General features: G+C 36.9%; 10 protein-coding genes and 1 pseudogene across 14 annotated transcripts; 6 read left to right on the top strand and 5 right to left on the bottom strand.

Moving 5' to 3' along the window:
* Positions 1-724: 724 nt before the first annotated feature.
* On the bottom strand, positions 725-1,624 carry LOC132174017 (uncharacterized). The gene has a single exon (XM_088515027.1). It carries the CDS (start codon positions 1,607-1,609, stop codon positions 725-727), a length of 885 nt encoding a protein of 294 aa, XP_088371153.1. The 5' UTR covers positions 1,610-1,624.
* A 2,919-nt stretch (positions 1,625-4,543) lies between these two features.
* Positions 4,544-5,413, top strand: LOC132174018 (uncharacterized). Its single transcript, XM_059585732.2, has one exon. The coding sequence runs from the start codon at positions 4,544-4,546 to the stop codon at positions 5,411-5,413; it is 870 nt and encodes a 289-aa protein (XP_059441715.2).
* Positions 5,414-9,246: 3,833 nt separating this feature from the next.
* LOC132173909 (phosphoglycerate kinase 3, cytosolic) lies at positions 9,247-14,480 on the bottom strand. Of its 2 annotated transcripts, none has more exons than XM_059585582.2 (7): positions 14,307-14,480; positions 13,999-14,201; positions 12,004-12,081; positions 11,585-11,845; positions 10,778-11,095; positions 10,393-10,551; positions 9,247-9,796 (listed from the first exon to the last, which is right to left on the bottom strand). In XM_059585582.2, exons 1-7 carry the CDS (start codon positions 14,410-14,412, stop codon positions 9,602-9,604), a joined length of 1,320 nt encoding a protein of 439 aa, XP_059441565.1. In that variant the 5' UTR covers positions 14,413-14,480; the 3' UTR covers positions 9,247-9,601. The 2 variants fall into 2 exon arrangements, with proteins under 2 accessions (XP_059441565.1, XP_059441566.1); XM_059585583.2 differs by having other exon boundaries at positions 13,999-14,206; positions 14,307-14,396.
* A 5,328-nt stretch (positions 14,481-19,808) lies between these two features.
* Positions 19,809-23,862, bottom strand: LOC132174650 (phosphoglycerate kinase, chloroplastic). Its single transcript, XM_059586287.2, has 6 exons — positions 23,183-23,862; positions 22,301-22,378; positions 21,916-22,176; positions 21,208-21,525; positions 20,791-20,949; positions 19,809-20,297 (listed from the first exon to the last, which is right to left on the bottom strand). The coding sequence occupies exons 1-6, from the start codon at positions 23,612-23,614 to the stop codon at positions 20,088-20,090; spliced, it is 1,458 nt and encodes a 485-aa protein (XP_059442270.2). The 5' UTR covers positions 23,615-23,862; the 3' UTR covers positions 19,809-20,087.
* A 3,764-nt stretch (positions 23,863-27,626) lies between these two features.
* Positions 27,627-35,649, top strand: LOC132176651 (ATP-dependent zinc metalloprotease). 2 transcript variants are annotated; one of them, XM_059588917.2, is made up of 8 exons: positions 27,627-28,106; positions 29,288-29,347; positions 31,541-31,789; positions 31,949-32,025; positions 34,114-34,190; positions 34,493-34,625; positions 34,714-34,920; positions 35,024-35,649. In XM_059588917.2, the coding sequence occupies exons 1-7, from the start codon at positions 27,671-27,673 to the stop codon at positions 34,867-34,869; spliced, it is 1,188 nt and encodes a 395-aa protein (XP_059444900.2). In that variant the 5' UTR covers positions 27,627-27,670; the 3' UTR covers positions 34,870-34,920; positions 35,024-35,649. The 2 variants fall into 2 exon arrangements, with proteins under 2 accessions (XP_059444900.2, XP_059444899.2); XM_059588916.2 differs by having other exon boundaries at positions 35,019-35,649.
* A 9,806-nt stretch (positions 35,650-45,455) lies between these two features.
* SPK1 (guanyl-nucleotide exchange factor) lies at positions 45,456-78,451 on the top strand. 2 transcript variants are annotated; one of them, XM_088514224.1, is made up of 30 exons: positions 45,456-45,800; positions 45,887-46,049; positions 46,454-46,557; positions 46,741-46,844; positions 47,012-47,067; positions 47,182-47,279; positions 47,407-47,535; positions 48,301-48,612; positions 50,897-51,184; positions 52,438-52,605; positions 52,687-52,878; positions 53,035-53,078; positions 53,284-53,353; positions 59,127-59,288; positions 60,947-61,054; positions 61,233-61,270; positions 61,731-61,875; positions 62,311-62,437; positions 67,468-67,661; positions 68,737-68,867; positions 70,274-70,349; positions 70,558-70,668; positions 73,097-73,279; positions 73,879-74,016; positions 74,243-74,416; positions 74,544-74,891; positions 74,962-75,294; positions 75,949-76,134; positions 76,854-77,828; positions 78,038-78,451. In XM_088514224.1, the coding sequence occupies exons 1-30, from the start codon at positions 45,741-45,743 to the stop codon at positions 78,290-78,292; spliced, it is 5,472 nt and encodes a 1,823-aa protein (XP_088370350.1). In that variant the 5' UTR covers positions 45,456-45,740; the 3' UTR covers positions 78,293-78,451. The 2 variants fall into 2 exon arrangements, with proteins under 2 accessions (XP_088370350.1, XP_088370349.1); XM_088514223.1 differs by having other exon boundaries at positions 73,879-74,022.
* A 1,637-nt stretch (positions 78,452-80,088) lies between these two features.
* On the top strand, positions 80,089-102,691 carry FTSH12 (FTSH protease 12). 2 transcript variants are annotated; one of them, XM_059587185.2, is made up of 19 exons: positions 80,089-80,644; positions 81,081-81,265; positions 81,818-82,044; positions 82,850-83,127; positions 83,647-83,724; positions 83,956-84,198; positions 84,286-84,426; positions 84,530-84,697; positions 88,930-89,042; positions 90,239-90,455; positions 93,802-93,873; positions 94,743-94,862; positions 94,958-95,074; positions 95,170-95,346; positions 99,757-99,876; positions 100,011-100,085; positions 100,629-100,736; positions 101,063-101,143; positions 102,123-102,691. In XM_059587185.2, exons 1-19 carry the CDS (start codon positions 80,231-80,233, stop codon positions 102,198-102,200), a joined length of 3,012 nt encoding a protein of 1,003 aa, XP_059443168.2. In that variant the 5' UTR covers positions 80,089-80,230; the 3' UTR covers positions 102,201-102,691. The 2 variants fall into 2 exon arrangements, with proteins under 2 accessions (XP_059443168.2, XP_059443169.2); XM_059587186.2 differs by lacking the exons at positions 101,063-101,143; positions 102,123-102,691 and having other exon boundaries at positions 100,608-100,696.
* Positions 102,692-103,172: 481 nt separating this feature from the next.
* LOC132175934 (peroxisomal 2,4-dienoyl-CoA reductase [(3E)-enoyl-CoA-producing]) lies at positions 103,173-107,882 on the bottom strand. The gene is made up of 5 exons (XM_059588031.2): positions 107,628-107,882; positions 105,959-106,118; positions 104,789-104,958; positions 104,489-104,711; positions 103,173-103,665 (listed from the first exon to the last, which is right to left on the bottom strand). The coding sequence occupies exons 1-5, from the start codon at positions 107,811-107,813 to the stop codon at positions 103,511-103,513; spliced, it is 894 nt and encodes a 297-aa protein (XP_059444014.1). The 5' UTR covers positions 107,814-107,882; the 3' UTR covers positions 103,173-103,510.
* An 11,048-nt stretch (positions 107,883-118,930) lies between these two features.
* Positions 118,931-126,970, bottom strand: LOC132175939 (dual specificity protein phosphatase-like protein). Its single transcript, XM_059588037.2, has 3 exons — positions 126,876-126,970; positions 119,989-120,405; positions 118,931-119,414 (listed from the first exon to the last, which is right to left on the bottom strand). The coding sequence occupies exons 2-3, from the start codon at positions 120,371-120,373 to the stop codon at positions 119,260-119,262; spliced, it is 540 nt and encodes a 179-aa protein (XP_059444020.1). The 5' UTR covers positions 120,374-120,405; positions 126,876-126,970; the 3' UTR covers positions 118,931-119,259.
* Positions 126,971-137,013: 10,043 nt separating this feature from the next.
* Positions 137,014-137,956, top strand: LOC132174020 (SKP1-like protein 14). The gene has a single exon (XM_059585734.2). The coding sequence runs from the start codon at positions 137,230-137,232 to the stop codon at positions 137,812-137,814; it is 585 nt and encodes a 194-aa protein (XP_059441717.2). The 5' UTR covers positions 137,014-137,229; the 3' UTR covers positions 137,815-137,956.
* Positions 137,957-142,174: 4,218 nt separating this feature from the next.
* LOC132175203 (uncharacterized) overlaps positions 142,175-142,694 on the top strand; it is a 2,757-nt pseudogene continuing 2,237 nt past the window's right edge.

Below are 142,694 nucleotides of genomic sequence, written 5' to 3'. Positions count from 1 at the left end.
CTCAATCGGAGGAATTGCCAATAACCCTACTAGAATGGTCAATGCCAGTTTTGGGGACATTACATTTAATTCCTACTTTGATGAGAAGTGGAGTTAATGGTGAATAAGGAACCGGTACATCTCTCTATCCTATAAATATACACAACGTTCATCAGTAAGGTGTATCTTAAGAGGGTCAAGTGAAAGAAACTATTTTCTGGTCTTTAGGCTTTCACATAGAAAATTAAAGAAGGTTTAGTTGCTATGGATTCTGGTCTGTTCTTTTATCAATTTATTCCAAGAATCATGATAGTTAAGATCTTAAATGTTATGTAAATTTCTTAAATGTGTTTACATTTTACTTTACTAAATATGCAGCCTCATGTGTAAATCAGAACTTAGAACCCATGGATTGGACTGCTAAAACAGTCTTAAGGCATAAAATTTCAATTTGGATATCTCAGAATGACTGGACCAGAAATTGGAAATTGTAAATGGTACATAATATTTTGATTCCAAAACTCCAGAATTAATGAAAATCTTGCAGTAGTAACCAATGCTCAAGGAAGAGAATTAAGTAGCAAGACAAGATGACATTCATTGGGTAAAGATAGTGACTTGATTGAGAATCACAATAAAAAAATATGTGTCTCATTCATGTACAAGTATGAAATGGGAAACTCTGTGATTTTGTAATAATTTACAGATTTTTTAAAAATAAAGGCTGACTACGACCATTTTTGGGCTAGTGGTTGAAGGTGTTGAGAAGGGAAACTCTGGTTTTGACCAGATGCCTAGACAGGCATTCAAGCATTTCTTGAAGATCTAGAATGCTTGACTCCAACTTCCCCATACAGTTCTGCACATTCTCCACAGGCACGGTGTGATCAGACTTGCTTGTCTTTTGACTGATAACAAGAGATCTCAACGCCACATCTACCTTCTCAAATTCATTTGCATATGTTTCTTCATCACCTTCACATGCTCTTTTGGGGTGCACCAGCTTGGAAACCAAAAACCAGCTGCTTAACTTTGATTGCAACTTTGATCCACCGATAAACGTCAAGAGGGATTCGAATACCATTAGAGTTCCTGCTTCTACCTCTTTTAACATGCTAACCATGCCCACATATTCATTGTTCTTGTAATTGAACTTATTTTTCATTCCCTTTAAGGCCTTCTGCATTGCCTTTTTGACCACCATCCTAGAGCTCAAGTATCTTTCAACTTCCCTGGCAAGGTCTGTTTTACTGCCCCGTCTTCTGCGCAGAGTTGATTGAAATTCATCTGTGCATTCCTTTGTTTGCTGCAAGGCTTCTTTTGCAATACCGCATACTTCCAAGAGCCTGAGAGATCCATCCAACAGCTCATTAACCCATTTCTCTTCCTGCTCATGGGCTAAGGCTTGTGTGAACTGCGACGACAGGAGCAACTTATCAACACAATCATGCAAATCTTGAAGGCCATTTAATTTCTGGCATATTGAGGTAGATGATGAGGAGGTTGCTTCAGAATCTCTCAATCTGCTCAGTTGCTCATTGAATTCTGAAAGGAGTGGGTGTGTTCTAGTCGGCAAGCTGTTAGAGCGAGCATGGTGACCGGATTTTCGGTTGACTGGAGAGGCAGCCATGTTTTTCTCAAACAGGAAAGAGGTCTTGCAGTTGAATGTACAATCTGTGTAGCAATTTCCCTTCCTTTGGTTGGAGTCTCCTCAATATATATTATGGGGGTGAGGGGGCAATGAAGGATTCTCAATATTAAATATCAAAGGGAAGTAACATGATTTTGATTTGATCTAAACAATCTCTCTGTGTTGTTTATGCATTGTCTCCCTCTTGCCAGCCTCCCAACTCATTATCCAACTATTTTAAGTTTATAAACATACAAGAGGAGTATCTGGATGATCTACAAGATATATATGCAATTATTTGAAGTCTCCCTCTTCTGCTACAACATAAGCAACATGCAGCTCCTCTATCCAGTTTGGCCTGCTTGCCCTCCCGGGAGACAAGGGGCAACAACACCCTGTTCACTTGAATAAATTACTAATGGTGATCATGCTCATATATTATATCTCTGATAAACCTTCCCCATATGAAGCATCCTTCCATATTTTCTACTATTGTTATTTACTTGTGTTAATCCTTTCCATATTCTTATTATTCGAATCATCCAGAACTTTTGTTTCTACTAACTATTGTTATTTTAATTTTACACATATTTTTGAGTTGCATCCATAAAGCATTGCATGATTCTCCGGATGATGAGTTAAAATTAACAGTTCTTGTGATATGCTTGCTAAAACGGAAGATGGTAAATACTTAATCCAACCTTAAATTCATTATCTTCTTTCTTGTCTGTTTCTCTCTGTCACAAAATATGCAGCTTCCCTTCAAAATTTAAATAGAGAATAATAGTAGTGGAGAACTTCAACGGTTTATTTCTTTTCTTTTTCCAAGCCATAAACCTTAGCAGTTGGAACAATTCATATATATTTGGAAAATCTAAGATCACAAGTCAAAATCTGTTACTTTCTGGATACAATAGTTTGTCCATTATTGTATTTGCTTCCCCCCATACTTCTGTTTTCGCTTTCCCTGATGTAGACTTTACTAGTACTTCTGTACTTGTTATTCAAGGTTTATCTTCTGGAGGCAATTAAATCAGAAATATTTTGACTTGCTGCAATCAATTGCCTAGTCCTTTGCACTAGAATAAATTCCTAAGCAAAGGAAAGAAACTATTCAGAACAGCATTGACTTGTTCATAAAGAATGGTGAGTTAAACATAGAAGTCCACACGTATTTTAAGACGATGCCGGGGACAATTTATTATGATCATTAGAGGTGTGGTTGAGGATGGTCAGAAGGGACTCTCTGTTTTCAATTGAACACATGAGCAAGCACTCTAGTCATTCAAAATCTTGAATGCTAGTGAGGTCACCCTCGTCTAAGCTCCTGAAAGAACTCAAGTAGTGTAGGGAGAACATTTTTGTCCCACATTAACTAGATACAAAGAGCTCAAGTAGTTTATAAGGAATCTGGCCTCCTCACTTAACAATAAATTGAGTGATGAAGAAGAGAGCTAGCCACCCGCATCACGCGACACGAGAATGGACAATTTGCTTTGGGCACTATGAGAAGCACTTTTGTGTTATTCCCTGCAAAGGGTGTTTTCTTGTTACTCCAGAAAGTGTTATTCTAGAGTAACATTTAGGCTTCATTATATCCTGATAAAATAGGGACAAAATACGTTCAATTGAGCCTTCAAGTCCCAATTAATTTTATTTTGCCTTCATTTTTCCCTCTTAATTCCATAACATATCCAACAAAGAAGCCATTTTATCAAGAAAGACCTTGGCATTGTTGTACCTAAGTCTAAATATTTGTCTGCCTTCCCTCAACTTTGCTCAATATATATTAATTGTGTGAGAGATGTGTGGAATCTCTTCATCAGCTCCTAACGAGTGCCAACATGACTTTGATTTGGATCCAACTATTGTGCCTGCCAATGTCTACTCAGTGTCTCCCTGACCCAAACTGACAACAATAACCATTACAAATGGATCTGGTTCCAAGTTAGAAAAGCACACATGGAGTAACATGACTTTGATTTTATAAAACAATGCAGATAACATGTTGTGCACGAATGGAACTGAAACCTGCTCCTTAATATATGCAATTATTTATAATCTCAATGAATTATAATGGTTGTTAGAAGGCCTAAATGAAGCTATATATGAAGCCAAGAAATGAGCTTGTGGGGGGAGACAAGATCACAGTGCCACTTGGTGGTATGATTTTGTTGTGTAATTTAGTCTTAGAATACAATTATAGATAGATCAGAAGTTGCAAAAATTATTGGGAGAGACATGCTTACATTTTTGGGGCTGGTGTAGCTCTGTCTGAAAGGGAATGCCCTTGCAAGGAAATCTTTACTTTGCAATCACCAATATTGTGTTCCAACCCCTTCCATCCCTCAGAGTATTCCAAACAAATGCAGACAATTACCTTAAACACTTAACATGAAAGGAAGAACAAGAAATTATGAGATTATTATGGAAAAGTGAATGGTTGATGAATATGGGACACCAGATTGTAATTAAGGTAAATTAAGGTAACATGTTGCACAGTTATTAATTTTGCATAATACAGCCATCTTGTCTCCCAGAAATGCAGGTTGAGCTATAGATAGAATGCTTGATGCCTTTCTTGTATTGGAAGAGATAGAGTCAACGCCCCTCGTGTGTTGCATATTTTATGTTTCAGAAAATGTTTTGTGTCGTGTCGTATTACCTGTAGAGTGAAGACACTGAGGTGATTTCAGAAGTTAAAATATAGTTGGTGATAGGTTGGGGAGCTGCTGGTGGGGAGACATTGCACAAATCCAAATCAAAACCATGTGCTACTCATTGAGATTTGAAGTTAATGTGATTCCTCTTGTCTCCCACACCCTCTGATATATATTCAGTACACTCCAAGGGAAGGGAAGGCAAATTGCAAGACTCCATTGAAACATATTCAACAACTCCAAGGCCTTCTCTTTTTCTTAGCTGAAAAAAAAAATGGCTTCTTCTCCTCTAAACCAAAATTCCAACCATCATGCTCGCTCCAATAGCTTGCCTTCCAGACCACACCCTCTTATTCTACAATGCAACGAGCATTTGTGTCGATTAGGCGCTTCTGACACTACCTCTTCATCATCAACATCATCATTAAGCAGCAAACTAAGCTGCCTTCAGGATTTGCATGAGTGTGTCGAAAAGTTGCTTCAGTTGCCCCTAACTCAGCAAGCCATTGTCCAAGAAGAGCTCTTGGATGGATCTCTCAGGCTCCTCGACATTTGTAGCGCAGCCAAGGATGCCTTGATACATACAAAAGAATGCATTCGTGAACTTCAATCGATTATCCGCAGAAGACCAGCAGGCGACATGGGGCTTGAGAGGGAGGTCAGGAAATATTTGATGTCTAGAAAGGTTGTCAAAAACGCAGCCCAGAAGGCCCTGAAGGGCACAGAAAGGAAGCGTGGCATCAAAAACCATGAGACTCCAGCCATAGTTACAGCATTGAAAGAAGCAGAAGCAGCCACCATCAATGTGTTTGAATCCTTGTTGTCCTACATAGCCGGCTCAAAGGTTGTTCGATCAAAATCAAGCAACTGGTCGTTGGTCTCCAAGTTGGTGATCAACCCCAAAAGAGTAGCATGTGAGAATGAAGAAGCAGATGGTTCTGAAGTAGAGAAGGTGGATGCTGCATTGTACTCCATTATTGGTCAGAAAAGAAGCAAATCTGACTACACCATGCAGATTGAGAATGTCCACAACTTGCTGGCAAAATTGGAGCCAGTTGTTCAAGATCTTGAAGAAGGACTTGAGTGCCTTTTCAGGCGCTTAATCAAAACCAGAGTTTGCCTTCTCAACATCTTCAACAACTAGCCAGAATGACCGTGATTTAGTATCATGGGCATCCATTTTTGTTGTTAATTGAGCATAGGGAAAGAAAAAAAAAAAAAAAATGAAGGAAAAGATTAGTTGAACACTTGTACATGGATGAGATATATGTGTATCTGCCTCTTCTCCCAAACTAAATATACTCTTTTACAGAAATCATCTTTGCACATTACTTTTTTTTTACTATCTTCCTTGGAATTTATTTTTATCTGCAATATATAGCATTTTCTGATTCTCCAAGTATTGGGTACCATGTAGAAATCAGCAATGAAAAAAATAAATAAATTTTGAGAAATAAAAAAGAGATATATGCCGTGCATCATCTTAGGAAATCTATCATATTTCCTAGAACCAGTGAGATGCGAAAAATAAAAAGAATGCATAAACAAGCAATTACAAAACACAGAGCCCGCAACATCCACAAAGTTTCAGCAAGATTTTACTATTTTCGAAAGAAACAATACAGGAGCGTCAATAATATATTCTACAAAACCTTAGTCAGAAGAGACTATAAATATGGCTCCCAACTGGATCAAAACACCAAGCATCCAAAAATCTCATTTAAACCATAGGGCTTCCAACGTCGGACCGGATCAGATACAAACCAGGTTCCACATAGCCTAACACGTAAAACGTCCGAACTTGTCAAAGGTAAGAAAATATGAGATGAATGATATTATATTAATGGAATCTTAAATGCGCGGAAAGTTTGGAAATCCATGGCTTCAAGTTAATTCTATTGTACACATTAAAGCTGAGCTCATCAGGATGAAAGAACTTAACCCAAAAAAAATGAACCATTTGAATAATGAGGACAATTTCTGGTGCAAACCAAAATGTTAACTCTGTTTTTTTTTTTTTTTTTTCTGAGTCAAGCCTGATGCAGCAATTCAAATTCATATCTGTCAAGATTCCAATTGTCGCAAAAGGAGATTCACATGGTAGCAACTAGCCAGCCTGATTTGTTAAGCTTTTTTACTAATATATATGCCTTATAGCATGCACAATGGAGGAGCCAAATTTTATGTAAAATGACTCATCGAAACTCATTTTTATCTAGTTTAGCTAATAAATTTTTAAATGAATCTACATCTGATTAGCTGTATTTCTATCTATATATTGATATATTCTATTAAAATAATATTTTGTTTTAAATTTTTTATTAATTTTAATTCAAAAAACCATTTCCATGAAGAAAAAACAAAAAAACAAAAACAACCAATCACCCCTTGAAAAGTGAGAAAAGATTTGGGAAAATAAGAAAACAGGTGAGAGAAACAATAAAAAATAAAATGGTTCTCTTGAAAAGTGTTACTATATTTAACTCTTTTTTTTGCTATTCCAATCAAATATCTATTTTGCATTTTTTTTTTTTTTTTTTTTGGCTAATCCAATGTAGGGGTTTTTTACGGATTTGAATAGTCATTTTAGATAAAAGTAACATTTAGCTCTTCCATTGTGAATGCTCTAAGCAATGTTCCTGGGTTCATGTATGCATCTTCTACCTGGCTCTATCTAGCACAACACTCTTCACAATTTGACAGACTATAATTGAATTTAGGAGAAGCTTCATAAAACTCCTTGTACTTTCAAATGTTTTGAAAGTACTTCGAAGTTCAAAAACTCTTAATTAAGAGTATCAAACTTTCAATTTATTTCAATTACCCTATTTCGTTAGAACTTTTCGTTAAATCTTGTCAAAATTTTCAAAATACCCCTGTATTTTTTTATTAAAAAAAAAAAAAATGTAAAGATTTGAGCGTTTATTTTTTTTTATAAAAAAAATAAAAAAAATAAAAAAAAACATATTTGTAATTTTTTTACTTTTTATAAAAAACAACATGGGTATTTTGGAAATTTTGACAAAATTTAACGAAAAATCCTAAAGGAATGAGATAATTGAAATAAATTGAAAGTTTGATACTCTTAACTGAAAGTTTTTAAACTTTGGAGAGTAATGTCAAAATTAATGAGTAAAAGTTATAGAGATTTCTGTGAAATTTTCCCTCGAATTATGTATGGTGGAAACCAGGACGAGGACGAAGGAGCAACAAAAGGCAGAAAATGAAGGCCTTTCAGAAACTGCAAATTTGTCATGATAAAGATACAACCTAACCAAACAATCCCATAAGAGAGAAAGTGCTTCTATTATATATATATATATATATATATATATATATATATATATATGCTCACACAGACAATAACACAGAAATTGAAGGCCAAGCATTTAAGCAATGACAAAAATAAAAGTTTAGACAGAATGATGAGCTTGACCACATGTTCATCACTGATGAAAAATGAGTAATTGAATGAATTATTTATTCATTGATTGAAAGAAAATAAAAAAGTTTGCGCGAACAGCAGATAGCTAGAAGGCATCACATTATTATCAGTTGTTGAAAATAATGTGTGATTCTGAATAACTATATGATTTCATAGATGGGATTGTGTTACTATATTATTATTATTATTATTATGACTCAGGGATTTGCATGATTGTGTTGATAATTTGCTTCCATTTCCAGAGAACATGCATGTGCAAATCGTGCATGTTTACTAATCAATCAGCATTAATCATTTTCCTGCATTATGGAAGAACATGGAGAAGTTGCATGCGCAGATCACGCCTAGCACTGGAGCAATTTGATCAATTAATTGAGCAAATTTCTCTTGAAATAATGAAGCTTCATGTGAGTGCAAATATGGAAGTCAGGATGCAAAAGCAGATATGGAGTCTGTTTGGAGACATGTATAGATATCAATCCTATGTTTGTAAACTGCTCTCGTTGTCAATGGCTCGATGGGAGCTCTATTGCACGAAAAGTAAATAAAATGAGAAATGCTAGGCTTACAAAATATAAATTCTTATAATGCGATGTGTTTTAACATGATGAGAAGGAGATTAATCCATATTTTGAAAAATTCAACCATGGCCTTTAGCCAAAGCTATTTCATAACCTTTGTTGTATAGCATTTTATTTATTTATTTATTTACAAATTAGAATGCTCTTCGAAGATTCCTTTTTTTTTTTTTTTTTTAAAAAAAAAAATACAGGTAGAGGGAAAAGGGAGAATTAAATGAAAATGCTCTTTGAAGAAGTTTGGATGTACATCTGCTTGACCTTTAGGAACACAAGGATTTGTATTTGAATTGTGCATCTATCTCTGTTTCTCTCACTCTTTTGAAAAAAATCCCATTTGCCCTAGATAGGAAGAACTTGAACCCTTCGTTTTAGTCTTAAATACAATTCTTCATCCCCTTTGTCATCCATCTTCCTTTAAAAGGAGGGACAAGATTGTCAAAAATATATATATTAAAATTACAATTTTGCCCCTCCTTTTAAAGGAACCAACTCCTTGACCGGGAAAGGATAAGGTCTCCAACCTAACCCTACCCAAAATAGTATCTTAACAGATTCCGGTTCGTTTGATAAACAATTTTATTTCGGTTCGATATTGTAATAAAAATAGATTGATGTGAAAAAAAAAAAAAAAAAAATTGTTTTGTAGTATTTTTTTTATTTGAATAGTAATAAAAAGTTATTGATGTGGTGTACAAAATAAGAAAATGTTAAAATAAATGAAAATGTGAGATGAATTGTCTTTGCCTTGCCTCCAAATGCGTTTACCACTCACTTGAGGTCCGTCTTCATCAATCTCATTTGCTAGCTCTCTTAGCCACCTTGTAAATTTTCTTCTTCTTCAACGGTCAGAATGTGCAAAAAGCTTGATCAGAAAGTCCACATGTTCCTTAAATGTTTGTAATACATGCATTCTTCTGGCATTTGGTTAATTTGCAAAGAGACCAAAAGAAATCATACATAATCATGCAGACATTTAATTTAACATTATATGCAATCTCATTCACCAGTTGATTGTTTTTCTAAACTCCTGAATCCTGATTCTTGAGTTGGGATTGGGGGATGATGTTTTTAGGGGGCAAATTCATGCATTCATATCATCAAAACATTGTTCTGAAAAGGATTCAATCCAAAACGCATCACTAATGACGCCTAAAAGATGCCCCAATTATTTAAATCTACCCTATATTAGGCTATTAGCCTCTACAAGACTCGGATCAATTCTGATCTGATCCACTCTGGTTGAAAACCAACCCTATAACAGCAGCAAAAAGTGCACAAGGAAAATAAGCACAACTTGATTAATGACTTAAGCATCGTCAAGAGCAAGGACACCAGGGAGTGATTTCCCCTCAAGAAGCTCCAAGCTGGCACCACCTCCAGTAGAGATATGGCTCATCTTGTCAGCTAGCCCAGCCTTCTCCACGGCTGCAACAGAGTCACCTCCTCCAATGATAGTTGTCACCCCCTTGCCACTTAGCTCAGCCAGCTTCTTCGCTATTGCCTGCAAACAGAAAACAATAGCCCTCACTTCTCAGAAGCCTAACCTAACAACATTGTCTATCTGAAGGTCTAGTCTGGCAAAACAATCCCATTTCCCACATTTGAAGTGCTCAATTTACTACAGAAAATGAAATTCTCATTTAAGAAGATCTTTAAAAACACATTCAAAGGCAGTTAGTTGCAAGGCCATTAAACGCTAATGGTTTTTATTTGGGGGGGGGGGGGGGGGGGGGGGGGGGGGGGAGGGGGGTGGGGGGGGGGGGGAGGGGGGTGTGGGGGGTGATGTAGAAAAAGAACATCATTACAAAGGAAAGATCGAATTGGAAACAAGTCCCTCACATCCAAAGAAGTCAACTTGATGATAAGCCAGTTCAAAAGATTTATGCCCATGGTCATTTACTGCATCTCTGGGGCAAATGACCACCTCCAAACTAATGGCAACAGAAGAAAACCAAAAACTTGGTTGGTCAACCCATGAATGGTTCAATTAAGAGAGTTCTTTGTTGATTGGGTAGACTTCTAAAAATGCAGTTGGAGAAAGGAATGATATTGTAGTATAGATATAAAAGCTCAGCGCAAATGCGATGTTATCCATACCTCAGTTCCCGCTGCAAATTTCTCAAACTCAAACACACCCATAGGTCCATTCCAGATTACTGTTTTGGTATCATCCAGAGCTACACTGAATGTCTTGATAGAATCAGGTCCAATATCCAATCCCATCCAACCATCTGGAATAGCAGATGCTGGAACAACCTGCAAATACATAAAAGATTTTAGGACCTCTCATGCAAATTCAAATCCTTGGAGACTCGCAATCAATAGGAAATGGTGTCAGCAACAGTGTAAAAGTTATTGTCAACTAAATGAAAAGGAAAAAACAAATATATTGGTGTCTCCATTATGTTCCCCTAATTAGGAAGCATTTCACACTCCACCTTAAGGGACAGAATCAAAATTTATAAAATAAATGGCTCTTAACCTTGCTATTAGCATCAGGAGCAAATTTGTCAGCAATAACCACATCAGTCGGAAGAAGTAGAGACACCCCTTTTGACTTGGCCTTCTCCATTAGCGATTTTGCAAGATCCAACTTGTCTTCCTCCACAAGGGATGTTCCAACTGAATAACCTAGAGCCTTGTAAAAGGTAAAGATCATCCCTCCGCCCAGCAAAAGAAGATTAACCTTCTCCAACAAGGATTCTATCACTCCAATCTTGGATGACACCTTTGAACCGCCAACAATAGCAGCAAATGGCCTCTTGGGATTTGCTATGGCACCAACAAGATAGTCAAGTTCCTGAAACCACAGAACAAGTAATGGATACAAATCAACAATGCAACCAAAAGAAAAAATACCTACAAGTTTTCCATAACCAATTAGGATGCAATTCACACAACAGTTATTTTCAACTACTCATCAGTGGTTATGAGATTATCCAATTAACAATGAAGCAGGCCCATTTGAGTGACCACTATCTCAAGACTTGTGCACTTCAAGTAAAAAAAAAGGTCCAATTTTAGCTCATTGTTTGTTTCATCATTTATGTCCCCGGTCAGTTAAGTTGGGCAAGCTCAGTTCAAACAAGGCTGGCTCATACTTAAACATGGGCAATTCCAATAGCCAGGATAGCCAAACAAAGCTTAATAGCCAATTAAAAGTTTTATCAATCTGTGCACCAATAATCCCAGCAGTAAACTCAAGTTTCAGCTTAGTTAAGCTTCCCACCATTAACTGCTGAGATTATAAACGAGTTGATCACTCCCTTGAAAGTTATGACCAACATACCTTCTGCATAAGGAATCCAGCAACAGATGGTTTTAAGTACTTAGCCACTCCCTCTGTGGAAGCATGGGCCCTGTGGGCAGTGCCAAAAGCATCATTCACATAGACATCTGCGAGAGAAGCTAGCTTCTTTGCAAATTCAGGGTCGTTCTTTTCTTCCTCCTTATGGAACCTCACATTCTCGAGGAGCAAAACACCACCTTCTGGAAGTCCAGCCACCAACTTCTCGACCTCCTCACCAACACAGTCATTTGCCATCTTAACCTAAAAATAAAATAAAAAAGAAAAGAGAGAAACGAAGAAATATTGAGAAAGAAAGCCTTGGCAGTAAATATCTTTGTGAGAAATGAAGCACTGGCTTTTAGATTTTAGTTAAACACATACACATGCAACACACAGTTATATATAAAAGAGTTACAAACCTCGGCTCCAAGAAGTTCAGACAGTCTAGGAACAAGAGGCTTCAAGCTGTACTTAGGTGTGACACCCTTTGGACGGCCCTGTAAAACCACAATCCAAGTTCAAACAAATTCATGAGTTGCCAGTTGCAAAGATACAAAAAAATTAAAAATTAAAATAGGCAGAAATCCACACAATGACTTATTAGTCCAGTTGTATAATTAAAATTTACGATACCCAAAAAAAAAAAAGGGGAAAAGAATAATAGAAACTAAGAGAACAAAGGTTCAGACCTAGATTATTCCCAGACCCCACTGCATACTTTGCAACACTACATTTTTCACTGTCATACTTCAACACTTCAATTCTACTCACTCCAGCAAACTATCATTAGCAGGCTAAACAAATACTAGAACAGAAGAAACTTAATATTTTTTTATGAATGGGAAAATAACCAAAAGGGGCATCAATTATCTCAATCTTCAAGAGAAAATTAATTGATGTCCCCTCCTTCCGATATTTGCTTGAGTACCAGCCATGATCCACAATAAGATATCAACAATCTCAATTTACTCTACTACAGTTAGCTAGTGCCAAGCGCTAAGATTTGCCCCTACTCTTTGTCTTCAGTAAACAGGACACTAAAAGTAGCTCAATTAATTTCCTTTCATAGTTCTGATATCCTACATTATCATGTAAGGTTAATTTAATAACTCCCACCAACATGAAAAAAGAAATGAAAGAAGATTTTTACAACTTTGGTGTACTACCGGTGACCATTTCATGAAATCATTAACCCATCAAGATGAGCAACCGGAACTTCAAAAACCAAGCCATGGCAGTAAAGAAAAAGGTAAAAGTCAAAACTTCAACCAAAACAACAAACCAATGACCCCATAAAACAACAAACAGATGAGAACTAGATAAGGCCATAGCAGAAAATAGCAAAACAATGATAGAGACCAACAATGAAGATTGCATTACAACAAACAGGGACCACTTATAGAATAGTAGCTCTCATCCCCAACATCTCGATTTTCAAGAAAATCCAAGGGCCCTCATGCGACACTCATGACAGTTAAAGCCTCAAATTTTCTCTTTTAAAAAAATATATATAGCAGAAAAATAGAGCCAAATAAAGAAAGGGATCAGAAACAAGCATTTCTGAACAATCAATCACAGCAATGGCATCATTGTACGACAAATTATTGACTTCGAATGATATTTGAAACAAAATACAGTATTTCAAGGTGAATCATGTAAACTCACACAGGCTCAGGAGAGCAACAATAAAAACAAGCAAGAGAGATGTCAAAATACAAATCATAATCAGTTAACATTTATAAAAAATAAAAATAAAAAAATAAAAAACACGAGTATAACCCCTCTTATTTAAGAAGGAACATAAAACAGCAATCATAGGAATCATCATTAGTCGTAATTACCCGATTACTCATCACAAGCAGAAATCAAGGGTAAGAAAGAGCTAACTTTTCAGATCTAGATACAGTAAGTAGCATAAATAGCTTTAACACGAAATAGAAACCAAAATATATCAACCTTGATATACACGGTACGAAACAATAATAGAAGAAAATGAAAAATAAAAAATATCAACCCATAAAAATCGTCCCTCGAACAAATGGTTCATCTAAAGAACTTTTCTCTTTTACATCAAAAATGCAAAAATATAATAGAAACAAGCCCACGAAAAAAAAAAACAAAACAAAACAAAACAAATTTTTTCAGACTAGTCAATATTAGATTAAACTGAGACCCAAATGGATCACAATCAATGCGATCCATATAGATCTGGATGAAACCCATCCAAAAGAAACAAGCGACAAAACAAAAATCCCTACAGCCAGAAAACGAGAAGTGCAGTTGACAAAACACAAATCCACACAAACAAATCCCACGCGAAACCAAAGAGACTAAGACAAACCCAGAACTCAAATCTCCAAAACGAAAAAGACCCAGTACTTAGAAGAGTGAAAATGAGAGGAAGAATGGCATACGAGGTGGCTGGAGAGGATGACTTTGGCTCCATGACCCTGCAAGTACTTGATGGTGGGCACAGCGGCACGGATTCTAGTGTCATCAGTGATGTTGAAGTTGTCATCCAAAGGCACGTTTAGATCGACCCTCACGAACACCTTCTTCCCTTTCAAATCAGCTTCCTTCAGTGTACTCACGCTCCTCTTGGTCGCCATATCAGTCTCTTCCCTTAAACGCACACAATAAGCAAAAACCGTCAACACCCAGATCAGAATTAAACTCGTAAAAAAGTTTGGTGGCCTTTTAGATTCGTGGGTCTAGGACTTACCAAGATCAAAAGACAAAATGAAATGTTTGAGAGCGTTACAAAGATCAAGTAAAGACAGGAGGCTCGAGAAGAATATATGGGGATTATGAGCGTGATCAGCAAGCATATGCCATCCGGGGAATTCTTGGCCCGGGTAATACGGGGTGGGGGCCGAGACTAAACGGTGTTCGGGCGAATCATCGGCAGTCACTGGTTTTGGGAGGATTTGGGCTTGGGCTTTCTTGCTTTCTACTTTTCTTTAAGTACGGAATAAATGTAATTCTTCACTTTTTCAAAAATAAAAAAATAAAAATTCTCCACGCCCATTTTACCCCATTTACCTAATAAAGGCCTACGTGGCATGAGTTGAATGGTGACTTAAAAAAATAAAATTGTCTACATTCTTTCATTCAGCTCATACCACCGTAACCGTGTGAAAGGAGTGTGATAAAATAGATTTAAAATATAGCATTAATCTTTAAGAAAATGTGTAAATTATCATCCAAGCTCCTTTTATCGAAGAGAAATTATAAAAATTATTTTATATTATTTTGCTCATCTCCGTATAGGTGAATTCATCATTGGATTTGTAGTACTTATATGTGGATCCCATAAATCTACCAATAAATTTGCAAAAGAAATGGTTGAACGAATAATATGTAACATGACTCTTCAACCAAAGACTTTGCATAGTCAAACCACCCTTTCACTCTTGGTCTTCTTTACCAAAATTCTCAAGAGCTGGAAAGCTCTTAAAGATGGTGGTTTAAGAGTAATTGACTTGATACTGATTATGGCATATGTTAGGGAATTGACCGAAAATGTTATTGAATGACTTATTTGGAAAACCACTAAAACTTACTACCATATTTGCCATAATTTGATTCTTACCTTTTAGAAAACGACCTAAAAGCCTTCAATCTTCTAGCGGAAAAATAAAAAATAAATAAATAAAACAAAGAAAAGCCTTCAATCTTTTCTTATTTTTTTTAGTTAGTAACATATGTAGAAATTTTGTATTTGTCATGTCATTTGTTTTAAAAGAAAAAACAATGGCAATACGTCAACAACTTAGCATTGAAAATACAAATCTTTTACCTTTGGATATTAGGGACCAACTCCATTTCTCCTCCTTTTGAGAGATCAAGGCCAGATGGTTAACGGTTCTTCTAATGAAAAAAAAAAAAAAAAAAGAAGAAGATAAATTATGAGCCTCAAATTAGAAGGTTTTAGTGTAATATCCCTCTCCTATGTTTGCTTAAATGCCACTATTTTATTGGCAGGTAGTTAGTTATTATTGGAAGGTGGGATCGATCTATCTTTGCAAGACCGATTTATCAGTGTCAAAGAAAATGTAGTTCGAATGAATCTAAAACTTCCATAAGCAAATGGAAGGTTATTTAAGACACGTTTAGAGCCTGTTTAAAATTGCGTTTGAAGGGTTTTAAAGTTCTTTTAACACTCAAAAAGTTCGTTTAAAGAAAAAAATATTCATTTGTTAAAAAAAATTAAAAGCACTTTTAAGGGTCCAAAAAATTATTTTTGACTTAAAATCTTTTTTGGGGGCTCTTTGCAATTCAAAACCCTAATAGGTAAATCTTTCAAACAAATCTTATATATTTGTTCTTAAAGGCTGTCATTTCATAGAGTTTATTAGATGGGTTGGTAGGTGTGTGCGCGCCCTAATATGGATGGGCTGTTAGGAGAAGGATCTTCTCCATTTCATTTGAAATGGAAAGAAACCGATTGGTTAAAATTGATGAGTAAACTGAATGCAGAGAATCCTATTACGGGTGGTTATGGGTATAAAATCAAGAAATGGTCCAAGCTTTGGTTGAAAAACTTTTGGTGCTACTATAACAGTGAGATTATAAAGTTAGAAACTTGGGAAAAATACATTTTACCCCCAAAGTTTCACCACATTTGCAATTTGGTCTCCAATATTTAAAAATTAGCAATGTACCCCAACAAATTTTCAAAAATTCGCAATGCAACACATGTCACACATCCGTCAATAATTTTCATTAGAGATAATGGAAATTATTGAAAAGACCTAATTGCCCTTATACTTAAACCAAAATAATAATAATAATTGGGTGCGGCCACCCCCTTTGGCCATTTGGCCCCTTGGGGGTGGCCTAACCACCCCCATGGGCCGTGGGCTGGCTTGCCACCCCCAATCAGGCCAAATGAGGTGGCCAAACCACCCCCAAATGGCCAAAGTCACCCCATTTTTTTATTTTGGTTTTTATAATTGGTGGTGTTTTTGAAATTTCATCAAAAAATATGGGGCAATTTTGGAAAGTAGAGACAAAAAATTGTATGTGCACTGCACGTGCTAAATTTTTAGTCAAATTAGACGGAAATAGATAATGGATAGGTCACATTGCAAATTTTTGATACTTTGTAGGGGTATATTGTCCATTTTTAAACATTGAAGACTAAATTACAAGTTGGGTGAAACTTTTGGAGGGTAAAGTGCATTTTTCCCCATAAACTTTATGTTTGTAATGCAAAAGGCAATATTTAGGTGAATTCAAAAAAAAAAAAAAAAAAAATTGAAATTAGATTTCAAATTGAAATATATCTCCCATAAAAATAGGTTTGAATGTTTCTCTTTTTTAGCCTAGTAAAAAATAAAATGCAAGTTCGAAAAATACATATGTTTAACCAAGAATTATATATATATATATATATATATATATATATAAGGTCAGTAGGATACTAGATCCAAGTATGCTCTTATGCTCTTATGCCCTAATGTCCATTTATCTCTTTCGTTTTCACCTTTATACTTTGTTGACTTAAGTATTCAAGGTAACACTGCAGGGATCCCAAATCAAGGACTAAGTGTGAATGGTCACTGATTAATTTTCTACATCAACAATTTTCTTTCTTTTAGCTTGAATGGAATGGAGCATCACCAAATTTTCATTTGCATTGGTAATTATGCAATTGTTGTTAGTGTAGCCAAGGTCATACAATTATTTTCGAATTGTTGAGATGCCATTCCTCTGCATTTCATCAAGTAGTCATGATATCGACATAAACATTCATAGACAATGATGAGATGAATCCGAGTATCATTAAAAAAAAAAAAAATCAAGTTATGTAATGTATATAACATATGTATTTTCTTTGAATCTTGTTTTAAGTATTTTTGTATTTTCTCTAATGAATAATTGTAAGTCTATATAACAATTGAGACAAAATCTATTATCTTATTCACTTTACTTTATTACATCACCTCGTGTAAAAATTACAAAAAGATTATTGAAATTTTCAAGTCAAATAAACTACACAAAAAATAAGAAAATGCTTATATGTATGTCTTTCTTATCGTTCTATTTCATTGAAAACTTTATGAGATGAAAGGACCACTGCATTCATTGTTCATAGTCAAACTCCTTTTCATATATATTTTTTTTTTTTCTTCTTCTTCAAGTTTGATAAAGCTTACTAATGGACAAGTCCAAAGTGTCATACAAGTTTGTGGTTGGTTATTGAAATTTGTGACTTCTTGTTGCTTAACTCTGAAACCCTTTATTGGCTCATAGTTGTTCAAATTTCGAACTACATTTCTAGCTGTTTATGTTTATTTTACCGCTGTTAATAATCACTCGGTCAAGGCCCCCAAGGGAGAAAGATATTTATGTGGTAAAGACTAAAGACCCGAATTTATTTATTTTTTGTTGATTTGGTTTAAATAGAGAATTTCAGATCATATTTACTACCCAACTTGCAGACCAAATAAATTATTATTTTTTTTAAAAAAAAAAGCCTTGCATTTTAACCTACTTAATCAACCCATATCATACGGAGATTAATTGGGTTGAACTCGAGAGCCCAAGAGTTTTTTAGTCCCACATCGATTCCAGAAGTCGATTTTTGTTGCTTTATATACCACAAGCTAGCATAAATCCTATGATCACCACGAGATGAGAAAAGTCCCGGGCGAGGACCGAAGAAATTCTTGGCAGTTGACACCTACGCATACTCTTTATGTGTGGTAAAAATTGCAAGTGTTCTTAAATGTGATTGAGCCATAATTTTTTTTTTAATGATCTCCGCCTTATGAGGCGTGGTCTCGAATCAATTGAGTTACTTCTTAGCCATAACTTGATCTTGCCCCATCACAACATGAATAGTAATAGTAGGGATGAGATTAACAATTTTAAATGGTCTCAAAATAAATCCCACATGTGGTTGAGCAAATCCTAGAGCAAGATTGTGACTTTCACAATGAAAATTCTCAAGCCTAATTATCATTAGATGTCTTTAAAGAGGGTTTGCGCCATAATAATAATAATATATTATTATTATTATTATTATTAGCAATATTTAATGTTACGTGCACTGCCCCTGTTATATAGGTTAATAGAGGTTTGGTGGTTCCTTTAGAAAAAGAATGATGCAACTGACGGCAACTAACAGAACGTCAGTCAGGCATGCAATGAGCAGCTTATATTTGGTTACCAACGATTATTTTACACACAAATCACGTCATCCAATTATCTTATATATATATATATATATATATATATCCCAATAAGCTCAAGGTCAATGCAGTAGATACATGGTTTGAGTTGTTTAATAGTTGTGCTGGAGCTGACCTCAAGAAGCCCGTGAAAACAAGTCACGCTTGAGAGGTGATCACCTTCAATTTAATATATCTGCAATGGCTTCAGTTTAACTCGAGAGCCTTCTAAAACCAAACTATCTTCTGAATATGATTTCTAAATGGCCATAACTACGATGATGATAAAGAAGATGAAGAAGAAGAAGAAGTAAGATTTTGATTATTATGTACATGAAAGGTGAGAAATAAAAAAAAATAAAAAAAAAAATCCCTTTCAGAAAAAGGTTAGTGTCTAAAGGACAACGCAGGCCTCTCATTCCTGTGGTCAAGGATTATACAGCTTTGCTCTCCACATCTTTCCTATCATTCTCATCTTTGAAAGTTTTAGGGTGAAACTACTGGTCGAGAGAGAAAGAAAAGATAGGGATACAAATACCCACCTACAGCTAAAAAAAAAAAAAAACCTTTTAAACTTTTACACGTTTTGAAAGTATCTCAAAAGTCCAAAAACTCTCAATTAAGGGTATTAAACTTTCAATTTCTTTTAATTACCCCATTATGTTATGATTTTTCTTTAAATATTGTCAAAAATCTCAAAATAACCATGTTTTTTAATTATAAAAAATTGTAAAGATTTATGAGTTTTTCTTTTTTTTAAAAAAAATAAAAAAAACATCTTTGCAACATTTTTTTATTAAAAAAAAAAAGAAAAAAAAAAAGAGGAGTATTTTGAGAATTTTGATCAAATTTAACAGAAAATCCTAACGGAAGAATTCGATACCCTTAATTGAAAGTAAAGAGTAGAAGTTCAAGGAGATTTTTTGAAGTTTTCCCAAAATCAGTGCCTTTGCAAATGTGAAGCTACCAACCGATCCAACAGAAAGTTTTGCTGAAAAGTTTGTACAGAAATAATGCTGAAAAGGAGTATATGCTAAAAACAGGTGATGGGAAAAGGACCAATTTATTACATTGTTTGTATGACTCACCCTGCCCAATCTTACAACCTGTTCTGGCAAATATGAAAAAGGGCCTGAGAGACTGAATTCGACCTTACATCAAAGAGAACATAAATGAACATTTACAGCAACTCATCTTCCTAGGACACTTTCATTTCTCGTTTACATCCTCCAAATAAAAAACATTAACACAGGGATGGGGAAAAAAAATCAAATTAAAATTGTCTTACATTTATTACTTATCAAAAAAAAAAAAAAAAAATTGTCTTACACAGCAACAGGTGTGGCTTCATCAAGTGCAAGAACACCAGGAAGCTCTTTGCCTTCCAGCAATTCCAAACTTGCACCACCACCAGTTGAAATGTGGCTCATCACACTAGCAACGCCTACTTTCTCTACTGCTGCAACAGAATCTCCACCTCCAATGATTGTTGTCACTCCCTTCCCGCTGAGATCTGCTAGCTTCTTTGCAATAGACTGCAAGCACAGGGTACAACTTCAGTTCACTATCTATTCATCTACAAACAAAGAGGTAGTACTTGCAATGGCCAACCATCTGCAGATGTCCCTAAGCAACCCTATAAGATGCTCGGGTATTTCAAATCGGCCAAGATCCGGATAACGGCTACCTAGTAAACCACTTCAGGTAGCTGTTTGTTTCTGATGTAATTTTACACATACAAGCAACAGAGCTGGTTAAGTGGGTACTCAGCCATATGGACTTTGTTAAGCCATGTTTGTCCACAGACAAGTGGATAAAGATCTGGGTTTTGTACAGAGTTTCAAAGACAGTGTAGGTCTGTATATGGTAAGTTAGGGGTCGAACTGCCCGTTACCATCCCTATATGCAAATTATGTCTAACCAAAAAATATCTGATGTATGCATACCGTAATTAAAAAAAAAAAAAAATGTTAAAAAACAAGAACTGCAACTTATAAAAATGAATACCACACAACAATTCTTGCATACCTCTGTTCCAACTGCAAACTTTTCAAACTCGAACACTCCCATTGGTCCATTCCAGATGACAGTTTTAGTAGTTTCCAAAGCATCATTGAATGTCTTAATGGAATCTGGTCCAATATCCAATCCCATCCAGCCATCAGGGATGCCAGAAGCTGGCACAATCTGCAATGACAAAGGCAATCTTTTATTCCTTACCCACAAAATGCCATTAAGTCAGAGATATCATTAATTAGAAAAATAATCATCAATAATGACATCAAGTATTGTGTAGATCAAAGTCGACATTAGTTTCAATGAACCAAAGTTAACGAGGTTTATTTTGCTTGCAGTCTAGCATTGCAGTCATCAGAATGTGCAAAAAATAATAATAAAATAAAATTCTGATGAACAAACTTTGTAAGAGGAGATTAGAAAACAAACCTTGCTGTTAGCATCAGGAGCAAACTTGTCTGCAATTACCACATCGGTGGGTAACAAAAGAGAAACTCCCTTTGCCTTGGCCTTCGCAATGAGTGTCGTAGCAAGATCTAGCTTATCTTCCTCTACCAGGGAAGAACCCACTGAGATACCCTGTGCCTTGTAAAATGTGAAGATCATTCCTCCACCAAGAAGTAGGATATCAACCTTTTCTAGGAGTGACTCGATAACTCCAATCTTGGATGAAACCTTTGAGCCACCCACAATGGCAGCAAATGGCCTCTTTGGGCTTGATACTGCCCCAACAAGATAGTCAAGTTCCTAAAACGAGAAAAGATAATAGTAAGTAATAATTTAATCATACTGTGAGTACAAGTCAATCGCAAATTCATGTAAGACTGAAGAAAAAAATAAAACTCTAGCACTTTCATATTTGATAAACAAGCCTCCACGATTCCTCCTAATGAAATGATTGATAATCCATCTAAACCAATCATAGCTTTCAAGAACTACAAATATATTACAAAATGCATAGGAAGGAAGCATTGATTCTTTCCAGATATCCACCGTTACTTGAGCGTTCGTCCATTCATGCAAACTGAGTTACTGACAGATATGGGTTCTAGATCAGCTACCATCAGCTAATTAAGGATCAAGAAAGATATGAAATCAGTCATACGTGGCAAACTTCTTTTAAAGTGAAAACCCCACCTTCTGCAATAGGAAACCAGCAACAGATGGCTTCAAGAATTTCGTAACCCCTTCAGTTGATGCATGCGCTCTATGTGCAGTCCCAAATGCATCATTCACATAAAGATCTGCTAAAGAGGCAAGCTTCTTTGCAAACTCAGGGTCATTCTTTTCTTCCTCCTTGTAAAATCTCACATTTTCAAGAAGAAGAACACTGCCGTCAGGAAGTGAAGCCACCAACTTTTCTACCTCTGGACCAATAACGTCATCCGCCTTCACAACCTGTTCAGTCATCACAAACAAATAACAGATGAATTCCCAGATATTGGTCACAAGCCACCAAATAGTGACAACCCTTTTTGTATTTGTTTCTTTTCCTTCTACATTCCTGAAGGCAAGGATCTACCTGAATGCCAAGTAGTTCAGACAGCCGAGGTACAAGAGGTGCCAAGCTAAATTTTGGAGTAACACCCTTTGGTCGTCCCTGAAAAATCAATGAAATAAACATTAATCTAGCTCATCAAACTATAAGAACTAAGCAGTCCTTGAGTGGCAGAGATAAGAATGTGGGCCCAATTTGTTTCAACAAATAACCACTTCGAAAACATTATCTACCTTTGAGTGAGAAATCATGAAAACAATGTCAAATTTATAAAGTATCTAAATATATCGGCAATAAGAGATTAATGTACATGTCGTCAATTAATTGCATACCAAACTTCTAGTCTAGTGTTAAAATCCCCAGAGAAGTAGAGCACTAACAGAATATACATTGCATTATTCTCAATTACCATTAGGAAAGAAAAAACTTAAGTTCCAATGACTCCAAAAAGTTAATCAAAGAGACAAAATATATTGGCAATAACTAAAACACAGAAATGCTCATAAACGCACGATCAACAAAAAAAAAAAATGATCAGCATTCACTATGATCCAAAACCACAAAACCATTCCTCAAATCTCAAAAACCCTCTATTAACTACTTGGAAAACCCAATCCAGCAAAGGCTAAAACATAGTTATTCACAAACCCAAAATTATCAAGAACCAACAAAATACAATATATCATATATGAAGAAAGCCCGATTCAGCAAAGACTAAAAAAATAAAGCTTACTAGCAAACCCACAACATAAGGAACCATCGAAATTCACTACATGATCAAAACCCAATTCAGCAAAGACTTGAAAAAAGATACAGATAAACCCACAATCACAAAGGAACCATCAAAACCCACGATATGATTAAAACCCAGAAACCAAAACCTCAAAATCTCCAAAGCCCACATACCAAATGGCTGGAAAGAATGACTTTAGCCCCATTCTGAATCAAATGCTTGATTGTTGGTACCGCAGCCCGAATCCTTGTATCATCAGTGATAACCTGGCTGTCATTCAGAGGCACATTCAAGTCAGCCCTCACAAACACCTTCTTCCCCTTCAAGTCCGCGGAGGTCAAGTCCCCAACACTCTTCTTGGCCATGGACACCACGCCTCTCACTGCCTTACTATTGAATGATCGCACTTTGGAGGCCACTCTGAGAGCGAAGAGAGGGTCGACAGCGGAGAAGCCGAGGCGGCTCAGGCTGGAGGAGCGAAGGGAGATGGAAGAGGATGAGGAGGTCGGGGAGAGGTGAAGGAGGGACGAGCGGGTGTGAGTGGTGGAAGAGGAAGTGGTGGTGGGCAGGAAAGAGAGGGTTGTGGGTGCGGTGGCCGAGGCCATTGCTGAGTGTTTGTGATGTGGCTCAGAGAGAGCGAGGGAGAGAGTGTGTTGGTAGAGTGAGGGGCCTATGGGGATGTGAGAAATGGGGTGGTTTTGATTGGGAACAGGCTCAGAGAGAGTAGCGGAGAGAGAGAGATGTGGACGTGAAGAAGGAACGGGAATGATTGGGCAATGTGTGGATTTCTCTTATCGTTGGGGAGAGGTTGAAGATGTTCGATGCTTTTGAGATTGTGCTTCAACGCATCCTCTACATACAGCATGGGTTCTTTTGGACTTTCTCATTTGACTGTTGCATTTTCATCTCCTTTAGCTTTTTTGGATATCACTTTTTTTTCTTTTTTTCTTTTTTTCTATTTTGATTTTTTAAAATATTAATAAATTCCTCTCGACATAAAATACTCAAAATACTTTTACTTTTATGTCACGTTAAAAAAATTAAAACAAAATACAAAAATTACTTCCTTAAAAACATTAACAAACAAAACCTTATTTTTTTCCAATTAACTTTTAATCGCTCAACTACATACTTTTCTGCTGCCTCAATTTGAATTGTTTGCGTTGTCTTGTGCTAAGTGGTAGTGTATAAACAAGATGGTTATTAACCGTTAATAACTGCTAACCGTATAACTATATTCAAATAACCACCTATGCCTGTTGCGATTACTAGTTATAAGTATTGAGATAAGCTGTTAATAATTACCCGATAACCGGTTTATAATATATATATATATATATATATATATATATTAGAAATGAGTTTTTTAATATATCAAATATTATTTGCTCAAGTTTTTTATATTTGACAAATAGTCACATAGTGGTGGGTTCATGTGGAGATAACGGACTTGATCTCCCAAATGTTTCGATATTTTTATACTTTTAATAATTTAATGATATTTAGAAGTCATCCCTACCAAAAAAAAAAAAACTATTAAATTATTATTATACATCATTGATGTAAATATAGTGACAGACAATAACTAAGCACCACTAAATATATACCATGTAAATTATTTAAAATTCTTCCCAAATAAATCAAAATTTTATGTAATAAATTATGAACACGTATTTTTTATTTAAAATATAAAAATATCATTAAAATTTAGCAAATATCAAGCATAAAAATGTCAAGAAAAACAACTAAAATAGTGCAACAATTTTATCGCTAAAAATTTATTAGTGTTTTGATTCTTTATGAAAAGCGGTTATCGGTTTATAACCAACCTTCAATAACCGCCTGTTGCAGTTAACCGCTAACCGACCTAGCAGTTGCGGTTATTTAAAAAAAAAAAAAAAAAAAAAAACCATATGTATGTGTTCTCCAAAGGTTGTAGACTCACAACTACATAATGTATTTAGAAAGTTTTCATAATTACAATGTTTACTTTATCAATTACAACATTGTTGAGGTGCAATAATGTTGCTCTCTCACTTGGACAACTTTTATAATATGTCTTATAATGTGCGATTTCAAATGCCATAAAATGTTTTAGTTTTATTCACTGGACACCAATTAGTTTTCAGATGAAATGGTCAAAAGCTCAATCTAACAAATAGTATCATATCCAAGGTCATGGGTTTAAGTCACGAGAGCGTCATGTTGAGGGAGGGATTGTTGAGGTGCAACAATGCACTACTCTGCTTACTTAGACGGCTATTAGAACATGCCTTGTACGGTGCAATTTCAAATGGCATAAAAGGCTTTGACTTCCCTCACTAGACACCAATTGGTTTTCAAAAGAAATGGTCAAAGGCTTAATCCAACAAATATGTTTTTAAAAGAAAAGCTTAACTAAAGCAAAACAACGTTTCCAAATAACAAGAATAAACCTAAGCAAGAGGAAAGGCTAGCCAAAATTAAAGCTTACAACGACTAAGCTACAAGAATCAAGCGAATCTCAAATGAAAAGGGCGCAGGTTACCCCAACAAGTCAAAGAAGCACGTTCACCAACCAAAGAGCTCACTCAACCTCAACAACACTCACAAAAACAAACCAACAAGGCTTCAATTAAAGAGAATGTATGAATGAGGCAATGAATGAATGTAAATGCATCGTAATGATTGATTTGTTTGTGTTTTATGATCATATTTCTTTAAATCTCTCGGCTCTTAGCCTACTTACGTATGTGATTTCTTCCCACTTTTGAGATTTACCTGTTTGGTATTGGCAATTCTACCGCTCCAGCTTAATTATATATTAGGCTACATTGCAAATGTTTAAACATAGGAAGTCAAATTGCAAATCAAATGAAACTTTGAGGGTAAAGTGTACTTTTTTTTTTTTTTTTTTTTAAGCACCCAAAAATTCTTCATAATGCTATACTCGCTAGTATTGGGTCCAAGTTTTTTTTTTTTACTGATGTCTGCGCATAAATATCTTAGTTTCAAAAATTATGATGAATTCTAAGAGCATTCCCATCAAGTTCTTCATTTTTAATTGTTCTCTAAATTTTTAACAAAATTCATAAAAAAAAAATTATTTATCAAACTATTTATTTAAAGTTAAAGGATTAAATACCTTATTCGCGCACGTGGTTTAACTTCTTTATTTTTTAACTCTTATAATTTACTTTTTATCACCGGAGATTCATTTAATTTGCTTAAAGATGGAGATTGTCTCTCCGTCAGAATTCCATCCAAAATTTGGTAAAATGTCACATCAACACCAATTACAGTTTGACATGTGTCCATATAATTAATTAATTAAAAAATAATTTTAAAACATTAAAAAATTATTATTAATTAAATGTTTTTAAAAATTAAATTTTTTAAAAAAAGTTGGAGTGGAGCCACCCTTGGCCAGTTGGGTGTAGCCAATGGAAAGGAATCTTCTGGTTCGGCGGGGACTCATTGGCCGTGAAAACCCGACCCACCAAGCTGGTCCGAGGTGATAGCAAGTTCTTTCGTGATCTGTTGCTTCTCTTCAACAATGCCATTGTCTTCTTTGGCAAGAAGACGATGCCATCGCCAAAGAGCTTCGAGGAATTGTTCTTAAAGAAATGGCCCGCAAAGCCCTCAAGCCGGATCCAGCGCCAAAAGAACAAAAGTCGGTGCCTTCTGTGCCCAAGTGCGTGAAATCGGATCCAAAACCATCGGCTTCTTTGCTACTTAAAACGAAATATCCGACTCATAAAGCATTTCTTGACTCTCTGCTCCACAAGTCAGGCGCCTATTCCTCAGGGGCTTTCCAGTGAGTACAGCCTCAGACTTCAACGACATCGTTGAGGCCTTTGGTTTCGAAGAGCTCCCCTACGTGGGCGGAGCCGCACCTCGGACCAGCTTGGTGGGTCGGGTTTTCATGGCCAATGAGTCCCCGCCGGACCAGAAGATTCCTTCTTATGGCCAGAGAGGGTGGCAAGCCATCCCTAAATGGCCACAAGGTGGCTATGACCACCCTAATTTTATTTTTTTTAATTTAATTAAATATAATTTTTTAATATTTTTAATTAATTAATTATATAGACAAATGTCAAACTGTGATCAATATTGGTGTGGCATTTCGTCAAATTTTGGACAGAATTTTGACGGAGAGATCATCTCTATTTTTAGGCAAACTAAAAGAACCTTCTATAATAAAAAGTAAACTCTAAAAGTTAAAAAATAAAGAAATTAGTGATGAATAAGGTATTTAACCCAAAGTTTAATTTAACATTTGTTATAACTCAACTCCAAATATAAAAACACCAAAAGCAAAAGTCATTTATGTTTTAATGTTATTTTGGTTGTTGAAACTTGGGACCGGGGCTGGCATTTTTGGTAAATCTTTCATATGAAATAAAAGTAAGTGACTTTCATGAAAATTATATTTATTAATTAAAAATAAATATTTGTTTAAAATAGAAAAATATTTAAAGAGTTTAATATTTAGTAGTTTTAAAAGTTAAATAAAAATAATTACATTTTCAAAGTTAAATTCAGATAAATTTAAAACAGCTGGGTGAGAATGCCATAGTCTATGAACCTCAAAAATTATGACGTGGCAAAATTTGTTTTTTATGTTATATGAACCTCAAAAATTATGATAACAGGAGCGAGCTCAATCTCGATGGTCTCTCATGGCTCTCAGCCTCACTACTCTAAAGCCCAAACCTTTCCCACACTTTCTCTCCCCTAAACTTTCTTTTCTTTTCCTCGAAACACCCCCTCGCATTAATACAAGAACCAAGCCCTTCTTTTTCTTCTCCACCAGAGCGAGAGCAGCCCTTCGGGAATGGCGGGAGTACGAGGAGGCAGTGAAGCGCAAGGACCTCGCTGGGGCTCTCGGGTTCTTGAAATCCATCGAGAACAACCCAATTGAGGGCGTTAATGGGTCTGCCTCGGCCGAGTCGGCTCGGTCCCGACTCGCCGAGTTGGGCCTTGCTGGGTACGAGAGGGACTGGGAGGTCCTGGACACGTGTCTGAATGCGGATGATATGAAGCTTGTAGGAAGCGCTTATGTGTTCCTCAAGGATAGGGGTTTCTTGCCCAGTTTTGGGAAATGCAGGAATATTGGTAACTCTTTTTATATATATTTGTATGTATTGTATTGCAAATTTACTAAAATTTGTTGAGAATTTATTGCAAGTTGAATGTTTTTCTTCCCATTTTAATAATATCTTTGGATCCACTTGATAAGATGGCAGCCCAGTTGTAAATTCGTGTAATAGGTTGAACATTTGTTGCAAGAAGTTCTTCTTCGTTTTAGTGTTAATCTTTGGTAATTTTTAGTACCAATTTGTTAATTCTACATGATGTTTTTATTCCTGCTTTGAAGTGAGAAAGTTTTGACCTTTTATATCTGTTGCCAATATTGGGTGCTTAGGCTATTGACTTGTGTGAAAGTATGCTATTCTTTAATCAATCTTGAAGCAAAGCCCGCAGTTTAGTCTTGTAAGTAGACTTGTGATGTCTTCTAATTTTGAAGGCAAGGCCCATGGTGGGGGTTAGCGGAAACCAGTGTAAGGTTAGTAATAACATTGAGCATACCCTTCGAAACAACATTAGGGTGTCACTGCTTCCCTGTCACAATAGGTGGAAATCTACAATGTTACGGCTTACCTGTTTGTATGTCATCAAAGGTGGACTTGTCAGAAAGAGTTTGGGAAGCTATTACTTTTCTGCAATCATCTATTTCTGTGTATCTGACCGGAAGAGTATAATATTTACTACTAGTACTGTTACTGGTTCTGGTCCTCCTACCTTTGTTATTTATTGCGGATACAGCCTTTTGTTTTTCACTGTTTATATGAAGTTTCTATTCTATTTCATTGGCTAGCAACTTTCTCTTATTCATGGTCCTCCTCTCATCATTCAATTATGCATATTAGGAACAGTTATGTAGGATCCAGCTTATGTTCAAAGAGTCACCCTTTTTTATTATGTTGGAAGAGTTTCCAAAGGGTTGTACAAGTAGTTGAAACTAATATTCTCTTATTTCATCTGTGTGGTGATACCATTGCACTTATGCCAATTTGCCAATAGTCTTTGGACTCATGGGTTCAACTACATACTAATGCATGGGCTGTGTTTACGTATAAAATAAAGTTTCTGTAATTACTTAAAGCAAGTTCTTGGTTACAAAATGATAATTTTTTTACGTCATTGTTTGAGCCTTGATGGAGGTGTTAAAACTTTTTTTTTCCTTTAACTAAATGCTTACCTCACTTTATTTTCTATGTGTTTACCTTCTGCAGTGTTGGAGGGACCAAGAAAGATTACACCGACTGTATTGAAGTCTTCAACAGGTTTAGAAGGTGTGTTTTATATTCTCTCATTGACTGAAGTTATTTACATTTTTAGAACTCTTTGCTACTGTGAAGTACATAAATTTAAGGGTTAAATGATCGTTAAACCCCCACCCCCCCCCCCCCCCCCCCCCCCGCGCCCCACCGGTTTGACTACTGTACAAACGCTTACCTCGGTTTTAATTCGCGTCGTAAATGGTACCTCACTTAAAGTTAAAAACGAAGATGGTCTCTTCGTCCATCTTCTGTCACAAAATTGACGGAAATCTACATCAGTGTCCTTCAAAGCATGACACATGTCCCATGGCTTATTGATATTATTTAAAAATTGAAAAAAACAAATTGAAAACATTAAAAAAAAAAAAAAATGGTAATGCAAACCTGTGAACCTCCTTACCCTGCAAACATGCACCCATGGAAGCACAAGCTAGAAGAATATTCACAATGCTAACAGCATCCGGGCAGATTCCACGATTATCAGTCATTCTATCAAACATTTTGAGTGCGTTCTTGGCATCACCACCTTGTACATCAGCAACCACAACTGAATTCCACAAAACCACATCACGTAGCACGCTCTCGAACAAATCATCAAACACCTGGCGTGCCTCATGCAATGCACCACACATTCCATACAACCCATTTGTGCACACCACAGCATAGATCGAAGCGCCTCGACGAAATGACTGAAGTTTGCCACAAGCTTTGAGGACAAAAGGGAAGGTGTAGTGGTCAAGCCTCCACCCAATTCTCTGCATTCCTCTATACAAACCAACCAAGTCTCTGCATTCCACTAGAACACAGTGAAATGTGACGAAGTAAGGTGCTTGAGTAATGAAACAGCCTGCCCAGGAGCGTCGTAGGCTATGTAGGTGTGGATGAGGTGCGCTGTTCATGGTCGCCAAGAAGGACGTCTATCTGAGCCTTCTTTGTATGCATCCAACATTGATTCTTCCTCTCTCTGATTTTAACTTTATCAAGAATTCATGTTTCTCATTTCACCCAAATTGGCCACATCCACCACCAAAAACAACACCCTTAGAAAATCACATATCAATTTTTTTTAGAGAAGTAATAAACCAATTTCATTCAAAGTGTAAGGCGACCCTAAGTACATAGGAAGTATACAAAAGGAACCACCAAACTAGCGCAAGGGCAAAACGATCAAGGAAGCAACTATAACTAATCAACAAAGGAGACACATACGCTGTTGTCCATTGATACAAAGTTTCATAGAACAAAGATAAAATTTCTCCTAGCATCCTCTCTTTGTCCTCAAAAAATCTATCGTTCATTTCCTTCCATACACACCAAATAGAGGCACATCGGCACCATTTCCACACTGCAGCACTCCTGGCTTGCCAAAGGACCACCAATAGTTGAATTAGTCTACAACACATCTAGGCATAACCCAAAACATCCCAAAACGACTGGAAAAAGCACTCCAAATGGCAGATGCCACATCACAATGGAGAAGAAGGTGATCTCCAAACTCCTTATTACTCTCGCACATGCAACATCTATCTATCACGATGATGTGCTTCCTCCTAAGATTATCCAAGGTGAGGATCTTGCCTAGAGCCGCCAACCACCCAAAGAATGCCACCCTCAAAGGAGCCTGGGTCTGCCATACACTCTTCCAAGGGAAGTGGCTGCCTAGGTCCGCCCTCTAAGAAAATCACAAATCAATTGGAACCCCAAAACACCCAATCAGCCAATATTTAAACCCTAAATCAATTTCAAAATAGAGAAGGAAACTCATTGATTTCTTTGGTATTGGGGATGGTCGAACCACCCTTGGATCATTGGGTGGTTCAAGCCACCCCACCCTTTTTCTTATACTTTTTCAAATTTTTAATTTTTTTTTAATCTTTTCAAGTTTTTTCCAAAGTTTTTAATATTTAAATAATATCAATAAGCCATGAGACAGGTGTCATGTTCTGAAGGACATTGATGTGTACTTCCGTCAATTTTATTGACCGAAGATGGAAAGATGGATGGACCATCTCCATCTTTAGCTTTAAGTAAGGTACCATCTACGATACAAATTGAAATCTATGTGGGCGTTTGTAAATTAGTTAAACCATTGGGGGGTAATGAGCATTTAACGCTATCTTCCTCAAATGGGTCTTGATCTGTTCTTCTTTCTGTTTTTTTATTCTTATTTATTTTATTTATTTTTATTTTATTTTTTATATCCAGTGTCTAAACTTTCTCCAAAGAAGTGGGGTGTTTCAGGAAGCTCCCAGGCTGTTTTAGTTGCTTTTCTTGGTGGGGTATCTTTTCTTATTTCTGAAGGGATCGATATCAGGCCTAACCTTGCAGTAATATTGGGGCTTGCCTTCATAGACTCTATTTTCCTTGGTGGCTGCTGTTTAGCTCAAATCTCAAGTTACTGGCCTCCAAATAGGCGCCGGATTCTAGTTCATGAAGCAGGGCATCTCCTGATAGGTAAACCCTACTTTTATCTGATAGTTGGTACTTTAAAATTGATATAAAGTTCCTTATAGCAATACCCAATAATTTAATCTTCTGACTACATTTGTTTCCTCAAGAATTATGCATTGCTACATGTATGATCTCACAAGGATTGTCTGGGTGAAAATGCAGCTTACCTTATGGGTTGCCCAATTCGTGGAGTGATTTTAGACCCAATTGTTGCAATGCAAATGGGCATTCAAGGGCAGGTAATTTGTTCTCTTCTGTGCTTCATATTGCATTTCGCCTGGTCCTGTAATCAAGATTTGAAGTATTTACACTATTACATGCTTAGTTGTTTATGCATGATGTTACCATTTCATATCTTTTTCTTTTGTTTTTTTTCTTGGGGTTGCCTGCCTGCCCCAGGAAGAAAGGGGGGTGTTGAACTTGTCAAGTCACTGAGATATGCAATACTTATGCTTGTGTGTATCCATGATTATTGTTATCTTTTCCTTTAAAACCTGAATGAGAAACACTTCCACCAAGAGATTAAAAAATGTATAAAAATACCTGCTGAGATGTAAGTCTAAATAACCAAAAACATGTTTTCCTCCCTTAGAACATTCTCAAAAGTACAAAAAAGTGAGAAAATATTGAAGGGACGAAGAAACGCTTCTCGGTGTGTGTTTCCCCGGGAGGCTGAGGGTGTGAGTTTAGGCTTTAGATGGAATGCCTGGCCCCTGCAGTGGAATATCTGTACATGAGAGATTTTTTTAACTACTTTTACCTCCTCAATATCCATGTTTTAATTGAATGTTTTATTTTTTTTTGTTTTTACTGTCTCACATTTGAAATTTCAATCTCATACCACCCTTGAAGTTGTTTTTCACTCACTGTGTTCTTTGATGGGCATGCTTCTTTTTATGGAAGCACCCATTGTGTTAGATGTGCTTTACCTGTTGATGGATAGGAATGATAGGACAGACTGTTCTTAGTTCAATAAATATTAATTCTCATCCTATAGGCAGGATATTTCTTGGTTGGATTAGGGGTGGCTTCTGCCCAGTGGTTAAAGTCTTAAAGATAATGAATGTATGAGTGCAACTAGCAAGACAATTACGTTGTCTTGTTTGAATAAATTCTACAATCCGCTATTTTCTTTTGACTTTTTCTTTTAATATTTCCTTCTTGCAGTCCATGCGGGGTCACTCAAATTGTCCTTGCATTTGAATAAATAATTTCCTTCTGGTGGCTGTCCCTACATTATAGTGTTTTCTAAATTTGACTTGCAACTGTTGCGGTTTTACATTGGGTATTATTGAATAAATAAAATCATTTTTTAATGGACTTTGTTCACTGTGTTCATCTTCTTGGTAATTTTACCGAGATCACAATCTCTAATTCTTTTTCATTGGCATTTCACACGCACACATGGGAATGACTTTCTCGCACCCTTTCTTGGTTTTTCTACTTTTACTGTTAAGACATTTAGGCTTTAGACCCTGGATTTATTCTCTTAGACTTGATTTTCATAAGAAATACTATTCATGTTCTAGAATTTTGTTTCTTTTTACTTAATAATTATTATATTAAGAGGGACATAATAGAAGGCTAGAATAGACTCTATACGCATTAAGTTCTTATTTCTTATTCAAAGTAAAATTTAGAAAATAGGAATCCGTTTATTTATAGGTAATGCAATTTCTCACAAACTCATGTAGTAAAAGTAAACGGTTTTAATATAAACAAGGAAAGAAAAATCAAATATCACCCAGATTGTTTCATGGCACAAAGTTTTGTTTTTGCATGAAGCAATAAGCAAATATTTTTACACTTCTTTTTTGGATTAGAATATTATAAACATAGTACCTATTTGAGTTCCACACTAATGCTGCTCTTATTCAGAATATCTATTGTCACACCCATTTGCATGCTGTTAGTTAACAATTTAGGACAATCTGTGTCTGACATATATTTTCAAACATTAGGCCGTACTGAGTTCAATTTCATGATATTTTCAGAATATTTTATTCCAGTATTTAGTAATTAGTTTAAAACCTTTTATTTTTATTTTTTTACAAACGAAAGAAAATACCCTTGGTCCAATTATACCATAGTTCCCCACAATTCCTATACCTGGTGGCTGGTGGGTCGAACCTCAAATATTCACTAATAAATTTATTTAGTTTATAAATTAAAATTACATAAATATTTTAAAGAACTTATTTAGTAATAAAGCTCAAATGGCTGTATGTATATTCTGATAATTTATTATGTTCGCATAAATATAGCTGTATCATGGATTTGCATTCTTTTCACAGCAAGGAGGGTTCATTTGAAGTCTGATTTTATAGGCAGGAACTCAGTTTTGGGATGATAAAATGGCCAATGATCTTGCTCAAGGAAGACTCGATGGAACTTCTTTTGACAGGTGGGTATGACTTGAACGGGGAAGGTTGCTTGAATAATTAATTAAATCTTACTAGTTATGTTTTGCTTGTCTGCAGAAGCTATTTTTACCTAATTAAATCTGGTTTGAGTAGAATTTTAAATTGGTTATACTTTAGCTGGTTTGCGTAGAATTCAGGACTTATATATGAATATGTTAACCCAAACAGCCCATTGCACTTCAAACTTCGATACCTGAAATGGTTACTTTCTGTTTTCGTTATCTTATTTTGTTGTGCTTGTCATTCAAGTGATTACTGATTCTTGGAATGATACAATGGTTAGGTACTGCATGGTGCTTTTTGCAGGCATTGCGGCGGAAGCACTTGTTTATGGTGAAGCAGAGGGTGGAGAGAACGATGAAAATCTCTTTAGGAGTATCAGTGTTCTACTGGAACCCCCATTATCTGTAGCTGAGGTTACTCTCTAACTTGGGTACTTGGTTTGATGATCTTCAATTGATAATATTCTCATTTTGGTCCTTTGACCATCGTCACCTTGTTTAGATGTCAAATCAAGCAAGATGGTCGGTTCTTCAGTCTTACAATCTGCTCAAGTGGCATAGACATGCACACCGAGCTGCTGTTAAAGCTTTGGAAAATGGTCTTGGTCTTGGCAATGTGATTAGGAGCATCGAGGAAGCCATGTCTTCAAATGGATGAACTGCAGAAGTTTATACTTAACAATTCTTTTTTATCCCATATTTTCACTAGGTAAATTTTTGTTTTCTTTTTTGTTCGTTTGTTCTATTGGTGCTGATTCATAATAAATCAACTCAATGTGTGTATGGTGTTTGCCTCAAACTTGGCAGGACAGGCATAAGGGATCTGAAGTATAACTAACTTGGTTTGACATAGGCCTCATTTTCTTTTTTCGTCTTCTCTCATCATTTGGTAGCTGAATGTCTTTTATCAAGAGGTGGGTGGGTCTGCTGAGGATAAAGTGCCCTCCGGCGCCTTTGTTGGGTGGCGCCATGTATTATTACGAGGATACATGTGTCAGTGGAAGGGTCTCTATACTGGGAGGAAGAAAGAAATGCAGTCTCCTGTTTTGGGTGGTGGATAGAACACTCTTCAGACAGATGCAGTCTTTTAGCGGCCTCTGGGTTTCGATGGTGTTGTTCAAGTGTTTGGTTGGCTCGGCTATGCTGATCAGCCTCAGGTCCAACCCACATTGGTACCCAGCCACCGCCACCTGGTCCGGCAGCCCGGAAGGCAATAGTTTCACTTCCCCACTTCCCTATGTTGCTTGTTTTGGCTGTATTTCTTTTTGCTTTGCAACTCAGTCAGTTGACTCGGCTTGTCGAACTTTTCCGGCCCAATGAGTCAGCTCGGTCAGTTAACTACAAAGTCTGCTTATTGTTTACCATTATCTTTTACAATAATGTCTTTTTGGGCATATTATGGAAAATCAAGTACGTTATAATCTCGAATTCTTCTTTATGAGTTTCCCATTCTATTCTAGTGAATCAGTTTTAGATTGTTTTGGCACGTAGGAATTGGCTTTTTTAAAATAAAAGGTTTGTTAACGTGTTTTGGAAATTTTATTTTTTTGGTTTACTTGCTTCAAGAACAGAGAAGAAGAACAGACAAAAAACAAAAATTTTAACAAATATGAATACTTCCAGTGATCTTTATGAGAAAAAGTTAATACTTCCTGTTATCATTAGGCTATTTATATGTGTGGCAGCTTAAGTAGTTTAGACGAACAGTGGAAGGAGGATCTAGGGGTGGTCAGCATTAGAGGTGTTTTTAAAATCGTTAACCGCTTTTTTAATATATATATATATATATATATATATATATATAATATGAAGACTTGAAACGACATCAGTTATGTCACGTCGTTTCAAATTAGGTATTAGGCTTCATTTTTCTTCTTCACTTTCATTTTCACACACACAAAACTGCCTCCCTCATTTCTCTTCTTCTCTCTGGAGTCTCTTCTCTCTCAAGCCACCTTCTCCATCTACTCTCAGCGGCCTGATTGCTTCATTTCTCTTCTTCACTTTCATTTTCACGCACACACAAAACCGCCTCCCTTATTTCTCTTCTTCTCTCTGGAGTCTCTTCTCTCTCAAGCCACCTTCTCCATCTGCTCTCAGCGGCTTGATTTCCCTTTGCTCCCGGTGGCTCGGCCTTCTCTACCGCAGTGTGTCGTTCTCTCTGCCTTGATGACCATTTTCAAGTATTTTTTCATGAATCCTTAGATTAAATGTTCAATTTTGGGGTTCTCTAAGATTACAAATGATTTTTACGTAACTACAAATGATGTTAACTTTCCCGTCGCATGTTTACACAAGTCAAAAATTGTGAAAGAGACGTAAAAAAAAAAGCACTAAATCTAGCAATTGTCCTCTTTAATAGAAACCCAGTTCACATTTACCCCCCCCCCCCCCCAAAAAAAAAAAAAAAAAAAACCCAGTTCACCAACTAATTATCCCTCTAAGGTCTGACACAAAAGGAAATGAAAGACATCTTTCTTCATTCTAAGGATTTTATTGCAAATATTGTCAGCTCCTCATTGAAGTAAAATGAGGAGCTGAATGTTGCTCCTATTTGGTCTACAATGCCATCTCAAACTGAATAATACAAGTATTACCAAGTATAGCAATGATGCAGGAAGTTAAAACAAAACGGAAAATATGGCATACATCCCTTATGCAACAAGCCAACAACCATCACAGGTGCGTATGAATCCATACATATCAAAATGAAGTACACTGCTGAAACACAAAGCACACATTGAGCATACTGGTAAATGTGTTTTCCCTCACAACAATATGTCGAGGGTTATGCTTTATTTATAATCATGATGTTTCTACAATTCAGATTACAGATGAAATTACATCATGAAACAAATGTTATCTATTCAAGAGCATCTTCGAATGGTTGCAGCATATCCATAGGAGTCGTTGAGTTGTTCAAATGAGGTCGATCTACTGTGACATCCTTATCCATGTCATTTGAATGCAATTGACTTTATCTTTATCAAGTTGATTTTCCTTGCACAATAAGTATTGTCGATACATATCAAAATGAAAAAGCACACTGCTAAGGCAAACACACAGCATATTGATCAAGTTATCATAAAAAATACAAAACTAAATAAGGCTAAACATGAAATATAACAAAGGCAGAATGGGTTGAGAATCATGGGACATCATCTCGTCTACATCAGCTTCTGAATGACCATCACGCGATATCAACGTCATCAGAACCATTCCCACTCTGGGATCTAGCTGCAATCTCAAACTCAACAACACTTGTGCCAAACCCAAAATCATTAATACCTTGCCAAAATATGACATTCAGCATGTAAAAGATGTTCTAACAACCTTGTTTAGCAAAAGGCGCGTTAGGGATACTCCTAGAAAGTGTTCAAACAAACATGTTATCTACTCCAAAAGACATTACAAAAAGTGCTTATAAATCCATGTCGTAGCCTATTGCGTTATGGACCTCTAAGATACAAACTTGGAAGGAAAAGTCTATGCAGGGAAGGGGGCCAATCTACCTTTTGACAGCTATGACGCTAAATTAACCACAGTACACACTCTTACATATGATTGACAACACTCTTACATATAACCGACCAAGAACTCAGCAAAAAAATAAAAATAAATCAAATGACTGTATCATAAATCAAAATACAGAGCACAACAGCAAACAAACACACCCCACTCACCCACAACAGGTATGACAAAATATAGAATTATTGAGAAATTAAACATGACAAGGATCAAGAAATGTGACAAAGATCAATAATAATAAAAACAAAAAACAAAAAAACAGGACCCAAACCCTAAAATATTCAAGAGTTTCACTCTGAGAAAAAATCATAGAAATTCTCCTAAGCATGACACAACATAGATGCTCTAAGCATTTGTAAATCAATCGATTAAAAAAAACCTGTTTTAGCGGAAAAAAAAATTGAATAATTATCCATGAAATCATCATTGCCCAAAGGCATCCCCTCACACACACACACAAAGAAATAGATTCCCAGCCAACAACATAGGTTTCCCCCACCCTCAGTCAAGCTTGGCCACCAACAAGACAGAATGAAATGAAAGCACAAAGCTAGTAAGCCAAGCAAAGCAAAGCATCCCACAACCAAAAAACTTAGAAAAAAACATAACAAAACCAATTCAAAAACTAGTAAGGGCAAGCACAGCAACATCCCACAGCCAAAAGGCTTAGAAAAAAAAAACATAACAAAACCTATTCAAAAAGAGGAGTGGCGGTGCCTAGAATTGGCCTTAAATTGAAATAGAGTTGTGATCCTCTTGTGTACTTGACCTGTTGACCATAGAAAGCACATCAAATAGAAAGTATTAATGAAAATGAGAATTGCCATGTAATTGCATTTACAAAGTATTTGAAAACCAAGTAATGAAAATTACTAGTTCTGGTAAACTAGTGCAGTAGTCAAACTAAGTTCTTTAAAGCATTTGTAAACCAGCCGAAGAAAAACAAGTTGTAGGGAAAGAAAGTATAGTTGTGTTATGGTCTAAGAAGTCCTCACTGACCAAAGGCAGCCCTTCTCTTGGAAAAAAAAATAGAACAAAACCAATTAAACTAGAGAAGAGAGCATGCCGGTGCCTATATAATGGCCTCAGCATGAAACAGAGCTGTCATGGTCGTGTACTTGACCGTAGAGAGCATGTCAAATACAACGTAAGGTAAATCAAGCATAGTCATGATATACCATTCAAAAAAAGTATTTGAAACCAATTTAGGAAAAATAATTGCCTTTGTAAACCAGTTAATGAAAACAAGTTGTAAGGAATGAAAACATAATTGTGTTATGGTCTAAGAAGTCCTCATTAACCAAAGGCATGGGCTTCACTCATAAAAGATATATATTACAAACCCAGTTAAAGGAGTGAAGTGTGGTGCCTATATAATGACGTCAGAATGAAATACATTTGGCATCATCTTGTGTGCTTGAACATGGCAAGTATGACAAATGCAATGTCTAGCAAAATGAGCATGTCAAATAAGAAGTATTTGAAAACCAAGTAAGGAAAAAGGCTAGTCTTGGTAAGTCGGTACTGTCGTCAAACCAAGGTTTTACAAGCATCTGTAAACCAGCCGTTGAAGAACAAGTTGTAGTTAAAAACACAAAAACAAAACAAAATTATGTTACTCTCAAAGAAGTCGACATAGACCAAAGGCATGCCCTCAGTCAGTATGGCCAGCAACACGAATGGATGAACTGTAAACAGGGGAAGCACAAAAACTAGTGAGGTTAAAGATGACAAATATCAATAAAAAAATAAAAGAACACAAACCCTAAAATTCTAGTGCCTGATCACTCATCCGAGAAAAAATCAAAGAAATTATGAGAAATTAAACATGACAAGGATCAAGAAATACAACAAAAAAACAATTTAAGAGAGAGAGATAAGGACCCAAACCCTAAAAAAATCTAGGGTTTCACTCGAGAAAAAAAATCATAGAAAATATGAGAAATTAAACATGAAAATAATCAAGAAAAGCGACAAAGATCAATTAAAAAAAAAAAAAGGACCCAAGCCATAAAAATCTAGGGTTTCACTCATCCGAGAAAAAAATCAATTAAACATGAAAATATCAATAAAAGGGATCAAGATCAAGAAATATGAAAAAAAAATCAATAAAAGAAGGGTAAAATTCTAGGGTTTCACTCATCTGAGGAAAAATCATAGAAATTCGGAGAAAGCAAAAAAATCATCAAATCAAAACCTCCCCGAAAGAACCACAGCGTTAAGCCCGTGAAAGTGGTAGAGGAAATTGATGATCAGTGAGGGGCGGTGTTGATCAAGAACAAGACGCGCTCGCGGATGGCCATCAGTTGACGCTTGAGGGCGAGAAGCACTTCTGGGCTTTTAGTAGCGGACATGCTGGCCTGGATAGCGGCAAGCTGATCCACCAGTTCTGTGTACGAGGCGCTGGCTCCCACGTCGGTGTCGTTGTCACCCTTGCGCCTCTTCCCAAACACAACCTCCTCATTCATCTTCTTAGATTCAGAAATGTATTCGAAGCCATCGAAATTCGAGAGATCTGAGAACTTGCGTCTCTTCGAAATAATAACCCCCTCATTCATCTTCAGGCGATCACGATCGAAATTAGAGAAAGCTTCGAACGAACGTGATCGATGGGACTTACAGAGAGAGCTGAGAACGCGTGATCGGCAAGAGAGCGATCAGAATTACGTAAAGAGAGAGCTCAGAACGCGTGATGGGTGTGAGTGAGATGAGATGAGATGAGACAGATCTACGCGGTCGCCTTATTTATATACCAGCAGCGAGAAAAAACAAAACGACTAAAACGTATATGTCGTCAGGAAGTGGTTGGAAACAAAAAGTACCCAAATAAAGGGTCACCACCTGCCGTTTACATCGTTAAAAAAACAAAAACAAAAACAAAAACAAATACTTAGTTTACATATTATTTAGAATAATGCTAAGGCTCCGTTTATAACTTTACTTAGGCCTAAAATTGTTTCCAAAAAAAGATTTTTACATTTTATGTTGTTAGTGGTCAACGGAAAATATTTTTATTTTAACCGAAAATTCTTCTTTAATTTTCAAAAAATTGTTTACGGTTGAAAACCCCATTTTCTGACTTTAAATTCTCAAATTGACGGACCTTGCCCAGACCCGCCCAAAATCTCGCCGGAACTTGACTAGGACCCGCTCGAGACTTGACTGGGAAGACCCATCGGAAAATATTTTCAGGGAAGTCATTTTCCCTGAAAATATTTTATGTCGAAAACATTTTATGATGTTTACCGCACGCACGGAAAATATATATATATATATTATTTTTTTCCAATAAGGTCCCTGCTGGGACCTACTCGGGACCCGCCCGGGACTTGACCAGAACCTGCCCAGGAATTGTTCAGGACCCCGTCGGGACCTGCTTGGGACCCTGCTGGGACTCGCCCATTACTTGACCAGAACCTGCCCGAGACTTGTCCCGATCAAGTCTTGGGCAGGTCCCGGCAGGGTCCCAGGCAAGTCCCGATGGGGTCTCGGGCAAGTCCTGCGCGGGTCCTGAGCAAGTCCGAGCAAGGTCCGAGTCCAGTCCTAGTCAATTCTCAAGTGGGTCCTGACGGGCTTCCAGTCAAGTTCTGGGCAGGTCCCGACGGGATCCCTAGCAAGTCTCGGCCTTGTCCCGGTCGGGTCTCGGGCGAGTCTTGGGCAAGTCTCGGGCATGTCGTGGGTAGGTCCCGGCAGGTTTTGGCGGGGTCCCGAGCGGGTCCTGAGCAAGTCTCGGCGAGGTTTTGGGCGGGTCATGGCAAGGTCCATCGAGGTTTTGGTGGGGTGCCGAGGGAGTCCTAGGTGAGTCCCGGGCAAGTTCTCGCAAAGTTCTAGGCGGGTCTTGGCAATGTCCGTCGATTTGAGAATGAGATGCTCAAAGTTAGAAAATGATTTACGGTTTTGAAAACCGTAAACCATCTTCCGAAAATTAAAGAAGAATTTTCGGTTAAAAGGAAAATATTTTTCGTTGACCACTATTTTATGTCGAAGTAAACACAGTAAAATGCATAAATCATTTTCTAGAAACCATTTTACGTCGAAGTAAATGGAGCCTAAGTCACAAACATCTGTAGTTAATTGCGGTTTAGCAGGTCGTCTACGTATATAGTAAGAAAATTTGTTAGGATGAAGACGTCAAGCGAATGTCTCATAGTATTAGGTGTGGCTAGTATTTATAATATTGTTGGAAGTTTTGGGTATGTAATTGATGATACCATTGGATATTTATGACTATAGTAGTCTTAGATCATGTATTGTTGCTTTCCGCTTATTTTACTATGTTATGTTAATAGGTGATTTCCCGGAGTCAGTTGCCAATTAACTGAACTGGAAGTATTGCCAATAACTCTTTTAAGATGAATTAAATTAATCAATTCAATTTTATGAACGCACAATGTGGTATTAGAGCATTCGGTTATGCGAACCACATAAGATGATCTAAGAATAGGTTTTGATATTAGTAGGTTTGAATAGTAAGAAACTGGAGCATAGGATAGAGTTAGGATCGTTTGAATGGTATGCCTTCATTGCTAAGGTGCAGGCTGACTAACAATCTTATTGATTGCAATAAAAATAGGTCATATAGGAATGGAGGAGTGAGCTTACCTGTCACTGTGTTACATACGTATGATTATGCTTTACACACGGATGTGTAATCGGTGCAGACGCGATATATTCATATGTGATTGGCCAAAGTAATACAGACCATACACACCAAGTTATAAGCCCATTTTTTGTACCTTCGCTAACTTGAGCTCATGAAGAATGGTCGTAACTGGATGATCTAGGATAAGTCACCCATAAAGGTTAGCCATGCTAAGCCAACACACTCAATCCAAAAGGCAGTTGAGACGAAGGATCGTAGCAGTTTATGTACAACAGTGAAATGGAAATGTTGCAACATGTCTGTAGTAAGGGATTTTTTGCCGATACACTAAAGCACACAACCTTCGCCTTATGTCAATAAGGAAGCAAGAGATATCAGAACACATGACTCAAGTGGCTTATGAGTATGCAAGGATGAAACGAGATGATATACGGTTACTGAAGACCGAAGCACTACCAACAGGGACGAACCGCCATAAGGTAGCTTTTCTTCTTAGCATTGAGAATGATTACAAGGTTATGATCAAGGACGAAGAAGACTTGTCGAAGTCTTTTTTATTTATCTATTTTAAAAATATTCAATTTAATTTACCTTCCCAAACATCATTCAGTTTGCCCCCCAAACTTCCAACCGATTTGACAAAATCTCCTTCAACTTTTAAATCTCTCACTTTGAACCATTTAACTTTCAATTTCTATTACTTTGGACATCTTTGTTAGTTTTCAACGATAAACTCAAACGATTTGACTTTTTATGCCTATTATACCCTTATGTTAAAACTACGCCATTTTGAGCCCCCCAAACTTCAGAACCTTTTTTTTTTAAGGCCACCCCGATTTTCCTTTTTATTTTTATTTTTTTAACATTTTGCCTTTTCTTTTTCTTTTATTTGTTTTTAAAGAAAAAATCTATAATTTTAATGCTCAAAACATGTCATTTTGGCTGGGCTGGGGTGGGTGTTGTAGTTTTGGGCATTTTTGAAATTTCAAGTGGATTGGGTGAGGGTATAATGAGCATAAAAATACAAATTGTTTGAGTTTAACGTTGAAAACTAATAGAAGGGGTTCAAAGTCAGAACAAATCAAAGTTCAAGAGTAAAAAATGAGAGATTTGAAAGTTGAGGGGGGTTTGTCGAATCGGCTAAAAGTTTAGGGGAGTAAACTGAAGTATCTCATAAAAAAAATTCACAAATACAAATCGAGTCTTAGGCCCCGTTTAGTTTGCGGAATAGACTATTGGATTGGACTAGCTAATACTAGGTATAGCTAGTCTTTTGTTTGGTAACACTCTATTCCTGAGAATAGTCTATTTCTATGGGATTACTAATCCCATACACACAGGGTTAGCTAAACCACTAATCATTTCCTGTGAGATTAAATTAATTGTGTAAATTGCCACAAAAAACCACACCTGTGAGATTAAATTTCGTTCTCTCTCTGATTCTTTTATATTTCTCTCTCTCTCTCTCTCTCTCTCTCTCTCTCTATATATATATATATATATCTTCGTTTCTCTTTTCTCCATTTCTATATTTTGGTTTCTCTCTTTTTCGATCCTTCTTTCTATTTTTTCTCTGATTCTTTTGGTACAGTTTTTTCTGCAAATACAAACGGATTTTTTTTTTCCCTATGTTGTCTCTCTTCTCTGTACCGTTTCTTTGTTTTTTTTTTTTTTTTTTTTTTTTTTTTTTTTTTTTTAATTATGTTTTTTGATTTCTTTTGATTCTCTGTACTGTTTCTCTCTGTTTCTCTGTTTTTATTTTTTTTATTTTTATTTTGTTTCTCCGAATCTCTTTTTTCTCAGTTTTTTTTTAATTTTTTATTTGACGGAGAAACAAAATCTGAAAGGTTTTTATAAAATACAAATATATAATATGTTTTCTGATTTCTTTTGATTCTCTTTACATTCTCCAACTATATTTTTTTTATTTCAAGATTGTGTTTGATTCTATTTTCTCTAACTATATTTTTTTTCTTATATAAATAATTTTGTAGCATAATTGCAAAAAGAAAAAAAAAAAAGGCTACATACCTGCCATAATTAAAAACAAAGAAGAAAAAGAAATTATAGTAAAGTTGTTTATATTTAAAAAGAAAAAGAAAAGAATGAAAGTCCTTAATAATATAAATTATATTTGTATTATAAGGGTATTTTAGGAAATTTGATCACAATATGATTCAATTCACCAACATATCGTATTGTATCAAACGAAAGAATAAGATTAGCTAGTGTATTCCAGCGTTACAACCAAACAAATGAATAAGAATAACTAATCTATTCCACACTTTTCTATTCCCAGTAGTAGCTAATAATTTTTCAATGGACTAGACATTCCGCGAACCAAACGAGGCCTTAATGGGATCAAGATCCCCTCCCATTGAAGGGATAATTGGAGTTTCTCAAATTGTAAATCTTGGCCATTCAATCTCATCCAATGGCCTACAAAATGACATGTGTCCCATTAAAATAAAAATAATAAAATATTATTTAACTTAAAAAAAAAAAATTTAAAATCAATTAATAAAAAGTTAAAATCAAATAATAAAAAAACTGAGGTGGCTGGCCACCCCAGATCGGCCGGTCAACCTAGGGGTGGCCGAACCACTCCCGAGGGTCATGAGGCGGCCGGTTTGGGGTGGCTTTAGCCACCCCATGGCTGAATTGGGGTGACCGGCCACCCCATTTTTTTTATTAATTGATTTTAATTTTTTATTATTTCTATTTTCTTTTTAAAAATTTACTGATATTTTATTATCTTAATTTTAATAGGACACATGTTATTTTATAAGCCATTGAATGAGATTTAATGGTTAAAATTTACAATCAGAGAAACTCCAATTATTCCTCCGATGAGAGGGAACCTGATCCCTCTTAATGAGCTCTTTGTTTTCCAAGAAGTAGGGGGTTTTTTAATTCATGCGCCAGGGGCAATTGAAAAACAAAAAGGCAAAACCTCAAAAGAAAAAATAATTTAATTGCTTTTCTTAGAAGCGAACAAAGCAAAAAGTAGAAATTTTAAAAGTTTGTAACCAACGCATTACCCGAGCAACATGGGTCCGATACAAAAGGACCCCTCCCCTACTCTACTCTCCCCCACTCCCACTAGAAGCCCCCTCTTTGGCTTTTTCTCACTTTTGGACTCCATTTTGACTCCTCTACTCTCCCCCACTCCCACTGTGCTCTCTCTCTCTCTGACTAATTTTTATATAATTTTGGTTAGCTTTGATTTTGCTTTAGATCTACCGAATACGCAAAGTCTGTGAACCTACTGCCATTATAGTCCCGTTGAACATCTTCTTTCTCTTTCTTCTTCGATTACAAACAAACAAACAAACCAAAACAAAAAAAAGAAGAAGCCTGAAACCACAGAGGCCAAGCGACTAAACCCTAGATCTGAAATGCTGCAACTCCGGCACCGGCGGGACTCGACTCCCGCCACCACCAAATGGCTGAACAAGGTAAATTTGCGACAATGTCGGGTAACTTTTGTTTCCGATTTTAGAAAAATTGAATTATTCCGACGTCATGTGTTCTTGTTTCGTAGTTTGAGGAGAATTTGGAGCAGTGGCCGCATCTGAACGAGCTGGTGCATTGCTACACGACGGACTGGGTCAAGGACGACAACAAGTACGGCCACTACGAGAGCATCGGGACGGTGTCGTTTAACAACCAGATATATGAGGGCCCCGATACTGACATTGAGACTGGTAACGGTGGCTTCTCTCTCGCACAAATGCTACTACATTCGCTTAAAATGGACTGTGTTTATTTTTTGTTTAGTTTAACTAATACTTCTTCTTTTTCCTATTTGCTCTGTAATGGAAAGAAAATTAAATTTCATCGAAAGAAGATATGCAATTTTCGGTGAGATATTTATTGGCGGAAATTAGTAGTAAAAAAATTTAGAAAGATATCTGTAAGATATTTATTGTCTTAAATGGAGTGATAAATATAATTCACCGAAAGAGAGAAAGTTCTACAGAGAATTTATTTTGGAAAATAAAAGAAAAAAAATTCAGTTTGCTGTTCATGAGACTTTGTGATTAATGTTTTGTGTTGATTTAGTGTTATGTGTTGTGGTGTTTGTGAAATTATTTTGAACCGTTTTCAGAAATGCGTCTTGCCAATGCAAGGCGATCAAAGGCAGAAGATACTACTGATGATGACGTTCCGAGCACCTCAGGAAGGCAATTTACGGAGCCGTCTGTTCTGAAGGTTGCATTCTTTTGAGTCTTATTTATAGTGATATCAAATGTGGCATGAGTCTAATTTCGTTTCGTAATTCTTTGGTTTCTGTATTGTGGAAAGTTTGGTGAAATGTGTGCTACTCTAGTTCCCTTCTTTGTCTCCTAAATTTACCTCGATCTGAATGTTTTTGATTTGCGGATTAATTCGCAGCATTTTGGTCCATCTCCCCTTCCTGCTTATGAACCAGCGTTTGATTGGGAAAATGAGAGGTCAATGATATTTGGTCAAAGGATTTCAGAAGCTCCTATATCACAGTATGTCACTCTTTTGTTATTTTTATTATCCTTTCCTTTTTGGCCATTAGAGTATGTTAGTTTTGTAGTCATATTACCAAGTAGAATCTTTATATCAGCCATTTAGTTTTTTTCCCCCAATTAATTCTCTCTTTCTCCTTCTTTGTTTCATTTTGGGATGGTCATAGCGGATTAAAGATATCTGTTAAAGTTCAGTCATTATCATTTCAAGTGGGATTAGTTGGTGAGTGTTCTGCTCTTGGTATCGTCTCAATGTTATGTTACTGTATTTAATTTACTGGGTTAAGGTGTTTCAATATTTCTGACTTAGACTTCTCTCTTTCTCTCTCTTTCTTAGAGCCGTTTTATGGTACAATTTGCTTATATAATAGGGAGAGAAGAGAAAAGTTGTCAGAGGATTTCCATTTTCATGTGTTACCTACTGAATTGCAGGATGTAAGTATAAGTCCGATTCAGCACTTGTTTTTCTGAAATTTTCTATGCCCTTTTTTTTTAACAGAGAGTTAATTACCGCTTACATTATAACTAAGGAATTTACTGTTTCCTTTGACACCATTTTCAGGCTAATGAACCACGTGGTATCTTCTATTTAGATGCTCCATCAGCATCAGTTTGTCTGCTAATCCAATTAGAAAAGCATGCCACGGAAGAAGGCGGGGTTACCTCTTCTGTTTATTCACGTAAAGAACCGGTATATACAACAAAGGCACCTTTACATTTTTCTTTCTTACTAGCTGCCTTCAACTTGTTTATTAATGCACCGAAAGTTGCTATCTTGTGTGCGTTACCAGTCAGCAACATTATTGGTGCGCCTTTTTTCATTTTGTTTCTTTCTTTCCTTTAAATGGTAAAATTTCCACTCTCTATTGCCTTAGTTGTTTCCGAATTGGGTTCTGTTGATGTCTTGAGAAATTAATGCCTCTGTTTTTAACACTTTGCTGAATTTTGTTAACCATTTTGAACTCTTGGTGCTTGATGTGGATATGAGGTTTGGGCTAGAGTTACTATCAGCTATGCCTGTCCTGGCTTTGGTCTCCACATATTTTACTGGATTGCAACCTTAATCTCGGCATTTGTATTTGATCCTCACTCTTGTTGGTCCTATACGATATAATACCATGATAAACACATACTTGTTAATTATGTTGACATGGTCTCTAAAGGGTAGTTCAATCGGCTAGGGACCACGCCTCATGAAACGGACGTCATTAGATCGAATTTCCTCTCTCCTCCTCCTCCATGGGACAAAAAATTATGTTGACATGTTTTTGTTGATCTCTCTCTCTCTCTCTCTCTCTCTCTCTATCTATCTATCTATCTATGTGCACATGTGTTATTGATAACATCCTTTTATTCCCTTCTTTTGCATTAATTCAATGCAAGCTTGTTGTTGTCATTGATTACTTGATCAAAATGTTCGCTTTTGTGTACTGATGTGTTCCCTGTACCTGAGCAGGTGCCCTTGAGTGAGCGAGAAAAGCAGAAACTGCAGGTGTGGTCTCAAATAATGCCTTACAGAGAATCCTTCGCCTGGGCTATTGTTTCATTATTTGATAACAGCGTTGGTGCAGCTTCTGGTGGGGCTGCTTCCCCAAGCAGCCCTCTTGCTCCTAGTGTGTCTGGTACAAGTTCCCATGAGGGTGTCTTTGAGCCCAGTGCAAAGATCACATTAGATGGGAAGCTGGGTTATTCAAGTGGAAGCTCTATTGTAGTCGAAATATCGAGCTTGAATAAGGTTAAAGAGAGCTATACTGAGGACTCACTGCAGGTGCGGAAGAGATTTATATCTTAAATCTAGTTGCTTTTTAAGGTTCCTCTTTATAGTGGTTAAGAAATTATACATGAAAAATTATAGCTAAAATTTTTGCATGCTGATGAATTAATTTGGATTACTTGACCTTCACTTAATTGTCCCCTTGTCATATTTACAACATTCTTGGTATCATGCACTTGCTTGCTTAAATAATTGTAAACGTTATTTCCACCTTCATTCTCTCAGCATGTTAGCTTCCCTAAGACTTATAGCTTGCAATTTGTTGTTTATGTACACCCCATAACTTCTTCTATCACCACTTTGTCATCTTCTAGTTACATTTCTTATCAGTGTAGTATAGCTGATTTGTTACTTGATCTCATTGATATGTTACTTAATATTTGGGTCTTTAATTATGTACTTGAGCCTCTTGAGGATGCCTGTCATCATAAGGAACCAGTTGGTCTTCGCAATAATGCTTTGATACCAGGGTTTGAACTGTTATTCTTGAGCTTTAACTACTAATTTGGAATAACTTAAGTTGTAACATTTGAAAGGAAGGATATGGCAGAAATATGTGGAACTGCCCTTCTGAAAATGTTTACTCCAGAATAAATTGACAGGTGCTCTATCACAAGCAGAAGCTTGTTAGGTAAAAGGCCTGGGTAGAACCCAACATGCAAGTTTTCCGGCATGTTGCTTCTCTGTGCTAAATTCTTTGGATAATCTGATAATGGAGTTTTCACATAAGAACTGGTTGAACATGATAATTTTTTGAAACCACTGTGACCTCAAGTATGCTGGAGTTGTGGAGTTAATTTATCTAGGTAAATTTGGACTTTTACTCTTTAATTCACATTTTTGTAAGGTTTGGAGAATTCATCATTATATTTTTCTTTTGGTTCTTTTTCTATTGTTTGAGGCGATTGGGAAAGGAGGCTTTGCATGGCCCATAGAGATAAAGAATGTACATGGAGGCTTTGGTCACAATGCATCATTTTGACCGAGCAAAGGGAATCCAGGAGAGTGTTATTTTGATACTGTCAATGGAATAACATAAGAGTTTTCTAGCCAACTAGCAAGGAGGCAACCCTCTAATTGTTTTAGAGTCACTGTTCTTAATGCTTGTTAAGGAGTACTTTTGCATGATGCAGTTAAAATGTTGATCAATAGAGTTTACCATGAATATTAGTTTAACCCACCTAGGAAACTGCTAATTTGCTAATGTTTGTTTGTTTGTTTTTTTTATTTTTTTTTATTTTTAATTTTTAATTTTTGCGATAAGTGAATAATTTATTATTAAAAAGGATGCTCTTTATGGTTTAATGGATTCATCCCCAAAGTTCTCTCACTTTTACCCATTCTAGACTGACTGGTTTTTTATCTTCTTGAGAAATAGATACTCCAGATCCGTTGCCAGATATTATTTCTTTATGTTCATAAAGCCCAAGAAGCTTGTAAAAATGTAACCTGCCATGGGTGAGCCTGAAGTTTTTGAATCTTCTCTCTCTCTCTCTCTCCCCCCAAGAGGATGCATATATCACTTGCCATATGTCATATTTATCCATTCTTACTTTCTTTTTGATGCCAGAGGATGAGTTACACATCCTTAAAGGATTCCTTCTTTGTCTTGTTCTCTTTATTTCCTCCTCACCAGTGTATTGCCACTGTAACTTGTAGTAGCTAAGTTTCTTCATTTGATGTCAGCCAAAAGGCTGAGAAATGTACTATAGTTGCTAAATGCAAGTCTAAATTGAACTAAGCTTGAAAATTGCTGAAAGATGAGGAAAGTGAGAGACTAACTGCAAGACAATGACTTAGTTTACCATTAAGATATAAGGAATGAGTCCCTAGTTGGCTTGCTTTTGATTACTTTTATGTCATTATTCATTCCTGGACATGCGAGTATTTGTGGATATGTTGGTTAATTGTATGTGGATGAATTTTTAGCCATGCAAGGGCACATGAATAACCTATTTAGTAATTAACTGAATCCCTTTAATGCGTTTATTGCTCTCTAAAGATGTTGCACTTATACAATTGTCTCCCTTCCAATTTGTAGCAACGCCTTTGTTTTTCAATTCTTATTTTTTATTTTTAAAATCTAAATGGCAGCATGTAAAGTTTCCTTTTCACTTATCATTAAAAGGTTCAGAATATTGTGCTCAATGTCTTCCATAATTAGTTTTCCTATTCTATGTTTAATGTTTAGATGTTAGTGCCTTCTAATATATATTTTTTTCTCTTGTTTTTTATTTGTTTATATATATTTTTTATTTTTTTATTTTTTTTTATGTAGGATCCAAAAAGGAAGGTTCATAAACCTGTCAGGGGTATTTTTAGACTGGAAATCGAGAAGCACCAGATTGGTCATGCTGACATGGAAAATATATCAGAATGTGGGAGTGTGACCAATGATTCTGTTGATCCGGGGGACCGCATTGCTGATTCTGCATTGAGAAAGTTATCCAATAATGGTTCTGATGGGCCTCAGAGTAGCAACTTGAAGTGGAATTTATATGATGGGAAAGAAATTTCTGGAAATGGATCGAATGCCCATGAAAATCCTGATTTTGGTGTTGATGATGTAAGTGTTTAAAGCCCCTGTATAAATGATGATCCTCTTCATTTGGGTTAAAATAGATGTAGTCCCTCTGAAGATTCATGGCCATTTGATCATGATTGAAATGGCATGAATACATCATGAAAAATAGTGTTTCTTATTATTTGCTTAAACTTCTTTTTATGGTTAATTCATGTTTGTTTGATCATGATTGAATACCATGGATCTTGAGGTGGACTCCTCCATTTCAACCCAAATGGAGTTCCCCCATGCATAGTTATATATCTGTGGTTGAATCCAGTTGTAGTGAATCTATCACTTACAGTTCACATTACTTTTGTTCAAAGGTATTAAAATATTGATTTGTGATACCTCATCCATCTAGGTTGGAAGGATCTGTTTGTCATGGATTTTCTCAAAATGTGCACAAGTCTCAGTGAGACGAAGCTGCTATGCAGTTTTTTTGTCTGCTGATTGCTGGGGGATGGGAGATTTAAAGTCCATAACTAGGAAAAGAAAATAACCTCAAAGATGACAGAGTAAATAATCAAAGAACAAGCTTTCTAATTGAAGGAAGCGTTTAGCATTGTCAAGGATTAAAGGAAAGGTGGTTGTTAATTCACCGTAATGATACAACTATTTTTCTAGAAAAATATGTCCACATCTCGCATCTTTCTCCTTTTTGTATATCTTGGGATGTTTACAATAATAAAGTCTACATCTCACACCTTCCAGGGCTTGAATTCTGATGCTATATCATTTGCCACTTCATTTAGAGTAATACATTTTCTATTACTTATTAGTATTTAGTTATTGTGAACTGGTTGATATGATCTTTGATTGTTGTCCTATGCACCTGGATTTTTTCCCCTGAAATGCATACTTTTAAAGTTGGTTGGTCTGACATGGACACGTGTATTGAGAAGAAGCTGACTGGATTTGGGGTCCCATTAAGTTTCATTCTTTAGTTCGGGTAGGGATGCTCCTTCATCCATGTCTTCAGTTCATATCTAGGATAACATTTAAGAAGAAAGGTGAGGGGGTCCACATGTTGGAACTGTATGAGAATTGGATGCAACCCTATTCAGTGGCCCTTTCTTAAACAATGTGCTTCATTTGGCTCAATGAGCTTTATATGAACGCTACTTATCCTTTGTAGGCAGTGTATACTGAAAATTCTATCATGAAGAGACGCAATTAACATTTTGATACATGTCCAGTTTTTTTTTTTTTTTTTTGTAACATTTATCCTAAATGATATGTCGATTAACTTGCAGTTCCAAGCTTTTGACTTCCGCACAACAACGAGAAACGAGCCATTCCTGCAGCTTTTTCATTGTCTATATGTATATCCCTTGACAATTAGTTTAAGTCGGAAGAGAAATTTGTTCATACGGGTCGAATTAAGAGAGGATGATGCTGATGTTCGTAGACAGCCCTTAGAGGTGAATGTCTTGATTTATATTTTCAAAGCAGTGTGCTTTCTGAACTTCATCTTGTTTCACATGTGCAACTATTTTGACTAGGCCATGTATCCGAGGGAGCCAGGTGCTTCACTTCAGAGGTGGGCTAACACACAAGTTGCTATTGGGACTAGGGTGGCCTGTTACCATGATGAGATCAAACTTTCCCTCCCTGCTATCTGGACGCCAACACATCACCTTTTATTCACATTCTTCCATGTTGATCTTCAGACAAAACTAGAAGCTCCAAAGCCTGTATGTTTGCTTTTGTCTTTTTCTCTCGGAATCATGCTTGATTTTATTTTATCTTCTTTGCTTGTTTTTGTATTGTAATAGCGTGTCTTGTGGGTCTGCTTCAGTATTACCATATCCACTCCTTTGAATTAATCATTCTGGCCATTACTTTTCCAGGTGGCAGTTGGATATGCGTCACTTCCATTATCTACACATGCCCAGTATGTATAAACTGTTCTTTCTTCCTACTTTGTCCTTGTAGCTAGTAGAGTTCAGCTTGTCGTTTATTTGTTCTATTTGGCTGCTGTAGTTTTAGTAATTCCTTGACCAGAAGTTTACTTACATTAAGTGTGTCATGCCTGTGGTTTTAGTTCAAGTATCATTACTGTTCAATGGCTATTCTGAAATGGTCATTTTTCAATTCAGGTTGCGATCTGAAATTTCTTTGCCAATTATGAGAGAGTTGGTTCCACATTATCTCCAGGACACAGGAAGGGTATGCTTCACAGAACCTTTTCTATTGTGCAATTTTTATTTTTTTTTGGCCTCAATTAGTTTTCTTTCTTTTTTCAATAATATTTTGGGTGCAAATCTAACTGAGCATTAGTTGATTATTTCTAAGTAGACACCTGATTGTTGAATCTCTCTCCCCCTTGCTCTCTCTCAAATTTATAATGGTTTCATTCTTGTTTAATTTCTTTGTCAATTATGAGAGAGTTGGTTCCACATTATCTCCAGGACACAGGAAGCGCATGCTTCACAGAACCTTTTCTATTGTGCAATTTTTTTTTCCCTTAATTAGTTTTCTTTCTTTTTTCAATAATATTTTGGGAGCAAATCTAACTGAGTATTAGTTAATTATTTGTAAGTAGACACTTGATTGTTGAATCTCTCTCCTCCTCGCTCTCTCTCAAATTTATACTGGTTTCATTCTTGTTTATTGGTGTGTGAAATTTCTCAATTATATATTGGCTTTGACCTGCATGGGTGAATAAACTGCATTTCTTGGGTTTTATTAATTTAGTCTATAGTGCTCCTTCACCAATCCCTCTGTTCTCTTCAACCTTTTCCTTTTCCTCTGCTTCTCCATGAGCACCTCTTAAGTTCTTCATTGAATTGAAATATTTCGAGTTCATTCTCAAATCAGGAAGGAGTTTCTTCATGTTACAAGTTGTAGAACGTGTTAAAGGTTACTATCAATTGATCATCCTGGGGAGAGGGACAAAGCCTTTTGGTTGCTTTCAACAGCCAACAGCAATTCTAGGTTGGAAAACAACTTGGGTTACCTTCGTAAATCCTGATAACCACAAAGACCTCTCCGGGGCCAGTGGTGCAGTAACTTTCTTGGGAGATGCATGGCCATCAAAGAATTCAATGACGGTGGGAGGGGGGAATTCATTCTAATTATTGATGGTAAGATGGCGTTTGTCGAGACTCCAAAAATTTCTGTCTCCTCTTACCTCCATGAAATCTGCCCCTCCCGCCATTGTCATACGCTCACCGGACTTCATTCAGTCATTGTGAATTGTTATATTCAGGTGGTCGCCGGACAAGGTATTCTGATCACTTCAAATGGAACAGGTTTCAGAGTGATCACTGTCATTACTTCCCAGACATCTCGTTCCCCTGGGCAATCTCAGAAAGAAGCGTCTCAGTTGCCTAACTTAGTCATCGCTTCAGCCTCATGCAAGGCCTAAAAATTTCCTAAACAAGCAACTAGGGGCAGAAAAGTGGGAGCTTTGTTTTGAGGATGTTAAACAAATTCAAGAGTCCCTTTTCAGCATTCTTCAAGGAGTTCGGTTACAAACAATAGGCCTTGTCTAATACTCTTCCTGAATGGGAAGGGGAAGCTTCATGTGAAATGGGGAAAATCACGGGTGGTTTACTCTTGGGTGCCCTGTGTAATTGAGCCCAACAATTTCTCAGATCCTTTTGGGCTTGGGGATACCTCAATGCGTGACACTCCTGTTACAGACCTCACGGACAATGTAGGCCTTACACAATTTAGTCGATTCTCTCCTAAGATCCTTGATGTAGTAGCTGGTTCTTCATTAGACGGCTCTGACCCACCTCGGCCTTTTTATAACTAGTGGGTTTTGTTTCATACTTTTTATAATCAGTGGGTTTTGTCCCTGATTTACCCAATAGCCCAACTAGCCCTAGGTTGCAATATGCAGTTGAAAAAAAAGGTGTTTGGCTAGTTTTGTGCCTTTTGAACCACCCACCCTCTTTGGATGAGTGGTCCTCTCAGACCAGAAGTGAAACGAAGAAGACAACCCTTCAATAAATATGAGTGTAACACGAATGAATATGCTCACTTCAAGGCTTACGATAATGTGCTTTCTCAATTTCTCAATTTGTCGTGCTTAGTGAGTTATGATTTTAGAGGACTTAACAGCGTAGGGAGAAGCTTCAACACGACCAGTTTGTTGAGAAATTTAAAGCCCGACGTAATGTGCTTTCAAGAAACAAAAAATCGAAATGATCTCCGCCAACATTGTTTGTGATTTATGGGGTGGGTCTTTCACCTAGTGGTCTTTTCTAACAACTTTAGGAGCCTTTGGAGGCATAATTTTAATGTGGGATACACGAGTAGTGGATGCATAGAAGAGGTAGTGGGCACTTTCTCTATTTCCAATAAATTGAAATGTGCTTTGGATCAATTTGTATGGGCTTTTTCAGTAGTCTATGGTCCCAATGCCGGCTCAAGAAGATGTTATCTATGGGAGAAGTTAACTGGTGTCTGTATCTGGTGGGAGGTCCCTTGGTGAATCAGGGGAGACTTCAATGTTATTCACTTCCTGAATGAAAGGGTAGGGCTTCTTGTTTGACCTCTGCCATATGGATATTCCGTTGGCTGGAGGTTCTTTCAGTTGGTCTAGCAGCCCAAACCCCCCCATGTATGTCCAAGATTGATAGATTTCTTGTTTCTCTGGATTGGGAAGATCATTTCCCAGACCAAATTCGACGCTGGCTTCCTCGTCCCTTGTCTAATCATTTTCCCATCATGCTCAACAATGGAGGCTTGTCTAGGGGTTTGTGCTCCTTTAAACTTGAGAATATGTGTCTAAAAGCAGAAGGTTTTGTAGAGTTGGTGAAACAATGGCGGGATTCATATCTGTTTTTCGTTTCTCCTTGCTTTGTCTTTGCTAATAAACTTAAATGTAAAAACTATGAATTAAAATGTTGGAACAAGGTGGTTTTTGGGAATGTAAAGGAAAGGAAAAAGACCTTACTGGAGGAGATCTAGACTCTTGAGGCCCTAGAAGAGGAGAGATCCCTTTTGGTCGAGGAAAGAGTCGGGAGTGTCAACGCCGAAGTGGATTTGGAGAATTGAATTCTTATGCAAGAAGTTAGCTTGAGGCAGAAGTCTAGGGTGGCATGGTTCGCCTTGTCAACTCTCACAAGAGAAATAATTTTATTTCCAATCTTTGTATTGATGATTCTGTCACTTCCAACCAGGAGGTGATCAATGATAACTTTGGAAGTGAAGGACCTCTGACCTATTAGCCTTGTGGGCAGTGTGTATAAAATTCCCTCTTAGATTCTATCAAGTGTATTGGTTGGAGAGACCGTTTCAGGAGGATGAAGTTCGTCAGGCTTTGCAATGTGGATTGAGATAGAGCATTGGGCTCAAATGGTTTTACTATTGCATTCTTCAGTATTGTTGGGATATAGTGGAGGCTGATCTTATGCGTGTTGTCCATAATTTCCATGGGCATGAGTTGTTTGAGAAGAGCTTTAATGCTACTCTCGTTACTCTTAATAAATTTTGATTATTTATTCAAAAGAAAAAGTTGGGACTTTGGAAGTAAAGGACTTCTGACCTATTAGCCTTGTGGGCAGTGTGTATAAAATTTTGCAGAAGTCCTAGCTATTAGATTGAAATAGGTGCTGAGTGTGCTCATATCTAGCTGTCAGAATGCCTTTATAGGGGATACAAATTCTAGACTGAGTTCTAATAGCTAGTGAGTGTTTGGATAGCAGGTTGAAATTGGGAGTTCCAGGCATCATCTGCAAGTTGGACTTTACGACTATGTCAACTGGGAGGTTCTCTCTTATCTGTTGGGGCATCTTGATTTTGGGGTTAAATGGAGGAAATGGGTTTCTACTTCTATCTCCATGTTGGGGCATACTTTGGGGCGCCTTACGCTTTTAATAAAGTCTGCTGATTACTTATCAAAAAAGAAAAACTTCTATCTCCATGGCTCGCTTCTCTATTTTGATTAATGGTTGGTTGAGTTGTTTCTTTGGTAGTGCTCGGGGTCTTTGCCAAGGGGACTCCCTCTAGCCTTGCATTTTCATTTTAGTCATGGAGGCTCTTAGTAGGTTGCTCTCTTGAGCCATACCTGGTGGTTATTTAGCAGGTTTCCAGGCAGACATCCATAATTTTACCCCTGTGGAAATCTCTCACTTTCTTTTTGCAGAGGATACACTAATTTTGTCTGATGTCGACCATGATCACATCCATAATTTGAGGCACATTCTTTGTTCGAGGCTGTACTGGGCTTGAGGGTCAATCTCTATATTAGTTGAAGTGGCAGAGGTTCTGCATTAGGAAGAGCTGGCCAATATTCTCAGCTGAAGTATCTCTTCTTTGCCCATGAAATACTTGGGGCTTCCTCTTGGTGTCACTTATAAATCTAAAGCAATTTGGAATTGGGCTGTTGAGAAAATGGAGAAAAGATTTGCTAGCTAGAAGAAGATTTAATTGTCTTAAGGAGGTGGCCTAACTTTAATCAAGAGTATACCTACGTTCTATTTGTCCATTTTCCCATTACTAGCCGGTATCGCTTGGAGATTGGAACGGCTTTCATGAGATTTTATTTGGGATGGAATGGGCGGGGGAGCCTAAGTTTCATTTGGTCAACTTGAAGACTATCTACTCCTCAATTCTTAGAGGAGGCTTGGGAGTTAAAAATGTTATGTTGTTAAATAAAGCTTGAGGTAAATGGCTTTGACAATATGTGCAAGATGAGACTTCTCTTTGGAGAAAGGCGATTGATGGGAAATGTGGGGTCCAAGAAGGTGGTTGGTGCTTAGTGGATGCTTGAGGGCCCTACAATGTGTCTTTGGAGGAGTATTAGGAATGGTTGGGGGAATTTCTCCAACTTTGTTTCCTTTAGGGTTGGGGATGTCTTCTCAATATTATATTCGTAGATCTTTTTTCGATAGCTCCCGACAAAGATGCCATGGTGTTGGATTAAATGGTTTTCTAGGGTAATTCTTCCCATTGGAATCCGAGTTTTATAAGAGTAGTTTAGGATTGGGAGCTGGGATCTTTTGACTCTTTCCTCAATCTGTTTTACTCTTTGAAGACTCATCATGGGGAAGCAGATAGAATGTTGTGGACTCCAGCTATTAGTCACGGTTTTGAATTGAAGAACTATTCTCAAATATTATAGGCTGGAGAGGCTTGCCCTTGTCCTTGGAAAACTATTAGGAAGGTCAAGGCTCCACCTTGTATAGCTTTCTTTATATGTACGACAACTTTGGGTAGATCACAATTGAAAATCGTATAAGGGATGGTTTTACTCTTGTTAATTGGTGGTGTTGCCTTTGCAAAAAGAATGAGGCAACCATGAATTGCCTCCTCATCCACTACGAGTACAGCAATGATCTGTAGTACATGGTTCTCATCTTATTCAGAGTTTCGTGGACTGAACATCCTATAGTTGTTACATTGTTGGAAGAATCAAGGGCATGGACATTCCAAAGAGGTTATCTGGAAAGTTATTCCATCGTTTTTAAAGTGGAACATTTGGAGAAAAAGGAATCATCGCTACTTTGAGGATTGCGAGACCCATGTCCTTTATTCTGACCTGAGATCCCTCTTAGATTGTGCTTTAGTCTATGTTCCTTCTTTCTCCTTTTTGAATCTTTTAAACCTTATAAACTTTTTCGATTTTAGACATCTTTAATGTAGTTATCTCTCTTGTATGTACTTTGTGTACGAGGGTTGTGCCAGTTTTTATTTTCAATGAAATTATTATGTATAAAAAAAAGGTACTTTAGTTTTCTGTAACGGGTTTGCATGAGCAGAATACTAGTCGTATTGTTAGTCAGTGGTTTTTCTAATTGTTTATGGACTCATTTTAATGATTATTATCTTGAATCTATAAATTCATTGGTGGCTTTTGTGTGTGTAAAATTAATATATATTGATTATTTGTTATAATAGTTATCTGGAACTAATGACTCCATTGTGATTCAGCATTTAGATATTTTCTGACCTGACATTGCCATTTTATATTCCTTTTTTGTTTCAGGAGAGGCTGGATTATCTGGAAGACGGGAAAAATGTCTTTAAACTGCGGTTGAAACTTTGTTCGTCTTTATACCCTGTCAATGAGCGCATTAGAGACTTTTTTCTAGAATACGACAGGCACACTCTGCGAACAAGCCCACCTTGGGGTTCTGAACTTTTGGAGGTATTGTTCTAATGTTTGCCTTTTACTTTTTAGTAGTTTAGCCTTTTTGTTTATCATCATAATCTTGTCTTCCCCCCCCCCCCCCCCCTTTTTTTTCTCCTTTATAATGTATTCCTTACGCCACATTGTTCCAAAATGAAATTCCTTAATTAACCCTTATGCTAATAACTTAAATACAAAGGTACATGAACCGACACAGAGAAGCCAGGCTTGAAAAGTTTGTTGTCCCTGCTTCTCCAATTCAACATTTTAAGTAATTGAGTAGAAAACTATCCAGATCAGTATCTTTACAAGTCTGGGTGAATACTCCAAATTAGTTTGAGGTTTCAGTGGATTGGGATTCAAAATGCAGCTGCCTGGGCTATTTAGTTCTTGATCAGGTCCCAAAATGTCTGCACAAAACCTAATGGGCAGTTTAGAGGCCGAAAAAAGACTGAATCGCCCTTGGATTCCAACACAGGCCCTAAAATACATATTTGGGACCCACAGTTCTACTGCCTATTTCTTGGATGGCCCCTAAATGCCCTCCCAAGAAGGTTTGAAGAATATTGAAAAAGTTACTCACAAAAAATAAAAAAAGAATATAAAAAATTTGATTCAAGCCCTTGGGAAGGCCTTGCAGAGACCTGTTTGAGTTTAGATTCCCAAAACGTTTGGTGTGAAGACCAAAAAAGCTTACTCCCATTTGGTGTGCCTTGCTGAGCTACGAAATAAAGATCCACTTATGGAATGACAGTGTACTAAGAAGTGCATACCTTTTAGTGAAAAAGCGTGGTATAGAAGGACACAGGGAGCAATAGTTTCCATCAATTATAGAAGGTTTCCTGAAAGCTAGGACAATTGATTGAGAGCGCATCCCATGGTTTCTGGGAAGACATTCCCTTTCAAGGAAAAACAAACCAATAAGTGATTCTCTACAAATAGTGGTTCTTCTGATCCCCTCCTTCCTTTAAGGGAGTCAGACAGCTTTAGAAATGAACTTTGAGCATAGGTTCTTGTAAAATCTCATGGCACTGTATGACGCCCCCCGCTTAATCTCTCTGGTATGTGCTTCTTAAGTTGTCAACCATAAAGTGGGGAGTTGGCGGTGCACTTAAGATATTGGAACTTTTGATTCTTCAGGAATTATGCGGCATGAAATTGAATTGTATCAAATTGCATTGTAAATGTTTGTACATAATATTAAGATTTTTTTTTTTTTTAAAGTCTAATATGCTGTTATTTTTTGGAAGATAATGTTTTTGTTTAATTAATATGACAACTAGAAATATGGTGTTGGTGAATGTACTTTTGAATATTCTAGTTGTGCAAAAACCAATTACTTAAGTCATAATATGATTCACAAGTACTGTATCCATCTAAAGGCTTATGGGAGCTGTTCTATATGTCTATGCCTGTGTGTTCTTGAGTTGTAAGGAGACAGGAACTAGAATCTGGTGAATGACTAGGGACATGCTTTCAAAGCGATTAACTGCTCGTGATCCAAGTCTGTGTCACCTATCAGTGGCTTGGGTCTGACTGGGGTAGTTGTGCCATTACATGACAGCCAAGTTTTATAACAAACAAATACATATGCCATATGTGTGTGTGTGTGTGTATAGAAGTTGACAGGCTTTATCAAAAGGCTTGATTCCAATACATAGTGATTTTCTGTGCAGGCTATTAATAGTTTGAAGAATGTTGATTCCACAGCTTTGCTTCAGTTTCTTCACCCAATTTTGAATATGCTTCTCCATCTCATAGGCAATGGTGGAGAAACCCTCCAGGTTTTCAAACAAATTTATATTAGTTCTTTTTATTAATTATCTTTCTTGTTTACGAATTTAAGGTCCTGATTTTCTTGTGCTGGTTATTTGCCGGAGTGACAAGAATTTACCTTCTTTTCTCACTTGGCTCTTTGCTGTGTTTTGCCATCTCATTTTTTGCTTTTATTATTGCTTTCAGGTTGCGGCGTTCAGAGCCATGGTTAATATTGTCACTCGGTATGTGTTCTAATTATGGTTAATAATAATACATGGGCCAGAATTATAATCTATTATGTACGGTTCAGAGAAGTACAGACATTTGTCTGAGACAAATCTGAGATCATTGAAATCAATGATGCATACCTCTAAATAGATCTATGCTAAGGAAAGTTTGAAGAACTTTGAGTGCTGATGTTCAATCATGATCTTGTATGAAGCATACTCAATATCTTCAGTCTTGTATGAAGCATGTCTTCTTCTGTAATTCTTTTTATTTTGACTAGTTGGCATACATTTATCGTTTTTGCATGTGTTTTTAATTGCTGAATATATAAAAAAAAGTCCCAGACTTTACTTTTGTTCGGTTGATATTATTTTCATCTCTGACCAGTCATTTTTTGTATGTGTGTTTTTTCCCTCAAACTCTATGATTGCATGTCCGGTTTAGTGTTTGATGTGTAAATTCTTTTCTTGGCAGGGTGCAACAGGAGTCGGTTGATGATGCTGAAAGAAACCATTTTCTAGTTAACTATGTTGATTATGCTTTTGATGATTTTGGGGGTCGTCAACCACCAGTATATCCTGGTTTGTCCACTGTATGGGGAAGCTTGGCTCGAAGTAAGGTAAGTCTATCCCATCCCACTGGTTGTTATCATTTACGAATTGTTAGCACATGGTCATCATTATCATTATAACTATCGTTATTTATTTAAAATTGTGTCTTCCTTTGAAATTATCAAAAAAGAAAATTCCATGGTTTTTCCTTTTCCACGGCATAGTGTCCTAGATATCCTGTATATTGCAACTAGGAAATTGAAAGTGGCGCTTAAAGAAGATAAATGTTGCTTCACAACCTGGTCATGAGTTGGTAATGATCACAAAATGCAAAAACAAAGCAATGACAACCTTGCTTGCGTCAATAAATAGTTGATTTTGCATTCTGGATGCTATGTGGTGATTGCTAGGTGTGCTTTAGAGCTAAAATTATTACATCGGCCTTGTATATTTGTTTTCTGCTATATTTTTCTTTTTTTGAACAATACAACTTTATTGTGCAGGCTAAAGGCTACCGTGTGGGACCAGTATATGATGATGTTTTGGCAATGGCTTGGTTTTTCCTTGAGCTTATTGTCAAGTCAATGGCGTTGGAGAAAACTCGTCTTTTCTATCATAGTCTTCCCACAGGTATGTTTAAATTGCAGGAAACTTATTCATGCTATCTCCTATGATTCCTCTTGCTGATGAACACGTTGTTTCTGCGTGTATATCTGCTTGAGTAATTTTTTGCGAAGTAAAAGTTATTGGTCATAAAAATTGTATCCAAATTTTGGAGCTATTGCTATGAAAAATACTGCTACACAAGGCTTATGAAAAGTTTTTTTTTTTTTTAATAAGTAATGTTGCATATCAAAAGCGCAAAGGATCGAGAAAAGCTTATGAAAAGCTTTTGTTTCCGATTCCTGTTAGTGTAGCTAACAGGATCGAGAAAGTCCAAAGAGATTTCTTGTGGGGAGGTATGGGGGATGAGCCCAAGTTGCATCTTGTAAGTTGGAATCAAGTTTGCAACCCTCTTCGATATGGTGGTCTTGGCATTCGGAAGATGTACCAGTTTAACCAAGCTCTTTTGGGGAAATGGCTTTGGAGATACGCAAATGAGAACGGGGCTTTTTGGTGTAATTTGATCAAAGCTAAGTATGGAGATCAAGAAGGCGGGTGGTGCACGAAGGAGGTCTTGGGCTCTCATGGTGTGGGTCTATGGAAGCATATTCGTAAAGGGTGGAATTTCTTTGCCAAAGGTATTCGTTTTGAGGTGGGGGAGGGTTCGAAAGTCAGATTCTGGCATGATATTTGGTGTGGGGACAATTCTTTGAAGCAAGCTTTTCCGTCCTTATACAGTATCGCCAGACATAAAGAAGCTTGGGTGAAGGATAATTTTATTGGGAGGAATGGGGTTGTTGAGTGGAATGTCATTTTTGTTCGATCGGTCCAAGATTGGGAGATGGATTTGATTTCTCCTTTTTTTGATCGGTTGTATTCTTGCAAGGTCTCCCTAGGCAGTGCAGATCGTATTTGCTGGTCTTCGTCCAAGAAGGGCAAGTTCGAGGTTAAGTCGTTCTATAAGGCCTTGACCATTTCTAATCAAGAGGAGTTTCCTTGGAAGAGCATCTGGCGTACTAAGGCGCCTCAACGGGTGGCTTTTTTCGGATGGACTGCGGCCTTAGGCAAAATTTTGACTCATGATACGCTGCGTAAGAGGAACATAGTGGTTATGGAGTGGTGTTGTATGTGCAAAAAGACCGGAGAGTCAGTTGATCACCTGCTTCTCCATTGTGAGCTCGCAAGTGCTCTTTGGCACATGATTTTTCAGCGTTTTGGGTTGCATTGGGTCATGCCTTGCAGGGTGAGGGCCTTGTTTGCTAGTTGGTGGTCGGGAGGACGTTCTCGAAGCGCGGTTGTGTGGAAGATGATACCTCTGTGTCTTATGTGGTGTATTTGGAATGAAAGAAATGCTAGATGTTTTGAAAATTCCACTAGGACCATAGAGGAATTGACTCATTTCTTCTTATTTACTCTTTACTCTTGGACGGCCGCTTGGCTAGCTCCTTTAGTGATTAGTTTCTCTGATTTTCTTTTTCATTTCTCCCCCTCCTAGGCGCTCTCTATTTATACTTCCCGTGTATATGGGTTGCGCCCCTCTGCGCTCTTTTTATATATATTCATTACTTATCAAAAAAAAATATCAAAAGCGCAAAGGGGCGCAACCCTAATACACATGAAGTATACAAGAGAATGGTTTAAAAGAAAAAATTAAAAAAGCCTTAAACCCGCAGAATAGGCTCTAGTCTTGCCTTTACCCCGACTAGAACCACTGCCATTAGCATCAAAATTAATGGAGCATTCCAAAATTTTAAGCTCCCTCTTCCCCATAAGCTTAGAAGCAGAAATCTCATCTTCAAGAAACCGACCCTCTTCAATGACAAAAAATATCCATGAGTCTTTTCTCGTCACCCCTAATATGGGAGCGGCTCCCAATGCGCTAAGCTCAAACTCGGAATAGCCCTCAACCCCCACCTCTCCGTTCTCTCCATTCCCTATCTCAGCGCGCCCCCCCCCCCCCCCCCCCCCCCCCCCCCTTCCTTCCCCTTGAGGATTCACCCTCCTCAATGATGATACCAACCACCGGAATAGGGGGCCAGAGGAAAACACCCGAAACCGGAAGAGGATGGAGGCTGAAGGAAGAGGACAATCCCGGCATAAACTGGGAGAACACAGGCCTAGGCGAAGGTAGAGAGATAGCTTCAGAGCCAGACGATGAATGCAGCCCAAATATCCCTTCCGCCTCACACAACCCAAAAGACCCTAATGACCCTACAATCCTGAAACTTGCCTTCAATCTGCGGTGGTAAAACTTCACCGGCTTAGGAGGGGGGCCAACGTTCTGCTGGGGACGTTCATTAGTGAAATCTAAGTAGATGCACTTGGCACTTGGGCCCTTACCAGTCTTCGACGAGAAAACAGACACCGACGAAGAACCCATCCCCAACACAGCCTCGACGATCATATTGGACCCATCAACAGCATGTTCAGACACCCACCAATAAGAACCTAGAACAACCCCATCCAATTTAGCAACATCATTCGCGGGCCTGGGAGGAAATAGAAAGAAATCACCGGCTTCGACAGAAGGTGCCTGAAAACACCCATAACGGCAGAAATCGTCGGGCATAGATGCCAAACTACCCTGCTGGACCTTTGTCTCTGGACATGTGGCCACCTTTGGTGAAGTTGCTGGAACCAAAAACACCTTCTGCGAGACAACCCCTCACCGAGAGGACTTGGACTGGGGCTTAGGCTGAAACTTGAAGTACCGCTTTAAACCCCAGCGCCAGCCATCCTTATGACACCCAGCATACTGGGGCTTAAGAGAGGCATCAAGTCCAGCCCAACTAGAAGGCCTTCAACCAGCCCGAAAAGAACCCATCCGAACTCATTACGAAAAAGCCCCAGATGCTTCTTTACCCAGTGATTGATGGAAATGCCCTTCGTCTTCTTCATTGAATCAGTTGCCGCTAGAGATGGGTTCGAAACACTCATCTTCTTCGGTAAATCCTACTGGACCAAAATCGCCGGCTTGTCCAACTCAAAGCAATCCACCACTAAACGCGGCTCATCTCCGCCGTACCTTCGCTCAAAACAGGCTGACATTGGGAACAAATCAAGCAGATGCGAAGACAAACTTCAGCCCAATGGATTTCACCTCGGAGCCTGACGCCAATCATAGCACCTCCACAAAGGAATGTCCAGAAGGATATCTAGAAGAAGAATCAACCAAAACGACCTTAGTCTGCCCCGGCAAAGAAGGAACCTCAGAAGCCAAAGACCCAGACTTTCCTACATGAAGTGTCAACATCTGCTGCAGCTCACGTGCGAACCGATGCCAGCCCCGCCCATTATGGCCCTTTGGGAGCCGGATGATCCCTTTCCGTCCACCCTCAGCGTAGATGACCACCTCTAGAAACCTTCTTGCGTTGTTACCACCCCCATGAACCATCAACACCTTCGCATCCTCATGGTAAAGCTTGACAATATCTTCCTTCGCTGATAACTGAATTGCCTCTTCCACCGTAGCCACCAACCATGCAGAAGATAGACGATCCCTACAAATCCCTTCTTCCTTTCCTCCAGACGAAAGTCAGGAGACCCTTCCTTTGCCAACAAGCAGAAGGCTTTTGCTTCAATGGAGAAGCAGCGTTCCATTACAACCTCACCGGAACAACCTCCAAGAGCTTGGAGACATAGCCCACACCCTTCACGATCAAAACAGAAGGGAACCGAGCCCTAGCAAGTAGCGCCTACACGCGCCACTGCTGGGGCGGAGAGATAGAAATGAGAAGAGAGAGAAGGGAGCGTTTTTTTGTTTGTCAGCAAGTGTCTTTTCATTCTTGAAGATTACCACATGGATTCTTGAAGATTAATTTAAAGAAATGGAATTAGGAGTGATGGAACAAGATCGCACAGTGCAAATCCATTTATTTCTTTGGGTATTGCAGGCCATGAAGCAATAACTTTTGTAACCTAGGTTTGATATTTTATGCTGCCTATCAATTTGATTTTTTGGTCTGCCGGTGGTCATTTCAGAGCACCCAGTTGACGTCAGTGTGCTTTCTTTCTCGTCGGAGGCCACACCAATGGCGATCCAGCGCTCGCAGTCTGTTCTAGTCATAGACCTGAACTCGTTGGGGGTTGTACACGTACTAGTGAGTCCTGATGCTCAGCGTGAGGGGTCCTCTTCCTCGTGGGTTCAAGCCGAGTTCATCCTTTGTTGCGGGTTCTGCATACATGGGCCTTGGGTTGGTGTTGGGTCCTGAAGCGGGTCTTGGGCCTTCAAGCATTGGGTCTTGGGGTAGCCCTATTCAATCTTCGCAGAAGGCGTAGGTAGACTCCTCCCAAAAGATGTCTAAGCCCTTGATGTTTTATAAGTGCAAAAACAAGGATAAGAGGTAGTCGAAGGCTTGTGTTGATGTGGGTTATCTCAGGTGGGGTTTCCTTGAGCTGAGCTCTTCTCTGACATGTCACGGTGATCCTGGTCCGTCTCATTCTTCTTCTGTGCTGGACAGTGTTCCTGGGGAAGGGATGGATGAGGATTTGGGTAGTGTTCCTCCATTATCTCCTTTGGAGTGGTCTTTGCTTTGCTCCAAGGTGGGGTTTGGCACCAAGGGGCACAAGGAAAAGACTGTGGCCTTCCTTTATGCCCTTGATTAGGAGCATTATCGGGAGGATAAGATTGTTGGTTTTGAGCATTAAGGGTCTAGGTTTTTGATGTTCTATGATGCTCTTGTTTGGGTTGGGTCAGTGTTTTGTTGTGCCTTTCTTTTGTATACTGCGTGTGTACACCAGGATGCCTTATGCTGATTTTAATATAATTTGCATTACTTATCGAAAAAAAAGACATTCATTGAAAGTTGTAATGCATGCCAATAAATCTTGTAATAAATATTTCCATGTTTGACAATCGATGGACACTTTATGGAGCTACTATTATGTTAAGGAAAGAAACCTACATAGCTGTTCATATTGTTTTAGGTAAATTTCTGTCAAATGGTTATGTTGGTGCCATTAAATCATGATACCATATTTTTGAATCAGCTTTATAGTCTGGATTAAATTTTTGAATGAGAAATTTTTTCATAATTATAATTTTACTTGTGCTACAGATGAAGACATCCCACCAATGCAATTGAAAGAAGCTGTTTTTCGATGTATAATGCAGTTGTATGATTGCCTTCTAACTGAAGTGCATGAGCGATGTAAGAAGGGGTTGAGCTTGGCAAAACGTTTGAATAGCAGTTTGGCCTTCTTGTGTTATGATCTGTTGTCCATCATTGAACCTCGTCAAGTTTTTGAATTGGTATGCATTCTGGTTAATTTTAATCTTTATTGTTGCATATATGCATTTGTAAGAATTCTGTTGCTTTGTTGCATATATGCATTTGTAAGGATTCTACAGTCAGTCAGGCTTAATCTAACATAGGCCAGTAGTGTTGAATCTGTTGTGTTATATTCTGAGAACCCTTTTTGTGGATAGACTTAGTGTTACATTAAAGAACATTCAATAGTAGTTTTCATCACTTAAAATCTGGTAAAAGTGTATATTTCCAAGGAATTTAAGTAATGCCAGCTCATCCACCACGTCCTATATTTTGAGGAGAAGAAGTCACAAACTTATCAAATAATGTAACTGGATCCACACTAATAAGATGTCCTCTGAAAGTTCATGGAATTAAGACAGTTGTGAATTTCTGAAGAACTTTCAAATGTACACCTCCACTAGACCTTATGCACAGACCAACCAGCTGGCAAGTTTGAAGTTCTGAGATAAGTTCCCTGTATTACTCTTGCGGTGCCACATTATTTGTGAAACTCTAATGTAGGTTTTTCTTACACTGCAAAAGGATGCCTTTTGCTGGTGATTGTTTCACCTCCATTTTTACAGCACTGTGGTTTCAGTTGGATTGCTGAATTAAATTTGTGTTTGAATTGCCAAATTGGTTCTATACAAGGCTTTTGCTTTATTAAGAAATGGAATGTAGTCATGAAGGTACTTATCTTCCTGAATCTTAGCTTTTGGGATTTTTATTGAAATGTTTGAGATCTGCCTTACCAAGTTTTGTTTTTTGTTTCTTGTTTTTTGTTTTTAATTTTTTTTTATTGTATTTCATTTTCTTATGAGCTACGAAGGTGTGTTGAAGACCAACAACTATACATATGAAATAAGAAAAATCATGAAGGCCTTTGAGTTATTTAAAAAAGAAAAAAAAAATATATAGAGAAACCTACCTTAGTAATGCAGAATGGGTTTGTGCAGCCTTACTCGAGCAATGGGCTATTTGGCCCAGAAGCAGTGGACTTTGTTGTTTCTGTTCATGGTTGTTGCCCTTTTTCTGTGATCATATCGTCTTTACGTTGTCTTCCATCTGCTGCAGGTGTCCTTGTACCTGGACAAGTTTTCTGGGGTGTGTCAAACGGTGCTCCATGACTGCAAGCTTACATTTTTGCAGATTATATGTGATCAGGACCTTTTTGTTGAAATGCCTGGGAGAGACCCTTCAGATAGGTGATTTATGTAACTTGTTTTGGTATTTAATCACTTTTATTTAGATTACTGTGGACCTTAGAATGAATTTAGTGTCTCTAAGTAGCACAAATTTCTATATGTGAACTTGTTTATTTGATATAATTTTATTTGGTATACTGTTTTCTGTTCCAGATGATCTAATTTCTGTCTTATAATATTAAACAAAAATGTGATATTGCAATTGCTGATATTCCTCATGGTAGTTGATCTGTGAAAATTTACTTGCTGCTATCTTTCAAAGTCTCTAAAGCATATCATGCGACTATTTATTGGAGCTTTTGGATGCTATCAAACTAGAGGACAGAAACTTTAGGAAATAACAATTATATGCATATTTGTAACAATAATAAGCTCCAATATTTAACAAACTTGATATTTTAGTATTGCAACAGGGACATTGCTGTATTGAGTTAACTTTATGGTTTTATCTATTTTTCATTTCGTTAATCAAATTATCAGCATGGGAATATATCTCTTTGTTGTTCAAGTGTGTTCTGTTTTTGGGTAAGCCAAATGCAAAAACTCATGTAGTCACAAGTTGGGATTATTTATTTGCTTACTGTCATACTTGTATAGAAGAGGACAAACCATTTGATTCTTACACATGCAAGATAAAGTTACTACTTTACCAAATTACTATTTTCTTTATTCTTTTCCATATGGACGATCTGTATTGATTTCAAAAAATAACGGTAATAGGGGAAATCTGTAGAATGGTGCATACTATTTTTAGAACAAAATGAACTCATTTGGGGATATCTCAAAAGAGTACGAAGGACTTGTAGAATAGGTTGGAGGGGGTAAAGCATTATTGTAGTTTGTACTGAAACAAGAACTAAAAAATTGTAATGTTAATTATTTTCAAGATCTTGCTATGGTTATCATAGATGTTGAAAATTAATAAAAAATATTTATATTCCAACTATCCTTTCAGTGAAGGTTAAAAACACAGGAATCTTGCATTGTATTGCCTTGCAGTATGCTGATTATTGTTTGAAGAATCGTAATTATTCTAATTTGGGCTAATTTGTGCTTACAATGTGTTTTAGATATTACGTGGTTGCTGACTGTACATAAAAAAGAGAAATGTTTGCTTTTTATCTTTTACAGATGGGCAAATCCACCATTGAATATATGAGACCACATCTAGGTCCCACAGATTCAATGGTAGATTTGCAAAAAATAGGCAAGAAATGGATGCGTAACACGTCTCCATAAAAAAAATGGATGTAATCACTAACTTTTTATTTATATTTTGTATTCTTCCTTATCTTTTATCTTCTAATATTTATTTCTTTCAAGATTTAAAATCTGTTTGGATCATCTACTTCAAGTGAACGTGGTATGTGATGTGTACTTGACTTAAAAGGATGTCCATGTTGTAGGAACTATCTTTCATCTGTCTTGATACAGGAGGTTTTCCTTACTTGGGATCATGACGATTTATCTCTGCGGGCAAAGGTAAGTGTTAGTTCAGATTATTGGCACTGACCTTGATTTCAATTAATATTTTCTTTTCATTCTTTTGAGAGGGTGGATGTCCGTTTTATCCATTTTTACTTGCATAATGTGACTGTTATTTATATTCAGCTACGTAGTGCATACTATTGTAAAAGATATGTAATACATCATTTTCATTCTGTTATATGACGCTCTCCCATGTGTGTAGGCGGCTAGAATCTTAGTAGTCCTTTTGTGCAAGCATGAGTTTGATGCTCGATACCAAAAGCCTGAAGATAAGCTATATATTGCCCAGCTATATCTTCCACTTATTGGACAGGTGCATATTGTTAAATTAATTTTCTGAAGTAGTTTATTTTTTAATTCTATTGAACCTCTGCTGACAAAAGTCATTAAGTTTTGCATTACCTTAAGTTGTGTGTGTAAATTTTGCAGCTGTAGTTGTATACTAGCTAGGAATATTAAGCGTCCTTTCTGTATACTTTTGCCTTCGTGGAAATTGTAAACATGCAGAGCTCTTTATCAAAGCTAGAAGAGTTGCTGAATGAGATAGTTTATTGAGCTTTGCAGTTTTATCATAATAGTTTTGTGAGAAGTGTTACTGAATGAGATAGTTTAATGGTGAGCAGTAAACTGAGTAGATTGAGCGAATTGATTTTTAACGGTGGAACTATAAGGGTTGAGGAATAGATAAAAATAACTTTGATAGGTGAAGATTGGAGCCAATGGCCGTTGGCCTAAATGGCACCTCCACCCCCAATAAGAAAAAGGTATTTGTTATGGTCGTGGGATTCAAGTCCTGTGGGTGGGTGAAGACTGAATGCCTGAGTCTGAGGAAGAACTTAGCTTTGGTCCATTCAGAAATCTGCTTTCATATTTCATCCATCTTGCTTTTAAGTCTAACAAAACTATATTTAACTATTTGAATGAATTAGGATGGGAAAAGATGAATGTTTGTTCTCAATGCTCTCTTTCAAGTGGAGAATTTCTTGAGAAGAAAGAGAAGGAAGTGAGACTGCAAAATTTGCATTTATGGAACAACCCTAAGTAAAAACTAGAGAAGTGGGAACTAGGTAATGTACAGATACAGTGTTAGGGACTATTGAATTATCCAAGCTGGTATTCCTGTAACAATAAAGGAAGCAGTAAAATTTACGAAAGAAATCATAGAATTGATACCAAATGCACAAGACCACTCAAAAAAATCTTAAGCATGATGATTTCAACTTAGTAATAGATAATTTCTCAGCACCAAATGTTCAATTATCTCCGTTAGAAGAGTTATTAGGGTTTGTGAGTCATTAGGGTTTGGGGGTATTTTAGTCTTTGTGATATTTCTCAAACTTTATATAATAAGATGTATGGTAGACTACGGAAGGAGATAGTAATGTGCATTCACCTTTTTGTGTCTAAATCGTTCATGCAAACTACAACATGGTATCAGAGCTAAAGATCATGAGTTTAATAAACCTTCACTCCGTCAATTCATTCCATTTAAATTAAAGATCACCTGTGTTGGGCCTGGGTCTTACCTAAAGAGAGTTTGAGCCCACACGTGAGGGAGAGTTGAAGTATTAATTAAATGATGAAATTTTTCTCTTCTTATAAGCTTTAGCTTTTAGAATAAATGGTAGTTTAACAATCTCCTTCCCTTGAAATTCTCTCCATTAAGCAAAAGGGGGGTAGCATTCCAAATGTGAAAACTCTCATACTTTCCTAGCCAACCTTGCCGCCCAAAGAGCACATCAATCACCTTCTTGGGCATACTGTTGGACTGACACAGAAGACTTGCAATCTCAGCTTGCACACCACTGCACAATGAATCAACATATGTTCAATAGATTCAGCCACTACACAAATCCACAAATGCTTCCTAGTTTCACCACTACACGATAACTCCATACTTGGTGTACAGCTTCACTACTGCACTTGCACGTACAACAGCAATCTACGTGAATAGTATCTCTTTTAGTGTGATTGGCTGTTGTTAAAATCTTCCCTAATCTGTTTTAACTCTATCTCACATGATCAGGTCCTTTGCTCAGCGGAGCCCTAGAATATAATAAATCTAATATGGAATAACTCCCAATCATAGAAAGCTCGTATCATCTAATAGGCCCCAAACACGAGTGCATATAAACATTTTTACCCTCTGCTATTAAATAAAAATCTGTGAACAACTCTTTCAAAGCATGATCCTCACATCTGAAGATGCAATAGTGTCTGTCCAGAGTTTTTAGGGTACAGGAACGTTACCAGCAAGCATATAGGCTCCTTCCTAGAATGAAAAAAATATAAGCTGTGAAGATAATTCTCCAAGCTTATGAAACTCTGCAAATAAAATAAAGTGCAACATTTCTATGCTGCAATGCCAGTAGAGATAAATTCATGCAAAGGTTTATAATTCTGTGAATTGCCCCAGTTTAACTCCCTGCAACTTTGCAATGGGTACAAAATTTCTTGATTAGCTAAACAGGTCTGCTAGATCTCTAGCTATGTATGGATAATAACCTGTTCTTCCAACAAATAGACCGTTCTAATATCGAAAATGTAGAATTGTATCATTTTTTTTATGCGACTGTCAAATACAAGTTGTCGAAACCATCCAACAATTATTTTATAATTTATATCGTTAGATTTCATAGGGTGATTGAGGTGGTTCTGTTTTTTATCATTCGTGTTATCAACTTTGGATCATGATTCTTCCTGTTCAGTTTTCATAATTAGTGATTCTTTTGTCTATGCAGATCCTAGATGAAATGCCTGTCTTTTACAACCTAAATGCTGTTGAAAAGCGTGAAGTTTTAATTGTTATTTTGCAAATTGTGCGCAATCTTGATGATGAATCACTTGTCAAAGCATGGCAGCAAAGCATCGCTCGGACTAGATTATTTTTCAAACTTATGGAGGAAGGCTTAGTTCTTTTTGAGGTTGCTATTCTGTTTAAAAATTCACTTCCTTTCAGATCATGTGATTTTATTTTGTTAGTCAGTTAATTTTACTTCTTGTTGAGGCAACGGCATGGTTAAGTTCATAAGCTATCATTTTCGTAATCTATAATTAATTATATTATTTTGCGAGTTTATATTATTTGTTGTTTTATTAAGTGTAGAATTCTGCTGTTGATGGTATGTTTGGTTCCAGTAAAATGTGGTAGTAGCTTTAAAGCTTTTTTCCAATGTAAATAATTTTTTTTTTAATGAATTTAGGGGGGTATTAGTGTTTCATTAGTTCATTTGGGGGTCAGGTAAGCCCACATAGCATTTCCTTTCAAGACTAGGTATTTTGCATTCCTTATTGCTAAATGTCTCCTCCCTGTGATCAGCTTTCTGAAATTACGTACTTTGTTGTCTCTTCCATGATACCTGAACAGAATATTTCTAAGGATTTCTTTCCGTTAGTTGATATATGTTTTTGTTTAATGCCTTACTAAATTTTCCTTTTGTATGTATTTTTATGTTTTGTCATTATAGCTCATGCTCTTATTACATCAGCCGTAAAACTAATTTTTTATTATGTTCTTTTACAGCATAGAAAACCCGCTGATGGCATGCTTATGGGCTCTAGTTCTCGTAGCCCTGTTGGGGATGGACCTGCTTCCCCCAAGTACTCTGAAAGACTTTCTCCTGCAGTTAACAACTATCTGTCTGAGGCATCAAGACAAGAAGTCAGAGTTAGTTGATATTTCTGTTGCTTTAAGTTCTGAAAATCTATATTTTCTGTGTTTTGTCTACTATTTGCTTTGTGTTATTCACTCCTTGATTGTGATGTTGGCTTTATGTGCATTGAATGTTACCTTCATCCCTCAGACGCATCTTTGTTCAAATTGCTGATATTTATGATATACCACATATTCTCCGTATCCTTATGCACCTTGAACCTCTTTAATGCAGCCACAGGGAACACCTGACAACGGTTATTTGTGGCAGAGAGTGAACTCCCAATTAAGCTCCCCTACCCAGCCATATTCCTTGAGAGAAGCTCTGGCTCAGGCACAGTCTTCTAGGATTGGAGCTTCTGCACAAGCACTTAGGGAATCTTTGCACCCGATATTGAGACAAAAATTGGTAGAGTTTCGCATTGAAAAATCAATCATCTGTTTGAGTGCTCCAACTGCTCCAAGAAATTACTAATGTTCTGTTTTATATATATTGTAGTTATTTTAGACAACTGATAATTTCACATTCTCTTCAGGAGCTTTGGGAAGAAAACTTAAGTGCTGCTGTCAGTCTTCAGGTTTTGGAAATAACAGAGAAATTTTCCGTCATGGCAGCATCCCATAGCATCTCTACTGACTATGGAAAACTTGATTGCATCACAGCTATATTTATGAGCTTCTTCTCTCGAAATCAACCTCTGGCTTTCTGGAAAGCTTTGTTCCCTGTCTTCAACGGTGTATTTGATCTTCATGGAATAACTCTAATGGCAAGGGAGAACGATCGTTTCTTAAAGCAAGTAACTTTCCATTTACTTCGACTTGCAGTTTTCCGAAATGAAAGCATCAGGAGAAGGGCTGTAATTGGGCTGCAGATACTTATGAAGGTATGCTCTGTGAAGTTCATAGATTCCTGCTCTTGTTCGTAACTCAAATTATGTTCTTTATTTTTTGCAGAGTTCCTTCTATTACTTCATGCAAACAGCAAGGTTAAGGGTCATGTTGATTATCACATTATCAGAGCTGATGTCTGAAGTGCAAGTGACTCAGATGAAGGCTGATGGAACACTAGAAGAGAGTGGTGAAGCACGGCGTCTTAGAAAATCTTTGGAGGAAATGGCAGATGAATCTAAAAGCCCCAACCTATTGAGGGAGTGTGGACTTCCTGAGAGTGCTCTGTTGACAATTCCAGAAAAATTGACAGAGAACAAGTGGTCTTGGTCAAATGTCAAATATCTCTCCGATGGTCTTCTCCTGGCCCTTGATTCCAGCCTGGAGCATGCACTGTTAGTAAGTTCTCGGCAATATTTGCGCTCAGTTTGAGTTTGAGAGTAGTGAGATTAATTATTGAGTTAACACAGTACACTTGGCTCCAGTGGGATGATGATGGTACACGAGACTGGGCAAAGGGTTGATACCTCACCTCCCAAGATGTGTATCTTTCTTTCATTTCCGTTTTATATGTTACTTTTCTTGTAGCTGACACTTTGTGTGTGGAGATATGGCATTGCTTCTAGTTCATGGTGGGAGCCAACTATTACAGAGCTGCTTTCCTTAAATAACTTTATGTAGTGTGGTCATTTTATCTATAGATTCTATATTTGTGTATGGAAGAGTGATGTCTATTTGCGTCAAAGTTGATAGTTACCTATACACATCAAAAGTCGGTCACTCAAAGAGACATGCACTTCGTAGAAAGTACTAAGAACTTTAAAAATATACATTTACATACAAGTTTGCATATTCTTGTATGTTTTTACATACAAGTTTACATTCTCTTTGCATTGCCACTGATTTGTAAATACAAGTTTGCATATTCTTCGCCAAAGGGGATTGAATAAATTCATCCAACTCTAAATGTGTTCATCACTTGTCTTACGTTTGTCGGTATAAATAAGTTCTGTTGTTCTGACAAGATAATACCTTCTGCATTATTTTTCACAGGCCTCTGTAATGACTATGGATAGATATGCAGCTGCAGAAAGTTTCTACAAACTTGCAATGGCATTTGCACCTGTCCCAGATCTTCACATAATGTGGTTGCTACATTTGTGTGATGCTCATCAGGAAATGCAGTCTTGGGCTGAAGCTGCCCAGTGTGCCGTGGCTGTTGCTGGTGTTGTAATGCAGGTAACACACTGTTATTGGTGCTTGGTATTGAACCTTTTGTAGCAAAATATTTAAAATTGAAATGTAATGTTTGTGAATTCAAGAGCTTCCACTATTCTATCACATTCTTGTGGAGAGAAGTTATCATATTCAGTACTTTGCAACCAGATGGAAGGGAATATATCCCATGCCTCTGCTGTTTGCTTTGAACAGTGTAGTTGAACAAACTCTACTAAATGGCGTACCTAAGTTGTCATACTTAAAATGGTGGAGGACTTAATATGCATAGGCTGCCACCTGGGCGATTTAGGACAATTTGGTTAGGATATTATTGGTTTTCAAGTTAGCTAATTTTATAATCTTAGTGGTTTTAGGTGGGTTGAAACTAGAAACTTCTTACAGACAAATTTTTAAGTAATTATGCAAAATTCTAAGCTACTGGCTCCTGTGGTGGTTATTTGGTACTTTATTTCCCAATAATGGCCATTCTGTGCTATGAGGTGCAATTTCTTGGGTAAGAACCCATGGTGAGTACTATCCGCTTTGTATGGGTCTTTGAAATTTATGCTACTGTTCTCTTTGAGACACTTGCAATCTGATGTGGTTTTGTGCGGTTTTCTTTTGGCTCTTTTTGTTTCTCCTTGTGGAGTGCAGAACTGGAGTGTTGACTGGATAATTTGAAGAGTGGTGCTGACTTATTATCTGCTTTTTGCTGATATACCTAATTAAAATTACTGTAGGCCCTTGTAGCTAGAAATGATGGTGTTTGGAGCAAGGATCATGTGACTGCTCTTCGGAAAATTTGCCCAATGGTGAGCAGTGAGATCACGTCTGAGGCATCTGCAGCCGAGGTAGAGGGATATGGTGCTTCAAAACTCACAGTTGACTCTGCAGTGAAGTACCTGCAGCTTGCTAATAAGCTTTTCTCTCAAGCTGAGCTCTATCATTTCTGTGCCAGCATTCTGGAACTTGTAATTCCTGTTTATAAAAGCAGGAGGGCGTATGGACAGCTGGCTAAATGTCACACATTACTCACTAATATCTATGAATCAATCCTTGAGCAGGAATCAAGCCCAATTCCTTTCACTGATGCCACATACTATCGCGTAGGATTCTATGGTGATAGATTTGGGAAGCTTGACAGAAAGGAGTATGTATACCGAGAGCCCCGTGATGTACGGCTAGGTGACATAATGGAGAAACTTAGTCATATATATGAGTCTAGAATGGATGGCAATCACACTTTACACATTATTCCAGATTCTAGACAAGTGAAGGCAGATGAGTTACAGACCGGAGTCTGCTACCTTCAGATAACTGCTGTTGATCCAGTAATGGAAGATGAGGACTTGGGAAGCAGAAGGGAGAGGATCTTTTCTCTTTCTACCGGCAGTGTCCGTGCACGTGTCTTTGACCGCTTTTTGTTTGATACCCCCTTTACGAAGAATGGCAAGAACCAAGGCGGATTGGAAGACCAATGGAAGAGGCGGACTGTGCTTCAGACTGAGGGCTCCTTCCCTGCGCTCGTGAATAGGCTCGTAGTAATTAAATCTGAATCTCTTGAGTTCTCCCCAGTAGAGAATGCAATTGGAATGATTGAAACCCGGACAGCTGCACTAAGAAATGAGCTTGAAGAGCCTCGCAGTTCTGATGGGGATCAACTTCCACGTCTCCAGAGTCTACAGAGAATTCTTCAAGGCAGTGTTGCTGTTCAAGTGAGTTGTGCTGATTTTGTTTCTTATATCTGCTTTCCATATTACCAGTTTTTGCAATGTATATTGATGACTTCAGATCTCAGTCACTAATATTTTCCCTGAGTTGTCTTTTTTTTTTGCCCCTTTTTCTTGAGATGCCCCGTAATCGAACTTACGTTTGGCATTGCTTATCATTTTCTCTTGTCTCATGGCCAACCGCATATGTGCAGGTGAACAGTGGAGTCCTAAGTGTGTGCACAGCCTTCCTGTCTGGTGAACCTGCTACAAGACTGCGTTCACAGGAACTGCAGCAACTCATCGCTGCGCTCCTTGAATTCATGGCTGTTTGCAAGCGCGCCATTCGGGTGCACTTTAGACTGATTGGAGAGGAGGATCAGGATTTCCACACACAGCTTGTGAATGGATTTCAGTCCCTCACTGCAGAGTTATCTCACTACATTCCTGCCATTCTCTCTGAGCTCTGAATCTTGTAGCAGTATTTGTTTGTTGCCGCCTCATTTTGTTCATATTATTTCTTTTCTTTTTTAACGTTGTTGATGTGCAAATATTTTTCTGTTCATATGTGTATACTAGCTTTCAAGCAGGTGATGTTTAGGAAACCGAAAAGTTCACTGGTTTTCTTCTCTCTTTGTTTTTGTCACAAAAAAACTCATTTACAATGGGCTAGTAATATTGCAGGCGTATTTCTTGCCAAAATCTGAATTTGAAGGATTGAGTAAACCAAGACAGAAAGCCTAAAGAAGTTTTTAAGTGCATAAAATATAGCAATATGTGCATCCCAATTAGATATTACCTTAGTCAAAAGCGAGTTTGACTATTATGAGTTTTTTTTTTTTTTTTTGAAGCAGAATAGCCGGTCTTTAGATTTTCCTTTTAGTGTGAACAATGATAGGCACACTCCGATATTTTAAAAACATTAAACCCAATGGGACGACTTTCTATGCACAAACAAGAATGCGCACCTTGTCCCTAATGGGTAGCTTAATCAGTTGTGGATTATGTCTCATGAACCGGAAGTTATTAATTTGAATTTCTTTTTTTTTTTTTTTTTTTGTGTGGACATGTTAGGAAAAAAAAAAAGAAAAAGGAACCAATGCGAATTATACGCATAAGAATCTGGTCTGATGAATGCATTCAATTCCTCAGTATCATGGGTCTGATGAGTGCATTTAATGCACATGGGTCTCAGAATGTCGTTGGGCTGTCCATTGAAATCAGACCCAATGATTTCTAGCATTGGGTTTTGGATGCTGGTAGGCCACGCGGGATATTTTTTGGGAAACAAATGCCAATCCGCATTCTCTTTGGGTTTTGGATTAAACGGGCCAAACTGGAATTCATTTGGGTTTTTAAAAAAATCCAAAACAAAAACAGAAACTGGGCCGTCCAGACAAGGCCTACAAGATGCTCTTATTCCCAAACGAGCAACTCAAAAATAAATAGTTGTTATAATGTTTTCGACTTGAATTGCATGGGGATGGGAAATTCATTTCTCATCAAGATTCACAATATGATTGCTAAAAGTTTGGTTCTAATTAGAAAACTCGAGAGAGAGTGAAATAAAATCTAACCATGAAGAAAACTACCTTATTTTATGCGGTTTTTGTTTACAACAAGCCAAATCCCTTTTTTTAAGGGAAAAATAACATTCTTCAAAATTTAAATTATAAACTCATTGTCGATCTTCCACACAAAATATTGATTGTGTTAATGTCCCCTAAATTACAAAAAAAATATTAATATCCCTGTAAAGTTAGAAAAAGACAAAAATATCATAAACTTTTTTCAATAAGACAAAAATAGCTTATAAATTCAAAAAAAAGGGAAAAAAAAAAAGAAGTTAAAAAAACTGAAAAAAGGAAGAAAAAAAAAATGAGACTTGGTTTTTTTTTTTTGGACTCTTTTTTTTATTTTTATTTTAAAAATTTTAAGTTTTTTTTTTTTTTTAATAATTTTAAATTTTTTTTAAATATTATGAATGACATTTTTGTGTTGGGAGACATTGACATTTTTTTTTTTTTTTTTTTTAGGATGATAATTTGAGAAGACACAATTGTTAGTTTAGGAATATAGTAATTTTTTTTTACATGTCCGCATAAGAAGAGAATGTGAATTCGAACTAGTGACTTTTGTTCCATGAAGCGTGATTTTCGGCCAATTTTCTCCGGTCAATTAAACTATCTATTTAGAAATGTTAATTAATTATTTGGCCTACGAATAAAATCGCAAAACCCCGGCATAGGAAAAGAAAAGAAAAAAACCTGAACGGCAAAACCCCAGATAAGACAGTCCAAATACTACTTCAAAGTTCAAGGACACAGCAGATATGACGTTGGCGGAAATGGAGCTCAAAAAGCAGAAATGAGTTTTGCACTCTGAATCTATCAATTCTACATCAAAAAATGGAGCTCACAATTACATACAAACCAAACCCACTACTCTTCTGTTCAGCACCACTCACACAGACCTCCCAGAGTCCCATTCTTTTCAAGCTTCCCACAAAACACAGGCTCAAAATTTCCCGCCAGAGACCCATTTTCCGGGTTCTAGCTTCCGCAAACCCAAATGGGTCTGATGGGTTTTCATGGCTGAGTCTGAGTCGCTCTGTCCGCCGCGGCTCCGAGCGCTTCTGGTCGAAACTCGGCGAGTCGGTGAAGAAGGAAATTGGGTTTGATTTGGATGATGCCAATGTGAAGGTGGGCGATTTTGTGGGGCAAGTTAGCGAAGGGGTGAGGAAGGGTGGGGCTGAGTTGGAAAGGTTTAAGACTGAGTTGGTGCCCGAGTTTGTGAGTTGGAATCGTTGGGAACGTTGGAAGGTAATTTGTGAATTCACTTTGAGACTGTTTTGTTTTAATCTTAGTTTGCTAGCTTAAGAAATGGAAGTAAAAAGGATAGAAAATGGGACAAGTTTGAGTATTTTTCTTCTGAACTGTTGAAGAAGGGAGAGGGGGGCACCGGGAAACATTCAAATGTTAGCTGGTAGAGACAAGGACAAGAGATATGAGCTTGGCGGAAATGGAAAAATCTTAAGCGTTACTTGTAATTATTAATCATTTGCAACGACCACCTCACATAGCATGAAAAATTGGCCATTTTCAAAGAAATTTAGTGATATCTTTAAAACACACATTTCAGCTATCATTTTTTTTCTTTTTCTTTAATTATTTTTTTTCATCTTCTTTGACAATCAATGCATAGTTTGATGCAAGGGGCTAGATAATGATATAGTTATTCTCCTTTGTTTTCCTCAAGGATGTCAAAACATGGGAGCCCCAACGAATTGGTGCCTTGATTCTCTATATATTTGCTGCGGTAATTTCCTGCCAAAGAATATATATAGCTGTTCGAGCTCCTTACCTAAATCGCCAAAAAAAGGAGCTAACGGAGGCTTATATGGAGGCATTGATTCCTGAGCCATCTCCTACTAATGTTAGAAAGTAAGTAGATTTCTTACTTTTAACTACAGATGTAATCAATCACTTTATATTCTTATGATATATCATGATGTCAGTTGTTAGTTAATTTTATTTTTATTTTGCGAGTAGAGAAGAAGAAAAGGATCCACTAAGTCATCTGATTGAATTACCGTTCAAGTTTTCATTTCCTCAATAATGTTCATATCATAATGGTCTCAATCAAATATAGGATTTATGACTTGACTGAGACACTGGCTAGATGATGATAGAGCTTCTAATCAAATACTGCTGATCCCAGGAAAGCTTAAATACACCTGATTACACTGGGTAACTTTATCCAACAAAAGAGGACAAAGCTAATCCATCAAATAGCTTTCTTTCCTTCTTTTTCTTCTTGTTTCCCCTCATATTTGAAATTAACAACTGCAAACATTTAAAAAGAGTTGGACTTTTCTCCAAGAAGAAATAGAAGTATGTGATGAATAGGAATAAGAACAAAGAAGTTTAGGATGTCTGCCGCTTTGTTGTACTTGTTTAATTTCAGAGCCTCTGATTGTCCTTATAATTTTGCAGGTTTAAGAAGAGTATATGGAGGAAGACAATGCCCAAAGGCCTGAAAATGAAGAAGTTTATTGAAGGACCTGATGGAACACTTATTCATGATAGTTCTTATGTTGGAGAGAATGCATGGGATGACGATCGAGAGCCTCCTCTGGACAATGTGAAACAAATTATTGAGAGTGATGTCAAATTGAATGCAGAAGAAAAGAAGGAACTGAAGGAAGACTTGGGCATTTCGGGTTAGTTATGCATCAGAGTGAATGTGTGTGCATAAACATGATGTATACTTTGGGATAAGGTTGCATTATATGTTCTTCTCTCTCTCTCTCTCTCTTTCTCTTTAAAATCTTTTTTCTTTTTCTGCTCGTACTTTTTTTGTTATTGCATTCATTTTTTTTTTTTAGTTTGTTGTAATTGCAAATATTTTTGTTAAGAAGAATCTTTGAGGATTTCATAACAAATCTGTAACACATGAATTTTTAGATGTCTTGGGAAAGATCATATGAATAATAATTTTATGCTGGAAGAGGATAAAGTCCACATTTTTTGGCATTATGATTTGCAAAGTAGATAGAGGGCCTTAGAATTTTTCATCAATTAGTACTAGAGATAAATATATTACAACTGAACTTGGTGATCTGAATTGACTGCACAGGAAATATATAAAGGGGAAAAATAAGGCTTGGTTTCCATTAGTGAAAATGATTTGGAGATCTTTGTGTTGGCAATTATTCAACCCAGTTATATCTTTTTCATTTTGTTTTTAGTTGTTTAGCTTGGCCTCTTAGTCTAGCTTTTCATTTTCAAACCCCTTTACAAAAAAGCGACTATGATTCTTTAAAAACTTGTTCATGAAATTGGAGATCTATCAGCATTTCTATATGTTATTCGTAGTCTGCCCTCATGATAAACATAATGCTAAGCTAATGAAGGATGTCATATTGTAAAATCATGTGAAGCTGATTGGGAGTTTTCCTAGGACTGTTCCCTGTATGAGTACTGTTTGATTCCTAGCAGCCAATTTATATCATGCGTGCTTGGCAGGCAAAGCTCAAGAAAGTAGAGAAACATGGCGTGAAAGGCTTCATACTTGGAAGGAGATCCTTAGAAGCGAAAAGTCAGATGGGCAATTAGATTCCATAAATGCCAAGTATGTAGTTGAGTTTGACATGAAAGAGGTTGAAAAGAGTCTTCGCAAGGATGTGGTGGAAAAAGTAACAGAGTCACAAGGAAGTAGAGCACTCTGGATATCCAAGAGATGGTGGCGCTATCGTCCTAAACTTCCTTACACGTATTTTCTTCACAAACTTGATTGCTCTGAGGTAAAAGTGTTAGTCACCTTTGCTTTGTTCTTTCTCAGTTTTTGGGTTGATTGGTGTGTTATTGCTGGTATTGCACGAAATACAATTCTTTCGATCCCTCAATTGGTTTTTGGTTAGATTTTATGTAACATTTGGATTTCTCTAGTATCTAATCAGCTAAGTGCACATAGTGCATCCACATGTGTACATATGTGTGAATCTGTCCTCCTTCCCCCTGAAATGCAACCTTTAGAGTAAAATTAGTAGTCAGAGAAAATACTAATATATATGATTAATCCAAACTCATTTGATGAAATACTAACTGCAATGGAATTGAACCATAGATTTACAGTTTTTTAGAGAAACCTTTTCACATCGGATGCTAATGGTGTAAAATAGAGTCATTTTTTTTTTCAAATGCTTTATTAGAAAACTTCCCTACTTCATTCTTATGTGCAGTCGAAACGTTTCATATTCATTATGCATCCAAAAGGATTAGGAGGTAGGTCGTTTCTGATGCTGTGAATTCTTTTTGGGCAGGTTGCTGCTGTAGTCTTTACAGAAGACTTGAAGAGATTGTATGTAACAATGAAAGAAGGTTTCCCATTAGAATATGTTGTAAGTCTACCATCTAATTATTATTATTTTTTATTTCATTTTTTTCGATAAGTAATGTTGTATATATCAAAAAGCGCAGAGGGGCGCAAACTTAGTACACAAGAATTTTATATATATATATATATATTTTTTTTTTCCTTTTTTATGTTGTCTACAATCTAATTGTTGTTACTACCTGATCCGGAACGAATTATTCCTTGGCTTCTAATTGCATATTGTTACACTTGATAGGTTGATATTCCTCTAGACCCTCATTTGTTTGAGATTATCTCCAGTTCTGGAGTTGAAGTTGATCTCCTCCAAAAGCGTCAGATCCATTACTTTATGAAAGTTGTGATGGCCTTAGTGCCTGGAATTTTGATACTGTGGCTTATAAGGGAGTCTGTGATGCTTCTGCACATCACTTCTAAGCGTTTTCTTTACAAAAAGTATAATCAACTCTTTGATATGGCATATGCAGAAAATTTCATCCTGGTAAATCTTTAACCCTGAAATTGTTGTTTCCCTCCTTATCTTCTCATATAAAAATTCGCAAATTCTAATACATTTGTACTCATCCAGCCAGTTGGAGATGTCGGTGAAACGAAATCAATGTATAAGGAAGTAGTATTAGGGGGTGATGTGTGGGATCTTCTCGATGAGTTGATGATTTATATGGGAAACCCCATGAAGTATTATGAAAAGGGCGTGAAATTTGTCCGGGTAACTTTTTAAAGTATAATGAAAGATGCACGCATCTCTATTGGACCTGTCTTTTAATATAGAGAAGTATTAAGACATTATTTGATGGTGTTGTGCACAACAGGGTGTGCTTCTTTCTGGACCTCCTGGAACAGGAAAAACACTCTTTGCAAGGACACTTGCAAAGGAAAGTGGGTTGCCCTTTGTTTTTGCTTCTGGTGCAGAGTTTACAGATAGTGAAAAGAGTGGCGCAGCAAGGATCAATGAGATGTTTTCTATTGCAAGGAGAAATGTAAGAATTCTTCTCTTTATTAATTTTCAAAAGAAATAACATGTAATTCATTTATTAACATGAGCAAAATAAGATTTTCATCTAAAATATGATCCTCAAGAAATTGGGATTTTTTTTCACATCTTAAGTCCTAATGCTCCAAGCTCTTTTGCTTACTTAATAATGAAAAGTGATCGATTTTCTTGATTTATTAAACTTTAGGGTGTAATTTTTTAGGACCTCTTGTATGTGTCCTGCCTACTTGAGTCATTTCTTTTCTAATACAATTATTCTTTGCTTTAAAAAGAAAAAGAAAAGGAAAAATAATCAGATTCCTTTTATGCGTCCGATTTGCAACGCGTGGTGTCTTCATGTTTTGAATGAGTTTTAGTGTATGTTTGGTCTGATAGCTCTTGTTGGTAGGTCTTGGGTCCAATGCTGGCTTGCCAGAGATTATGAGTCCATGTCATGTTGATGATCCTAATGTACCGACTGTGTTGGCCTCCTTGACATTGTTAGTTCCTTTATCTTTGAAGATCTACAACCTGAAGCGGAGGGATAGTAAGTTTGTGAAAATGGACAACAACCTAATTGCTGAGGCAGTGATGGCATCCAGCGCTACACTTACTAGTTCTTTTGATATTAGTCTCCAGAGGGGGTTTCTCCAGCCTTATGCTAAGGCTCAGCCTTCCTCGGTAGTAATGGGGAAGGGAGGGATTATCAGCCCGATAGTGCTGGTTTGTCGTCAGCGCTGGTCGAAGAGGATAATGGGGACGTTGGGATGAATGGGGAGGAGGTGGAGGAAGATGATTATCCTTTCTCCTTGGGTGATTTTTCCCTTGCTATATCTTGTGCAAGTCGCCCCCAAAGGTTGTCCAAAAGGGCAGTGTGGATGGAAGAAGGGTGGTCCCCCTCCCCCATTTAGGCCAAGGGTGGTCTCACCTCTCTCGGAGGTGGGAGAATCATCGAAGTCGGTCTGTGCTTCTAAATCAAAAGGAAGGAGGGAATTGAAGAACTTGGAGAGTTCTATCAATTATGAGGGTTCCAATTGCGGTAAAGGCAAGAGGGTGTAGGTCTTTTTTGGTGGGGTTGTGGGTTTGTATTGTGGGTCTTGGTGAGTTCTTTGGGTGTTTGGGTTGCTCGGTTTAAAGTTTTGTCTGCTTCGGGCTGCATTGTGGGTTTTGGGTCGTTTGTGTTTCTTGTTTTTGCTTTTGCTTGGTGTCTTTGTGTATACTTCTGGTGTACTTCGGGGCGTCTTACGCTTTTTATATAAAACACTTCTATTACCTATCAAAAATACTTCAATAACATACTCAATACACAAGATGTAGCCCATACGTGCTTCCGCTCCCTCTCTATCTTATCTCTCGTTTCTCTCTTTTATATATTATTCTTAAATATATATTTAATATGGTACTAAAGCCAATGCTCTCTATAAATAGAGGCCTATGTAATACTAAAATAACATACTTAATATACAAGGTGTAGCCAATAGGTGCTTCCATTCGCTTTCTCTCTTCCCTCTTTTATATTTTATTCTTCAATATATTTAACATGGTATCAGAGCCAGAGGTTCTGAGTTCAAACCTTGATTTCTTCAATTCACCCCCTATTTAAATTAAATATTTCACGTGTTGGACCTAGGGCTGTTAAGTGAGCGAAGCGTCTCGCGAGCAAGCTCGGGCTCGGCTTGCATAAGCACGGCTCGTGCTCAACTCGAATATTAAATGAAGCGTTTCGTGAACACAAATCCTGGCTCAAATATTAAATGAAGCTAGCTCGGTTCAACTCGGCTAAGCTCGTGAGCAGCTCGTATAAGGCTCGAATTGGTAGTTATTCACATAATTCCTTATATTAATATTAAAAATTAATGATTTTTTTTCTTCTAATAGCATCATTTTATTATAAAATGATGCATATCCTTTCTCTTCGAAACCAAGTGCCTTGTTTTATTGACTCGAGCTCCATACTTCGCTAGCTAGACTAAGCAAATGCTTATATGCGAGCTGGCTTCTTGAGCCGTTTAAGAGTACTTGAAGTTTAAATTTATAGTAAAAAAATAAATTAATAAATTAAATATAAGAGCCAACTTGTGAACTGGCTCGGTTTGGCTCGATTTATTATAAGCTCGAGCTCGATTTTTTGGCTCGTCATTAAGCTCGGCTCGAGCTCGAGCTCGAGTAAAATTTAAACAAGCCGAGCCCAAAGAAGGAAAGCTCCCTCAAGTTCGGCTCGTTTACACCCCTAGTTGGACCTCACCTATTAGAAGGGAGTTTAAATCCACACATGAGGGAGAGTGTTAAAGTATTGATTAAATAATTAAATTTACCTCTTTTTATCATATTAAGCTTTTAGGACAAGTGGTGGTTTAACATAGTATTAAAGCCACTTTTCTGTGGCCTTTAACAAACGTGTTTGATGAGCTTCAACAAACTTGTTGTTCAAGTGTCTTTGCTTGCATTGCCAGTTCCTTCCCCGGCTTTACCGTAGTAAATCCTAGAATCAAGCTTGCAAGGTACAAATTAGTTAATCTGTGGAAGTTGCACCGCCATCGGTTTGTGCACGCACCTCCACACGCCGCCCAAATTTTTTGTCTGTGCAACCATGCGCTGCCAAGCTTGGCCAATTGCCTTGGTTGTAGTGCCGTTTGATAGATCTCATGACAATTGTTCCAGATCCACCGAAATCACCACCATACTACCTTCCACGCACCTCCCAGTGTTCTGCGTGTGTGGCACGCGTCATCACGCACTAGCTGTCCTTCCCATGCGTAATATGCTCCAACGCGGATCAAACTCACCTGGCTCAACCTAGTTCAAGATCGGGTTTAGTCCTTCTCATCCTGATTCATACTGGTTAAGGACTCTTTCAAACTGGTTCAGTCCAATTTCATAATGTTTAAGTCCGGTTCATCCTCTTTTGTAGCCGGTTCAAGCATGTTCCAGAGGAGCACATACTGGTTCAGCCCACATACAGACTCGGTTCAATGGTTTTGAGGTAATTCTATCTCGGTTCCATCAGGTTCAGACCTTTTTTGGTGCGTTCAACCCAGTTCAGTGTTTTTTTTTTTTTTTCCTGGATCAATGAGTTTCGCGTCCGGTTCACTTTGTTTCTAGGCCAGTTCGTGGTGTTTGAGCTTGGTCCTTGTTGGTTTGGGGCTACATGGAGCTCCCATTGGGTTTGTTGCTCAGAGGGAGTTACTAGGGTAGTTTTTACAAGTTTTGGTTCAAGTTGTCGTCATTGTTGGTTGATCATGGGAAACGTGATCGGTGTTGGTAGTCAAGATTTGACCGGCCTTAGTGTTTTGTGTCGAGATCCGACTGGCCTTGATGTTTTATGGTGATTTCCAACTAATTATTGGTGTTTTCTGGCGAGATTATACCGGCCTTGTTGTTTTATGGTGAGATCCAATTCGCCTTGGTGTTTTGCAATGGGTTTTGCCAATCCTTGGTGGTTTTTAGCGAGATCCTACCGGCCTTGGTGTTTTGCAGAGAGATCTGACTGACTCTTGGTGTTTGCGGTGAGATTCGATTGGCCTTGGTTTTTTGCGGTGGGTTTTGACTGGTCTTTTGTGCTTTTCGGCAGGATTCTATCGGAGACCCGACCGCATGTTGTAGTTTTCTAGAGAGTTTTCAACTTTGAAGTGTTTAACGAATTTTCTTATTATTTTTATTTTTATTAAGTCTTTGTATTGTGTGCTCCAAGTTGTTTTAGCTTGAGGGGGATTGTTATTTTTGTCTAGGTGTTTTTCGTTTGCTTGTTTCTTCTAAGTTGGACTTAGATGATATATATGCTCTAGCTTGAGGGGGAGTGTTAGAAGAATTTTTTTTTTTTTGATAAGTAATAAGAAGTTTTATTAAAAAATATTATGTTTTAGGTAGTGTTAGAAGAATTATTAGGGTTTGTGAGAGTTGTTAGGGTTTTTTGTATTTTGGTCATTGTTATATTTCTCTAAACCTATGTAATAAGTTGTGTGAGGTAGGCTATGTAACAACGACGACAACAACGACAACAACAACAGTAATGTGCCTCAACCTTTTTCTGTCTATGACCGTTCATGCAAACTACAACATTTTGTTCATGGGAAATTGCATCTCTATTATGTTGGAGTGATAGTTACCACAACAGGGGTATCGTATCCGTATTTTAGCCATATCAGTTATGATACATCTTGATGAGTTAATGACTAATTCAAGTTTAACTATTAACTCTTGGTAAATATAGATCATAATGATTAAATATCCTTTGTGCAGGCTCCTTCATTTGTATTTGTGGATGAAATTGATGCTATTGCTGGAAGGCATGCAAGAAAAGATCCTCGAAGAAGGGCAACATTTGAGGCGCTGCTTGCACAGCTTGATGGGGAGTAAGTGTATTAGTTTAACCCATCTTGTGTCTTTTTCTACACAATACTTTAAAAAAAAAAAAAAAAAAAAAAAAGGCTATTCAGGAACTTATTATATGAAGGTGTTCCTTTTGTATTTGCTGTGTTTAGCTTTGTTGCTGTTCTTTTTGTATACTTTCTGTGGGCGCATTACGCTTTTTGTAATATTTGTTGATTACCTTTCAAAAAAAAAAAAAAAACTTATAATATGATGGGCATTTTCTTGGAAACTCGTCAGATGGTTTTTTGGAAGGACTGCCTAGGGGTGGGTTATGCTTTTTTTTCTGATGCAGCTGGTATAGTATGCTAATACAACCTGGGTTCTAGCCCATATTGAACACCTATAAAGGAGGCTTCCAGAATGGGTTTTACCTCAGTAATGATTGAAGTTAACTCCACTATCATTAGAAGCGCCCTGAAGTTTGCTTCTCTACATCCTGCGGATGAGAGTTTCAGTGATCAGTCAGCTAATGAGAAATCAAAGTTTCTTCACCAAGAGAGGAGATACCATATCAGGGCATTTCATTTTTCTTGGTGGTGGTTTTGCTTTTGGATGTAGCTTCTTGTTTTGAAGAATGTGAAATTCTTCTTTTGCAAAGAAATCAATACTGTAGGTTGAATAATCCTTGCATATCAGGTGACCTTGACAATCCATGACAAATAGTTATCTGTCTGTTATGGTTGGTAAAGATTCTGGTTTATGAAGACGAATTCGTGCACTGATTAAATGTCATTAGCTGTAGAATATTTAAAAGATTTATTAGCTACTTTATGTTGAAATAACAAATACTAAGCCTTAAGGATGCTAGATCCAGTAGTTTCTTGTTTAGTTGCTGTAACCGTTATATGTTCTCTCACAAGTTGCCTCTGGTTTTACAAGAATTATCTTATTTGAACCCTAGTGAATCACAAAGGTACCCTACGTTAATATGCATTTACTTCTCCCAAAATTTAGTGAAAAATGTTTGTTCTTTAGTTGATGGCTCCATGGGAAAGAGTGATTTGGTCATGATTCTAGTGTAGAAGTTCCCAGGGAATTCTATAGGGAAATTATTGTTAGAAAAAGTGTGTTATAATTTCTTGTTCTGTTGACTTTGCATTCTAATTCAAGCTATCTTTTTTTGGGTTTATTTTTCTTGTAATATTAATTTTCATGTTCAGTAATTTATTATGTATAGGAAGGAAAAAACTGGTGTTGATCGGTTCTCACTCAGACAAGCTGTGATATTCATCTGTGCTACCAATAGGCCAGATGAATTGGACCTTGAGTTTGTTCGTGCTGGACGTATTGACCGTCGTTTGTACATTGGTCTGCCTGATGCAAAGCAACGAGTGCAAATTTTCGGCGTGCATAGTGCAGGAAAGCAACTTGCAGAAGATGTAGACTTTGAAAAAGTAAGTGGTTGGTGTTTATTGTCTAAAGGGTAATAGATATAACAAGTAAAGTTAATCAGTATCTCTCTCTCTCTCTCTCCACATACACACGCACTAGTCATCTTTGTAATGTTCTCCTATTGTCTCGATAAATTTAGAACTTTAGAAGCTGCTGCAGTTTTTTTTATTTTTTTTATAATTTTATAATTTTTTTTTCTGCTTAATTTTGAATAAGCTGGATTTGAAAAGAGAGGGCTGGGGGCTATGATTACATTGGATAGTGGAGGCATTTGCAGAATCTGCAGTTGTCTGCTCCCTGGTGCAGTGAAGTGGACTCTGCTTTCACATCAAAAGTGACATGCTCACTTTCACAATGTGTATAGATTACAGCTTGTTTAAGGACGTGCAGTTACCTACTATATGGGCGTGGGAATTAGTTTATGATTTAAGTATTTGGCCTCAATTTCCCAGTACATAAGGACTCCATGCTATTTTTGGCATGCACAATGGTTTTCAAAAAAATCAATATTAAGAGCTTCAGAAAGAGGGAAAAAAAACTTTTTCTATTAAGAATGGAAAACATTATTTCCTTACCTGTGATCATGCTGAAGTCCATAACTTTCATAAGGATATAAGCTAGTTTCTTTGCCCCACAAAGCTACAGGCAAAGACCCAATTGATTCTTACAAATGTCACTCCCATGTTCTTTCTCCCACCTTGCTCTCTTATCTTGTGCTATCTCTTCTTAAGGACAAGTCTCCTAAACCATACAAGCAATTGTTGAATTCCCCATAAAACACCAAGTTTGCCTTTTTTAGCACAAAGGAAAAGATTTCTAAGTAGGGCAAACTTCACTTACTCCCCTTGATCTTACATCACTTGCAATTACACCCTTAAATTTTAAGAACTCTCAATGTCGGGCATCTAAACTTAAAAATTTTGCAATGTCACATCTCTGTTACGATTTTCTATTACATCCTTACAGAGGATGTGAAAATTCCTAAATACCTTTGGTTTTTTTTTTTTGGGCTTAGGCCTGGCCGGAGGCCAGCCGTGGGTCACCAAAGGTAGCTCATTAGTACATGCAAGACCCTTCTTTTCACTAGGTTACATGCAAACATAGCTCCATTTACACCAGCAATATGCAACTTCTTATCCTCAGTTTTACAACAGTCATCTTCAGGACCATCTGGCTTTGCTTCAGGGTTTGATGAACAAGGGTTCTTCGTCGTCTGTAATAGAGAATAATGGAGGATATATGGGGAATGGGCTTTCCATGGCTTCTAATTCCATGTCAAGAAATGCAGTGGCATTGGCGGATGAACTTGCACTCGTGAAGGCTGATTGCAACATGCCTTCTGCGGGTTATGGGGAATGGTTGGGGGATTCAGTTTAGGAATCGAATCCTAATGCTTTCTCAATGTGGAATGACTGGGATGTTTGGAGGAAATCTATCTGAGGAGATTTCTCACAGCTACGACCCACGGCTTGGCCTAGGCCGTGGGTTTTTGTTTTTGTTTTTGTTTTTAGCTTTTTAATTTTTTTAAACTTTTAATTTAAGGGTAATTTTGTATTTTTATTTTGTTTTACAAGGGATTTGGGGGACATTTCACCCTTTTAACATTTGATTTAACCTCAAACCCTAACGGTTGGGTTGACATTCCAAAGTTTTTAAACTTGGCTTCTCAACATAGAATTTTTAAACTTTAGGGGTGTGATTGCAAAAGCGATGTAAGATCAAGGGTGATAAGTGAAGTTTGGCCTTTCTAAGTACATGCCAACTCTAGTGTGAACGCATTCACTGTTTTGATCTTGTGAGGAGCTGTAGAGATTGTAACTTTGTATTGTTGGCCCACTGTGACCTATACCAACATTTTGTGATGTTATGCTTTTGATTTTGGCTGCTAAAAATTCTTTGTTTTGTTAAGTAATGCATATATCAAAAAAAGCGCAATGCGCCTTTAAGTACACAGAAAGTATACATAGGAAAACCCGCGTTATCCCACAAAAAGAAAACCCATAAAAGGACCCTAACACCCAAAAGAAGCCTCAAGAAACCTTGATGCCCAACACCCAAAACTGCCCTAAGCTCACAAGGCAAGCCTAAACCACCCTGCCTTTGACCCTACAAGTGCCACAACCTCTAGCCTCGAAATTGATGGAGCAATCCAAATTTTTGAGTTCTCTCTTCCCCTTAGTATTTGAGACAGAAACCTCCTCTTCATGGAACCGATCTTCTACAATGACTGAGAAAAGATTAGAAAGTCTTTTCTCGTCACCCCCAAAAGTCAATCCCAAGTTGGGAGCGAGGTCCATCGCGTCGAGCACCCCTTTGGAATAACCCTCCACCCTCACCACCGGAGTGTCCTCCATAGTCTTGGCCAACAACTTCTTATTCTTATTCAGCTGCTTACCTATCTTCTTCTTCACTCTTTGAGAATACTCCAGCTGAGACCTGGAAACAGAAAAATAAATAGGTGTTCCACTCTCCGTAATACCAGGATGAGAGAGACGAAGTGTTCCACTCTCCGTAATACTAGGATTTATTCCTATTATTATTGTGATTGTAATATTTCCTTATTTCTTTCCATAATAGTGTTTAGGTCTTTTGTATTTAAACCTTTGTAATCATATGGAAAAGTTACCACCACATAAAATTTTCTTTCTTCCTCTCTATTTCCTTCTTATTTTCTACTCTTTAAATGAATTATATATATATATATATATATATATATATATATATATATATATAGGAAGTAGGTCTATCTCACAAGTGCTAAAACATTTATAGAAATTTTTACCTGATATCTACTTTTAATCTTTGATGGAGCTCAACATGATGGCTGCATTGATGTCCACGTATAGAGTATATGAGAAATTGTCAATGTTTTGTTGTCATTTTGAAAAACTGTACTTTCTTCTAAACGGTAACATATATCAAGATCTGAAAGTGCAGCTTTATCAGCTTGAGGATGCAGTTTCTTGTGAATCTTGTTCATTCAATAATGTCGCTGTCTTGAGCATTTTTAGTGGTTGGGTTGCTCTCGTCATTGTTGGTCTTTTAAACATTTCAATATTGGAGTATTGGCCAATAATGGCCATGCTAATTATTCCCCAGGAATACCATCTTAGATAGTGCTTTATTTTATTTTTTAAAATTTTTATTTTTAATGTTTTTCACGTTAATTTCATTCTCTTTTGGTAGATAGTAGTCTCATTCTGCTTTATAGTGTTCCTAGACGTCTGAAATATACACTTCTTGTTTAGTCCTTCAATTTCGTGCTTATTTTTGTAGTTCTCATTGTACAGCTGAAGGTATAATTTAGTTTTTGGCTTCCTGTAATCTCTTTTCCCTTCCACTCTACAGCTTGTCTTCCGTACTGTTGGGTTTTCTGGGGCAGATATCCGTAATCTTGTTAATGAAGCAGCAATAATGTCGGTAAGTTAAAACTTTCATATTATTTATTGAGATAGTTAATCCCTTGTACCTTTATTACAAGGGAAGTGGCTTCATGTTTTTGTGACTGTGTTATTCATAGAGAAGAATTTCTTCCTCCTTATACATATGCAATTACAAGTAAAAGATGAAAGTATCCAAGTTGAAGAATATAGAAAAGAATGGAAAAGAGATAAATAGAGGACCCAGACAAAATTAGGGTTCCTCATACACCACTGTATTATTTATATTAAGCTTGGATGCTCTATTCTGAAAGGAAGGAGGGAGCTCAAAAACTTGGAATGCTCTATTAATTTTGATGGGAGAGGCAAATGCTCTAGCCGGAGTAAAAGGAAGAGGGTTCTTTCTGTGGTGTGATGCAACCCTTGGGTTTTGCGGGTTCTTGCTTGTGGGTGCTGTTGTAGTTTCTTTCTTTTGGGCTTGTGCGGTTGTAGGGTTTCACTTGTTTTCTTCTGTTTTTTTTTTGGTGTTCCTTTGTATACTCCTTGTGTACTTAGAATTAGGATCCTCTCCAGTTCAAATGAACTGGAGAATATCCAGTTAGTTATAATGGATGTGTATTTTTGTACCCTCAAAAAGTGAAAGCCAAAAATACCCCTTTAGAGTACACTTGGTGAACATCTTATTATCTTGAAGGGGTTCATTGCTGATTGGAATCTAATGTAAGACTGTCTAAAACTGATGTCTGTCTTGCTTATTATTTTTTTAACTAGTTTACTCTTTTAGATTGAACTCTAATTCTGGCGCATCCTTCAGTCATTTTTCATTCATTTCAGCAATAACTGTCAACTGTGAGTTGAAGGGTAGGTTCCCTTACATTTTTCTTACACAAAATTCATTGTTGGTTGCAGGTGAGGAAAGGACACTCCAAGATCTACCAGCAAGACATTGTTGAGGTGCTAGATAAACAATTGCTTGAGGGTATGGGTGTACTTCTCACTGAGGAAGAGCAGCAGAAATGCGAACAAAGTGTATATCTCTTATATTGATTTCTGTTGGTGCTTGTTAAAGAAAAAGTTTTTATGAACAATTATTTTGATCATATAGTATGTGTTATTTGTAACAGGTGCCTTTTGAGAAGAAGAGACTGTTGGCTGTACATGAAGCTGGTCACATACTATTAGCTCATTTGTTTCCTCAATTTGATTGGCATGCATTTTCTCAGCTCCTGCCTGGTGGCAAGGTGAAATTTCTGGCTATAGCAATGGACTTCTAGTAGATGCTATTAAATTATGTTGGAGGAGTTGCCTTATGATGAAGTTCCTTTAACATGAACAGGAAACCGCAATAACTGTGTTCTATCCCCGAGAAGATATGGTAGACCAAGGTTATACAACTTTTGGCTACATGCAAATGCAAATGGTGGTAGCTCATGGTGGGCGTTGTGCAGAACGTGTTGTGTTTGGCGATGACATAACCGATGGAGGAAGAGATGATCTAGAGAAGATAACAAAGGTAAGCATAGTTACTTGTGCATAACTTAGGAGCATAGATCCTGGGGATGTACCCCAGCTATGTCAATGTGGTGATTTTAGGATAATGGCTTCTTTAGCAATATACTTCATTGCTCAAAATGTTCTGTGCAAAAACTTAATGAATATCTATAAGGCAATTAATTTTGATGTATTGGGGACTTATGAGGTAATTAAAAAGTAGAGCGAAAGGTTGTGAGAAACTTAAAATGTTTTAAAAGAAGAGGACATATTGCAAGTGGGAATGTGTTGAAGTAAATTGTGACTCTTATACCCTAGTATAAATTTGGAGTGCTAGTTCTACCAGAAGATGGTTGAGGTATTACAATACATTACAATCTGGAGAGTCTTCCCCTTTTCCTTGGAAGAGCTTTTGGAACAGGGGCAGATATAGGTATAGCCATGCAGAGGCTGGCGCCCCTGCTTGAGGTTTTTTTTAAGAAAAATTTCAAATTTTTTTTTGAAAATTTAGCCCAGCCAATTTTTTTTTAAAAGCCCAGCCCTCCATTTTTTTTTTTATAAAAAAAAACCTAACCTAACTCAGCCCCTTATCGTTTCTTTCTCTGTAATCTGTCAACGCCGTCAACGGGTTCTTCATTTCTTCTCTTGCTTCTATCAGAAGATAAGTTATGTGGGTTTTCTTCAAGGGTCATTCATGGCCTATGGGGTTTTGTTGGTTTTGGGGAAATTTTTGGTTATTAGTGTTGTTTGGTTGGTTCTGGTTATTGGGTGTTTACCGTGTTTATTGTTTTGTTGTTCTTTTGGAGGGACGGATTTGGGCTTTACGGGTGGTGTTTTTTAACGAATTATGCTTAATTGTGTTGTTGCCTTAATTGTATTTACAATATTATAATAAAAATATAATATATAAAGAGAACAACAAAAAAAAAAATTATTATTTTATTTTATTATTGGATAATTGTATAATAAATCCCTGAACCCTCCAAAATTTAAAAATCCTTAAGTTTTTTTTTTTTTTTTTTTTTTTACGAAAATTTACTCCCTGGGTCAATTGAAATGACAATAAAATCCCTATTGTCAAAATTTTTTAATAGCCGTTAGTCCTAACCAAAACGCACCGTTTCACCTCATTAAAATATTAATTTTTTTATTAATTTAATTTTAAAATTTAAATCTAAAAATTAAAAAAAATTGGAGGGCTAGCCAAGGGTGGCAGCGCCACCCCTGGCCACCATCCAACCCCTATGGGGTGGTATGGGGGTGGCCGAGCCACCCCATGGGTGGTTTGGGGTGGCTTGCAGGCCACCCCAAACCCCCCATAGGGTGGCTTGCGGCCACCCCCAAGGGGTTTCCCATGGGGTGGCTCGCGGTGGAGGGGTGGCCTGCGGGCCACCCTAAACCACCCATGGGGTGGCATGGGAAACCCCCTGGGGGTGGCCGCAAGCCACCCCAGGGGCCATAGGGGTTGGGGGTGGCAGCGCCAATTTTTTTTTAATATTTTTAGATTTAAATTTTAAAATTAAATTAATAAAAAATTAATAGTTTAATGAGGTGAAACGGTGCGTTTTGGTTGGGACTAACGACTGTTAAAGAATTTTGACTATAGAGATTTTATTGTCATTTCGATTGACCCATGGAGTAAATTTTCGAAAAAAAAAAAACTTAAGGATTTTTAAATTTTGGAGGGTTGACTCAGAAACTTATTATACAATTACCCTTTATTATTTTATTCACGCCCCTGCATGAATGAATTCCTGGATCCACCGCTGTTTTGGAAGGTGAAGGCTCCACCTCATATTGCTTTCTTCACTTGGACGACAGCTTTAGGTAAATTTCTTTGAATTGACCACCTTAGGAGTTACCCTTGTCAACCGGTGTTGTCTTTGTAAGAAGAGTGAGGCGACTGTAAACCACATTCTCATCCTGTGAGTTTACTAGCAAGATATGGCACGTGGTTCTCATTTTATTTGGAGTCTCTTGGGCCATACCTAGCAATATTCTTGAGTTACTTCTATGTTGGAAGATGCAAGGGTTGAGACAATCCACATAGGCCATTTGAAAAGTCATACTTATGTGGAGCATTTGGAGAGAAAGAAATAGACGTATTTTCAAGGACGGTGAGTCTAATGTGTTGCAATTACAAGCTTCTTTCCTGAGCTCCCTTTTAGAGTAGGCTGTTACTTTTGTTCCTAATTTCTCCTCCTCCAATCTTGTAGATTTTGTCAACTTTTTAGTTTTTCAACACCAATAGGGTGGTTGCTTCTCTTGTTAACTTTTCGTATATGTGAGCTTTTCTTCTTCAATAAATTATTATTCATCAAAATGGATAGGAGCCTATGTGGATTGGAATTGGCTCCTTGTTAAGCTTTGATGTATCATGATTAGCTATTGTCTCCACCCAATCCCTTAATTATTTCTATTCCATCGTACCTGTTATCAATCAGGTATAATATCTATTTCTTTCTCCTTTTTTTTTTTTTTTTTTTTTTTTTTTTTTTTTTGACTTTTATTGGTGTTTTGATCCCAGATTGCAGCTGAAAGATGAACCAGATGGTTTAGGAACTGTAGGGATGGACAGTTTTCTAGCTAGCTTAATGGAAGTTTTAGAATTGCATATGAACTATAAACAAGCCTACAGATGTTTCTATGTCAGTATTTACAAGCATCCTTTTTGATATATTTTCACATTCGTGAAACTTCCCACCATTTGATCTTACCTTGGTCCTTCCTACCATCTGCAAATAAAGAAGCAATAGTGATTATACTTCTAGTGGTTTTGTTTATAGAATCCTTCCTTTAAGGCTCCGCTTGTTTCAACGTAAAATGTTTTCCGTCAGAAAATGTTTTTAATGAATGATTTCCTTGAAAATATTTTCCGGTGTTTGGCGCGTACGGAAAATCACAATTTTCTATTTTTATTTTTATTTTCATTCAATTATATTAAACTTTAAATTATGATAATGTCTTGACTGGGTCCCGGCGGTGACTTGGCCAGCTCCTGTGAGTCCCGGTTGGGTCCAAGCGCGGCGTCCGGACTTGGTCCTGGAGATGGTCCGGTTGGGTCCTGGTGAAGTCCCGACAGTGGCTTGGCTAGGTTTGTGTTTTTGAATGTATCATGAGTTACATGTTGACCATCAACTGGTGTTGGGACCAAGTGTGTCAGAAGATGCAATCTTTTAGGCAAACCAATCCTTTTTCGTATTAATTTTCTTACTGTCTCAGCATTCTTTGTGCAATGTAAACTCTTTAATCAGTCAAACTCTATCTATACTGCTTGGACTCATAAAGTAGGCCTGGTTACTGCAGAAATGTTGCAAAGTTGGTGTCACCCTGATGACCGATACAAAATCTACCTTCTAGTTTCTTAGAGCAATTTCTTCTTTATAAATGAAGTGGTTTATAGACAATAGAAAGAAAGGCCATGTGCTCTTGTTACAGCCAGAAGGTGATCCTTATTGCAAATATCTAACCGAAGTACAATGAGCATTACTGACATTCAACATTTCTTTGCTATGATAGATAAATTTGTCTCAAGTGTGGGTTTCATTGAGTAGTAACCAATAAACATTTTGGTTACAGAGAAATCAGGAGCTTTGAATAGGATTTTTGGAATTGGAATCTTACCTGGAGGATTGGGAGTTGGAATCTGTTGCTACTCTTTTCAATCTTTTGTACTCTGTTTTTCCATCCAGTGAAGGGTAGGATGTATTGAAGGTTATCATAATTTGGTAATATTTGATGTACATTCTTATTATGGAGCATTGGGAGGAAAGCGGATACTATGGAAGAATATATGGAGAGCAAAGGTTCAAGTCAAAGAATATATGGAGAGCAAAGGTTCAAGTCGAAGGTTTCATTGTTTGGTTGGATGGTGACTGTGTGGGGGGAATTTTGACTGTGGACGATCTTTGGCGAATTTTTATTTATATATAAGGAGAGTGGAAAAACAGTATATCACCTTTTATTTCTTTGTACTGTGGCAAGAGAGAATTGTCACCATTTTTTTTTTTTTTTTTTTTTTTGAAGTTTGATGGGTAATGCCAAGGGTAGCTGTTGATTTGTTTGCTTCGTTGGCAAAGCAAATATGGTCATTTTGAGAGTAGTAAATTCGGAAGTCTATTCCACGTACCTTATTTGGATAATTAGGAGCGAAATGAATAGTTGGACTTTGAGGGGGGAAATTACCTTGATCTCAATTAAATCTTTATTCCCTTGTAATAATTGGATATCTTCTTTCGACAGTGTGCATTCCACTTCTGTTGTAGAATTTATTGATCTTTTAAACTTAAGATTTTAACTTTTGTCTTTTTTGGACTTGTGCTGGTATATTTCCTCTATACTGGAGCAGTATCCTTTTTTATAATAAAATGATTTACTTATAAAGAACATTTTGATTCAGAGTTCCTAATCTCATCTCTCACTTGTTTATTAGATTGCGAGAGAGTTGGTAATCAGCCCTCAAAATGCCAGATTGGGCCTTACTTCTTTAACAAAAAGAGTTGGACTGATGGATCGACCTGATAGTTCAGATGGGGAGTTGATAAGATACAGGGTATGTTCTTCATTTCTCCAAAGTAAATGCAAATATGGAAAGAAAGAGGTTATAGCTGCATACCATCTCATTGTAAATTTTGACTAATTTTTTTAGCTATTGATTTTTGTCCCATTCTTTCTTCATAATGCCAGTGGGATGACCCTCAAGTGATTCCGGCGAATATGACACTTGAAGTTTCTGAGCTATTTACTCGAGAGTTGACAAGGGTAATTATGGTTGCTTCCTTTTGTATCATTGTTTTAAGCTTCATACTAGGGAAGTGGTCGGTGGCAGTGCCTCCATTGATACAAGTTATTCACCCTATGGCCTAACAAAATCTCCCACAGTATGAAACTGTGGGGAATGTTATGCATTTGATTCTCACGTGTTGATGCAATAATGCATGTTCATATGGCAGAAGAATGGTAAAGTGTGGAGTCCTTGTGCAGAAGTTATTCAAAGAAAAAAGATTATTTCGTCTAGATCTTTGAAGATTTTCCATAGTTTATTAATCGTTTAAAAATAGAACCATAAAAACTTTGTGGTAACCAATTGCATGATGACATTAGGAAAGTAATAAATAAAGATAAGGCCAGCCTCTGTATTGGTATCTGCGAGCTTCCTTTTGGAAATAGAAAATAAATGATAAATAATCTACTTTTTGAAGGAATGCATGTGAAAGGTTTATTCATGCCTTTGTTTGTTATGTGATCCTAATACACTTATATTTCCTTTTAAAATTTATTCAGTAGATTTGATGTTGGCTGCAGTACATTGAAGAAGCAGAAGAACTTGCTATGCATGGCCTGAGGGATAACAGGCATATACTGGACATGATCACAAAAGAACTACTGGAAAAGTCAAGGATAACTGGATTGGTATACTAATGAACACCCTTTAATCATTTCACTCTGACTGTATTGTTGTTGTAGAACAAAATTTGCAGCTTTGGATAGTATGATCAAGCAGACATTGAGTGGCTAAAGTTTCCTTAATATTTTTTATATGAACTTAGTTTTAAGTGTCCTCAACTCTTAGGTCTCTCTGTTGGCATGAAACTACATTCTTACCTTTTGCAATTGTTATTCACTTAACTTCTTTCCTAATTGAATTTCATTAATGAACATGGGATTATTACTTGCAACTAATTAAGCAGTTTTTTCCCTAATATAAATCACCATTTTTTTGTCATTTCTTTCTGTAGGAAGTTGAAGAGAAAATGAAGGGCCTATCGCCTGTAATGTTTGAGGATTTCGTAAAGCCATTCCAGATCAACTTGGAAGAGGTACTTTTCCATTTATTTTGCAACAATCATAATAACCAGGAAAAAAAAAAAAAAAAAATTGCTCCCACTTCCATTAAAGTTCCAAATGGATTGATAGATACCTTCTCCATGCTGGTAGATTCAAGGTTTACCTGGACATTATTAAAAGTAAAAAGAAAATGAGGTTCTGAGAAACTGTATCTTGGTTACTTCTAGCAGCTTCAAATTGCTTTGTGCATACCTTAAATTGATTGGCTAGGTGATGAGATTTTATAGATTTTTACAGAAGATGGATACCCATCTTACACTTTAAAGGTTGATTTGCATATTGGAGTGGGTTTGTTTTCCTAAACTTTCAATTAGTACCAATTCCTCATTAAAGTGATGATTGCTGAAGCAGGCACTAATCTGAGTTTTAATAGTGTTAAGACATCTGATAATACAGAAAGTTGGTTTCAATATTGTACCAGAGGAAACCGTGTGCCAAGTCCCCACTTAAAGCCTAGTTCCCCCCCCACCCATTTTCAGAACAACATGACTGTTAAAGATAAGGTTAATTATTTTTTGCATGATAAAGTTCTTCTTTAGGGCATTTAGGCTATCAAATAAGGAAGAACTTAGTGCTTGATGAAGTATACAATTAGAATCTGGAGTTGTCAAAGCCAGTACCAAGCCCTTGAACTGAAAGTTTACCCTGTTTTATTTCGTAACTCCAGATTTTCTCTGATTTGAATGGATATTTCCAGAAATAAATATAGTAGAATTTGTTCTTAAAAATGGTTTTATATAGTAATACAAATAATTGATATATAGTGTATTTGCATTCATAGTGATTAGTCAGGTTTGAATATGCAAGCTGATTTCTTGAATATTGTCTTGGATGAATTTGTTCTTGGTATTTGTTCCCAGCCATAACTTTCTTCATTTTTTCAAAAGACACATTTAGAATCTCATTTTCATCAAATTGAGTTTTTAATTGTTGGTACTATACTTATTTTAGGAGGGACCGTTGCCGCACAAAGATAAGTTGCGATATCAACCGTTGGACGTATTTCCTGCACCACTCCACAGATGTTAAAATGTCTCCAGATGCTCATACTTACTGTTCCTTGCATGTAAAAAGTGAGGTCTTTCAGTTCCTGTGTATCATCAAGAGCAAAGCAAAGACTTTCGTGCTCCCTTTTCGGGAGCCAGCTGAGATGTTCACAGCCTCACTGAAGTATCTTGTCGAATTTAACAGAACCACCTTAGATTTGACAGTGAACTACCAAGTGAAGTGAGCACGCCAACTGCTGCATTGAAGTCAAATTCTCTGAATTTGGGATGCCTGTCTGAAGGTGAGGCTTGAATATAGCACTCTGCTTTTGGCAGAAACCTCTGATCATGCATGGTTTTGTAGTTTGAGATGAGGCTCCCAGTTTTGTTTTTTGTTTTTTTCATCTTTATTTATTTGTGTTCCAAAAAATACTAGAGTTATTTCATAAGGTCATCAAATCCGCCTTCCGGCATGCATTTGTATACTAGCTCGAAATTTTTATAAAAGGAAATTGATATCCTTCGGTTTCATGACCCATTGTATCATATGCCAAAAATGATCATGTTCAAGTTGGTGAGCTCAAAATTTGCAATTATCTGTTGAACCAGTTCAATCCTTTCCTGATTAATATTTACGGATTTGCCGCAAACCCAACACCTTTTCCAAACCCATTGTGAACCAGGTTGACCAGATTACACATGACACAATCATGATACTCTCTTAATGTAATTAGGGTGAAGTACTGTTGCAATTTTATCCATCCCTAATCCATTCATGGGTAAAGGCAAGATTATATCCCAGGGTAATGATAGGGGATTTTACCAGCCAAGCTAGCTGCTGCCCTTCTTTTTTTTGGCAACCAGGATTCCACTTTCATTAAACGTATGCAAGGAGAAGGGTAAAATACCAGTTGGCCTTCAAACCCAACAAACCATCCACAGCCGCCTTCATCGATTTCAATTTTATAGTCGGAGTTTCTTCTCATCAAGTTTTTTGTTCCTTTACAACCAAATAAATACATATAAATTGCCCATTTGTCCAGGCTAATTTAAGCATTAATGACTCTTAACTGATTCAAGTCCACTGACATTTGGCGCCACGGTAATCACAACCCTCCGCCGCAGGCACTGGCTTTTTGCCAAGCAACTGAATTATTTGTCATATAGGATTTCAAAGAAGTTGCAAATAACTATTATCATACTACAGACTGAATTACACAAGATGAGAATATTTCAATATTGTATAGGGCATCTAGTGGTCTCTTGAAATGATCGAGTGTAGATTATTGTAATTTTGCCAAGTAGAGCAACAATAAACCTACAAATGACCATATTCTTATCCATCCTGTGGGCTCACAGCTTGCTGGTTGGAACTCCTACTGGTTTCTCTCTAGACCTCTTTTCTACTGCACGTGAAAGCTGCTTTACTGCCTCCTTTGGTAGATGGCGAGGCCGGCTTAGCCAAAGTCCTCCATCAACAGGAATGGTGCTTCCATTGATGTATTTACCTACAAATATTATATGAATGAGTAATCCAGGTAAAAATAAAGGATAGGTAACAAATAAGGGTAAAAACATCGTAGTACAGGTAACAAATAATTGGCAAAAATTAGTACATATTATGTCCTGGTGCCACATTAAATTCAATAGACATTCTTGTAAGACAAACACAAACACCAACCAAATTCGCAGCATCAGTAAGCAAATTATATAACAGCAGAGCATTGCACTATAACAAATTAGAGGCTACAGTAAACCCATCTACTGCGCTGTGCTTTATTTCTTTTCCCATATTTCTAGGACTTTCAAGATGTCAACACATATGCTATAATGGACTTTCAAGTTCCATTAGCAGAATCAAGATTACTCTAGGAATTTCGCATTCTCAATATCCTTTGCATGATGGATTTGCTAAACAGGACAATCTCTTTCTCTAACAACTATGTTTGCTTATCCTGATTTTGATTATATAAAAGAGAAACTGCAAACAAAGCCATGCAAATTAGGAATTTAGACAAAGTTCATGCTTCCCAATTGTTATGCAACCAAAATAAATCAGAACCAAGTAGTGGGCCAAGGAACAGAATATAGGAACTGTATATATTCAAAACAATCAGAGATATAACTGGACCGGACTTCACATTCAGCAACTACCAATAGCCCCTGAAACCAAAAATATAGCATGGCAGAGGACAGATCCATGCTCCCAGAATCAGCACCGAAAACTCTATGAATCATTTACACTTACACACACATATATATTGATAATTACATAATAACAAAACAGAGCTTTGAGATAGATAATTGCACGAGTGAAATAAGGTTAAAAACCTGCATCTGAAACAAGGTAGAGAGCGGTCATAGCGATATCCCATTTCTCCCCTAGTTTATACAAAGGCATGTACTCTCTTGCTTTGCTATTTATCTCATCAGGAACAAGTTTACTCATGCCAGGAGTATCACCAATGGGACCTGGTGCAATCCCATTGACTCTAATATCATAGTCAGTCCCCCACTCCAGTGCCAAGTTTCTTGTAGTGGCATCCACAGCAGCCTGTTGGAAACAAAATATTTTGAAGAAGTTAAACACCGGTCCGATACATGTAACTTCTAGAAAACTATGCTACAAACCTTTGCTGCAGATACATGGATTTGATACCAAGATGCCGAGTAATGCAAAGTAGCGCTAAGGCTCAAAATTGTTCCACCACCAGATGAGCCCCTTCCTGGCCCGCCTTTCTTGAGATACTTAAGTGCTTCATGGCACATTGTAAATGTACCAACAGAATCAATATCCATAACTGCAGGTAATGGTTAAAACCAATAACACATTAGTTCAAAACCTCAATAGAGCCTATATCTTGAAAAGCATGTTTAAAGGGTTAATCACTATGCAAAAAAAAAATCCTCGATTTTTTTTTTAAAATTTATTTATTTATTATTATTTTTTTTATGATGAGGAATCCCTTCAAGGCAGGGCTACTTCATGTACTCACTCCTGTTGGGTAAAACTTGGACCCGTGTAAAGTGCCCCCTTCACATGAACCGGGCAATACTCCGGCTTCGACGACGGACTAGCCCCAAGGAATTGTTTTCATCCAAGGAGATTCAAAACTTAGACTGAATAGAAATGTCACTAAGACCAAGGCCTTTACCACTTGAGCCAACCCTTTGGGATTAAAAATCAATTGTCTCAACTATCACATGATTAGAGAAAATCTCAAGTCGGGGACTCAAGTAATCATGCATGTCTTAGGACGCTGAGTTATTTAATAACAGAATACATTTCTTGATTGTTCTTTTCTTAATGATTTTTTTTTATAAGAACTTCACTGAAAAAATTTAAGATGTTTGTCAGAGCTAAAAGAGTAAAATCACTAGATTGTATTCTCAAATCTTCAAATGACAACATAGATTTTAGGACACACCCATAAAATCCAACTTTCATATAATTTTTTATAATTCTTTATTTTCTTCTTTTTACAATCTAATGTTCTCTAGAATACTCAATTCTCAAGCCAGAGTAAATTTGACATCAACAGCTCCCAAGGTAAAGTACTTCTCATGACATTAAGTTCAAATATTCAGGACCAAAAAAAAGCTCTTCCACCTATTGAAAATAGACTTCAAATTTGAAGCATTTGCAACATAAGGTGAAATTAGCTCTATAGCATTTCCCATGATTTGCATAAAATCAATACAAGAAGAATTTTGATGGCAATGTCTATAATCAAGTCACCAAAAGAATTAAAAAAGGATTGAACCATATACTCACTACTTATATAAGCTAGGACATACAACCTGTTCTAAATCCATTAGGTGACAAATCCTCTGCTGACACAAGAAAATTTCCAGCTGCGCCATTCACAAGAATGTCAAGCCTGCCAAAGTGATTGAAGGTTGAGTCCACAACTCTTTTGGCATCTTCCTGCTTGCGAACATCCCCCTCAAAGCCAACAGCCTCCAGAAAAATACAAAATGTATAAGATTCTGATCTACATAATAAATCAAAAATTTGAAAATCAAATAAAAGGGATGCCTATCATAAATTATATCAACCAAGTCCTGAACATTGCTTAAAAACAAACCAACTGAACAGAATCAAACAAATAACGGAGTTCTGGACTCTTAGCAGGTTCACTGAACCATATGTTTATGTTATCAAGAAACTTGGTGGGACCTTAGTCAAACTAGGCAATCCGATGCAGTTTAACTGGTGAATTGACCACCTCTCGTGCTTGCAACCCAAAAGTTTTTCCTTTAAAAAGAAGTAGCAATTCATGTCACTGAATCAAACACAAAACTGACCACCAGTTAAAACAAGTTGAATAAAACTATCTTCCGCCAAAGTTGCTGCTTAGCATAATGATGCTATGCTGTCCATAGATCAAAATATTTTATGGATGGGTAAGCTTTCATACATCCGCATCATTTTAACAAATGATCCCGAATCTTAAATGTATGGGTTAAAGAACATGACCAGTTATACCAACAAAATTAGCAAAAGATTGTCAGTCATACAAGCAACAAGTGAGTCGATCCAATCAGTGAATTCTTAAGATCCCTTTCGGGGGGGGGGGGGGGGGGGGGGGTGGGTGTTTGTTCTTTTATTTTCTTTCCCAAGTGACTTTGAGTAAATAATTAACATAGATAATTCTAAAAGTGCAATGGATTAAATAGTCATTTTTACCTGCTTTGTATGTGCCTAAGAAAACTGGCAGATGCCTTGTTAGTACACGTGATAATCCTAAGATCACATGGCAGATACTTAATTGTCATGTAACAAGGAGATGAGGGTGTTGCACGCAAAAGAGCATTACATCATGGAACTCGTTTCTCTCCACAGAAACTATAAACAGTAAGTAGAAGGTCATCACTTCTTATCTCTTTGAGATGAAACTTTAATATTTTCCCTAGGGTCAACTAAGCATCCATGAGCATGGTAAAGAGGAGTAATTCTATATATCATCATTTTATTCCAAAGCTATGTGGTGTGTTCCCCAAAGCATATGTTGCATGAAACAAGTTCCCCAACAAAAAACCTATTTTCACACCACATCAGCTTTGGGGATAAAAGATGTATAAAATATGGTATATCACATTACTCGTTAAAGATGAAGATGGTATGTAAAATTTAAATTCACATTACGCAGCACGGACATGGGACCTCAATGTTCAGACGAAAACAGGAATTCAGAAGAATTAATCTAGACCCCGATCGGCATTCGTGTCAAATGGGAAATAAACTCAACTTATTTCCCTTTTCTCACTTTTCTCACCAGCCAAACAGAATCATAGCCGAGAAACCACTCTTTCTTATCGTTTGATCGATTTTCTTCATCAGCCAAACAAACCCATAACAGAGAAAAAGAAATTAAAGAACCCAGATGCAAGAAAATCATCCCAGGGAAATTCGAAGCGAGAAAGTAAAATTGGAGGAGACTAAGTAGGAAGGAAACAAAGAGAGCACCGGAATTCCAAGAGAACGGAGAGCAGAGACAGCAGAGTCGAGGACTTGCTTGCGTCGACCCATGATGGCAATTGAAGCTCCATGTTTACCAAACTGCGCTGAAATCTCGAACCCAATTCCCGAGCCACCTCCAGTTATTAAAGCCACCTTCCCTTTCAGTATCTCCGCCTTGAACGGTGACTCCATCCCTCTCTCTCTCTGTCTCTCTTTCTCTCCTCCTGTCTCAGAGTCTGGCTAAAAATAAAAAATAAAAATAATGATTAAAAGTAAAAAAATTTGTTGCGTGTAATAACAGCAGCTCATTATCTCATCATCAACAGATTATTCTTTCTTATATTGCATACGTGTATATAAGTTAGTTTAGTTTGTTATATTAGCTAGTTAGTTATATAAGTTAGAACCGTTATGTTGTTGGTATATACTCTGTTATTTGAGTTTTTGAGTTGTAAAGCAGAATATATAAACTCATGTATCACTTTGTATTCTTGAAGGTTAATGAGATGAGTTTTATCTTCAATTTCTTTCTTTCTTTACAATTTGATATGGTATCAAAGCTTTTCACTTTGTGAAAATTCAATTCATCAATGTCTATCCCAGTTTCATCAATTCCAATTTCCTCGATTCCTGAAGCCATTCCCATTTCTTCTTCCCATTCATTACATTTCTCTCTCAATGATAATCCCTCCAGTCATTACTATCTGCATAATGGTGATAATCCAGGGCTATTATTGGTTCCTCAACCATTAAATGGTGAGAATTATAACACTTGGAGCCGATCCATGACCATGGCTCTTTCTGCGAAGAACAAGTTGCAGTTTGTTGATGGAACTCCTCCTCACTCATCCACTCTCAATGAATCTGAGTTTAGAGCCTGGAAGAGGTGCAATGATACAATATCTTCATGGATTATTAACACTGTATCGAAGAACATTGCTACCAGTATAATCTACATCAACAAGTGCCAGGATATGTGGCTGAGTCTGAAGGAAAGATTCTCACAGAAAAACGGACCACAAGCCTTTCAACTTCAGAAAGCTATCTCCAGCTTATCGCAGGATAACATGTTTGTAAGCTCTTACTTTATTCGTCTCAAATCCCTTCGTGATGAATTCAGCAACTATAAGTCTTTTTCTCCATGTACTTGTGTTCCTGCATGTTCTTGTGGTAGCTTGAAATCTGTCCAAACATTTTTTGATCAACAGTATGTTTTTCAATTTTTAATGGGGCTCAATGAGTCTTTTGCTCACATCAGAGGTCAAATTCTCTTGATGGATCCACTTCCTCCAATTAATAAAGTGTTTTCACTAGTTGTTCAAGAAGAAAGTCAAAGACAAATCTTCATAGGATCCATGACTTCAAACCCTGCAGCCTTGATAACCAAATCTGTCCCCACACAGTAGAATAGGTTTCCTAAGTAGATGACTCGAAGGGAAAAACCAGTATGTACTCATTGTGGCATTTCTGGACATATCATGGATAAATGTTACAAGTTACATGGCTTCCCCCCTGGATTCAAATTCACAAAGAGGCCTTATTTTTTCCCAAGCTCAAGTGTAAACTATGCTGCTCAAACTCATGGAGAACATTTTTCTGCAACTCCACAAGTTCCTCAGCTGCCAATTACAGTAGAACAGTGTCAAAAGCTTCTGGAATTCTTGCAGACAAATCCTCATCAAGCTTCCGCCAATCAAGTAGGTTCTTTACCTGCTCCTCAAGACCACCTTTTCTCTCAAGGTTCAGGTAACACTCATGCTTTCAGTATTCAGCATTCTATTTTTCATTCAAACCTCAACTTACCTAAACTCAAACCAAATCCGACAGATACTCCTTGGATCATTGATACAGGAGCTACTGATCACATGGTTAATTGTGTTTCTTTGTTTACAACAATTACATCTACTATATCCACATCTGTCAAACTACCTAATGGTGACTTAGTTCCTGTTACACACATAGGCACGGTTAGAATTTCAGATCATTTCATCTTGACCAATGTCTTATGTGTACCATCTTTTTCATGCAATCTCCTTTTTGTAACAAAGCTCATCAAACATCTTGGTTGCTGCCTCATCTTTATTAACTCTTATTGTTTCATACAGAATCTAATCACTTGGAAAACGATTGGAGTGGGTGAGGAAAAAGAAGGGTTGTTCCATTTGATTCAACCTGCAAGCAAGCTTTCATCAAACCATGGTGTTAATTATGCTATTCTCAAAACTCCTTCAACAGACATATGGCATTTTAGGCTAGGTCATTTGTCTAATTCTAGAATAAACATGTTGCACACTTTAGTTCCTTTCATTTCTGTTGATTCAAATACAATCTGTAATATTTGTCCCTTGGCAAAACAGAAAAAGCTTCCTTTTCCTATTAGTAATAAAACTTCAAAGGCTCCTTTTGATCTTATTCATGTTGACATTTGGGGTCCCTTTTCTCAGCAATCCACAAATGGATCACATTATTTTCTTACTATTGTGGATGACTTTAGTAGATATACTTGGGTTCATCTTATGCATCAAAAGTCCCAAGCTAGAGTTTTTATTCAATCTTTCTTCAAACTTGTAGCAACTCAGTTTAATCTCAAGATAAAAATCTTGAGATCAGATAATGGTGCAGAATTTCAAATGGAAAATTTTTTATCTTCTCAAGGAACTCTACATCAACTCAGTTGTGTAGAGACACCTCAACAAAATTCCGTTGTTGAAAGAAAACACCAACATTTACTCAATGTTGCTAGGGCTTTAAGGTTTCAATCTCATTTACCTCTTTCTTTTTGGGCAGATTGTGTTTTAACAGCAGTTCATTTCATCAACAGAATTCCATCTCCTTTGTTGTCTAATAAATCTCCATTTGAATTGTTGTTTTCTGAGCTTCCTTCTTATTCTCATCTAAAAGTCTTTGGTTGTCTAGCTTTTGCCTCCACCTTATCTAGAGATAGACACAAATTCCATCCTAGAGCTACTGCATGTGTTTTTCTAGGTTACCCTCATGGTATGAAAGGATATAAACTTTTAAACATTCATACCAATTCTGTTTTTATATCTAGAAATGTGGTCTTTCATGAACATGTTTTTCCTTTTGCATCAAAAGAATTTTCTTGCCATTCAGATGTTCAATCAAATAATGCAATCAATAATTCTCCTTGGTTCAATAATCTTCCCTATATCAGTGATGATACTTGTCATCATTTATCTCCTATTGCAGAAGATCAGTTGCATGATGATTACTCCACTCATGACATAGTTTCTCATGATTCTCATAATCATCATCTATCTTCTCCCAACATTAATCATCAATCAGATTCTATAGCAGAATCATCTATCATTCCCACCAAAACTCTTAGGAAATCAAGCCGCACTAGGCAAGCTCCTAGCTACTTGCAGAATTATCATTGCCAACTTGCTTCTTCCAATACCACTTCATCTGATTCTATGGTTGGAATTTTTGATGACACTATAATTGATAATGATAATGCAGGTATACCATATTCCCTTTCTTCTGTTTTGACCTAAGATCATCTTTCCCCTTCCCATAAAGCATTCAGTTTATCTCTTATTTCCCACAAAGAACCAAAATTTTTTCATCAAGCTGTCAAGTTACCTGAATGGCGTGAAGTTATGCAGGCAGAACTTGATGCTTTGCAAGCAAACAATACATGGGTGTTAACCTCTCTACCCCCCGGTAAGAAAGCTATTGGTTATAAGTGGGTGTACAAAACCAAGCTCAAGGCTGATGGGAGTATAGAGAGACACAAGGCTAGGTTAGTGGCAAAAGGGTATACTCAGAGTGAGGGTTTAGATTATCATGAAACATTTTCCCCTGTTGCCAAACTTACTACTGTTAGATGTCTTTTAGCTATTGCAGCAGCTAACAATTGGTTCTTTCACCAATTGGATGTCAACAATGCCTTTCTCCATGGAGATCTTGATGAAGAGGTGTATATGACTGTTCCACCTGGTTTTTCCATCAAGGGGGAGTCACAGGTGTGTAGATTGACAAAATCTCTATATGGTTTGAAGTAGGCCTCTTGTCAGTGGTTTTCTAAGTTCTCCAATACACTGGTTGCTCAAGGCTTCATTTAGTCTAAAGCTGATTATAGTCTTTTCACTAGAAATGAGGGTTCAGTTTTTATTGCCCTTTTGGTTTATGTAGATGATATTGTCTTGGCTAGTAACAACTCTGCAGCCATCAACCAGTTTACTTCTTCTCTCAATGAGAAATTTAAACTTAAAGACTTGGGGAAGTTGAAGTTTTTTCTTGGCTTAAAGGTAGCTAGATCAGATAAAGGAATCTCTTTATCTTAAAGGAAGTATGCATTGGAGATCCTTGAAGATTCTGGTTTATTGGCTTCTAAACCATCTAAATTTCCTATGGAACAGAACCTCAAAATTTCTAAGGATGCTGGTTCCTTATTGGCAGATCCAACTAGCTACAGACGTCTCATTGGCAGATTGATTTATCTCACAATCACACGTCCTGATTTAGCTTATGTGGTTCATACCCTCAATCAGTTCATGGATCAACCCCGGCAACCTCATTTAGATGCTGCTCAAAGGATGTTAAGGTACCTAAAGGCTTCTCCTAGTCAAGGGTTATTCTTTCCTTCTTCGTCAGATTTTCAGGTAAAAGCCTTTTGTGATGCTGATTGGGCTGGTTGCTTGGACACTCGAAGGTCTATCACTGGTTATTGTATTTTTATTGGTGATGCTTTAGTCTCATGGAAGTCCAAGAAACAACAGACGGTTTCCAGATCATCTGCTGAGTCTGAGTATAGGGCTATGGCATCCACTTGCTGTGAGGTTACCTGGTTATTCAGCTTACTCAAGGATTTACAAGTTCTTCATCCACAGCCTGCAGCTCTTTTCTGTGATAGCAAGGCTGCAATTCATATTGCAGCTAATCCAGTGTACCATGAACGCACCAAGCACATAGAAATCGACTGTCACCTTGTCAGGGAAAAGATTCAACAAGGTGTTATACATACTTTGCATGTTTCTTCTGCTGCCAACTTAGCTGATATATTTACCAAACCTCTTGGTTTTGCACAATTTAGTGCTTTGCTGTCCAAGATGAACATACTCAATATTTTTCATCTTGAGGGGGAGTAACAGAAGCTCATTATCTCATCATCAACAGATTATTCTTCCTTATATTGCATACGTGTATATAAGTTAGTTTAGTTTGTTATATCAGCTAGTTAGTTATATAAGTTGGAACCGTTATGTTGTTAGTATATACTCTGTTATTTGAGTTGTAAAACAGAATATATAAACTCATGCATCACTTTGTATTCTTGAAGGTTGATGAGATCAGTTTTATCTTCAATTTCTTTCTTTCTTTACAATTTGATATATAATGAAAAAAGTGGTATCATCAGTTGTGTATCTAAACCTGTGCTTGTTTCAATCGCTTGAAGTGCCACAAATTTCCAACAAACAAATCATAGCTAGACTCAAACAGTCAAACAGTTGCTTGGGCTACCCCCACATTTGGGATGCCCGAAACACTTGATTGGCCAGGTGGGCTCTGCAAGGGCTTTCTTACAATTATTTAGGGTGTTCATGCGGTTTTTGTTAACTGCTTTGTAACCACTAACTGATTTACTATTTTGCCGCTTTATATATATATATATATATATATATATATATATATTATGGTGTATTGAATATGTTTATGTTTATCTTCCATGTTTGGGATATCTACTCTAAGGCTTTTTAACAACTGAATTTTCCTTGATTTTCATAGTTGTATTACTTTGGATTAGGAATTTGATCATCCTGATGATTTTCATATAACTATGTTTGTTTTTTTTTTTCTTCTTCTTCTTCTTCTTTTGATGCTGAGAGCATTTGGGTTTTTTTAGGTACCCTTTACATTTTTTTATATGGGCTAATTTTGGAGCAAGCCCAATATGGTATATCGCAACTTATATGCTTGTTAAATATTGTATATTTTGATGCCAAAAAGGCACATAAAAGGCCAAAAAGCGCAAAATAAGCCCAAAACTGAAAATTGGACCAAAAGGCAAAAAAAAAAAAAAAAGGGTTTAAAGTGAGCCCAAAAAAAGCCTAATTCTCAAATTCAGCCCAAAAGGAAAGCCCAAAAAAGCAGTTAGTGAAAAAAGCGGTTAGCTGGATGCGATTAACCGCCCGGTTAGCGGTTAACCGCCTATTGGTTAGCGAAACGGTTAGTAAAATGTACTAACCGCTTAAGCAGTTGCGGCTAGTGGTTTTAACCACTAACCGCAACCGGATGATCACCCCTACAATTATCTATCCAAATTGTAAGCAATATGTGCAACATCCCGGTTTCATACTAGGAAGATGAGTAACTCACATTGAGTGAGTGATTTATAAAAATACTAATGGGTGTTAAGTCTCACATTGTTTACTTATTAGATGAAACAGAGCTTTATATAATAAATTTTAGGGAATATCTAAATTAACTAGTATTTTGGGATAATAGTGCATATGTGGTTAATGATTTTCTCTGAGTCGTCACAAATAGTATCAAAATCACGTAGCAATGCTATGTAGTATTGTCAACACCACATGACGTGGTCCTGAAGAGGACATTAGGGGTTTAGGGGTTGAGTAGCTCACATAAAATTAGTAGTTTATAACGATATTCCTATGTGCTACATCAAAGCATTCACATTGAACTATTTACTTTTGGTTTTTCTTTAAAATTTTAACAAAACTCATGGGCTCTGTTTGTCAAAGGAGTGGACCGGACTTCGTTGTGTAGGAAAATGTGTTGGTTTGCTTGTAGGAAAAAGTGAAAAAAAAAAAAAAAAAAAAAAAAAAAAAAAATTGTCATGATTTTTTTTTTATTTGAATAGTAATAAAAAAAAAAAAATTAATGTGATGTAAAAAGTAAGAAACTTTAAGCTAATTTTGAAATGAATGGTATGAGATTTTTCTTTGGGGTTTTGAGTCCTCTTTTCGGTCAACTTCTTTGGCAAACATAGCCATAAAGACATGTTATTTAACAAAATCTGCCCTCAATGCTAAATTTAACTTCATGTTTTCATGCTCTTCAATTACAAAAAGTCCAAAAGTAAAAGTTATTTATTTATTATTTATTATTTATTTTATTTTATTTTTTCTCTCCCACTACTCAACCTGGTTTCAACATCTTCTACATCGCTGATACCCTGAGAGCAAGCTCTCTCAATCCCATAGTCCTCCCCATTAGAAGGAAAGTAACCGATAAAAGGTAGTTGTTAAAGAAATCAAACATGAAAAGCAAGCAAAAGAAAGCAAAATAATGGTTTCTTTGGGGTTGGTTTATTTTTGGGGAAAGAAGTAAGAGAACGGAAGAGAAAATGGTTGCTAATGGTTTGAGGGTATGTTTGAGATTATGTTTGAAAAATAAAGCTTTTAAGTTAAAAAATGTTTTTTGGGAAAGGCAAAAGCTTCAATTTCAAAAAGTGTGTTTTGACTATTTTTAGGATTTTTGGACCCTTAAAAGCGCTTTTAATTTTTTTATCAAACCGATACTTTTTTCTTCAATCGGACTTTTTAAGTATTAAACGTTGTTTTAAGCCTTCAAACGTACATCTAAACAGGCCGTAAAACTGTAAGAGCACAACCAACTCTAAGGTTGGAAGCCATGCAGCTTTAAAGTCTATAACCAAAACCAGAATAGAAATCTAAAGATGAGCCTAAAAAAGGAATGCCTCAAAAGATTGAACGTATATAAAGAAGACGAGAACACTAGAGTAAACAAGGCATGAGATTTTGGTTAGTTAAAGTAAAGAAATATTTAGAGAGTTTGACGTTTAGTAGTTTTAAAAAGTGGTTAGCTAAATTAGCCAAAGTAGATTTTTAGAGCTAAATTCAGATAAATTTTGAAGAACTTAATGTGAATATTTTCACACATTGCTTACTTATTAGGTAAAATTGGGCTTTATAATTGATTTTATAGAAACTTTAAATTGATTAGTCCTTTTGGGTGATAAGTAGATGTATCTAGCACTTTTCTTTAGGTCATTGTAATATGGGTTGGCAATTGTACTATATCTCAATCACACCCCTAATGACTTTCTATTTTTACACAGTCTTCCTCCACAACTCTTCTTCCTTGTCTTTCTCTTTCTTGTAACTCTTTAGATTATATGAAAATATAAGAATTTTTTTTTTTTTTGATAATTTGTTGTATGAGTCAAATGCGGAAAATAAAAACATGTTTTTAGTTGAAAACATTTTACGCCTAAGAATAATATTATATACCCCACCATTATCTTATAATAATTATTGTCAACCATTAAAGCGACAATCTCACCTCCGTATAGTGGGATAGTGGTGTGGTATTTAACGAAGATTCACCATAATTTCATGAAAATATGTATTGATGTACTAGACGTCCACTCAGCTAACCTACGCCAAGAATGTAGGCTCAAGGGCCTACGGTTCGAGTCAATTATGATCATATACCAATTATTTTGATAAACACTCTAGATTTGATCCTTAAAAAAAAAAAAAAAAAAAAAAAAAAAAAAAAAATCACCATTAACCTTTGCTAACTTAATCATTGGTGTTACAAATCTGAATATCAAGTCCATAACAACCAAATTAGGGCAGGTTTGATCATTTTATTCATCATTACTAACTTTTATTTAAGTATTTTTATTATTGGCTTAATCAAAAGATAAAATTATCATCTCATCCTAATAGTAAGAATAATCTAAATAAATGATAGTAACTAAAATAAATGTAAACAACCAAATCACAAGGCTTGTGCTTCCTTAAGGAAAAGGAACGATACTTGACTTCACGTTATTCTACATGCCCAATTCTTTCATTCCTATAATGCTCATGCAACTAACTTTTAAATACATGTTCACTTTATTGGCTTAATCAAAGGATAAAATTATAAACACAAGAATAACAGAAATAAATGTAAATAATTATTTGTTAATGTGTTTTGGATTTTTTTTTTTTCTATGAAACTGGTTTTTTGTTTAATATTGAGAAATGATTGGTGTCAATATTTTGTCAATATTTTTTTTTCATATCATCTTACAATTCAACAATTAGATTTGTGGACTTATATGGACCTCACATAAGTCAATGGTGGACCTCATAAATCTAATGGTTGATCTATTAAATTTTTAAGAGAATATAAAAAACATATATATATATATATATATTCTCATTATTGACACCAATCATTTCTCATTAATATTCTTGTTTTGAGAAGAAAAAACATATTACAAAAATTTTAACAAATGGAGCTAACCATATTCTAGTTTAACAAAAATATAATATTTTAAAAGGGCAATAATGTGAAAGCAAACAACATGAAGATCTTAGTGTACAGTTTGTAAGTTGTAACCCATGAATAAATAAAACTATTATATATATAAAAAAGTCAAAGGTCTTGAGATCGAGCCTTGACTCAAATGTCAGGTTAGGGTAGTGTTCGGCCTGCCAGTTTTTGGATGGCCGGCGTTGATTCTCCTTCGTTGTGGCTGGCGAGATGGATTGTGGTGGCCGACGCTCATACTTCATGGTGGCTGGCGGTGTAGCCACTGGATGGTGTGGGTGACGGTGGTGGATGGTGGTGGTGGCGGCTGGATGTGGGTGGGAGGGGGTGGGAGAAATTGAGAGAGAGAGAGAGAGGAGTGGGAGATTTGGGATTTTGGGTTAACCCTAACTATATAATCGTTTTTTTAAAAAATAAAAAATAAAAAGGCTGATTGGGTTAGAGCATTCCCAATGGAAGAGCTAAATGTTACTTTTATCTAAAATAGCTCTTCAAATGTTTAAAAAAACCCTACATTGAATTAGCAAAAAAAAAAATGTAAAATAGATATTTGATTGGAAGAGTTAAAAGAAAAGCTAAATGTAACAGCATTTTTTAAGGGAGCTATTTTATTTTTCATTGTTTCTCTCACTTGTTTTCTCTTTTTCCCAAATCTTTTTCCTACTTTTTCTTTGCATGTTATCTTTTTTCCATTTTTCCTCTCACATGTTCTTTTTTTCCCAAAACTTTTACTACTTTTAATAATATTTTAATATAATAGATAGAAATATGACTAATTAGATGTAGAGACATTTAAAAAATGCTTAGTTAAACTAGATAAAAGTGAGTTTGAGGAGCTATTTTACATAAAAATATGGCTCCTCCATTGGGAATGCTCTTAACCAGCTTGACCTTCTTTTCATTTGAAATTTTTGTTAGACGCCGATAGGGGAGAGAGAAGAGATATTTCTTTTTATTTTAAAACGCTTGCCACGTAGGTTTTGATGGGCAAAATGTGGGGGTTTGATTGCATTGTAGCATTTCTACTTTTTTTTTTATAGCATGTGAGAAACACATGTTTTTTTAATAAAATTTCTTTCAATTTTGTCATTGTAATTAAAAAAATGTGTTTATTACATGTAGAGGACACATAACATTTTTATTAACTAGGTTCTCCAAACTGGGTTGGAGAAAAACTTTGTCCTAATTTAAGCATAGACCAAATTATTTAAAAAGCATGTGCTTATCACATGCAGAGGACATATGGCAATTTTATAGACTAGATTTGACGAACTTCCTTCAACCAGGTTAAAGGAAAACTTTGTCCATTTAGCATTACTTGTTTTTTCGACATTGGTTGGTTTATTGGATTTGTGTTCGTCATATTTTTACCCTGCAAGAACTCTTGAGTCAGGAATAGAATAACCCCTTTGATATATTCAATTTGAAAATGGAAAACAATTTGACCATTGCCTTGATATCAGAATTTGTTGGCAAATTCCTGTCAAAGCGTGGAAGCCCTTGAACTTGGTACATTTCCTGTTTATGCAATGCAATTCGAGAGAAGCACTCCAAATTCTCAATTTCGATGCAAACATCCTACCAGTTTCTAGAATGATGCTAATAGTAAAACCATCTCCTAATTGCTCTCAATCTTGTGAAAATCTGGTGTTTACATAATGGAGCCTGTTACTATAAGAAGATTTTTCTGTCCATCGAATATTTCTAGATATTGTTGAAAAGTTTATGTTCAATGAAAAGGGGAAAAAAAAAAAAAAAAAAAGATGATAGAAGTTTTGAACATGATAAGAAGACAATGATAGAATTCTTTATTATTAGACAATTGCTTTAGATTTAAACACGCTTAGTTTATATGATTTTCTGAACCTATTCTCTCTTCCTAGCTAAGTGTTGCTCTTGTATTCATGTGTATTTGAGTTGCACCTTTAAAATTTCGTTCACCAAAAAACCAAAAAAAAGTTCCTGTTGCTATAGGAGATCCTGACGCAGCCTCTCTTACACAGATATATTAAACAAGTTTCGACTATTTCATCTGAGACTACAGAACTAGCATTTGATTAAAAACATTTGCTGCATTATAAGATGTCAAATCATTTAAGAAGAAGAAGAATAATTAAGAAAAAGTGTAACCGCCATTTGCAGCATAATTTCCACTCAAGTGGCTTGTCTTTCAGAAGGCAAGATTCAATTTGAAGACTTCCATCACTCATCCAGACATAATAAAACTTCTATATATGAACTATTTTCAACTACACAAATTGGATGACCTACATGCTATTAAAAATCAAGCAGAAGCTCTATCCCCTCTCGCCTACATAATTACTAGAACTTCCATGGCCGCTACCCTGAAGAATGGCTCGCCTCATATTTGGCACTTATCTAATCTACTTTTGTGCAGCTGAAATGCAGGATTAACCCAAGCTCCACAGCTGCACTGCATACCTGCCCAGTTGAAGTAACCCAAGCGGCCTTTGCAGCCCATGCAATGAAGTCTCTCTTCCACATAACCTTCTTGAACTGGCCAAAACAAAATCAAAGCTAAAATTAGCATTTTGTGAACATATATATTGCAACAAACGACAATATGATGCCAATATTCCTGTTTGTTGAGATGATGTGCTCTCTGTGGGAATTCAGCAACGGTGAAAGAAGACTTTAAAAGCTAATCTTGTGTCGGTTAGCTTTGGTTTGGTGCTACAATCTATAATTTGGAGAAGACTAGGAATGCAATTAGACATGGGGGTAACCCACTAACAGAGGAACAAATTATTCGGCGTATTCTTTGGGAAGTTAAAGCTCGAGTGTTTTTTCAAAGGAAAATTTCAGTGTACATATATAGGGTAACATAGCGTTATGTTGCAGTTGGGGTATAGATTCTGCTATTGTAGTATAACTGGTTGGTTTACTGGGTGGTGTTTGTTTGGCTGTATTGGCCTAGTAGATATATAGAGAGGTTGGTAGGGGTTGATACTGGTATAGTGTCATTGTTCTTTAGTTTTTACTAATAAGAGTTTTGTAATTGTTTGTTTGTTGAATTAAAATTCAATCATTCATCCAAAAAAAAAAAAAATGTGATGCAAGTTTAAATCACCTGTTTCCATCCACTTCATGGGCTCTACAAAGATGGATGTGCACTCAACAGGTTCCTTTCCATTTTTCGACGCGTCACCACTTCTCTTTTGCCACTTGAAGCATGATTCTCCCCTACCAGGATTATGAGGAACTAAGTTCTCCTGTGCAGCAACAATTCTTCGACATTTCTTACATCGGTATATGACTTGAGGTTTTCCACTGGATTCCAAATTGGAGTTATCAGCAGCTGCCACTGGCATATGGCTATCTGATGTTGCTTGCGGTTGTCGAATGGGTTCCAAATCTGAGTTATCAGCAGTGGCCACTGGCATATGCTCATATAATGTTACTTGAGGTTTTTGGATTGGTTCCAAATCAGAGTTACTAGCAGCAGCCATTTGCATATGCTAATAATATGTTCCTCTTACCCTATGCACTGCCAATACCAAAAGAGAGAGAAAAAGCATTAAGAAAACCATTCCTAATATTTATTCATGTGCTAAGACCGTATCTTAAGACCAAAAGTGAGATAATAGTCATAGACAGGATAGAATAAGATTATATGCTTAATTCTTGTTAGAGGTGTTCTTGAGCTGACACTTGTGTTTCAAATTTGAAATTATAGATGATCACTAGTTTAAGCTTTAACCATAGAAAAAGGCCAAGGAAAAACAAAAGCTCAATTGATGAAATGAATACAGTAAATAATACCTTAAAAACAGAACTTGAGAACACTAAAATTTCAAATGAAGTCTTACGAGTAAGATCTTATGCTGGTTGAGTGAGTCTTGTATGTTCTCAAAATTACTACCTCCCAAGTTGATGCCTATTCTGGAGATCACATTTATATTTCCATGCATAGAACTATTACACAGACATAATGTGGTTTGGAGTATCACTAAAGGGCCAGAGCATCCTTCTGAGATTTCATGCCATGAAAAAGGTAGCTGCTATAGGACTATCAATAAATACTTCATCTTTCAATGAGAAATCCGTATGTAGTCATCTTCCAATGAAATTAATCCTTTGAGGTCAGAAGTTGATGTCCTGGGTGCTTTTGAAATGTTCAAGAATGCTTAACATTGAATCTTAGATATGAACCACATCATAGGGCTAGAGATGTCCTAAAATGAAGCACACTCATAACAGAGCCTTTCTGATTGGTGAGAACCAAAGAGCTAGTGTACGATGAGTCTCCTAAGATTCAGAGGAGACTCAATTGAAGATTCCCACTTTCTATTTCATGCCCCAAAAAAGATGTTCTACGTCTGGCAATTTGAATATGTTAACATCGCCTTTTTATTTGTATCAGTACACCTGTTCACACAATTTGTAACGATATTTCCATAGAATCAATTGAATAACAGGAAACTTCTCCTGCAAAGGCTTATTCAATGTGACAAGAGTTTTAGCTCTTTTCTTTCTTTCTTTTTTTTTTTTTTTTTTTTTCATGTCCTGTTCTTCCTTAAAGCCAAAGCAAAAGGCCATATGTTACAATTATGTGGAATTTCATTTTGTTCACAAGTGCCATGCTTTCCTTATATCACGGTTGGATATCGCCTCTTGCAAAACCCCTACTTATACTAGTTCCTACATAACCTACTTTAAACATAACCACTTCAAACTGTTGCACTAAGGAGATGACTAAAAGAAACAATATGTGATTAATGCTCACTACCTAACATATGACAATTTGTTCAAAGAATTTAGAGATATGGGGAAAAAGAATGTGTTACGACCCTTTCCAAATTAGGAATAATATCCCCATGTTAAGTAGTATAAGTCAAATCTAGTTATATTAGAAATGTATTTTCATAAGACTATTTCCATAAGAGTCTTGATTGATGACTCGGCCCTAATTTTCCTTAGGAACGTTGTAATAGTTTGCCTATTTAAAGGCTGTTATGTTATGAAATAAGTAGAGAATAATTCATGTAAATCAACGCTTGCATTGTGAGGTCCAAATTCCTTCTAAGAACCTTAATTATCCCATTGCGAACTTAGGTTCGTAACAACTTGGTATCAGAGCTAGCAATGGCTTTACCACCATCTTCCAATTTCGATCAAGGGTTTGATCGTTTGGAGACAAGTTTGGGTTCAGCGCGATGTGTGTGAGATGCGGGAGTTCTTCGCAGCCATGAACTCCAGATTTGATCAACTGATTGCTCCACCAACAATTCCATCTCCACACTCATCACAGGCAAAACCAACCCACGCTACCTATACCATTGTCAATCCCCAAATCCCACCCCTTTCAGTCATCATCAAAATCCCCAAAATCTTAGATCCACCAAATCCACCACCGTGCAACAACACACAACTCAATCAAATACTCAAACCAAAATGAAAACCAATCAGAAAATTCAGAAGCCAACACTACTGCTCAACAAGATTTGCCATCAGCCACCATCATTTCAGATACACCGGCCACCAAAGACCTGCCGTTCATTCCACAAATGAAAGCAACGCATCAAGCCCCCGCCATGGTTTCCCTGTCAGCCTCGCCCAGCCCCAGTTCTAGAAATCAACCTTGTGTTGTTAGGTGAGGTTCTCTTAACCTCAAACCCTATTTTTCCATTTGTTTCGTTCCACCATAGGTAAGCACCGTAGGACCGATCCTACTAGTTTACCCGTCCATCACCTTGTTACAAGATCTTTATCAAAGACTTGCAACAAGTGGTGAAGCCATTGCTGGCTCTAATACCAAGATGTTATGAACCTAAATTTGCAACGTGATAATTTAGGTTCTTGGAGGAACCTGGACCTCACAACACAAGCACTGATTTAGATTAATTCTTCTCTACTTATTTATTTCCTTTTTTTTTTTTTTTTGATAAGTAAGATTATCGAACGCGCAAAGGGACGTAACCCAAGTACACAGGATGTATACAAAGTATCTCCTACTAACTAGAAAAAGAAGTACATAGCTCTAAAAATTCATAAAATGTATACACATGCGAGTGAGACCAAGTCACTCTCCATAAAAATAGAGTATTTAACGCCAATTTCTTCAACTCAATCAAGCCACTCTCACGATCCTCAAAACTTTGTGCATTCTCTTCTCGCCATAAACACCACATCAGACACAATGGAATTATCCTCCATATGTGCAAGGCAAGCCAATTGCCCAACTATCCCCTCCAACTCCCCAAGCAATCACTCATCTTTCGCGGCATAACCTAATCAACACCAAAGAGCTGAAGAAATACGTTCCACAACTCAATTGCAACCTCACAATGCAAGAATAAATGGTCAATGGACTCTCCACATTGTTTACACATGCAACACCACTCCATCACCATAATATTTCACTTTTGTAGATTGTCCATAGTGAGGATTTTTCCTAAAGCTGCCGTCCACACAAAAAAAGTTACTCTCGGTAGATCCTTCACCTTCCAAATACTTTTTCAAGGACCAAACGCCTGTGCTAGATTAGAGAGAATCTGATAATACGACTTCACTTCAAAAGTATTCCTTTTGGAGGGAACCCAACAAATTTTATCATCACCTCCATATCTAATTTTTTGGGAATACAACAATTCAAAAAAATGCAAGACCACATCAATTTCCCAGTCATGCACGGGGTGAATAAACAAGACATTCCAATGAATACAATCATTCGGGAACTCCATATACTCCTCCACCCACGCATCCTTGTTACATGCAATATTATATAATTCTGGGAATATAATCTTCAATGGATGTTCCCCACACCACACATCATGCCAAAATAATACTTTAGAACAATCTCCTTATCATACCGCACATGATGCGCGAAACCCTCCCACCCCCATCTAATACATTTCCACACTCCCACTCCATATGTTCCCCTACCTCCTTAGAACACCAATCACCCCTTTGACTATCATATTTAACTTTCACTAATTTCCTCTGCAAAGCATCCCATTCTGTCGCGTACCTCCACAACCACTTACCCAACAGTGCATGATTAAACTGAATCAAATTTCGCACCCCTAACCCCCTACCTTCATCAGAGTACAAGCCTTCGACCAATTCACCAAATGATACTTAAATTCATCACCAATTCCTCCCCACAGGAAATCTCTCTGAATTTTTTCGGTTCGATTTGCCACTCCCACTGGAATAGGGAAGAGTGAGAGAAAATAGGTGGGTAAATTTGAGAGAGTGCTTTTAATCAACATTAATCTGCCCCCCTTTGATAGATATAACCTCTTCCAACCCGCCAATTTATTCTCCATTTTCTCAATAATGCTACACCAGATGTTGGACGCCTTATAGTGTGCACCCAAAGGAAGAGCCAAATACTTAATTGGCAATGAAGCCACCCCACAACCAAGAATTCTGGCCAACCCTTCCACATCATCTACCTCTCTTACTGTAACAATGTCAGATTTTGACAGATTTATCTTCAACCCCGAAACCGCTTCAAAATAAAGCAACAAACATCTCAAATTACAAAGTTGTTCTACATTAGGCTCACAAAAGATAACCGTATCATTTGCAAATAATAAATGTAATACTACCATTGCCCCTTGATTACTCGAACCCACAGAGAATCTAGACATGAGCCCTCTCTCCACCATCACAGTCATCATTCTACTAAAAGATTCCATCACAACTACAAATAATAAGGGAAAAAGAGGGTCCTCTTGTCGCACTCGTCGAGAGCTACTAAAAAACCCCCTAGGCGATCCATTTATAAGAATAGAGAATCAAACTGTGGAAATGCAATGGTTTATCCAACCTCGCCATCTTTCACTGAAACCACATCGTTCAAGCATTTAAATAAGAAACTCCCAATTTACACGGTCATAGGCCTTCTCCAAATCCAATTTGCAAATGATACCCGGTTCTCCATAACGAATCCTACTATCAAGACATTCGTTTGCCATTAAAATAGAATCGAGTATTTGTCGACCCTTGATAAAGGCATTATGTGAATATGAGACTAGCTTCCCCAACACAGTTGTCAATCGATTAGCTAGCACCTGAGAGATAATTGTGTACACCCCACCTACTAAACTTATAGGGCGAAAATCCTTGATCTCCACTGCCCCTGCTTTCTTTGGGATAAGCGAAATAAACATAGCATTTAGCTCTTTTCTTCATCCCTCTCGTATTCCACTAGAATCCAAGGGCTGGCGCTGGTTGCAGAGAATAAACAGTGTGGTGCTTTGTGGGATGTGGATCAAAGATGGAGGCAGCGACATGTGGTTGAAGATGCGTTTGGGTTGCTGGTTTTTGTGATTTCTAGAAGTGCGGCTGAAGTGGGCTGGTCGTGGCTGATGAGGAAACCATGGCAGGGGCTTGATGTGGTGCTTTTCGAGGAATTTATGGAGCGAACGAGTATGCAGTGGCCGGCGTAGCTGGGACAATAGTGGCTGATGGCGAATCTTGTTGAGTAGTAGCATTGGCTTGTGAATTTTTTTTATTGGTTTTCATTCGAGTTTGAGTATTTGATTGTGTTTTGGGTTGTGTGTTGTTGCATGGTGGTGGACTGGGTGGATCTAATATTTTGGGGATTTGGATGATGATTGAAAGGGGTGGGATTTGGGGATTGACAACGGTATAGGTAGCGTGGGTTGATTCTTTTGGCTGCGACGAGTGTGCAGATGGAGCTGTTGGTGGAGCAATCAGTTGATCAAATCTGGAGTTCATGGCTGCGAAGAACTCCTGCATCTCACACACATAGCTGAACCCAAACTTGTCTCCAAACGATCAAACCCTTGATCGAAATTGGAAGATGGTGATGATGCCATTGCTGGCTCTGATACCAAGTTGCTACGCACCTAAGTTTGCAAAAGGATAATTTAGGTTCTTAGAGGGAACTTGAACCTCACAACGCAAGCGTTCATTTAGATTAATTATTCACTACTTATTTCAAAACATAACAGTCTTATTATCCCATTGCGAACTTAGTTTATTCTCTAAGAACGTAAATTATCCTGTTGCAAACTTAGTTTATTCTCTAAGAACCTAAATTAGCCCGTTGCGAACTTAGTTTCGTAACAGAATGAAGAAAGCAAACAAATCTCCTAATGACTTTGCAATTCAAAATCCTACTCCCAAACTAATAATTTTAACCGTTCTACAAACTTTCAGCAAATGAGGGATTCCACTGTGAAAATAGAATCAAAATGACCTTGACGGTAGGACTCAGTTTTGGATTCTAACAACCATCGTACCAATTTTCAGTTTAACCCATTGGTTCCAAAACTCAATTTATATGTTCTACACAATATAACGCAATCATAAACACACTCTAAGTTACAACTGAGCTTTTACCTATCATGCAAATTCCTCATCCGATAAAACAAAACATGTTTGTACCACACCTATAAAAGATACAATGCTTAAATTAAATAGAACCTCTTTTGGGGAAAAAAATATTCAGCTCATGATTAAATTTCTTAAGCATAATCTTCCTCGACTCAGACTCAAAACTTAAGCCCATCTTTTTCTTTCTCCATATGGATTCCAATGTTCTTTTTCTTTCTTCGTAGTGACAATATAATTTCTATTAACCAAGTAAGCAAACAAATAATGGGTCTAACTTATCTTCTGAGATAAATACAGAATTACACTCACATACACACACATATTGCAAAACCAAAGAGAAAAATATATATATAACTAAAAGAAAAAACACGTAAATCGAATTACCTTACCTGACTCATCCCAAGTTCTAACTAAAGGGATTCCAGGAAAAAAGGCAGCTCTATAAAGGAAAGGAGGAATTGGCTTTATCCGAGAAAAGGCATTTGTTTTATATTATTTTTCAAATTTAACAAACAAAAAACAAAAAACTCCTTCGAGCACAAATCTATGATAGCAATGAGTTATATATCGTAATCTTACTGCATTCAATCTAACTATATTATATTAATTTGATCAAAACTGATATAACGCACAATTGAATTGTACCTTAATGGGCAGGAATCCTGGCCGAGACGATCTCCCACACCAATTACGATTCTCACGTATTTGTACACAGGTCGAGTTTACTTCATTATAAGATGATTTGGTATGTTATGCCTCTTTTAACATATACGAGCATATATATATATATATATATATATATATATATATAGAGAGAGAGAGAGAGAGAGAGAGGAGTACTGTTATAAGTATTAGAGTACTTTTAGAATTGAATTATTTTAAATTTGGCGTGACTTTTAAAATTATTAATATATCAAAAGTTAATAAATCATATTCAAATTCAACGGTAATTTTAAAATCACATTAAAATGACTTAAAAAAAAACCTATAACATTACTAAAGAAATAAAACTCTAAAAAGATTTATAGTATTACTAGAGCGAGCAAAATTCTAAAACCGGGAAAGATTTCGTTATTTTCCTTTCCTATATACATTGGGAAAGGATTGTTATATACATTGGGCAGTTGCCCGCGTAGGCACAACTCTATGGGGCTAGGTGTAGAGGGCCACTTCCTTGGGCGGGCGGGAGGGGGGAGCCACCCCTTTCAAATTCATAAGATTATTTTTGTCTTATTGAAAAAAATTTAGGTTCGTTTTGTCTTTTTTATAGAACAAAAGAGGTAAATAACAAAATTTTAATAGTTTAAGAGAGATGATAATGCAATCTTTAATTTAGAAGGACATTACAAATTAAAAGTTAGTTCCAAAAAATATAGGTATGAATAAATGGATTTAGAGTCTAGTATATGAAAAAGAATGATGGAATGTTTTCCATATTCATACAATGTTTTAATAATGTATACATTCCTAACTAGGGATGAAAATGCGGGCAGATACTATATGTGTTGTACTTATTCAGTATTCATCATTCACATAAGCGTATGTAGATAACAAAAACCAATATATGCATCTGCATACACATTCCTTTATATATATATAATCATCAAAACGATGTTGTTTTAGACTTCATGATTTGTTCTTGTAGGGGTGTTGATTTGGATTCATGGTATGTTGTAGATTTTGTGCCATCAATATCCATTTATGAATGTGTTACATTTAAATTTAATTTATGTTTTGTATGTTTGGAATTTCGGATTTTTTTTTTTTTTTTATCGGATTTGTAATTAATGTTTGTCGAATTTGTAATTTATGTTCCTTATATTTGCTGGATTTGTAATGTTGTTGGATTTTTTTTTTTTTTTTTTTTTGAACGAATTATCTCTTCATTGATATAACAATCAAATGGGAGAAAATGCTCCGTACAATGCCAAAGATATAATTTAGAATATTCACAATTCAAACATTATCTATGGCATACATAATAGCCTCTCGGGCTATTATAAGACAATGTCAATGAAAAGTCACCGTCTCAATCAGTTTCAGATGTACAGAAAATTTTGACGAATTACGTCTCTATCCACTGCCAGGTTCTTGATTCCTTGGCTTTTTTTATCTTTACTACTAGTACTTTATCAATCGCAATCCCCTTCGTTACCTGTACCATAATGACAATTATTTTTTATGCTTGATAACTTCTCCATCATCGGTCTATGATTTGCTCCCAGAAAATGAACCGTAAGAAAACAAAAGACCAACCGGAAAACCAACTTCGTTATTCTTAAAGATTCGTGAAAACAAAACCTAAGAAAACGAATAAAACTTCACTTCATAGATCACTTCTAAAAGCTAATCTAGAGAGAATATATTCTTATTTAAAAACAACAAAAATACAATAACAAAAAACCAACACCATCACGTGTTCCTCGCGCCACCGCCGGCCAGCCACGCGCCGCTAAAAAGCACCCTGAGGACCATTGACACATGCGTCCTGGTCGATCTATGGTGGAGGTGGAAAAAGGGAGGGGGAAGGGGGAAAGAGAAAAGGGTCGGAGAGGAGGGAGTCGTAACTCATGTTGTTGGATTTTCACTACTAGGAAACTCTTATAATTTGTTATGATTTAATTGCCTAATATGTTTTTCATTTATTATTATTTTTAAAAATGTTTGTTCCCGTCACCAACTATAGATTTATTGGAAGCTAAATATTAAATAATATATATGATGAAAATTTATTGGTAAAATAATTAGCAATTGTGATATGAATAATGGATCCGGCTTGTATGCTGTAGTTTTAACTACAACATACATGCTGTTAAAAAATCCAAGGGTGAAGATTTAATTAAAGTAATTGAAGAGTTCAGATTTATCATAATGAATACCAATAAATAGATGAAGTGATGGATGAAAGAAAAAATTGGTATTTATTATGACAGATCTATGCCCTTCAATTACTTTCGTTAAATCCTCACCTTCGAATTTTTTAACAGCATGTATGCTGTAGTTTTAACTACAACATACAAGCCGGATCCATGAATAATAGTGTTCAATTATAAATAATTTCTTGTTTGTATTTACTAGAAGCAAGAATTAGTTAATTATAACTTTAAGGTCTAAAATGCTCATTTCCTCAAATGCGAATGGAAAATGCTAAAGGCCCAACTTTTTTGCCCAACATAAGTCCAACTTTTGCTTTATTATTTTATTATAAAAAGATAAAATAAAAAATGAAAAAAATGTCGGCATAGTATTTTTTTTTTTTTTTAAAAAAAAAACCAAGTAAAAGAAAGACAAAAAAATAAATAGGGTTGCTTCAGACATTTTTTTTCTATTTTTTAAATACCAAATATTTAGAAAGACCAAAAATAGATAAGGCTGCTTCAGACATTTTTTCCATTTTTTATTTTATTTTATTTTATAATAAAAAATGGCAAAAGTTAGACTTATGTTGGGCTAAAAAGTTAGGTTTGTATCATGCCCCAATGCGAATAATGATAATATCCGCATTTATTATCCACATTAATCGCGTGCGGATAGTAATCACATGATGCAGATGCTGATATCAAAAGCTATTATAGTATTATTTGCATTTTGCATATACAAATAATAACAATATTCGCATCCACTTCTATTCCTAACAAGTCAGTTACTCAATATATATATATTGGCTAACATGATATTAACAACACTTATAAGTTAAACAAATCAAAAGATATTAATTGCATATTGGAAATAAAAATTATGTGTACTTTGATGGAATAAATGAAGGACACAAATTTCCTCCAGTTTGGAAGAAATTTCCTTCAACCTAGCTACTCTAATAAGTGACAAGTGTCATTCAATATTTTTGAGTTTTTCAAAAATTAATGTTTGGGTTCTTAAGTTAGTAAAATGACAATAAATGACTCTTAAGAATATTAAAGAAAACATTTAGCAATTTTTTTTTTTTTTTTTGAAACGTACCATACTCATTCATTGATAAAAATCGCGAGCCTAAAACTCTTACAAACAGAGCAAAAAGCTCTGAAGTAAATCATAGCCGAAGCTAAAGATACAGTCATCAACAACAGACCAAATCAACCATAACACAGCATCCACTAACCTATGACTAATCATCAGGTTTAAAAATCAGATCTGCATCAAACAGACACCATCTAATGCATAGGTAGCGCTTATTCCTCGGCCTTGAGAGCAAAACCCCCAAGCCGATACTTATTCCTCGGCCTTGAGAGCAAAACCCCCAAGCCGATACTCATCCTCCTCGACTCGAAGGCCAGGATAAAGTTCACATCCACAACCCAAGGGTTTGGACTAGTAATAACGGACAACAACTGGGCGCAACAAAGTAGAAGGAGAGAGCCTTATTACAAGCAAAAAGAAAAAAACCATACAGGGAAATAAAAGGAACAGTAAAACAAATGCAGGAAAGAAATTACAGAAAAAAAAAAAAAAAAAACAATACAGGGAAATAAACGCGAAAAACACACAAGGTGGGTCACGGCAGCCGAAGGAGGCCGATCGTGAGCTGGCTGGAAACCGCCGCGGAAGGTGGTACAAAAAGCTTGGCGCGGAAGGGGCGCGTGAAAGACCCGACATCAAGCGGTGAGTGGTGAAGCAGGCGCAGAGAAGATCGGTGACACATACAAACAAATATGGAGGGGGAGAGTTTGAGTGAAAACCCCCAAAAGCAGTACCCACCGAGAGAGAACACAAGCACAACAGAACAGAAAACACCAAAGACAGAAACAAGCCTAAAAACAAAAACCGGGAAGCAAAAAAGCAAAATCAAAGAACGAAAGCAAAGAAGCACAATCAGGAAGAAACGAAAACAAACCCAGTCGGATCGACGGAACCCTTGCAAAAGGTGGGATGAGGGGGAAGAGAGGGGGCACCGGGACTAGGGACATCAAGTGAAATACTAGCACCCGGAGTGGAGAGGTTGAGGGGAGGAGGGATGCAGGCAACGGGCATCCCTCCTCCCCTTGTGGCTGCGGCGGCGCTCTGGAGAGGGGGCTTAGGGTTTCACAGGGCTTTGGAGGGGAGGGGAGGGGGGGCCTAGGGTTTTCTCACATCATCTAAAACATTTAGCACTTATTAGAGTAGGTTGAAAGAAATTTTCTCCAAACCAGCTCAGAGGAAATTTGTGTCCATAAATGAATATATTGTGTCGATATAGCATTTTGGACGGTCGGTGATGAGGCTCCTCCTGCAAAACAAGGAAGAGAACATCAAAAAGTTTATGGTCTCGAAGAATTGAGGGCACTTTGATGCCTAAGTCAGTAAAGGTCTTCAAATAAAACTTAGGGTTAATTACCTTTTTAGTAACTAGGTTCTCACGTTTTTATTTTGGGTTTAATACTCTTTTGCCCTTAGGGTTTAAACTCTTTATTTTGTCCCCCCTTTAAGGTTTCATTTTTATCACAGGAAATACATGTGGTTTTCATAAATACGAAGATGGTACCCCCGTTAAAATTTCGTCCAAAATTTAACAGAATGCCACGTTAGCACCAATCAAATGTCGCTACGTGTCATATAATAATTTTTTAAAATAATTTTTTTTTATAAAAATTAAAAAGATTAAAAAATTATATATATATATTTTTTTAAAAAAAATGGGCCTTGTCCATTTGGGTGGGTGGCCTAGCCACCTCCATCTAGCAGATTTGGGGGTGGCATGGCCGGATGGGCATGGCTTGGCCACCCCTAAGGAGCCAAAGGGGTGGCCAAAACCATCCCTAATGGGTTTAGGGGTGGTTTGGCTACCCCTTTCTACAGTGCTACTGCCTCCTTCATCTGCACATTCTTCTTGACTATGATTACTGCATTTCCTTTTCTCTCGAGCCAAGCAAGGCCAATAACCAAACAAGCTTTCACAAAGATCCATGGCTTCCAACCTATATCCAGTTGGAGTATATTGGGGCACCAGCTTGTCATAATTGCCACCATGATTTTCCTAGCTTCCTTGACCAAGAACACTGTACACCTGCTTCTCTTCTTCTCCTCCATTGATGTCGGGTTTTGGTGCTTTCCTGGCTTCCTTTAGCAAGGAGCTAAAGGGTGGCCGGAACCACCCCTAAACCCATTGGGGGTGGTTTCGGCCTCCCCTTTGGCTCCTTGAGCCACCCCCATCCGACTGTGGGGGTGGCACGGCCAAAAGGGGCGGCCAGCCACCCTCAAATGGCCAAGGGCCCTCCAAAATTTTTTTTTTCCCTTTTTTTTAAAAAATATAATTTTTTAATTTTTTTAAAAATATTTTCTTAAAAAAATTAATTATATGACACATGGCGACATTTGATTGGTGTTGATGTGGTTTTAACAGAGGTAGCATCTTCGTCTTTATGAAAACTACAGGTATCTCCTGTGATAAAAATGAAACCCTAAGGAGAAAAAAAAATAAAGAGTTTAAACCCTAGGAGGCAAAAAAGTATTTAACCCTTTTATTTTTTCCACTTAAGTTTCAATTTGTATCACATATGAGACCTGACTTATAAGTAAATGCCAATTTAGTACATTTGTCACCATTCTGTCAGCCAAACTAATGGACTGCAATGAGGGTGGCTTCGGTCAATCCTTTTTTGGCCATCAAGGGCTTTAGGAGTGGTTCGACCACCTCCAGACGGGTCGCAAGGAGTGGCCGAAACCACCCCCTTGGCAGTCCCTTAGTTTGATTGATAGAATGATGACATAGGTATTAAATTTGTATTTACCCATAAGTCAGGTACCATACGTGATACGAATTGAAACCTAGGTGGAAAAAAATAAAAACATGAAATCCTAAGTACTAAATATGTAATTAACCCTAAAACTTTATAAAGAACATGAGAGAGAAGAGAATAAGCATTTATAAGCATGATCCATACCTAGGGGTTGTACTCTTTTTTATGAGAGAAACTTCTTATCTAGTACGGTGGCATTGATAACAATAGGGTGCAATTAATCGTGATTAACCATATAGGTCACATTAATGGCCATGTGAATGTATAATTTCCACGTGGAGAAAATCCTGAGATTGTTTTCTTTTGATGACCTGATTAGCTTCGATGTAGAGGCAAATTGAGTGGGGTCCTATAATTTATATCTACAACAATAGCTCTCCGATTCCCATGGTCAACTTGCCCAACTAGTTGGGCTTTGGGAATATTGTGTGGATTAACAATCAAGGTTGCCTCTGACCTTCAAAATTGAGTAAAACGTATTTACCGTTAGGTGCTTAGTCGAAACCATGGGTGTTCGGGTGCCTAGTGCGTGACATAGGTCTTAGCCCCCCGAACTCATGGCCTGATACTTGTCAAATCATTATTGAAGATGTCGAATCATTATTCCTTGTCGGGTCATGCCCAAAGCAAGGTCTTCACATGGGCCCAATTTTAGGAACTGAGGGAGGCACCAAAGGAATTTCATAAACTCATCAGCTTTGGGAAATTTTGAAAATTTTGGGAGGACATTTGTCCCCCCAAGCTAAGCCTTGGGTCCACCCCTGCAAACGATGTCTTCTATGCCTAAGAAGACGTTTTGACGCTAGCTATTACACTTGAGTCAACCTAACTTTGATTTTAATGATACTTTCACTTTTCTTGCAAAAGTGACAAGATATGGCTTGAGCAAATATTTCTTCCACATATGTTCAAAAGCTTACAAAATCGGAATAAGAAAGAGAAGAAAAATTCAAATTGAATGTGACTTGCATTAAGATGCCCCAAGTTTCCAAAAGTTAATTATCCCAAAATCAACTGCTGCATTTAAGCCTAGAAAATCTTTTTTTTTTTTAAACCCCAAGGGTATGCCTTAACCTTAAACAAAGCCTTCACTTGAAATTAACCATAAAAACCCAAATCAAACTCTCTGACCGAATGTTTGGCAAGGGACCACACCGAACGTTCAACCATGTCCTTAGTGCGAACATTTGGCAGGGAACCACAACGAATGTTCGCTGACCAAAATTTGACCCACTAGGTATTAACCAAACATTCCACTTGCAACCATAGAACCATTGTGCAATTGTTAACCAAACGTTCGCCCATAGTATCGAACATTCAGTGACAATCTGAAAAGCATTTTTAACCCATTCTCCACCTTTGCAGAATAGGACGCCTCCTCACCCCAATAAATCCCCCCCCCCCCCCCCCCCCTTGTCCCTCAACCTGCCTATACACCAGAAACCTAACCCTAAAGTGAGAGGAGAGTTTCTAGAGAGGAAGAATGAGGTTTTGGAGGAGATTTTTCTATCTTCAAGGTAACTCTTGAACTTTCACTAAGCTTTCATGTTATCTTGCTATTATCCTTGCTTCCTTCAAGTTTTTCTTAAAGGTGTCATAACTTGTGAACCATTTTTCTTTGGAAGAAAAATAATGGTTTTCAAACGTTTTAGAAATGCTCACTTATTTCTTGGTTTTCTTGTATATTATGTTTCACTATGTGTATGAACTTGTTTAGAGCGTAGGGTGTGTAGTTTCTAGCATGGTGACCTTAGAATACAAGCCCAGAAACTTGGCATTTTAGACTCTGCCCGAACGTTCTCTAATTTTGGCCAAACGTCGTCCTCGTGTCGGAATGTTCACCCTTTGAACAGAATGTTCACTCAGAGTCCAGAATGCATAAAATAGGGTTTTACGACCTTTTAACTAAGTGTATTCAACTAGGACTTGTTGTGTCTTTAGTAAACCCTCTAGCACTGTGCATAATGATAGTCATGTTTCGTTATAGCAGGGATTCGAAGTATTGGATGACTCAAACGGAAGTATGAGGTAAGCAAACACTTATCATTGCTTTCCTTATAAACGTGCGATATGTCAACTGACTGAGCACATGTATGATATGATCATACATACTTTTGTATGACTTGGTAACTGTCTTAATAATTAGTTGATAAGATGCATCGTATGACATGGTACATCGGTACGTGTGGTATAATGGCCATGAACTTGCTATATATACTTGATTCTATGGTCAAATGTGTGTAGATGTGTTATATGGGCATTTTATCCAATGATTGTTTCGTGACCGGCGCAACTACGATTGGCGGATCACTATAGGACGTACAATGTTAGTAGCTTGGGCCATCTGATGTTGGACTCAGTCGGGCTGCTAATATATGAATTGTAGCGTACAATGGTCGAGGCACTGGTATCGTATTACAGGTCCTTCGGGACAGCGCCAACCCTGCTAAAAATGAGTAATATCTCGTGTAGACCATACATTATAAATATGACCTATTAAAACATTAGATTTCTGCATTAAAACTCTTAGGTCATTGCCGTTGGAATTACACCTCTTTATTTCATATAAAACGATACTTTTGCGGTATATTAATAAAGACAACACATTTTTTAAATTCTTATCAAACTGAACGTTTATTTATGCTTATTAATAATTGACTCATTTCATACCCAACTGTGAGGTTTACTTACTAAGTCTTTAAACTTAGGCGGTTATTGCATCTTGTAGGAAACCTCTTTCTAGGAAGAGGATAATTGTAGTGACTCAAATAATTAACTAAGCTTAGGTAGCTTAGTTAGAAGGTTAATTTGGGCTTTAGGTCACTAAAAACAGTTGGGAGAGCATTTTGAAAATTTCAAATTTTTTGACCGGACGTAGGCATGGGGGACTACGCGGACGTACGCTTGCAGATAGTACACATACATACGCATGGGGGATCACGTAGACATACGCCTGCAAATAGTACATAGACGTACTTGTGGGAGACCAGCCGAATGTACGCTGGCTTTTGGTTGACCACTAGTTAATGCCTATACATACGATGTAGCCTTTGGTCTGCTAGGTAAATAGTACGTTGACATACGCCCCTATAGTATCGTACGTATGCTGTTTTTCAGAATAGCCCTACAGTGCTCACAACTTGTCCCACCTATAAATACCCCACCCCTACACACTTATTTACTCTCTATTTTCACCCCTGAGCCCTCTAGAACCCATTTGTGAGTGTTTTGTGAGTGTGGTGAGTTACTGAAGAAGAAGAGGTGATTCTTGGAGGTTTTGTTTAAAGGAAGTAACATTTTACGCTTAAGCTTTCTCTTTAGTTGTTATATTGCTTTTCTAGACTAGTTTAGTTGTTAGTTTGAGCTTCTAGCTAGATTGTGCATTTAATCTAGATTGTGCTTCTAAACCCTAGTTGGTCATTAGTGGCTGGAGCCACCCTATTTTTGGCCAAAGGGATGGCTCCAGCAACCCCTTTCTTGTTGTTGATGTTGTTGTTGTTATTGTTGTTATTATTATTATTTTTTTTTTGTTTTTTTTTAATTGTTTTACTTTTTTTGTATATTAATTGTTTTTTTCATTTTTAATTATTTTTAAAAATTTTAATACTATTAATTGCCACGTGTCAGCTTTTTATTAGGCTGACATGAACTTCCGTCAATTTTTTGGATGAGAGTGCTAACTTCGTTTTAATCAATAATTACGGTACTATTTACAATACGAATTAAAACTAAGATGGTTAAAAAAAAAAAAAAAAATTCTAAATCACATGGAGCGAAAAGTATTTAACCCTTTGTTTTAAGTATTTAAGAACGTATTTTTGTTGTTTAACAAGGCACGGATTTTATTCGCGGATTTTATGTCAAAGGGAAAATTCTTTTCTAAGAAAATATATTTATCTTGATAAAAAAAAAAGAGAAAATATATTTATTTACAATAAAAGTAAACAATAATTACGTTAAATTATTTATTAGATTTTGAAAATTAGAAAAGTAAACAAAATATATTTACAATCTGTAAAAAAACTTTCAAAAGGATTTATATTATTTTTCTTTTTTACTTGGGCGATTAATTTGTAAAAAGAAAAACCAAAACCTAATCCCACTGGGAAAAGGAAAATACATCCAATTCCGAGGCGGTGAGGAAAAGAATTCCGAATCAAGCAAAAGATCTTCCATCTTTCCACTATAAATCTACCTCCACAACATATCTCGTAGTCTCACACGATTCCGTCTCTCTCCGTTTCAGCGTTAATTTGACCTACGAGTACTTCTCGACTATAGCAACAATGGCGGACAACGGCAACGGCAACGGCAACGGCAACGGCAACGGCAACGGCAACGGCAACGGCAACGGCAACGGCGTGACAACGGTAAAGCTGAGGGCCTCCGACGGCGAGATCTTCGAGGTGGAGGAGGCCGTGGCCATGGAACTAGAGACCGTCAAGAACTTCTTCGGCGACGACGGTGTCACGCATGACACCGTCATTCCCCTCCTGAACGTGACGTCGCTCCCGCTCGCCAAGGTTATCCAGTACTGCCGGGGCGCCGTCGAGTTCAGGGCCAAGTTGGCGGGCGCCGGAGACGACGAGGAAGCCCAAAAAAAGGCGGAGAAGGAGTGGAAGCAGTTCGAATCCGAGTTCGTGAGCGAGGAGAGCAACGAATCGGTCAAGGAATTGATTCTTGCGGCGAATTATCTGAACATCAAGGATATGCTGTCTTTCCTCAACGAGGAAGTGGCCGATCGGATCAAGAACAAGAGCGTGGAGTACGTGCGCAAGTTCTTCGGGATCCGTAACGACTTCCCGCCGGAAGAGGAGGAGCGGCTCCGCCAGGAAAACGCCTGGGCCTTCGTGGGCGTCGACGCCGATTAAATGCGTCTCTATTTCTGTTTTGAGGCAAAGAAAACAGGAAAATTAGGGATTAATTAGGTTAGGGAGTTTTAAATTTTGTCGCTCCCAATGCGTTGATTCAATTAAATCGATGACATAATTTTTGGGAAATTTTAAATTTTGATGCTTGTTGAATGTTGGATTGTTATTTTTGATTCGTGGGATTTGAATCTGCTTTCTAAAATCACGCATCAGAAATACGCCGGATTGTGAATGAGTAGTGTTTCTGCATATTTTGTCCCACGCCGGAAGTTTATGATCCTCGAAGCGTGTAGGCTAACTTGTTAATCACAAAGCTTTTGTGCCGGTTTTGATTTATGGAAAATATAGGGTAAATAAAGAAATTAAGAAAGAAACGTGGTGCTTTTGCTTCTTATCTATTAACAACTAAAATTCTGCATGTTGTTTATGTGGGTCTTTTTTATTCGAACATCAAATTGGCAAAAAGCTAATCACAGCAAAGTTAGAAGCAAAATGGCTCTCCTCTGTCCTCCAAAAAAAATTCATTCCCTTCTTTGAGTATCTCATTGTCAAAAGGAGGAGACTGTCTGCCTAGACGGTTAGTAAAATTGACTAATTATCTAGGTGGTTAACTGGTAGTAGTAAAATTGACTAACCACCTAGGCGGTTAACCGGTAGTTAGTTGTTACTAACTTTAATAACCGCTAACCGTTTTTTAAAAGGAAAAAAAAAAAAATCAAAACTTATTCGTTTCAATGGTAAGACGATAATAGCATACTACATACGACATCGTTTCATGTATTATATATATATATATATATATATATATATATATATGGACATAAATTTTTTCCAAACCGGAGGAATATCCTCCAACTCATTTAAAAAATAGTGTCAAGTGTATATAAACATTTAAAACGATAGTCTAAGTTAGTAAACGGCTATTAATGACCTTAAGAATTTAATTTGTGTTTTAAATATTTATAAACTCCTAACACTACTTTAAATGAGTTGGATGATATTTCCTTCAGACTGGGTTTGAAAAAAATTTATGTTATATATATATATATATATAGGTGGTTAGCGGTTATAGTAACTGCCCGCCTTTTCACCCCTACATTTCCCTCTATTCTCCTCTTTCTCCTTCTTTCACCCTTGTCAGCCATTGTCTTTGGTGATTAATTATCTCCATTCACTAGTTCCATTGGCTTCTCCCCAACGCATATTGTTTGTTTCCGCCTCATCATGTTGCTCTCATCCTCAAATTTGCCCTCTTCTTGAAGTTTTTGGCTCTTATTTGTCAATTTCAGGAAGCTCCACCAATAGACACGCCACCCCACCATGATCCTTGGTCTCTTCGCTTTCAACGGCTGTGTCGTCCAGTCAACATAAATTGGCATGTGTGTTACATGTGCTCGCGAGTAAATCTTACTTGTTGGTGCATGTCTCACACACATTGGTACGTGGGCATCCTTATGCCGCACGTGACACCTTCCACCACCTCCCGTCGTTGCCTTCGGTGTCCTGTGGTGGTCTCTGCCTCTTGGCACTCAATGCCGGTGAGTGGCTTACATGTGCCGGCCATCCACCGCGTCCATGTTGCCTTCTTCTGCCCTACCATCCGTCGGTGTCACTGTTCAGTAATTTTATTTACTGTCTTTTTATTTTTCTTGTATTTTTCTATTCTCCGTATTTTTTCTTTTTTGGTTCGTCTAGTGTGCTTGCTTTTATTTCTTTTTTTGACATAGTTTTCACTCTCTATTGACCACATATGGTTATGCTGCTTTTATTGGCGGCACAGTTACTTATTTTGATAGGCCATATCATTTATTTGACATATTCTCAATTGTTTTTAGAAAGACTTTGTCACATTTGTTTTTTATTTTATTGTAACTTCCCCTTTTCTCTTCTCCTCATTGAATAGAAAAAATATATATATATCGGCAAAAAGCTGAATAATTTAAATAAAATGAACCCACAATTTGTAAGAATATTTTTATATGGGACTCTAATTAGAAGTTGAAGAAACGAAGAGATTAGGTACTGTGCAGCTCACAGGGTGTACCAAATACTTGCTAGAGAAAACTTGGGCTTTAGTAAAACTTGTGTTGGCCACAGGAGGTACCACATTGTAATTGACTTTTTACAATTAATAAAAACAATTGAAAATTGTATTCAAGCCCATCCCTTATTAGTTATTACAAACTAATCTCTGACCTAGAAAGTTTTATTTTTATTTTTTTTCCTTGAGAGGTGAATTAAGTTGTAATTTTGATTCTTAGTTGACGCAGTTTCAAAGGTGATAAAAAGCACTCTGAAATTTTTGAATACTTCAAAATAACTTTGAAAAACTAGTGCCTGTTTGCCAAAGTGTATAAAGTATTCCTTTTAAAATCAATCACAATATTCTTACATTTTACATTACATTAATCAATTTTTATTATTATTTAAATAAAAAAATAACTACAAAACAATATTTTTTACTTTTTTATATAAAACATTTTAATTTTTTTTCACATCAATCAAATTTATTTCAGTAAAACCCCACCTCCTTTTCTAACTTCCTTTGGCAAACAAGCCCGTGTGATAGGATTTAAGAGATGACAAAGGAAATACCATAGCAGCATTAAGCCAACCTGTTGGGGCACTCTACGAACCAGTCGCAGCTGAGGCTATGGCTGCTTTACGGGCTGTGGAGTTCAGCAGGGAGGTGGGAATAAATGACGTGCTCCTTGAAGGGGATTCACTGCAAGTGGTGAAGGCGATAAGTGACCCCCAAAACAGCTGGAGACGATATGGGCAAATCGTTGATGATATTAAATGAGTACTCAGGTCTCTAAACAGATGGAAGATTAGGCACGCAAAAAGAGAGGCTAACCACGTAGCCCATGGTCTAGCCAAATATGCAATTAGAAGTTCAGAAACTCAAGTTTGGTTAGAGTAGTCTCCTAGTTGTATCTCAGATGTTGTTTTTTTTAGAGCAAATGGCTCTATCTTTGTAAGGCTTAGGCCGGAATTTCCAATTTCTTTGAATGAAGTGCTTATCATTTCCCTCCAAAAAAATAAAAATAAAAATTAGGTAACAAAATATATATGGCTATTAATTAATAATAAAAATTATGCAATGCTTTCACTATATATGGTTATTATATATATGTGCTTTATATTCTTTAATTTATGGCTATTAATTAATAGTAGGTAACAAAATATATATGGTTATTAATTAAAGTGATATAGTATCAATACATATCACGTTTTCAATATTGTAGGAATATTAATACATATATGTATTATCTTAGTTTTAAGTATATAGTATTTTTTAAAAAATAAGTGATCATATAATTTTTTTTCTCTTATTATTTTCAATATATTTTCTTGACGTGTCAAATGTAATCAGAGCCCGCTCAATGGTTAGGTCATTGAGGCAGTCGCCTAGGGCCTTCAACAAGTAACGCCCAAAGTTTTTTTTAATAAGGCCCAAAAAATTTTTTAGTAAGGCCTACAAAATTTTTTAATTTTATTTTAACTTAAGGCCTAATTTTTTTTTTTTTTTTTAAATAAGGCCCAAAATTTTTCCCATAAAAATTTAAGGCCTCTAAAATAAGGCTCAAATATAATAAGCCCATTGTAAAATAAGACCAATTAACCAAAAAAAAAACAAATATGCCACATCAATTTTTTTGGACAACTAGTTAAAAGTTAAACTTAAAAGTCATGAAACAACAATGAGAATGAAAATAATAATAATATTATTTAATTAATATTTAAATATTAAAAAAAAAAAAGTTCAACTTCAAAATTTTGCATAAGGCCCCCGAATACATTGAGCCGGCTCTGAATGTAACATGTCAATAATTTCTTGACGTGTCACATTTTGACACTTCAATAATTATTGACGTGGCATTTTAACACTTCAATAATTATTTCACACGTCAAGAATTAATTAATTAATAATATTAATTATTTGTACCTGTATTAAGTAACAAAATTTAATTAATTGGTTAACAAAATTAGATAACAATATTAATTGGTACCTATATTAAGTAACAAAATGTAATTAGTATATGTCGTCATATATTAAGAGATATATTCAAACCTATTAAAATTTTATAAAACTAGTTAATGCTCTTGTCTCTTATATGCAATGCTTTCACTATATGGTTATTATATGTGCTTTGCATTCTTTAATTTATGATTATTAATTAATATTAGGTAACAAAATATATATGACTATTAATTAATAATAAAAATTATGCAATGCTTTCACTATATATGGTTATTATATATATATATATATATATATATATGTGTGCGCTTTATATTCTTTAATTTATGGTTATTAATTAATATTAGGTAACAAAATATATGGACCAGTAGCTGGGACAACCTCGCCAGGGAGCTATGAAGGTCTTCGCCTTCATCTCTATCCCTTTCCTCATCCTTCTTCTAAATCCAAGAGTATCCTCCGAAGCTCTATCCGATGGCGAGCCAGAACATGCTAGCTTCCCACCTAGAGGTTGGAACTCCTACGATTCCTTTTGCTGGACCATTTCTGAAAAAGAATTCTTGCAAAGTGCTGAAATCGTATCTAACCGTTTACGCCCTCATGGGTATGAGTATGTTGTGGTGGATTATCTTTGGTATAGGAGAAAGGTCAAAGGTGCTTACCCGGATTCTCTTGGATTTGATGTAATTGACGAATGGGGGAGGACGATTCCTGACCCGGATAGGTGGCCTTCGTCCAAAGGCGGGAAAGGGTTCACTGAAGTAGCTAAGAAAGTTCATAGCATGGGTTTGAAGTTTGGGATTCATGTTATGAGAGGAATAAGTACACAGGCAGTGAACGCAAACACCCCTATCTTGGACACAATCTCGGGAGATGCTTATGAAGAGTCTGGCCG

Source organism: Corylus avellana, chromosome 3, assembly GCF_965113065.1.
Source record: "Corylus avellana chromosome 3, dhCorAvel1.hap1.2, whole genome shotgun sequence".
Taxonomy (NCBI): domain Eukaryota; kingdom Viridiplantae; phylum Streptophyta; class Magnoliopsida; order Fagales; family Betulaceae; genus Corylus; species Corylus avellana.
The sequence above is the reverse complement of the archived record's forward strand: the minus strand, read 5'-3'. Positions and strand labels throughout refer to the sequence as shown.

What these genes read in the sequence shown, in the direction of transcription:
- LOC132173909 (XM_059585582.2), bottom strand. Translation starts at nt 14,412, where the DNA reads ATGCTTGCTGATCACGCTCATAATCCCCATATATTCTTCTCGAGCCTC. An exon ending in CTGGATTCCTTATGCAGAAG is followed by an intron (nt 11,096 to 11,584) that starts GTATGTTGGTCA and finishes CTGTGGTTTCAG; the next exon opens with GAACTTGACTATCTTGTTGG. An exon ending in CTCCTGATGCTAATAGCAAG is followed by an intron (nt 10,552 to 10,777) that starts GTTAAGAGCCAT and finishes ATGTATTTGCAG; the next exon opens with GTTGTTCCAGCATCTGCTAT.
- LOC132176651 (XM_059588917.2), top strand. Translation starts at nt 27,671, where the DNA reads ATGGCTCTCAGCCTCACTACTCTAAAGCCCAAACCTTTCCCACACTTT. An exon ending in TGGGAAATGCAGGAATATTG is followed by an intron (nt 28,107 to 29,287) that starts GTAACTCTTTTT and finishes TACCTTCTGCAG; the next exon opens with TGTTGGAGGGACCAAGAAAG. An exon ending in GATGGAACTTCTTTTGACAG is followed by an intron (nt 34,191 to 34,492) that starts GTGGGTATGACT and finishes TACAATGGTTAG; the next exon opens with GTACTGCATGGTGCTTTTTG.
- FTSH12 (XM_059587185.2), top strand. Translation starts at nt 80,231, where the DNA reads ATGGAGCTCACAATTACATACAAACCAAACCCACTACTCTTCTGTTCA. An exon ending in ATGCAGAAAATTTCATCCTG is followed by an intron (nt 84,199 to 84,285) that starts GTAAATCTTTAA and finishes GTACTCATCCAG; the next exon opens with CCAGTTGGAGATGTCGGTGA. An exon ending in ATCTAGAGAAGATAACAAAG is followed by an intron (nt 95,347 to 99,756) that starts GTAAGCATAGTT and finishes CTTGTTTATTAG; the next exon opens with ATTGCGAGAGAGTTGGTAAT.
- LOC132174018 (XM_059585732.2), top strand. Translation starts at nt 4,544, where the DNA reads ATGGCTTCTTCTCCTCTAAACCAAAATTCCAACCATCATGCTCGCTCC.
- LOC132174650 (XM_059586287.2), bottom strand. Translation starts at nt 23,614, where the DNA reads ATGGCCTCGGCCACCGCACCCACAACCCTCTCTTTCCTGCCCACCACC. An exon ending in CTGAACTACTTGGCATTCAG is followed by an intron (nt 22,177 to 22,300) that starts GTAGATCCTTGC and finishes ATGACTGAACAG; the next exon opens with GTTGTGAAGGCGGATGACGT. An exon ending in CTGGTTTCCTATTGCAGAAG is followed by an intron (nt 21,526 to 21,915) that starts GTGGGGTTTTCA and finishes TTCTCGTTTTAG; the next exon opens with GAACTTGACTATCTTGTTGG.
- LOC132175939 (XM_059588037.2), bottom strand. Translation starts at nt 120,373, where the DNA reads ATGCAAATGGCTGCTGCTAGTAACTCTGATTTGGAACCAATCCAAAAA. An exon ending in CATGAAGTGGATGGAAACAG is followed by an intron (nt 119,415 to 119,988) that starts GTGATTTAAACT and finishes TGTTTTGGCCAG; the next exon opens with TTCAAGAAGGTTATGTGGAA.
- SPK1 (XM_088514223.1), top strand. Translation starts at nt 45,741, where the DNA reads ATGCTGCAACTCCGGCACCGGCGGGACTCGACTCCCGCCACCACCAAA. An exon ending in GGGGTTCTGAACTTTTGGAG is followed by an intron (nt 59,289 to 60,946) that starts GTATTGTTCTAA and finishes TTTTCTGTGCAG; the next exon opens with GCTATTAATAGTTTGAAGAA. An exon ending in CTCGTCAAGTTTTTGAATTG is followed by an intron (nt 67,662 to 68,736) that starts GTATGCATTCTG and finishes CATCTGCTGCAG; the next exon opens with GTGTCCTTGTACCTGGACAA.
- LOC132174017 (XM_088515027.1), bottom strand. Translation starts at nt 1,609, where the DNA reads ATGGCTGCCTCTCCAGTCAACCGAAAATCCGGTCACCATGCTCGCTCT.
- LOC132174020 (XM_059585734.2), top strand. Translation starts at nt 137,230, where the DNA reads ATGGCGGACAACGGCAACGGCAACGGCAACGGCAACGGCAACGGCAAC.
- LOC132175934 (XM_059588031.2), bottom strand. Translation starts at nt 107,813, where the DNA reads ATGGAGTCACCGTTCAAGGCGGAGATACTGAAAGGGAAGGTGGCTTTA. An exon ending in TCCGTTCTCTTGGAATTCCG is followed by an intron (nt 106,119 to 107,627) that starts GTGCTCTCTTTG and finishes ATTTTTCTGGAG; the next exon opens with GCTGTTGGCTTTGAGGGGGA. An exon ending in CTACCTTGTTTCAGATGCAG is followed by an intron (nt 103,666 to 104,488) that starts GTTTTTAACCTT and finishes TAATATTTGTAG; the next exon opens with GTAAATACATCAATGGAAGC.